Below are 138,320 nucleotides of genomic sequence, written 5' to 3'. Positions count from 1 at the left end.
TATTTAAGGAAAGGGATCGAACAGGATAACTTCATCTCGGTCTTCCTTCCATTTTCTCTCTTCCTTCCCACCTTTTACACACTCTAATTACTTCTCTCTCTCTCTCCTCTCCATCCGTCTATCGCTCTGCCTATCTCTCTTTCTACTCCTCTATATATCTTTCTATACCTCTGTCTATCTCTCTACCCCCACCCTCTCTCTCTCTCTCTCTCTCTGTCTGTCTATCTCCCCATTCTCCCCCACGTGCTTGCACAGGTACCATCTCAACAAAGCTCTGATAATTTCTCCTTCTTCTTGGTCTCACTTTCCACACTTATTTCTGTCTATGCTCAATATTTGAATAGAGTTAGTTTCAAGGATTCGGACATAAGGTCTGATAACACTGTCCTTATAATTTTTTGAGCGCTCACCCAATAACTCAGAAAAAAAATATTTTCAAATTGAGTGCTCAACAATTATAAGAACAGTGTTATCAGAGCTTATGTCCGTAGGGCTCTCAAAGTTTGCTCCACATGGCATTCCCTACATGTAGAACTAAAACACATACTTCAGATACTAGTGAACGATGGTTTTCCTGTGATTTTGACTTCATATGTAATAAGATAATATGTGATCATCTCTCCCCCCAAACATCCTCCAAGCCTCAATGCATTAACATTTACTACATCTTCACAAAGGCATAAAAAGAAAAAAGATGAAAAAATAAGATATCACAAAAAACTGCCACATAACCACTAACGAGAAACAAATCCCCTTAGTGGTCTACTATTCTGACCCTAAAACTATCTCTTTGGTTATGAAAAATAACATGAATTGCAATTCTGAGACTACCGCTAAAACCAACGTGGTATACGAGATTACACGTCTCATCGAGGAATGTGCAATTCGCAACTCAAGTTACATTGGACATAACAGATGCAGACTCAGTGGGAGAGTTTCTATACATTTACAAAGCGGAGCTATCAAACATCACATGGAAAATGTTCATAATCCAACCGCCACCCGTTCTCGAGAGAGTTCAGTTAAAAACACTAGAAGAATAATCACTGGTAGCAGAGACCCACGAAAACTCAAGCTTTTTAAAAGCAATGTATATAAGAGAATTTAATTCCATTATAAATAATTCTCTCTCCAATATGGCGAACCCCTCCATCCCTCTCCCTCCAACCGACCCCTCTCCCTCCACCCCACCCTCCCATACCGACGCGGTCAAAACAGGTCAGCTTTGCCCTCTCCCTCCCTCCTCTCACCCACTCACTCCATCTCCCCCCCTCTCTCTCTCCCTCACGCTACCACCCTCCATTCCCTCCCCCCTCCCCCGATGACCGTTAGAATGCATCTTTACCTACACTATAATTATATGCTAAATGCATACGCTCTCATGCATGTGGGATTTCTTTTACTACTACTACTAGATAGGATAGGTAAGGTGGAGGAGAGGGGGGAGGGAGGGAGGGTATGTGTGTTAAGAAGTAAAGGAGGAAATGGAAGGAAGTTAGAGTTACAATAGCTGTGGGGCACACCCACTTGCTACTTTGAACATATTTCAAATATGAATTTTTGTGCTGTGAAGCTAGTGCCTAGTTATTCGTGTAAGGCTGGTCCATCTTCCGCAGGATCGGGTCGTCTGTTCTTCTTGAGTTGTTATGATTGTTTATGGCTGTTATTTTTTTTTTCTAATTCTTTTAAAAAATGAATACGACTATGCTTGCCTATTTATAGGTTTTGAATTTTTGAGGGTATGTAATATTTTTATTTTTATTTTTATTTTGTGTTGTGATGGTGGGGGGGGGGTCTTAATTCTACACGTCGTATACCTTTTTTTTTTCTTCTTCTTCTTTTGAATGAATATGATTTTTTCCCATTGGGATGACGGCTAGTGATTTTTTTCTTTTATATTTATACATTACAATTATGTTAGGGGAGGGTAGTGACTCCTATGCCACACTCATTGATTTTTAATGATATCACGTGCGATTGGTTTCGCACGTGTTACCATTTTTAAATAACAATAATAATAATAATAATAATAACAATGTTAGTGATAAATAGAAGGTATAGTATTAATTAGGTTAGTATGGTTAGTAGAACAATGAAGGATAAAGTGGTGTATTTATTATGTTTTAAAGTATGTATTTAGGTTCGGGTGGGGGGCCGTTGATGATTTGGGACATTCTAGGTCACCAGTTGTGATCGTGTCCGTCTTCTGTGTCTATGTTTTCGCTGTTTTGTACTAATTCTGGGTTTGTGATTGTAAGTCTGTTCCATGTTCTGTAAGCTAGTCTGTGGAGTCTTGTGTTAAGTGGTTCGAGTTTATGTTGTGTGTGTAGTTCTTCTACTGTGTAAGGTATGGGGGTATGGAGTGTGTGGCGAATCGTATTGTTTTGTTTTGTATTGACTAGTTTTTGGAGTTGGCTTGGTTTTAATGTGATAGTTGTTATTGGTATGTATTCTAATTGAGGTCGTATGAGTACAGTAATTTGTAAGTCTTAATATTAGTTTGGTGTCTATGTTTCTGAATCGTCTTAAGTGTCTGTGATGTTTTTTCTGCCTGTAGTTTCCTGTTGTTTGTGTGTGTTTGTAGACCTCTGTTTCCAAGTGTTAGTCCTAGTATTTCTATGTTTCTTTGTTTTTGTATATGCGTGTCTCCTATCCATATTTCTGCTGGTTTCTGTGTTGATATGTTTAGTAGTTGGAATTTTGTTGTTTGTTTGTATTTTCCATTGTTGTTCATACGTGTTTATTGTTTCTATTATTCTGCTTGTTTGTGTGTTGGTGTGTGGTTGTTGGTTTGTCTGATTGCTGATTTCCTTGCCTCTCTCTTTTATCTTTGGGCACCGCATTGCCACAGCTAGTTGGTCCCCCTGACAGAGGAGGCACTTGGTTAATGCACAGGTGCATCTGTCTTGTCTGTGGTCCGTGGATGCGCAGTTTGAACATATCTTGTATGGGAATGGGTGTGGGGCCGTGGGCATTGTTTGCGTGTGTGTTCAGGTGAATAGCAGTTAGTGCATTGGGGAATGTATGTATATGTTTCCTGTCTGAGTGTGTGTGTGTGGGGAATGATCGAGAGAATATCTTGAGTCCCTTCAGGATGCAGTCTTTAACCATTTGTGTAGTCTTAGTGCGTGAAAGTTTGATGACTTGTGTTACGTGAGTGTTCGTGTTCAGTCTCTATTTCTGCCTTTATTTCTTCCTGTGCATGTTCTGTGACATAGTGGTCGACGTGTGTTATTACAAGTGTTCTATGTGCGTTGAGTTCTGGTGGGTCTAGTATGTCGTAGCCATTGAAGTTGAAAAATGTCTTGGTGTTCTTTTGGCAGAGTGTTTCTGTGGTTGTGTCGTCCGTGATGAGTATGTATGCGTTGTGTAGTGTAATGAGTTTGTGTGTGTAAATGTTCTTTGGTCCGTTGTCTACCTGTGGGACGTAAGTCCTGGATACTCGACCCATTGCGCCAAGCGCAATTGGTTACGTGTCTTTGTGTCCTAGTGTTCGTGGGGATGTCATGAGTGTTGGTAAATGGGGGGGGGGGGGGTTTGATGATGTAGAGCGATTGTTGTGGGGGCGGGTGTTGGGGCATGGGTTTAGTCGGACAGTTAGGGGAAGGAATGAAACGTAAGCATACACTGACACTGCGCGCACGTAAACGGGTTGAATCTCGACTTGGGAGGCGAGTCTCGATTAGGGAGTGTGAGGGGGTCAGGTTCAGTCTCTGGCGATAACTGGTCAAGCACGCGTGTCTATGCCGGTTGTGCTACAAGAGGCACGAGACCGGGAGGGAGGTTTCCCCCCTCTACTGCAGAACAACCAAGTTTTACAGACCGCAGGGGCTATGGTTGTCTACAATAGAGTTAAGGGGGACATAAGTCATCCGACAGAGCGAGATCTCTGAAGAAGCGAGAATAACTCGGGTATGGGGAATTCAGTTCTTTAATTTGTAAGTAGTTCCCCAGTTTTCTCTCTCCGTTAGTTCATTTATCTGTTGTTGTAAATTATTCTATTTACTCTAACCCCTTATGTTTATTTTCTGTAGTTGTAAAATGTTTGCAACTTCAAGTTTTAAATACCAATTTAACCATTCAAGTTTTTCTTATTCCTGTATCATTGTATTTTGTTTGTTCCAGATATTTCCTGATTTTGTCAGGAAATCACATGGACCAGATGGAATCGCAAATTGGATACTGAAAGAGTTTATAGATGAACTGACAGATGAATTATACAAGATAATAGACTTCTCACTCAAAGAAGGAAAGGTACCTCAAGATTGGAAATATGCAAACATAGTACCAATATATAAAGGAGGAAATAGGGAAGATCCTATATACTTCAGACTGGCATCCCTTATAAGCACAGTAGCAAAAATATGTGAAAAAGTCATCAGAAACAAATGGACCAAACACTTGGAAGAAAATAAAATAGTAAACCCTAAACAACTTGGCTTTAGAAGTGGAAGATCGTGTACCACAAACCTAATCTGCTTTTACTCGAGATTAATTGAGATAATGCAAGAAAGGGCTGGGCAGACTGCACTTCTTGGATTTACAGAAGGCATTCGAGAAAGTACCACATTAAAAATTAATAAGAAAATTTGAAATAATAGGAGGAATACAAGGTAAGCTGCTGGAATGGATGAAGGATTTCTTAATTGGGAGAAAAACGAGAGTGGTACTTAGAGACAAAAATTCGAACTGGGAAGATGTGAAAAGTGGCGTCCCACAAGGCTATGTATTGGCTCCTTTAATGTTTGCCATATATATAAATGATATGGATGAGGTAGTAAATTGTTACATGAACTTCTTTGCTGACGATGACAAATTACTCAAGAGAGTAAGAACAGAAGATTGCAGATCGCTACAAGAAGAACTAGACAAAATATGGGAATGGAGTCGGAGATGTGAGATAAATTTCAACATTAAGAAATGTAGCATAATGGAATTTGGAAAAAGCAAAAATAAAGTATTGGGTCAATACAGAATTGGAAACAAAGAAGTAAAAAAAGTCAATTCAGAAAGGGACCTAGGAGTAATCATTTCAAGTGACTTGATACCTGATAAACATGTCAATAAATTATTTGGAGACTTTTAACTTATTAAGTGGCCTTCGACTACATAGATGAGGAGATGGTTTAAAAAATAGTTGTTATACTGATAAGACCTAAACTAGAATATGCTGCAACACTGTGGACACCTAGCACAAAGAAGAACATAAGAAAATTAGAAATAATCCAAAGAGCAGCGACAAAAATGGCACCTACACTGTCAAATCTGACATATGAACAAAGATTGGAGAAATTACTGTTGACCATTTACAGAATTATGAAAGGGATGGAAATTCTCGATAGAGACGATTTATTAAAGTGGGACAGAAGGGAAGCAAGAGGACATGAAAAGAAACTAAAGAACAGTTACAGAAGAGAGTGATTGATGTCTGGAACAAACTAAACAGAGAAACAGTGAGTGCCAAAACTATACACGATTTTAAGAATAAACTGGATGTGGAGAGATATGAAAACGGGTCATTACGAGCATAGCTCTCGTCCCGTAAAATACAACTAGGTAAGTACAACTAGGTGAATACAATCTCCTCTTATCATCCATTCCCAAACGTCTATTTCTCATTACACTTTTTAATCCTCCAAGGCATTTACTCGCTTCTCTCAACCTACATTCTACCTCCACTCCTCCCTGTTCCACCACATTTGCACCCAAGTATCTAAAGCTATCCACTTCCTCCAGTCTCTCCCCCTTAATACTCACTTCCAATTTGCTGCCATCCTTCCCCTTGTACATCTCATCACTTTTACCCACAGAGGTAATAATACAAAAGCTTACAAATAAGCTAGGGATGACTATACAAGAACTCAAAGGGAGGAAGAAATCAATTTTTAAAGTGGCATAGATAAATCCAAAGATGAACTAAAACCGTTTTACAGGATTATAAATAATAAATTTAGAGATGGGAGGAATCATTAAGTTAATAGTGGATGGTGAGGTCTTTGAAGAGGCCTCAGCTAAGATAGAAATAATGAATGAATTTCCAATCAGTCTTTACAAAAGAGACAATTTTTTTGGAGAAAAGTAAGGTGAGAAAAAACAAGGTTTAGCAAATATAAATGTAGAAATGAAGGAAGTGCTCAATTTCTTGGTATCACTGGTTGTGACAAAAGCTTCAGAACCTGATGGGATCTCAAACTGGATACTTAAAGAATGTAGGTTACAACTAGCAGACAAGACCCAGTTTTATTATAAGTTCATTTAATGAAGGCATTGTGCTGCTTGAATGGAAAAGGGCAAATATGGAGCCAATTCACAAAGGAGGAAACAAGGAGACACTACTAATTATAGGCCAGTATCACTAACCACCACAATAGTGAAATTATGTGAAAGGATTGTGAAAGACTGATGGGCCAAATACCTGAAGAGATTAACTTTCTGACAGTCAGTTTGGCTTCAGATCTGGAAGGATGTGTGTGTCGAATCTCTTAAGCTTTTACTTGAAAGTGATTGATGTGCTGCAAGAGGGGTGGGTGGACTGTGTGTACATCAACCTAGAGAAAACATTTGATAAAATACCTCATAGCCGACTTATGTGGAAATTGGAGCACAGTGGATGACTGAATGGCAAACTACCAGAATGGATGAAAGACTTTGAAGGAAAGATACATGAGAACAATAGTAAAGGATAAGAGGTCTGGATGGGGATAAGTAACAAGCAGTCCCACAAAGTTCAGTGCTTGTACCAATAATGTTTCTTGTCTATGTCAATGACATGATGGAAGGAACAAGATATGCAAACCTGTTTGCAGATGATGCAAAAATCATGAAGAGTGAAAAACAAGGAGGATGGCAGTGTAAGAGGCTGATAGATTGAGGTAGACATTTAGGTAGATAGAGGGGTAGGTGGAAAGGAATTAAATTTTATTACCTGAATGTTTTGAAACAATGGTCGAGAAGAAGTTGCAGAGTTGCATATTTTTGCTTACCGTCCAATATTTGTAAACATAAGCTAGGGTATCGATAGAGGTGCTGTGACAAAATGTAAACACTAAGCCATGTTCCACTTGTGACAGAAATGCTTGCGTAAACAGTATTGCTTGAGACAGTGTAACAGCTTTTCTAATTGGAGAAAAGGGTGGAGGAGAGAAATTATTGGTGCACAGAGGTAAAGTCACGGACTTAAAGGGTGGCACTTAAATTTTAATGTTCAAAGTTATTGGATGAATTAAATAGTGATATCGAAGCAGACTTGGCTTGGTGGATGTACAAGGATCCCAGGTGGGAGTCCTCTAGTGTACCTAAGATTGTAAAGAATTAGTGAAGAAGAAAATCAAGAAGATTTAAGTCCAGTTTGATTACCCCATCCAGAAACATTACTAACTTGTTACAGAAGATATGGTGGAAACATACTTAAAAGAAGGAAGTGGCATGGGGCCTACAGATGAATAACTTAAGTGACTGAGGAATTTTCATGAAAGTGGCAGTTGCCGACAAGACTGACGAGTTAAACACCATATGAGGACGGAGCCTATATTTGTACGACGTTTCGCTTATTACAACTTTTTCAAGTACAAGTTGAGATACATATGCTTGAGATTAAATAAGGGGAAAGGAGGGAACGGGGAGAGAAAAGAGGAAGGTGGGAAGGAAGAGGGGGAGGAGAAGGGGATGAACACTGGGAAAGGTTGAGAATGCTGGCCCAAACTTCCATGGGCGAAATGTTCACAAAGGGTGGTTTAAATATTTAAGATTTTGCTGGCCATGGGTATTAGGGGAATTGTGTGGAGCGAGATGTTCAATAGTGTTCGTTCCTTGAATGATCGCTGCTTCTAAACACTTCCTGCGGATTTTGTCTGGTTCTCGTATCAGCAGCTCTACATTCTTCCAGTCCATAAGATGGTTTTCCTTGTTTCTATGTTTCACACCTTTTAAAGGAGGCTGGTGGGAACCCAGGGAGCTTTTCCAAGTTTCTGATTGGCTCCCGGCTGGCTGGCCTAGACGTCTTTACAAACTATGCTTGCCAACTACAGCGAGTATAAAGGCCTAGCCTGAGTTGTGTGATGGCCGGTCAAAGTGACAGCAAAGATTGGAACTCCAGGAAAACTTCAAATTTCGTCGATCTCAACGATGAGGGAGTACTTTTACAAAGGATTACAAAGGCGGAGCATGCCGACAGGAGACCTTTTGATCCATATCTAGGTCGGATGCGAAGAAAAAAATCATATTAATAAAAAGATAATAAATAAAAACTATAATAATGTAAATAACAAATAAAATACATAAATAAATGCATAGGTATAGTTAAATAATAAACAAACAGGTAAATAGTAGATAATGAATTGACATATAACTAATAATATATGAAAATCAGACAGACAAATGATAACAAAACAAAAATAAATAATATAAGATAAATTATAATCATTACAGCATCTTACTTAGGTATTTATCTAAATGATTCTTAAAGCTTCGAACTGAACTACATTGCACTACCTGTGCAGGAAGTTTATTCCATTCATTAACTACACGGTTGGCAAAGTTGTTTCTACCTACTTCCAAATTGAATCTATTTCCGGACAGTTTGAGACCATTGTTTCTTGTCTGATTCTCATTCAATGTGAAAATTTTGTCACTTTTGATGTCAATTCCCTTTAAAATCTTAAAGACCTGTATCAAGTCACCTCTGAGTCTACGCTTTTTTAGGGAAAACAGATTCATATGTTTTAGTCGATTTTCGTATGATTTATTTTTGATATTTGGAATCAGTTTTGTGGCTCGCCGTTGTACTTTTTCCAGTCTGTCAATGTCTTTAATGAGATTCGGTGACCATACGGAAACAGCATATTCCAAATGTGGACGAACTAACGATTTATATAGCTTGTTAATGAGTGATGGACTTTTGAAATCAAAAGATCCCGCAATCAGTCCTAGAATCTTATTTGCTTTCTCAGAGGCTGAAATACACTGCTTGGATGATTTGAGGTCGTTACTGTTAATTACGCCGAGATCTTTTTCACTATCCACTTTTGTTAACGAATTTCCAAATAACTTGTAATCGTACTTACTGTTATTTTTACCTATGTGCATTACCTTGCATTTACTTGTGTTAAATTTCATTAGCCACTTTTCAGACCATTGCTGTAATTTATCTAAATCTTCTTGAATATCTAATTGGTTTGAGTGATCATTTGCCATTCCGCACAGTTTTGTATCATCAGCAAATTTGGAAACAGTAGATTTTAGTCCATGGTCTTTATCATTTATATATACTATGAATAGAAGTGGCCCAAGAACGGAACCCTGAGGAACTCCACTTGTAACATTTTTCCATCTAGAAGTTTGTCCATTTAAAACAACTCTCTGTTTTTGACCATTCAACCAATTACTAGTCCAACCTAATAGGCTACCACTTATTCCGTGTAAAGCTAATTTAGTAAGTAGTCTTTCGTGTGGGACGGTATCAAAAGCTTTTGCAAAGTCTAGATATATTAAATCTATATTGTTTCTTTTGTCATAATTCAAGATAACTGTATTGTAGAATTCGAGTAAGTTAGTCACGCAAGAACGTTTCCGTCTGAAACCATGCTGGCTATCATTTATCAAACGGTTACTTTCTAAATGATGTTCGATAGCATCTCTGATGATAGTTTCCATTATTTTTCCTACAATTGAAGTCAAACTTATAGGCCTATAGTTATTTGGTTTCTTTTTGTCACCTTTTTTGAATATGGGAGTAACGTTAGCTAGCTTCCATTCTCTTGGGACATCTCCGGATATGATGGATTTCTTGAAAATAATTTCTAATGGAACAACAATCTCATTTTTCATTTCCTTTAAGATTCTTGGATGCCAACCGTCAGGCCCTGGTGTTTTATTAACTTTAAGTTTGTCTATACACATTTTCATTTTTTCTTTTGTTATATTTACCGTAGTAAGTTTACCCTAGACTTTTCACAGGTTTCAGTTTGGAGTTCACTTTGAGGTGTTTCGTTTACGAATACCGAGCTAAAATAATTGTTTAAGATATTACACATTCCTTCATTTGAATATTCAAGTTGACCGTCAGCAGATAATAGTGGACCAATGTGATTCCTAACAACCTTTTTATCTCTAATGTAACTATAGAATTCTTTGGGATTCTCTTTGGATTTATCAGCGATGTTCATTTCGTATTGTCGTTTTCTTTTTCTTATTGTCTTTTTTAAATCTCTCTGTATTGATACATAACTTTCATAGTCATTAGATTTACCCGAGCACTTATATTTCTTATAAGCCTGTCTCTTTTTAGCAATACTTTTTTCAGTTTCTTTGTCGAGCCACTTTGGGCGAGCCTGATTTGGGGGACGTCTGTCCTTAAAAGGAATGTAAGTTTGAATAATTTTAGTGAGCGTATTTTGAAATATTTCCCACATCTGATCTACAGGTCTTTCGTTTAATTTTGCCTCCCAATCTGTAAGCTGAAGCTCCTGACGTAGTCCTATGAACTGAGCTTTACTGAAATCGGGTATTTTAGAAACACAAGTATCTATTCTAAAATTGTTTAGGAGTTTGAATCTAAGTTGTGATCGCTATTTGCAACAGATTCACTGACTTCTACATCAGGAGAAAGCTCGTATTGTAGTGGGAAGGTGAAGAAAAAGAAGGGAGAGATTACTGAGGAAAATGGAAGGAGACGAACGGACTGCCCCGGACGTCAGAAGAAATGTCAACAAGAGGGCTGCAGACGATGCAGGTGAAGACAAAAATATCATTCAAGGCATCAAAATTAGAAATATGGATAAGAACAACACAAAAGAAAGTGGAGAAAATTGTTTCCATGGATTTAATGAGGGAAGGGATGACAATTACTTAATTCAGCATGTAAAAGAGCCCACAAGATATGGAAACTTACTCGATCTATTGATCATTAGCCGCGAAAGTTTGCTAACTAATGTAGAAGTCGGTGAAACTGTTGCAAATAGCGATCACAACTTAGTTGGATTCAAACTCCCAAACAAATTTTGAATAGATACTTGTGTTTCTGAAATACCCGATTTCAGTAAAGCTCAGTTCATAGGACTACGTCAGGAGCTTCAGCTTACAGATTCGGAGGCAAAATTAAGCAAAAGACCTGTAGATCAGATGTGGGAAATATTTCAAAATACGCTCAATAAGATGATTTATACTTACATTCCTTTTAAGGACAGACGTCCCCCAAATCAGACTCGCCCAAAGTGGCTCGACAAAGAAACTGAAAAAAAGTATTGCTAAAAAGAGACAGGCTTATAAGAAATATAAGTGCTCGGGTGCATCTAATGACTATGAAAGTTATGTATCAATCCAAAGAGATTTAAAAAAGACAATAAAAAAAGAAAATGACAATACGAAATGAACATCGCTGATAAATCCAAAGAGAATCCAAAAGAATTCTATAGTTCTATTAGAGATAAAAAGGTTGTTAGGAATCACATTAGTCCACCATTATCTGCTGACGGTCAACTTGAATATTCAAATGAAGGAATGTGTAATATTTTAAACAATTATTTTAGCTCAGTATTTGTAAACGAAACACCTCAAAGTGAACTCCAAACTGAAACCTGTGAAAAGTCTAGGGTAAACATACTCACCACGGTAAATATAACAAAAGAAAAAATTAAAAGGTGTATAGAGAAACTCAAAGTTAATAAAACACCAGGGCCTGACGGCTGGCATCCAAGAATCTTAAAGGAAATGAAAAATGAGAGTGTTGTTCCATTAGAAATTATTTTCAAGAAATCTATCATATCCGGAGATGTCCCAAGAGAATGGAAGCTAGGTAACGTTACTCCCATATTTAAAAAAGGTGACAAAAAGAAACCAAATAACTATAGGCCTATAAGTTTGACTTCAATCATAGAAAAAATAATGGAAACTATCATCAGAGATGCTATCGAACATCATTTAGAAAGTAACCGTTTGATAAATGATAGCCAGCATGGTTTCAGAAGGAAACGTTCTTGCGTGACTAACTTACTCAAATTCTACAACACAGTTATCTTGAATTATGACAAAAGAAACAATATAGATTTAATATATCTAGACTTTGCAAAAGCTTTTGATACCGTCCCACACGAAAGACTACTTACTAAATTAGCTTCGCATGGAATAAGTGGTAGCCTATTAAGTTGGACTAATAATTGGTTGAATGATCGAAAACAGAGAGTTGTTTTAAATGGAAAAATTTCTAGATGGAAAAGTGTTACAAGTGGAGTTCCTCAGGGTTCTGTTCTTGGGCAACTTCTATTTATAGTATATATAAATGTTTTAGACCATGGCCTAAAATCTACTGTTTCCAAGTTTGCTGATGATACAAAACTGCAGAATGGCAAATGATCACTTAAATCAACTAGATATTCAAGAAGAATTAGATAAATTACAGCAATGTTCTGAAAAGTGGCTAATGAAATTTAACACAAGTAAATGCAAGGTAATGCACATAAGTAAAAATAACAGTAAATATGATTACAAGTTATTTGGAAATTCATTAACAAAAGTGGATAGTGAAAAAGATCTCGGCGTAATTATCAGTAATTATCTCAAATCATCCTAGCAGTGTATTTCAGCCTCTGAGAAATCAAATAAGATTCTAGGACTGATTGCGGGATCTTTTGATTTCAAAAGTCCATCACTCGTTAACAAGCTATACAAATCGTTAGTTCGTCCACATTGTATACGCCACCATATACATGATGAGTAATATCACTCGCTCACACCGCTCACTCACTCCCTCACTCACTCACTCAATGTCCGGCCCTTCTAGCTGACTAAGAGTCGAGTCAGCACCATTGGCTTTGCAACAACAACTCGACCACCAAACAGACATACGAACGCACATGAACATCCGAGTAACCAAACAACACAAAACACAAATTAAGTATATTGACGATCCCCCCTGGACATATATATACATATTTAGTTATTAAGTAAATCACACCCTGTAATCCCAGGATACTAACCTTAGGAGATGACCGTGATCTTGCTCGCATAAAACTCTAAAGATTATGCGAACATGACACGTCATAAGTGCTAACTCATCGTTTCCGGGCACCAAAACCAGCTCCCGCACCCCTTGGAGCGTCGGTTCTTAGTGACGTGCCTTAGTGATAAGACTGTGTAATAGTGTGTGAAATAACTTTATACTGGATACGACAATAAAGAAACAAAAACTTAGAGGCGTTTGTGCAGTGGACCCCTAATTGTGATGATGTGACGAACCCGTTACATTTTGTGTCTACAAGTGACGTTGGATGGAAACGACGTAACAATACCGTTACACCCGTCCCGTTACATCACTGGTGGCAGCGCCCCCACAACCCAACTACTCCGAAGAGACTACGGTGTACCTACTACGGTGAACTTCAAACCCGTCCATTTTTCGCCAACTACATACAAGTACGAACAAATAACCGCACTGAACAAAACGCTCTCAAGAACAAGAACTTGGTTCACACTATTCATCACGGGCAATCGTCACAGGCCGATCTCCCACTACTAAAATCAATATTATAAAGGTAACATAAATCCTTACAATTAATACCAATATATTCCGTAATAATAACCATACATTACCCATTCAAACCATCCCTGATACTCGCATTTTTTTCTATGCGAACATCATTTACCGAGCCCTCTGGACTTCCATCGCTTGTGCACAGACCTCATCCGCTCACCCTCACCACCAACCTCCTCCTCCGAGTGTCGCGTTCCACCGAGAATCGCAACGTCAGCAATTATCCCAGCTGCACGTCATAATACCAATCGCTTCAACGCACGGTATTAAGGTAACCTTCATGCCTTTAGATACCCACGTGCTCAACGCACGTACACCTTAGCCATATAACAACTATGTAATCTCGCACTTGTATTAGCATATTGTCATTTAGAATTTTTCTCTCCAAAAATTATCATTAAGTAATACTCTTTAATCTGCCAATTACCAATATACATATATATTCAAGTTAATATTATTACATTATTACAATTTCCCTGTATGTATATAGCATATATACACCTTTTTCTTTTGGTTATTATACCTTTCTCATAAAATAACCAGTAGCTCTCATAATTATATGTTTCAACACTAATTATAATTTGCCTAATTTTTTTAAAAACAACATATATTTATATATGCAATAACTTTTACTAGATTTGACTATTACATAATATCACATTCATATGCATTCTTCCAGTTAAGTAATTCTTGTTTAAACAAATAGCTCTTACATGTTTAAAATTCAACATTAAACATATTTTGCCTATCTTTAAATAAATATATATATATGCAATAACCCTTAATTGCTTTCACCCATTTATATTTACATAGAACTTATACATTTTTATCAATGTAACCTATTTTACTGCTGTAAATTTTTTTATGAACCATAATTAATTCTATTATAAGTATAATATCACAATAATTAACTACTTACTATATAATATTATTTCCACATTTTATTATTATTATATGTATATACATATTTTTATGATTTTACATATGTAATCCCATTATACTGTATAGCCGTTGACATACTATATCCCCCCTCCCATATCTAAGCATAACATATTACCCTTAGTTACTATATACCTATCATTCACATTTTAACAGTTTTTTTTTTCTTAGATTACAAATCAAACCTAACTGTTAACTAATACATGACTTAACAACATGGCCTTTGCCACCAGATCCAAAATTAAACAAAGTTTACATAGCGTCTTCTCAAAGTCTAGAGAAGAAAAACAACAACATGACATATCCAGTGACACAGAGGAAATACACACAGAAAACTTAATTGACAATGACAAACCAGACCATTTTTACCTATATCCACAGGATGACAATACCTCTAAACAGTTAACCAATGACCAGTTAAATAATCCTGACAAAACTAATCCTAATGCAGATAATCCAATAGACCCTCTTTATGAGAACGATGTCTTACCTTTTTTCAACCTCCATACCCAAATTATTGTAAACCTAGATTAAGTTTATTCTTGTGTCTCACCCAATATCTTAAATACCATAAAAATTCTTACAGAAACTATATATACATACTATGAAATAAAACAAGTGCAATGTGACACACCAAACTGACCATAGAACAGTGTTTAGAAAATAACACTCCCTACAGTGAAAGTGTAAAAATACATGAACACCATAACATTTAGAAAGTGATTTAAACAGTGTTATCAAACATATAGTATAACCTTTCATGTGAAATCCAATATAACATGTAATCTGGTGAGACACAACACTACACTTCTGAGACACAACATCGCTACCCCTTAATTACAGTTCATGATCCCCCTTGGGACCTCAGATTCACTTCAACAACACCCCCCCATCTGCACATTTTTAATCCCACAGGATTTTGTGTCTCTGAAATTTTTTTCTCGATGTATTACCCATATAAATACTTTTGTAAACCATGTACCCTAGGTGCCGGGAGCCACCTAACCCCAGGGGGAGAGCGATATGTATACGCCACCATATACATGATGAGTAATATCACTCGCTCACACCGCTCACTCACTCCCTCACTCACTCACTCAATGTCCGGCCCTTCTAGCTGACTAAGAGTCGAGTCAGCACCATTGGCTTTGCAACAACAACTCGACCACCAAACAGACATACGAACGCACATGAACATCCGAGTAACCAAACAACACAAAACACAAATTAAGTATATTGACGATCCCCCCTGGACATATATATACATATTTAGTTATTAAGTAAATCACACCCTGTAATCCCAGGATACTAACCTTAGGAGATGACCGTGATCTTGCTCACATAAAACTCTAAAGATTATGTGAACATGACACGTCATAAGTGCTAACTCATCGTTTCCGGGCACCAAAACCAGCTCCCGCACCCCTTGGAGCGTCGGTTCTTAGTGACGTGCCTTAGTGATAAGACTGTGTAATAGTGTGTGAAATAACTTTATACTGGATACGACAATAAAGAAACAAAAACTTAGAGGCGTTTGTGCAGTGGACCCCTAATTGTGATGATGTGACGAACCCGTTACATTTTGTGTCTACAAGTGACGTTGGATGGAAACGACGTAACAATACCGTTACACCCGTCCCGTTACACACATTTGGAATATGCTGTTTCCGTATGGTCACCGAATCTCATTAAAGACATTGACAGACTGGAAAAAGTACAACAGCGAGCCACAAAACTGATTCCAAATATCAAAAATAAATCATACGAAAATCGACTGAAACATATGAATCTGTTTCCCCTAAAAAAGCGTAGACTCAGAGGTGATTTGATACAGGTCTTTAAAATTCTAAAGGGAACTGACATCAAAAGTGACAAAATTTTCACATTGAATGAGAATCAGACAAGAAACAATGGTCTCAAACTGTCCGGAAATAGATTCAATTTGAAAGTAGGTAGAAACAACTTCGCCAACTGTGTAGTTAATGAATGGAATAAACTTCTTGCACAGGTACTGCAATATAGTTCAGTTCGAAGCTTTAAAAATCACTTAGATAAACACCTAAGCAAGATGCTGTAATGATTATAACTTATTTCATATTATTTGTTTTTGTTTTGTTATCATTTGTCTATTTTGATTTTCACTTATTATTAGTTATATGTCAATTCATTATTTACTATTTACCTGTTTGTTTATTATCTAGCTATACCTATGCATTTATTTATGTATTTTATTTGTTATTTACATTATCATAGGTTTTATTTATTAATTTATTATTATGATTTTTTTTGCATCCGACCTAGATATGGACCAAAAGGTGTCCTGTCGGCATGCTCCACCTTTGTAATCCTTTGTAAACATCCCCCGATTGGCAAATCTTGAGGAAAACTAGAGAAAATGATCGAAGACTGGGAGGTTAGGTTCAGCCAACTTACACAGATTATGCAAAGAGTTGATAAATTGGAGGAACTAAAGAAGGAGAACCAAAACCTAAATAAATAGAAGAATTAAAAAGACAGTTAAAAGAAGATTACAAAGAGGTTGACCGTTACTCTGGTCTATACTTTGGTCTCCACTGAACACCCAACAGGAAGCCCCCACCATCCTTCCCAGCCTCAAACCATTCAGATTCCGCCAAAGCAGACAACCCAGCTACGAGACAAATCAGCCCTCTCATGAGCAGTCACTCTGGCATCGACGGACACCCAGGCCACAGTGACGGTCATCTAAGTATCCTTTTCCAGTGGTCACAGTTCCCCTTCCCACGTTCCCTTCCCCGATATTCAATGTGTCCTTTCCCAGTTATAGACCAGAGTAACGATAATAGGGATATTGGTCTATAACTTTTGGGGGATGATGGATCTCTCCTGGCTTGAGAAGGGCTACTACTCTGGTTTTTATCTAGATCTTAGGAATTTGGAAAAACTTGGCACAGTTAATGAATAAAGTCAGTAGCCATGTTTTGGCATTTTCCCTAAAATGTTGTACTGACTCTGAAGTGATGCTATCCTCTCCAGAGGCCTTAACTCATTTCAGATGTTTCATTGCAGAATCTAAATCAGCTAGTTTGAAAGGTTCAAAGCCTTGTTCACAATCTTGCATGATGCAACCCATCTTATGCTTCATTTTATTTGGAAAGCCCCTCTCCTCATTGGCTGGCATGCCATTAAGGAACAGTTGATAGGCCACTTGGTTTATGGTGACAGCAGTTACTCTGGATTGGGGGGGGCCTTGTCGTAATTCAGGTTTTTAATTGTTACCCAGGCTTTCTTGTTATGGTATCCTACTCTTTTTTGCCCCTTCAACACTGTAGTAATTGATCTCTTGCTATTGCTCCATACCATTCATGGCTCAGTGTACGTTCTTGTATGTATTGATCACTTTAGCTGATTTGTGATATTGGCTCTCTTGCATAATAAATCTACTCCAGTTGTTGCTCATGCTCTAATTTCCCATGTTTTCAGTCCTTACACTACTCCTTCAGTGTTGACTAGCGACAATGGGACTGAGTTTAAGAATGAGGTCATTGCCAACATTTGCAAACAATACAACATCACCCAGACTTTTGTAACTGCTTATCATCCCTCCTCTAATGGTCTGGTGGAGCGAACAAATAGGAAAATACTTGACATCCTAAGGCACTTTGCTAGTGATCTGCAGGAAACTTGGGAAGACTGGCTACCCTCTGTCAGTGCCTGCATTAATAGCACTATCAATGTAGCAATGGGAAAGACATCTCATTATGTCATTTATGGTTCTGAGAAGAGGCTTCCGTATGATCATTTGGATAGTTGCATTTGTCCTCTCTACAATTATGAAGATTACAGTCAACTTCAGTGTCATACACTGCATATCATTTATGATTCTGTCAAAAGGAAACTTCAGGATTATAGATCAAGCATGATAAATAAACAACATATTTTATTCAATTCAATTATAAACAACTTCACTCTTAGATTAACAGACATTTTTTTCATGAAACATTCTAAGACATTTTTTCAACAATTAAACTTCCACTAATTTTGACATGAATCAAACAATTATCAAAGGTCCACCCTTAATATGTAGTAGCCATTCTTTCACAGAGGACTTCATTTCTGCGTATTTCTTGAGCAAGGAGATGAACCGTGTCAGCATACCTGCGCCCAACTTGCTGAAGTCCAGCCAACATCTCACTATATTTTGATTTCAAGTGACACTCCTCAGTACATAATTTTTCTACCTGTAAAAGAAAAAGCATATAACAATATAGTCAACATCACAAAACTTGCATACATTTATCAAATGCCCCTTGGTATACATAATTTCTAGCTGTAAAAGAAAAAAGGCATATATTGTAATAACAATAAAGTGTACATCACAAAATTGGTAAAAAAAAAAAAAAAATTAATTAATAGCTAAGGCTGCACAAAAATATTCATCAACTGATCAATCCATCAGCTCCCAAATAAATATCAACAGCAACTACATCAATCAATTCAGTTCCCATGTCTTTTGTCGGAAACCCATGTGACCCAAGTACAGTACTCACCAACTTCAACTGAATTGGTCCATAATTCACACAAAAAAGTGTTTTGTGGGTATATATGTACATACATACATGTATATATATATATATATATATATATATATACATATATATATATATGTATATATATATATATATATATATATATATATATATATATATATATATATATGTAATATATGCATATAGAAAATACATACATAATTTATATAAATATAATATATATATATTTATATATATATATATATATATTTTTAATATATATATATATATATATATATATATGTATATATAAAAGCAAGCAATCACATCACCGTGATACTAAAATGCAAGATAACTATAGTGGAAGAGAAACTTGTAGACAGTTAAGTACTATCCTATATTACATCTTCAGACAAAATGAAAGAGATACAGAGTTGTGTTTATATGATACTTACATTTAAACACAACTCTATCTTTTTCATTAAGTCTGAAGATGTAATATACGAAAGTACTTACTGTCTACAAGTTTCCCTTCTCTTGTGGTTATTTTGTATATACATATACATATATATATATATATATATATATATATATATATATGTGTGTGTGTGTGTGTATATATGTATATAATGTATATATATATACATGTATATAATGCATATATATACATGTATGTATATAATGTATATATATGCATGTATATAAGGTATATATATACATATATGTTTATAATGTATATATATACATACAGTGGTACCTCTACACATGCCCTTATGTACGCAAAATTCTATTTATGCAGTCAAATTATGGGGAAAATCTTGTTGCTATTTACGTGGAAAATTTCTATTAACACGGGCACATTGTTGTCCATTACTGTGCGAAAAACCAAATCCTGCGCCACCATCTTGGCAAAACACTGTGAGGCCAATAGATGGATTTGTTGACAACTGGGACCGCTTTTACAGTAAGAATCATCTATATACAAGGGAGGTTAGGTTCAGTCAACTTGCACTGATTACACAGAGTTGATCAATTGGAAGAACTAAAGAAGGAGAACCAAAACTTAAATAAAGAAACAGAAGAATTAAAAAGACAGTTAAAAGAAGTAAAGGATGAGAATGAGGAATTAAAGAGAAAAAATAAAGAGAATAAAGAGTCCATAGCAAAAGAGGTAAGTGGTTGGAAAAAGGTTTAGGAGAACAGCAAAATTGAATTTAGAGATATAGTGAAACAACAGATAAAAAGAAAAGTATAACTATATTAGGAATGGAAGAGAAACATAATCCAAATAGGACTACAAGATTTAGTGATGAGAAAGAAAGAGTGAACAGGGTACTAAAAATATTTCAAGAAGGTGAACAAGAAATAGGGAAAGAAATTGAAGCAATATATAGACTGGGGAAATACAGTACAGACAAGACCAGACCAATTAAGGTTAAATTTAGGTCACAAATGACAGCAGAGAATGTCTTATCATTCATGAATCCTGGTGCAATGCTATAGTGATTTTACTTCATAAAAAAGGAGATCAGAAGGACCTTAGTAACTACCAACCAATTAGTTTGCTATCAAATGTATATAAAGTATTCTCGAAGATCCTTACAAATAGAATAAGACAAGTTTTTGATGGAAACTAACCGAGAGAGCAGCCAGGCTTTAGAAGTGGATATTCAAATCTAGACTATTTGCAGGTGATGAACCAACTAACCAAGAAAATGACTGAATACAAAATACATACATACATACATATACCAAGGCTTTTTCCCCCTTCCAAGGGAGGTAGCCAAAAAGGGAAAGGCATAAAAACACTCCCACCCATTTCATCCCTAAATACACTCCACACCCCTCCCACCCTTCCTCTCATCTGAGCACCTCCTGGATGACGGGTCATCCCTGCACCCTGCCCACCGCCCTGGGTCAGAAGCAGTGTCGCAAGACACAGTACATCCACAGCAAGGCCGCTTCATTCAATCGGCGACCCCCCCTCTCCGTCCCCCTTAGCATATAAGGCGAGGACGGGGAGAAATCCCTTCGGGCTGCGTCAAAATTTACTCACACATACTACCCCACCCCCCACCCCCCCGCCCATTCCTCCTCATGCAGTCACAACATCATCCATATACAACCATTCTCCACTCACCTCTGTCTTCCGTCCTCTCCCTTCCTTCCTCAACAGACATTCCCCTCTTCCCCAAAGCCCCCTTCACCCCATCCATCCACCTCATCCTAGGAAGTCCCCTCATGTTCACTCCCTCCACATCTGCCTTCCATACCTCTTTTACTAGTCTTTCTTCACTCATTCTTTCCATGTGTCCAAACCATCCTAATATTCTTTCATCAACCCTATCTCCCAAATCCTTTTTCACCCCTGTTCTCCTCCTCACCTCCTCATTTCTCACCCTATCTAGCCTAGTAACCCCCACCATACTTCTCAGACACCTCATCTCAAACACATTCAAACTCCTTCTCTCTTCTTCTCTTATGTTCCACGTTTCTGCCCCATACAGTGCTGTTGGCACAATCACTCCTTCATACAGTCTCCTCTTCGCATCCATTCCCAAATGTCTATTTCTCATTACACTCTTTAAACCACCAAGGCATTTACTCGCTTCTCTCAATCTACATTCTACCTCCATCTTCACTCCACCTTTTCCTGCTACACTTGCACCCAAGTATCTAAAACTATCCACTTCCTTCAGTCGCTCTCCCTTAATGTTCACTTCCAGTCTACTGCCACTTTCACCCCTTGTACATCTCATCACCTTACTTTTACCCACATTTATCTTCAGCTTTCTTCTATCACATACTCTCCCAAACTCTGCCACCAGCTTCCTCAATCCCTCCTCTGACCCTGCCACAAGCGCAGTGTCGTCCGCAAACAACAGCTGGCTCACCTCCCACTTTTCTCTTCATTTAGCTTTTGTAGATTATGAGATGGCTTTTGACTTAGAACAAATAGCAATACCAAACTAACTATGCAAGCAGGGTGCAAAAAAACAGATAAGGGTTCTAGAAAAGATTTATGTGAAAGGTACTGCTGTAATTCAACTTCATAAAGATACAAAAGATCAAGATTGAGAAACAAGTACAGCAAGGCAATACAATTTCACCCAAATTATTTACAACTTGCTTGAAAGAGATTTTCAGGAGGTTGAGTTGGGAAGAGAAATGTTTGAAGATGAATGGTGAATATTTTAACCACCTAAGATTTACTGATGACATTATTCTTATTTCAGAAAGAGCTGAAGACTTGCAAAATAGCTGAGTGATCTGAACAAGGAAAGTCTCAAATTAGGTTTAAAATTAAATAAGAATAAAACCAAAGTAATGTTCAACAAAAAAGTTCAAAGTAAAGAGATTATAATCGATGGTGACAGTCTTGAAGAAGTTGAAGAGTATAATTATTTAGGCCAGGTAGTGACAGTGACCAAAGATCACGATGAAATAAAAAGGCGTATTACAATTGATTGGAAAGTGTTTGGTAAGTATAATAAAACCCTGAGAGGCTCTCTAACTTCATGTTTGAAATGTAAAGTTCACAATCAATGCATTCTGCCAGGAATAATCTAAGGGTGTGAGACTTAGAAACTGACAAAGGTGATGAAGACAAAACTAAGGACAGAGGAGAATGGAGAGGTCAATGATGGGAATAACACTGAGAGACCAAAAGAGAGCATGTTGGGTGAGAGAGCAGACTAAAGTGAAAGATATTGTAGAGGCAGTAAAAGAGAAGTGGAATTGGACAAGTAAGTTAGTGTGAATGTCTGATGAATGATGGAGCAAGTGTATTACTGAGTGGACACTGCAAGATGGGAAGCGTGGAAGAGGGGGAGCAGACAAAAGGTGGAGAGATGAGATAGAGAAGTCTGCAGGAGTCATGTGGCAGACGTTGACATGGTCATGTGAATCATGGAATGCTAGGAAAGAGGCCTTTGTTCAGTAGTGGACTCAGGATAGCTGATTTTATATATATATATATATATATATATATATATATATATATATATATATATATATATATATATATATATCGCTTGTTTGCGAAAACGTCGTCATAACTCAAAAAACTGAATTTTTGAGTTATCTATACAGACATATTCATCTTCAGTGTCATATCTGTAGCTCAAAAATTGACAGCTAGGGAATGCTAAATGTCCCAACGACATAACCTTACATGTTCCAACTTGTTCCAACAAATATTTTAGACTTAGTAAAGATTATGATTGTTTCAACTTCTATAAACTTTAGAGGCGTATTTGATGCTCCAAAAAATGTTCCACCTATGGTGTTTGAGGGCTTTTTATAATATTGAGAGCATTTTGAAACTTTGAAATGCCTCTCCTGAAAAATTCGATATTTTGAGTTATGACGACGTTTTCGCAAACAAGCGATAAATATATATATACATATATATATATATATATATATTATATATATTATATATATACATATATATTTTTTTTTTTTTTTTTTTTTTTTACTGGTAACCAGCAAAATTTGTGGATCACGTGTTGTTTTTAGTGATCTTTCTGCATATATATATATATATATATATTATATATATATATATATATATATATATATACACACATACATATACCAAAGGCTTTTTTCTCCCTTACATGGGGGGGGGGGATTAGCCAAAAAGAAAAAGGCATAGAAACCACTCCCACCCACTCCACTACCCTTCACCCTCTTCCCTCACTCTCATCTTGTCACCTCCTGGATGATGGGTCATCCCTGCATCCTGTCCACTGCCCTGGGTCAGAGGCAGTGTTGCAAGATACAGCACATCCACAGCAAGGCCACTTCATTAATTCGGGGATCCCCCCCTCTCCGTCCCCTCATGCAGAAAAGGAGAAGATGGGGAGAAATCCCTTCGGGCTGCATCAATTTATTTCTCATACATACTCCCTCACTCCCCATCCCCCACCCCCTCATGCATCACAGCATCATCCATACACAACCCTTCTCCATTCACTCCCATCTTCTGTCCTCTCCCATCCTTCCTCAACAGACATTCCTCTCATTCGTAATGCCCCTTTTACCCCATTCATCCATCTCATCCTAGGACACCCCCTCATATTCAGTCCTTCCACCTCTGCCTTCCACACCTCTTTTACTAATCTTTCTTCACTCATTCTTTCCATGTGTCCAAACCATCCTGATACTCTTTCATCATCCCTGTCTCCCAACTACCTTTCCAGCCCTGCTCTCCTCCTCACCTCCTCATTTCTCACTCTTATCTACCCTAGTAACCCCTACCATATTTCTCAGACATTTCATCTTAAACACATTCAAACTCCTTCTCTCTTCCTCTCTTATGTTTCATGTTTCTACCCCATACAGTGCTGTCAGCATAATCACTTCTTCATATAACCTCCTCTTAGCATCCATTCCCATATGTCTATTTCTCATTACACTTTTTAATCCACCAAGGTATTTACTTGCTTCCCTCAATCTGCATTCTACCTCCGCCCCACTCCTCCCTTTCCTGCCACATTCGCACCCAAGTATCTAAAACTATCCACTTCCTCTGGTCTCTCTCCCTTAATACTCACTTCCAGCCTACTGCCACTCTCTCCCCTTGTACATCTCATCACTTTACTTTTGCCCACATTTATCTCCAGTTTCCTTCTTTCACACACCTCCTCAAACTCTGTCACTAACTTCCTCAATCCCTCCTCTGATCCTGCTACAAGCGCAGTGTCGTCAGCAAACAATAACTGGCTTACTTCCCGCTTTTCTCCATTTTCTTTAACCATCTCCAACCCCTGACCCACTATACATGGATGGGGTGGTGCGAGAGGTGAATATGTATGTATGTATGTATGTATGTATATATATATATATATATATATATATATATATATATATATATATATAATATATATATATATATGTATATATATATATATATATATATATATATCAGGCAGCAAGTTGCCAAGTGAAATAGAAAGTTTATAGTTGTTGTCTTTCCCTCAAATCCCAAGCCATTCCTAATACCATGCTGTTGTATTATGAATAAATATTCCATAAATAAATAATGTACAGACTATCAGTAAAACAGATTACCATGCATGGGTTATCACTGGATGTGTAAACAATGGAGGTTTTCCTGGGCCACACAAAGGCTAATGAAATTTAACACAAGTAAATGCAAGGTAATGCACATAGGTAAAAATAACAGTAAGTACGATTACAAGTTATTTGGAAATTCGTTAACCAAAGTGGAGTGAAAAGGATCTCGGCATAATTATCAGTAATGATCTCAAATTATCTAAGCAGTGTATTTCAGCCTCTGAGAAAGCAAACAAGATTCTAGGACTGATTGTGCAATATTTTGACTTCAAAAGTTCATCTCTCATTAACAAGCTATATAGTTAGTTTGTCCACATTTGAAATATGCTGTTTCCATATGGTCACCAAATCTCATTAAAGACATTGACAGATTGGAAAAGTACAACAGCGAGCCACAAAACTGGTTACAAATATCAAAAACAAATCATACGAAAATCAACTAAAATATATGAATCTGTTTTCCCTAAAAAAGTGTAGACTCAGAGGTGACTTGATATTGGTTTTTAAGATTCTAAAGGGAACTGACAACATCAAAAGTGACCAAATTTTCACACTGAATGAGAATCTGACAAGAAATAATGGTCTCAAACTGTCAGGAAATAGATTTAATTTGAAAGTGGGTAGAAACAACTTTGCCAACAGTGTAGTTTATGAATGGAATAAACTTCCTGCAGAGGCAGTGCAATGTAGTTCAGTTTGAAGCTTTAAGATTTGTTTAGATAAACACCTAAGATGCTGTAATGACTGCCATTCATTTTATATTATTTGCTTATTTGTTTGTTATTATTTGTTTGTTTATTATTATTTGCTTCATTTTTATTTATTATTAGTTATCTGTCTGGGAATGGATGCGTAGAGGAGGTTATATGAAGGAGTGATTGTACCAACAGCATTGTACGGGGTAGAAACATGGAACATGAGAGAGGAAGAGAGAAGGAGTTTGAATGTGTTTAAGATGAAATGTCTGAGAAGTATGATAGGGGTTACTAGGCTAGATAGAGTAAGAAATGAGGAAATGAGGAGAAGAACAGGGGTGGAAAGGGAACTGGGAGATAGGGTTGATGAAAGGGTATTAGGATGGTTTGGACACATGGAAAGAATGAGTGAAGAAAGATTAGTAAAAGAAGTATTAAAGGCAGAGGTGGAAGGAGTGAATATGAGGGGGCATCCTAGGATGAGATGGATGGATGGGGTGAAAGGGGCATTACAAAAGAGAGGAATGTCTGTGGAGGAAGGATGGGAGAGGACAGAAGATAGGGGTGAATGGAGAGGGGTTGTGTATAGATGATGCTATGATGCATGAGGGGGAGTGGGTGGGGGGTGGTGAGTGGGGAGGTATGTGTGCGAAGAAAATTGATGCAGCCTGAAGGGATTTCTCCCTGTCTTCTCCTTTTCTGCATGAGGGGATGGAGAGGGGGGGTCGCCGAATTTATGAAGCGGCCTTCCTGTGGATGCACTGTGTCTTGCGACACCGCTTCTGACCCAGGGCAGTGGACAGGATGCAGGGTTGACCCGTCATCCAGGAGGTGCCATGATAAGAGGGAGGGAGGAGGGTGGAGGGGAGTGGAATATATAGGAAATGGAATGGGTGGGAGTGATTTCTATGCCTTTTTCTTTGTGGCTACCCCCCATGTAGGGGGAAAAAGCCTTTGGTATATGTATGTATGTATCCGTCAATTTATCATTTACTATTTACCTGACAAGTTAAACACCATATGAGGACGGAGCCTTTATTTGTACGACGTTTCGCTTATTACAGCTTTTTCAAGTACAAGTTGAGATACATATGCTTGAGATTAAACAAGGGGAAAGGAGGGAACGGGGAGAGAAAAGAAGAAGGGGGGAAGTAAGAGGAGGAGGGGGAGGAGGAGAGGAGGAGGAGAAGGGGGGGGATTGAACACTGGGAAAGGTTGAGAATGCTGGCCCAAACGTCCGTGGGCGAAATGTTCACAAAGGGTGGTTTAAATATTTTTATTTTTTTGATTTATTTATTTTTTTTGCTGGCCATGGGTATTAGGGGAATTATGTGGGGCGAGATGTTAAACATGCCCCTGTTTTGTTCAATAGTGTTCGTTCCTTGAATGATCGCTGCTTCTAAACACTTCCTGCGGATTTTGTCTGGTTCTCGTATCAGCAGCTCTGCATTCTTCCAGTCCATAAGATGGTTTTCCTTGTTTCTATGTGTCACACATGCATTGGTGGTGACATCATGCCTGACGTTGTAACAGTGTTCACGTATTTGTGTATTCTATTTACCTGCTTGTTTATTTAGCTACACCTATGCATTTATTTATTTTATCTATTATTATTCAAATGATTATAATTTTTATTTATCTTTTTATTTACCTGCTTGTTTATCTAGCTACAACTATGCATTTATTTATTTTATTTATTATTATTCAAATGATTATAATTTTTATTTATCTTCTTTATCTATTTATCATTATTATATTTTTTTATGAATCTGACCTAGTTATGGACCAAAAGGTCTCCTGTCGGCATGCTCCTCCTCTGTAATTCCTTTGTTAGAGTTGATAGAGTATAGCATGACTACATTCAGGTCATCATCCAGCACTAAAACAATAACAACACAGACTAGATTGATTCATACATACATTTTATACCCATTAAAACCCATTTAATAACCCTCCCATATTAGTATTTTGTGGATGAAGGATCATCCCTATTGCCCCACCACACTCCTCAGGTCAAGGGCAATACAGTATTGTGCAGCATTTCTACAGCTGAAACTATTTTACCTTGCCCATCCTTATCTACTCAAAAAAATTATTTGAAGGATCAGGGCCCTCAAAGCCAAGGGCATGACACCCATGACTAGAAGACTGCCAACCACAGGGCTCCACAAAACATGGAGCTCCATTGGGAACCATTTGTCCAGCTGGGTAAAGCCAAGCTTGCCATCTGGGTATGACTTACCTTTTGTTTGCTTTGCTGAATCCCCTCAGTGATGATTCCCAACTGACCAAGAAATTCTTCCATGCTGGCACTGCTGTCTAAGGCCCTGTAATTGTAAAGGATGTACCTTGATGACCTGTTCTTTCAAGCAAAATGTTCACATTGACTAAAAGGCTTATCAATATTTCTAAAGTTCCAGCAGCATGGATAATAGAATTAGAAATGGAGATAGTGAGTGGTTTGAGGTAAAGGTGGGACTTTGGTAGGGATGTGTGGCTGTTCAATTTATACATGGATGGGGTGGTGCAAATGGTAAATGCAAGGGTAATGGGCCTGGGATTGGAGATGATTAAAGAAAATGGAGAAAAATGGGAGATAAGCCAATTGTTATTTTCTAATGACACTGCACTTGTAGCAGGATCAGAGGAGAGATTAATGAAGTTAGTGATGGAGTTTGGGAAGGTGTGCAAAAGAGGGAAGTTGAAGATAAATGTAGGTAAAAGTACGGTGATGAGGTGTACAAGGCAGAAGTTGGGAACAAATTGGAAGTGAGTATTAACCCCTTCCATACAGTGCCGCACACGTAGGCGTCATGGACTTAGATCTCGGTGGCAGCAGCCAATGCCAGCCGTACGACGTGTCGTAATAATACTCGCATCATAAAATATAGTCACCGCTTATATCGATCGTTCTCTCTTCACCCGTGAATTTTGATAACCATAGAAAATGCGATTACAAAAGAATTAGAAAGAATGTCATTATGGAGGGGCGACTACAATAAATATAATCAAGACGCCGATATGGCAGCCTCGCGAATACACTCGCTCCCCATGACGCCTACGTAAGGGGTTAAGGGAGAGACTGGAAGAAGTGGATAGCTTTAGATACCTGGGTGGGAATGTGGCAGAAAAGGCAGGCATTTCATCTCAAACACATTCAAACTCCTCTCTTTCTCACTTATGTTCCATGTTTCTGCCTCAAACAGAGCTGTCGGCACAATCACTCCTTCATACAGTCTCCTCTCTGCATCCATTCCCAAATGTCTATTTCTCATTACATTTTTGAATCCACCAAGGCATTTACTGCTTCTCTCAATCTACATTCTACCTTCATTAATGCTCACTTCCAATCTGCTGCCACTTTCACCCCTTGTACATCTCATCACCTTACTTTTACCCACATTCATCTTCAACATTCTTCTTTCACACACTCTCCCAAACTCTGTTACCAACTTCCTCAATCCCTCCTCTGATCCTGCTACAAGCACAGTGTCATCTGCAAACAACAACTGGCTCACCTCCCACTTTTCTCCATTTTCTTTAAACATCTCCAATCCGACCCACCACCCTTGCATTTACCTTTCACACCACCCCATCCATGTATAAGTTGAACAGCCAGGGTGACATAACACATCCCTGACGAAGTTCCACCTTTACCTCAAACCACTCACTCTCTCCATTTCTAATCCTAACACATGCTCTACTACTGTCGTAAAAACTCTTGACAGCTCCTAGAAGCTTTCCTCTTATCCCGTATATCTGCAAGACCTCCCACAGTGCCTTCCTGTCCACCCTGTCATAAGCCTTTTCCAGATCTATAAAAGCCCAAAAAAAAACATCCTTACCTTTTCCTATAGTTTTTTCAAATATCTGTCTTACCACAAAGATCTGATCTACACAACCTCTACCTGTCTTAAATCCACACTGCTCCTTGCCAATTGCTCCCTCTGTTCCTCTCCTAATCCTCTCAATCAAGATCCTCCCATAAGCCTTCCCAACTACACTTAACAAGCTAATCCCTCTGAAACTACTACACTCACACTTGTCCCCTTTTCCCTTGTAAAGTGGAACTATACAGGCACTCCTCCAGTCCTCCGGCACTCTACCCTCTCTCCAGCAAACATGAAATAACCTCACCAGCCAGTCCACCATTACTGTACCTCCTTTTCTTAGATATTCTGCATGGCATCCATCAAGACCAGGTGCCTTACCTGCTCTCATCATCTTAACAACTGCCTTCACTTCATCCTTCCTTATTTCTCCTCCATTTTCCTCATCATTCTCATTTTCTTAGCACTTCCCACTGCAACTATCTTTCCCTCTCTATCCTCCTTCACATTTAGCAACTCCCTAAAATACTCTTCCCATCTTCCCCTTACTGCCTTCTCTTCCATTATCATCTCTCCATAGAGATGACTTATTAAAATGGGACAGAAGAGAAACGAGAGGACACGAAAAGAAGCTAAAGAAGAGACCTGAAAAAGAATAGCTTCCCACATAGAGTGATTGATGCCTGGAACAAATTAAACGGAGAGAAAGTGAGTGCCAAAACTATACACGATTTTAAGAATAAACTGGATGTGGAGAGATATCAAAACGGGTCACTATGAGCATAGCTCTCGTCCCGTAAAATACAACTAGGTAAATACGAGCATAGCTCCTCTTCCTGTATAATACATCTAGGTAAATACAGAACACAATTCTATGTCTTACAATCTTTCACTCCAGATAGATCCACAAAACCTTTTTTTATGAGCTGAATGATTAGCTATGCCCAATACCTGGGGACCTTTTCCTGTATTAAAAAATCAGGACAAAGGAGATTAACCATTTTAATTTGCATTCAAATTTGATAAGTGGTTCAATTATGTTTACAATATTCCAGAATATGACATCAATGAGGGTCAAAAGATTAATTGGAGAACTTTAGTAAAAACAAAATCCTACTAACTTACATTGCTAAGTTGTCCTGCACTGAATTAAGAAGTGTAAGTTCCTTTTGCATGTGGGATCTTGTATCTTCTAAGGTATTATACAATGCATAAAACTGACGTGTTTCTCTGTCAGTTGATGCCACTGTTAAGAAAAAGAATAATAATTAAGCATCCTTAGTATCATAATCTTGGGACTTTGAGTAAAAGGAAAATGCCTGTTGAGCAGGGGAAGGAGAGGGCAAGAGATAGGTGCGAGTTAAGAAGAGTTGTAAATTGAATGAAAATTGACACAGCCCAAAGAGATTACTTCTCATCTTCTCTATTTACAAAGGTTTACAAAGGGAGGGCATACCAACCTGAAACTTTTTGGTCTATAATTAAGTTAGATGTTAAGAATAGACAGTTAAATGAAGAAATTGATAAACAAATAGACCAAACAATTGGCAGGCATTACAGTATATTGCTTAGGCATTTATCTAAATGAATCTTAAAACTTTGAACTGGATTACATTGCACCACCTCTGCAGAAAGTTTATTCCTTTCACTGACTACATACATACATACATATACCAAAGGCTTTTTCCCCCTTACACGGGTGGGTAGCCAAAAAGAAAAAGGCATAGAAACCACTCCCACCCATTTCATTTCCCATATATTCCACTCCCCTCCACCCTCCTATCTTGGCACCTCCTGGATGACGGGCCATCCCTGCATCCTGTCCACTGCCCTGAGTCAGAAGCAGTGTCGCAAGACACAGCACATCCACAGCAAGGCCGCTTCATAAATTCGACGATCCCCCCCCTCTCCATCCCCTCATGCAGAAAAGGAGAAGACGGGGAGAAATCCCTTCGGGCTGCGTCAATTTTTTTTTCTCATACATACTTCCTCATCCCCCATCCCCCACCCACTCCCCCTCATGCATCACAATTTCATCTATACACAATCCTTCTCCATTCACCCCTATCTTCTGTCCTCTCCCATCCTTCCTCTCTTTTGTAAGGCCCTTTTCACCCCATCCATCCATCTCATCCTAGGACGCCCCCTCATGTTCACTCCTTCCACCTCCGCCCTCCACACTTCTTTTACTAATCTTTCTTCACTCATTCTTTCCATGTGTCCAAACCATCCTAATACTCTTTCATCAACCCTATCTCCCAGCTCCCTTTCCACCCCTGTTCTCCTCCTCACCTCCTCATTTCTCACTCTATCCAGCCTAGTAACCCCTATCATACTTCTCAGACATTTCATCTCAAACACATTCAGACTCCTTCTCTCTTCCTCTCTCATGTTCCATGTTTCTGCCCTGTACATTGCTGTTGGCACAATCACTCCTTCATATAACCTCCTCTTAGAATCCATTACCAGATTTCTATTTCTCATTACACTTTTTAATCCACCAAGGCATTTACTTCTTTCAATCTACATTCTACCTCCACCCCCACTCCTCCCTTTCCTGTCACATTCGTACCCAAGTATCTGAAACTATCCACTTCCTCCAGTTTCTCACCCTTAATGCTCACTTCCAGCCTACTGTCACTTTCTCCCCTTGTACATCTCATCACCCTACTTTTGCCCACATTTATCTTCAGCTTCCTTCTTTCACACACCTTCTCAAACTCTGTCAGTAACTTCCTCAATCCCTCCTCTGATCCTGCTACAAGCACAGTGTCGTCAGCAAACAACAACTGGCTCACCTCCCACTTTTCTCCATTTTCTTTAATCATCTCCAACCCCTGACCCACTACCCTTGCTTCACCTCTCACACCACCCCATCCATGTAAAGATTGAACAGCCAGGGCGACATATCACATCCCTGACGAAGTCCCACCTTTACCTCAAACCATTCACTCTCTCCATTTCTAATCCTAATGCAAGCTCTACTACTCTCATAAAAACTCTTGACTGCTCTTAACAGCTTTCCTCCTATCCCATATATCTGCAGTATCTCCTACAGTGCCTTCCTGTCTATCCTATCGTAAGCCTTTTCCAGATCCATAAAAGCCCAAAAAACATCCTTACCTACATGGTTTGCAAAATTGTATCTACCCACTTCCAAATTGCATTCTGAGGGGATAAGGAGGTAGGGTTGCCATTAAAATGAAATGGCTGGCCCTGGCATGGATGTGTTGTGTCTTGCTGCACTATGACCCAGGAAAAGGGGAGGGCATAGGGATGACCTTTATCAACAAGGAGCTAAAATAAAAAGGAAATGGGTAATGGATGGGAATGGGATGAATGGGGGTGGGTGCATATCATTCCCACCCATTCCATCCCTAAATACACTCCACTCCCATCTTAGCACCTTCCTGGATGAATACAAGAGGTGCAGCTATATAGCTATATACAGCTATATAGATAGAGATAAATCATAATCTTGGAGTGAAAAGTGAAATGAGAGGAGTGGTTGCATGGGTTTTACAATGGGGATATGTGCTTTAGCTTGGCCATCCCCCTTTATGAGGGGGGAAAGGTCTTTAGTATATGAGAAAATATACACATATATATTACTTTGATTGTACAGTTCAACAAATCTACGTTGGTACTGGGAAAGTTCTGCCCGACTTGGAACATCATCAATGTGCCGTCTCAGTGCTGCAATCTGGCGAATTTTCTTTGCAAGAATGAGCTTCATTTGGCTAAGCTTCTCCTTATCCTTTTGGTATTTTTCTAAAAGGCCTGCATCATCCACTGCTTCATTTGATTTAATCTGTAAAGAACTGGAAAATGGATATGAGAGGTTAATACAAGTGAAATTGGTATGTGAATAAGAATATGAGAGGGCCAGGGTATTGAACATATTCAACAGACTTGAGAATACAAATTCAAACTTTGTTGAGTGAAGGTTTAGCATTAGTCTCAATATAATCCTTGACGGCAATGAAATTCTCTAATGGGTTAATTGAAATATTCCTGTCCCTCCACTATGTGAGAGGGACAGGTGGAAAATTGTCACATATAGGTCAGCTCACATAATACAAATAAGGTAACTCATGTTGAACACACATTCACCAAATGCAGTAACACTTATATGCAGTTCCTCATGGAAGAAGGCTCATTCCTGTCTCCTGCCCAGTGCCAGGGTTGGAAGTGCAACAAGAAACAATACATCCACAGCAGGGCTGCTTCACATACACAGCAACCCTCACTCCTTGTCCCCTCATGCAGAAAATGGAGAAAATAGGGAGAAATCCCTTTGGGCTGCATTAAAATATCATCCATACACAACCATTCTCCACTCACTCCAATCCCCTGCCTTCTCCCTTCCTTGCTTAACAGACATTATCCTCTTGTTCGAAGCCACTTTCACCCCATCCATTTATCTCACCCTCAGTCATCCCCTCAAGTTCAATCCATCCATCTACTTTCCACACCTCTTTTGCTAATCTTTCTTTAGTCAAGTTTTTTCATGTGCCCAAATTATCCCAATAATCTTTCATCTGCCCTATCTGCCAGCTATGTCCAACCCTGCACCTCTCTTCACCTCACACAGGAGGGAGTGGGTGTATGCCTTTGCTGGCTACCTCCCTTATAAAGGGGAGAAGCCCTTGGTATATAGACAGATTTTGGTCAGTCAGTCTGCTACCCCAGGTCTCTCCTGCAGGAAACCCATGGCTCCTGGGTAGCCAGCAACAGCCACCAATCAGGCCCTTAAGTTACTCAGAGAAGAAATATTGTGTTGTCTAGGAATTGTTTGTGTGGTAAATTGTAGAATGAGATGCTTAGTGTTGTCTGTATTGTTATGATGACATCTAGAGCACTTTGAATATGGGGCCAGGTCTATTGTGTTAGTACTATTTTATGATGGAGATGGTTAAAGAAAATGGAGAAAAGTGGGAGGTGAGCCAGCTGTTGTTTGCGGACGACACTGCGCTTGTGGCAGGATTGGAGGAGGTATTGAGGAAATTGGTGACAGAGTTTGGGAGAGTGTGTGATAGGAGAAAGCTGAAGATAAATGTGGGTAAGAGTAAGGTGATGAGATGTACAAGGGGTGAAAGTGGCAGTAGTCTGGAAGTGAGTATTAAGGGAGAGCGACTGGAGGAAGTGGACAATTTTAGATACTTGGGTGCAAATGTGGCAGGTAAAAGTGGAGTGAAGGTGGAGGTAGAATGTAGATTGAGAGAAGCGAGTAAATGCCTTGGTGGATTAAAAAGTGTAATGAGGAATAGATATTTGGGAATGGATGCTAAAAGGAGACTGTATGAAGGAGTGGTTATGCCAACAGCACTGTATGGGGCAGAAACATGGAACATAAGAGAGGAAGAGAAGGAGTTTGAATGTGTTTGAGATGAGGTGTCTGAGAAGTATGATGGGGGTTACTAGGCTAGATAGAATAGGAAATGAGGAGGTGAGGAGGAGAACAGGGGTGGAAAGGGGGTTGGGAAATATGGTTGATGAAAGAGTATTAGGATGATTTGGACACATGGAAAGAATGAGTGAAGAAAGACTAGTAAAAGAGGTATGGAAGGCAGATGTGGAGGGAGTGAATATGAAGGGACGTCCTAGGATGAGGTGGATGGATGGGGTGAAGGGGGCTTTGGGGAAGAGTGGAATGTCTGTTGAGGAAGGACGGGAGAGGACAGAAGACAGGGGTGAATGGAGAATGGTTGTATATGGATGATGTTGTGATGCATGAGGTGGAATGGGCGAGGGGATGGGGGGTGAGGTAGTATATGTGAGCAAATTTTGATGCAGCCCGAAGGGATTTCTCCCCGTCTTCTCCTTTATGCATGGGGGGACAGAGAGGAGGGTCGCCGATTTAATGAAGCGGCCTTGCTGTGGATGTGCTGTGTCTTGCGACATTGCTTCTAACCCAGGGCAGTGGACAAGGTGCAGGGATGACCCGTCATCCAGGAGGTGCTAAGATGAGAGGGAGGGTGGAGAGGTGTGGAGTGTATTCAGGGATGGAATGGCTGGGAATGATTTTATGCCTTTTCCTTTTTGGCTACCTCCCTTGTAAGGGGGAAAGAGCCTTGGTGTATGTATGTATGTATGTACTATTTTATTGCTGGATAGTGTCCTAAACATAGGTATGTCACTGTGGTTCTTATGGTTCTTACTTCTCTTCAGGGGGCTTTTTCTGTGAGGCTGATGTTTGGGGGTTTTAGTGGAATACTATGTTTGGTGGTCTGTCTTGGACAGACAAAATACAAAAAGTTGAAATCCATCTCATGGCAAATACCAATGCTGCCGAGATCAATGATGGGTACCTGCTTATGGTGGTCACGTAAGAGGATTGAAAGAATTGCCTCTTTATTGCTCATCTTTAAATTCCATCAACACTTTCATTTCCAACTAAAGGTGCAGTCCCAAAAGGCTGGCACTCAGTCTCTAGATCAAGCCCAAGATCTCTCTCTATCAACTTTGACTATCTTTCCTCCATATTCTGAACCAAGGTGACAGCTCCCAATATCCTCCTCCCAGCTGGTACATACATACATATATCAAGAGCATTTTCCCCTTTACAAGGAAAGTATCCAAAGTCAAAAAGCATAATTCCACTCCCACCCATTTCATTCCCACATATATGAAGGAGTGATTGTGCCAACAGCACTGTACGGGGCAGAAACATGGAACATAAGAGAGGAAGAGAGAAGGAGTTTGAATGTGTTTAAGATGAAATGTCTGAGAAGTATGATAGGGGATACTAGGCTAGATGGAGTGAGAAATGAGGAGGTGAGGAGGAGAACAGGGGTGGAAAGGGAGATAGGGTTGATGAAAGAGTAATGGGATGGTTTGGACACATGGAAAGAATGAGTGAAGAAAGATTAGTAAAAGAGGTGTGGAAGGCAGAGGTGGAAGGAGTTAATATAAGGGGGCATCCTAGGATGAGATGGATGGATGGGGTTAAAGGGGCATTATGAAAGATAGGAATGTCTGTTGAGGAAGGACAAGAGAGGACAGAAGATATGGGTGAATGGAGAAGGGTTGTGTATGGATGATGCTGTGATGCATGAGGGGGAGTGGGTGGGGGATGGGGGTGAGGGAGTATGTATGAGAAATAAATTGACGCAGCCCAAAGGGATTTCTCCCAGTCTTCTCCTTTTCTGCATGAGGGGACGGAGAGGGGGGGCCACTGAATTAATGAAGCAGCCTTGCTGTGGATGTGCAGTATCTTGCGACACTCCTTCTGACCCAGGGCAGTGGACAGGATGCAGGGATGGCCCATCATCCAGGAGGTGCCAAGATGTGAGGGAGGGAAGAGGGTGGAGGGGAGTGGAGTATGTAGGGAATGGAATGGGCGGGAGTGGTTTCCGTGCCTTTTTCTTTTTTGCTACCTCCTGTGTAAGGGGGAAAAAAGCCTTTGGTATATGTATGTATCCACCACCCCTCCCTCCCTCCATCTTTCTTGGCTCCTCCTGGATGGCTGGCCATCCCTGCATCTCGCCCACTGCCCTGCCTCAGAAACAATGCAGCAAAACACAGTACATCCACAGCAAGGCTGCTTCATTTAATCAATGACCCTCCTCCTCTCCATCCCCTCATGCGGAAACAGAGAAGATGGGGAGAAATTCCTTCGGGCTACGTCAAAATATAATTCACACACAAGCTCTCCCTAACCCCCATCCCCCACCCACTCCCTTCCATGCATCACATCATCATCCATACACAACCATTCTCCACTCACCCCTATCTTCTGTCTTCTTCCTTCCTTCCTCAACAGATATCCCCCTCTCTCTCAATACCCCTTTTACCCTATCCATCATTCCCATCCTCAGTTGCCCTCTAATGTTCACTCTATCATCCTTTGCCTTCCACACTTTTAATAATCTTTCTTCATTCCTTCTTTCCATGTGTCCAAACCATTCCAATACTCTTTTATCAACCTTATCTCCCAACTCCTTTTCCACCTCCACTTTCCTCCTCACCTATTTGTTACTCACTATCCAACCTAATAACCCCTATCATGCTTCTCAGACATTTAATCTCAAAAACATTTAAACTCTTCCACTCTTATGTTCCATGTTTCTGCCCCATACAGTGCTGTTGGTGCAATAACATTTTCATATAATTTCCTCTTAGCATCCATTCCCAAACATCTATTTCTCATTACACTTTTTAATCCCCCCAAGACATTTACTTGCTTCTCTCAATTTACATTCTACCTTCACCTCCAATCCTCCCTTTCCTGCCACATGCGCCCCCAAGTATCTAAAGCTATCCACTTCCTCCAGTCTCTCTCCCTTAATGCTCACTTCCAATTTGCTGCCATTCTCTCCCCTTGTACATCTCATCACCTTACTTTCAGCCACATTTACTTTCAACTTCCTCCTTTTGCACACTTTCCCAAACTCCATCACCAACTCCCTTAATCCCTCCTCTAATCCTGCTACAAGTGCAGTGTCGTCAGCAAACAGCAACTGGTTTCTCCCATTTTTCTCCATTTTCTTTAATGATCTCCAATCCCCAACTTATTACCCTTGCATTTACCTCCCAGATCACCCTATCCATGTACACATTGAACAGCCATGATGACATGTCCCATCACTGACAAAGTCCCAACTTTACTTCAAACCATTTGCTCTCTCCATTTCTAATTCTAGCATAGGCTCTACTACTCTTGTAAAAACTCTTGACTAGTCTTAATAGCTTTCCTCCTACCCCATATATCTGCAAAACCTCCCACTGTGCCTTCCTGTCTACACTGTCATAAGCCTTCTCCAAATCCATAAAGGCCCCCAAAAAAATCCTTAATCTTTGCTAAAGCTTTCTTATATCTGTCTTACAACAAAAAACTAATTCACACAACCCCTACCTTTCCTAAGCCCACACTGCTCCTCACCAATTACTCCCTCTATTCCTCTCCTAATTCTCTCAATCAAAACCCTCCCATAAGCCTTCTCAACTACACTCAACAAACTGATCCCTCTCAAACTACTACACTCACATGCCCCCTTTTCCCTTGTAAAGGAGAACTATACAGGCATTCCTCCAGTCTTCTGGCACTCTACCATCCAAACTGGTAACACAGAAATACACACACACTGGTACAACACAATCAACATTCTAACATTTCTTGCTAGTGATCTACTGGAAGGCTCAAAGACCAGTTTGTTACAATGGGACTATGGGTTCCCAGTCAGTAAAACTCAAAGCAACATTTATCAACTAATAATGCTGTTGTAAGCTGACAATAATTGTTGCCTCAAATTTCACTAACTGGAAACCTCAAATTTCACTAACTGGAAACCAAGAGCACCACACTGGCACTGGTCTTTGGGCCCTCCAACAGATATCTCTGGAAAGGAATATTGGACTATTGTTTGTGCTGTATTAATACTACTATGAGACTATTTCTACATTCCTACAATGACACCAACATCAGCACCCTGAGGCACAAGTGGTTATATGAGGATGTCAGTGTTGGTGTTCTGATTATGTTTATTTGGTAGTTGGAGCTTGAGTGACCCCTGTATTCTGTCAACAGGCTTGATCACATTTTCTGTGGTTATCTACATTTATGGTGAAAGAGAATGAGAGAAAGGAAAATATTACAACTGTAACTTTATATCTTATAATGAGTGTATTGTGATGCATCATCAAATCATTGTACATCAGGCAGCCCCTGCATGCAAATACTAGTGGGAGGGGAGTAGTTGTTCCTTGTATGTTCTTATGTGAAAAGGTGGAGGAAATACAGTTGAAATTGATGGAGAGGAATTGGACCTGGTCTAGATACTGAGTATCGGCTCTTTGAGGTTGTACCTCCAGATGGTGATGAAAATGTGATGGGTTTTGATGAAGGGCAGCAGGGAGGTGAATCTGATGTCTGCCTTGTAGGACCACTATCACCCATCTTTGGTCCCCTACTATAAAATAATTACCTGATCTGAAGTCTCAGCTGTTCAGCTTCATTCCTGCAGGCTGTCTTGAATTCATTCTCCTTCCCCTTTACACCTTCACTCTTCTCTACATACTGGGACAGCTCTTGTAAGAGTCTGTTGAATTATAAGAATTCTTATTACTTTCATTTTACACAGAAGCAGCTAACATAAGTTTTAGCTCTGTTCCTCTCCTAATCCTCTCCATTAAAACCCTCCCATAAGCCTTCTCAACTAAACTCAACAAAATGATCCCTCAGTTATAGATGGATCAGTTTGGCAGATGTAGTTGGGAAGGTTTATGGCAGGGTTTTAATTGAGAGGATTAGGAGAGGAACTGAGGGAGTAGTTGGCAAGGAGCAGTATGGGTCTAAGAAAGGTAGGGGTTACATGGATCATATTTTTGTGGTAAGGCAGATATATGAGAAAGCTTTAGTATAAGGTCAGGATGTTTTTTGAGCCTTTATGGATTTGGAAAAGGCTTATGACAGGATAGACAGGAAGGCACTATGGAAAGTATTGCAAATATTGAGGATTGGGAGAAAGCTGTTAAGGACATCAGTACACTAAAAATTGGATAAAAAAAAATAAAAAAACTTGTGGAAAAATAATTTGAAGTATGCACAAAATACTGGCAAAGTAAGAGTGTCATATGGCATAATTTACTATTTTTAATAAATATTTCAAAAAAGTATCTTGAGCAGGTGATGTCCCTATTTAAAGGGACATGGTGTAAGACTACCTCAAAGATGTTTTTCTTATCTATATAAAATTTTAGAAGTGTACACTGTATGTCTGTCAACATATACTGACACTGAAATGTGAAGGCAAGAACTGTGAAATAACAATTCACTGTGTATTGCCCAAGTGCTGCTGTTGACACTTTTTTCACTTTTTTTCTTTTTAGGATCGATCATTATGTAATTAGGGACTATGTTGAATGTTAGGAAGTGGCTTATACCTGGTGAAACAAAACCACAACATGAATTACTGTTTCTGTAATGTCCCAGGGGTAATGCCCCAATAAAAGCCAATAAAAATTTTGGGATAAAGGAATGTAAATGTGAAAAATATCACATCATTTCATTTATGATATCTAACTTATCAGTATCTATGCATTTTTCATTTATATTGCTAACAGATTTTTTATACCGAGGGAGAAAATTTTTGTTTTATCTTTGCAACTCAATATCTTCAAGATGAGATGTATGGTTGGGGTAAATGGGGTATTGAGAAAGAGGGGGATGTCTGCTTTTTAGGCATTCATGTGATTAACGAATTTCATTCAATTTTTGAGTTTCTGTATTTTTTTGGGCAAAAATTTTCAAAAATTTTGGTTGGTTTTTAATTTGTTCGAGGTAAGAAACGCTTGATTATTGAGGTACCACTATATATATATATATATATATATATATATAATATATATATATATATATATATATATATATATATATATATATATATATATATATATATATATTATATAACACAAGAATAATCATGAAGAATGAATAAATGGTTGCCATTCTATTTTTTAAGGTGAATATTTTCAAAAATCTTGGCTGGTTTTTATTCAAGGTAAGAAACACTAAATTTTTTAGGTACCACTATATACACACATGTATATATATATATATATATATATATATATATATATATATATATATATATATATATATATATATATATATATCGTATTTTTCAGACCATAAGTCGCGGGCAAAATCCTTAAAATCGGCCAAAATCAGGTGGTGCGCCTTATGTGTGGCTTCAGTGCAGAAAAATGCCTCGGACAGTGACGAATTATTTTGACACATTTTGTAGCTAGCCTGCCGACGGCGACAGTGCATAGGCCTAGCAAAAGTTACAACCAAGTTATAACCAAGATGCATGTATCTTGACAAGAAAATTGCGAAAACTTCGACAGTTTTTGAGTCCATGCCACCGCATTCATACACGCTATCATGGCTATGACATGACAGCGTCCACAACACAGACAGCCATTTTGCATTGGTCTAGTCTCGCTCCACTCTGACTGTTATCATTTGGGTATCGTTTTTAGTTTCGACCATGGGCGCAATATAGCAATAGAAAATTAATTATCAATTTCGTAAATTAAAATGTATCAACGTAATATGCAATTTTGTGGGCGGAAATGAAAATAAAAAATACCTTGCTACAAGCAAATATGCTAATGAACGAAGTCGGTAGCATAGGATCGGGACGCCATCTTGTCGTCTGTCAATTGACGGCCTCGGTACTTCCGACAGTACCTCGCCAGGTACATTTTCTTGAAGGAATGTTATGGAGCGGAGATACATGCATTCCTTCAAGCTGCAAGAACTTTGTATACCCCACAAGCTGAGAGAGTGGTTGAAAAACCTGACAATGTCTCTCACGATGACGACAACGAGGACGAGCTGGATGACATTTAATTTGCAGGTAATGATTTATTAGACACAGGTTAGGTTAGGTTAGACGAATTTATCATCCTTTCATTTCTTATATATGTATATAAATATATATATATATATATATAAATATATATAATATTATATATATATATGTATATATATATATATATATATATATATATATATGTATATATATATCTGTATATATATATATATATATATATATATTTATATATATATATATATATATATATACTGTATATATATATCTGTATATATATATATTTATATATATCTGTATATATATATACATATATATATATATATATATACATTTATACATATATCTGTATATATATATATCTGTATATATATATATATCTGTATATATCTATATATCTGTATATATATATATATATATATCTATATATATATATATATATATATCTGTATATATATATATATATATATATATATATATATATATATATATATATATATATATAATCTGTATATATATATATATATATATATCTTTATATATAATCTGTATATATATATATATATATTATATATATATCTGTATATATATATATATATATGTTATATATATATATATATATATATATGTATATATATATATATATATATATATGTATATATATATATATTTATATATATAAATATATATATATATATATATCTGTATATAAATATATATATATATATATATATATATCTGTATATATATCTATATATCTGTATATATATATATATATATATATATATATATATATATATATATATATATATATATATATATATATATACACAACACGAGAAAAATCACAAAGAATGAATAAATGGTTGCCATTACTAACACCACCTTGTGGTGGGGGACAAGAATACTGCCACCAAATCTTCCCACTTGAGTTGTATGAGGCTACAGAAAATAGGACGAGGATAGTACTAGGCATCCTTTTCCCTGTAGCCCTAAAGGGGACATTTAAAAAAAAAAAAAAAATTGAAGGCATAAGAGGGTCTAGGAGTTTTCCAACCAATCCTACGGTTTTGGTCTTTTAATGTGCAATATGGTACAGATGAAAGTAAAAGGGAAGGTGGTAGTCAGTATGTGAGAAGATAGACGGGTGTGTTGGCACTGAGTGAAACTAAGTTGAAAGAGAGGGGCAAATGTGAGTTTGGGAGTGTAGTTGGAAGGTTCTCAGGAGTGAAGAGAGGACAAGGGAGAGAAGGGGTGGCTATACTAGTAAGTGAAGAGATAGGTAAGCGTGTAGTGAAGCGGAAGGTTTCTTCAAGGTTAATGTGGGTGAAGGTGAAACCAGGAAGGGAGATGTGGATTTTTGTAAGTGCATATGGACCTGGTAGTGAGAAGAGTGTAGAGGAAAGGGAGGCTTTTTGGATGGATTTAAATAAGTGCATAGAGGAATAAGGAGAAATGTCAATGTAGTGATATTGGGAGACCTTAATACTAGGGTAGGAAATAAACCAATAGACGGCGTGGTTGAGAAGTGTGGAGTTATGTGAAAAAATCACAGCATAGAGTTGATGGTGGAGATATGTCAAGAAAGAGAGTTGATGATAGCAAATACAGTGTTTACGAAGAAAGTCAAGCATAAGTACACATAAGAGAGGGTGGTGGATGGAAGGGTGGTAGAATTAGCATAAATGGACTATATAGTGGTAACCAGGGGTATAGTGGGATGAGTTAAGGATGTAAATGTTCTAGGGGGAGAGAGTGGGGGAATATCAGATCATTTTTTGGTGGAAGGTAAGTTGAGAGTGGAGGATACATGGAGAAAGAGGAAAAGGACAGAAGGTAGGGAGGTGCTTAAAGTGAACTGCTTAAATGAGAAAGAAAAGGAGAAGGAGTACAAGAAGAAGCTAAGAGAGGAGTGGGAGGGAGTGAAGGATAGAGTAGAACTAGGGGTGGAGGAGGAATGGGGATGGTTCAAGTAAGGAGTCACAAGGTGTGCAAAGATGGTGTGTAGAACAAGGAGGACAGGGGGAAATAGAAGGAAGGGTAGTGAGTGGTGGGATGGGGAAGCAAAGAAGGTTGTAGAAAAGTAAGCTTTCACCGATTGGTTACAAAATAAGACAAGAGAATCATATGAGAGGTACAAAGAAAAGAGAAGTAAAGCATATGATAAAGGAGGCAAAGAGGAGAGCAGATGTGAAATGGGTTAAGAGTATGACAGAAAATTTTGAAAGTAATAAAAAGATGTTCTGTAAGGAAATTAAGGGAGGAAGAGGAGGTGATACAAGTAGAGAAGAAAAGGTAAAAGGTGCAGATAGAGAGACAATAATGGAAGAGAAGGTAGTAAGAGGAAGATGGGCAGAGTATTTTAGGGAGTTGTTAAATGTGGAGGATAGGGAGGGAAAGGTAGTTGTAGTGGGAAGCGCTAAGAAAATGACTGTGATGAGTAAGGAAAATGGGGGAGAAATAAGGAAAGATAAAGTGAAGGCAGTTGTTAAGATGATGAGAGCAGGTAAGACACCTGGGTTGGACAGATGTCATGCAGAATGTATGAAAAAGGGAGATACAGTGATGGACTGGCTTGTGAGGTTATTTAATGTTTGTCTAAGAGAGGGTAGAGTGCTGGAGGACTGGAAGAGTGCCTGTGTAGTTCCACTTTACAAGGGAAAAGGGGACAAGTGTGAGTGTAGTAGTTTCAGAGGAATCAGTTTATTAAGTGTAGTTGGGAAGGCTTATGGGAGGGTCTTGATTGAGAGGATTAGGAGTGGAACAGAGGGAGTAATTGGTGAGGAACAGTGTGGGTTTAGGACAGGTAGGGGTTGTGTGGATCATTTTTTTGTGGTAAGACGATATGTGAGAAAGCTTTAGGAAAAGGTAACAATAACAATGTTTTTTTTTTGTTTTTTTTATTTGGAAAAGGCTTATAACAGGGTAGACAGGAAGGCACTGCGAGAGGTATTGTAGGTATATGGGATAAGAGGAAAGCTTTTAAGAGCAGTCAAGAGTTCTTATGAGAGTAGTAGAGCTTGCATTATGATTAGAAATGGGGAGAGTGAGTGGTTTGAGGTAAAGGTGGGACTTTGTCAGGCATGTGTATGTTGCCTTGGCTGTTCAACTTATACATGAATGGGGTGGTGCGAGAGGTAAATGCAAGGGTAGTGGGTTGGGGACTGAGATGGTTAAAGAAAATGGAGAAAAGTGGGAGGTAAGCCAATTGTTGTTTGCTGATGACACTGCACTTGTAACAGGATCAGAGGAGGGATTGAGGAAGTTAGTGACAGAGTTTGGGAAGGTGTGTGAAAGAAGGAAATTGATGACACAATGTGGGTAAAATAAGGTGATGAGATGTACAAGGGGAGAAAGGGGCAGCAGACTGAAGTAAGTATTAAGGGAGAGAGACTAGAGGAAGTGGATATTTTTAGAAACTTGGGTGCAAATGTAGCAGGAAAGGGAGGAGTGCAGGTGGAGGTAGAATGTAGATTGGGAGAAGCGAGTAAATGTCTTGGGGAATTAAAAAGTGTAATGAGTAATAGACATTTGGGAATGGATGCTACAAGGAGATTGTATGGGGCAGAAACATGGAACATAAGAGAGGTAGAGAGGAGTTTGAATGTGTTTGAGATGAGGTGTCTGAGAAGTATGATAGGGGTTACTAGGCTGGATAGAATGAGAAACGAGGTGAGGAGAACATGGTTGGAAAGGGAGTTGGGAGATACGGTCAATGAAAGAGTATTGGGATGGTTTGGACACATGGAAAGAATGAGTGAAGAAAGATTAGTAAAAGAGGTGTGAAAGGCAGAGGTGGAAGGAGTTAACATTAGGGGGTGACCTAGGATGAGATGGATGGATGGGGTAAAAAGGGCATGTCTGTTGAGGTAGGACAGGAGAGGATAGAAGATAGGGGTGAATGGAGAATGGCTGTATTTGGATGATGCTGTGATGCATGAGGGGGAGGGAGTGGGTGGGGGATGGGGGGTGAGGGAGTATGTGTAAAAAATAAAATGGCGCAGCCTGAAGGGATTTCTTCCCATCTTCTCCTTTTCTGCATGATGGGACAGAGAACGGGAGTCGCCAGTTTAATGAAGCAGCCTTGCTGTGGATGTGCTGTGTTTTGCTACATTGCTTCTGACCCAGGGCAATGGGCGAGATGAAGGGATGACCCATCATCCAAGATGTGTTAAGATAAGAGAGAGGGAAGGGGGTGGACAGGAGTGGAGTATGTTGGTGATGGAATGCGTGGGAGTGATTTTAATGCCTTTGTTTTTTGGCTACCTCCCTTGTAAGTGGGAAAAAGCCTTTTGTATATGTATGTATTAGTTTTGAAACTATTTATTATATCTAATTTTTTTTCTTGTATTACCATATCTTTCTTTACAAAATGCTGACAGTCAATTTTCACCACAGTGAACTGATAGCGGTGAATTTTCCCGAGGTGAATTAATGGTGGTGAACTTATCTGTAATCTAGAGCCATTGCTGAATTTCCCACCCCAAAGAATGAGGACCAACTCCATTCTTTTGTTGGCACAGCAGCATATTATACATTTCATAAGAAATTTTGCTGAAATGGCTGCCCCACTTACCAAATTCACATGTAAGAATGTACCTTTCAAATGGGACTCTGAAGAATATGAATGTTTCCAGAGAATAAAGACTATGCAGGGCCCCTCCTGATTCCAAAGGAATTCTTTCTGTTCATGGATGCATCCTCCCTTGGAATAGGAGCAGTCCTACAACAGATTCAAATGGGAAACATATAGTGATTGCATATGCAAGCCACATATTGAACCCTGCAAAGTGTAATTACTCCACCACCCACTTGGAAGTTCTAGCTGTAGTCTAGGCTCTGAAACATTTCTGAGAACTCCTTGGACACAAGGTCACAGTCATCACAGACCATCAACCACTGACAAAGTTTTTTAAAGGAAAAACTTTTCAAGGTAAGATAGCAAGGTGGCACACAACCATCTTAGAGTTCAACCCAAAGATTGCCTAGATAAAAGATAAAGCCAATGTTGTGGCATGTGCACTTAGCAGAAACCCTCTGATTGCAACAGTACCAACAACCCACTGTATTTCCCCTCAGAAACTTCGAAAGGAACAGAGAGATTACCTGAGTTGGTCACAGGTAATTCTTCACCTAGAAACAGGAACCACACTTCAAGGAAAACTCCTTATTCCCCATCAGGAATTACACCAGAAAGATGGAATTCTTAGGAGAGGCACAACTGCTACATTCCAAACAGTGATCCTGAACTCCCTGATTCCTAGATTCCTATGGTCCATGATAGTTGCATTGGAGGACATCCCAATAGAGACAAATATTTGGCAAACACAAGACATGTGTATTTCTGGCCTAAGATGTGCACCGGCATCACTCATCACATAGAACATTGCACTACATGTAGCCAACTTCATGGAGCTGACCCCAGACCACTTCAGATTTGTGAGGTACCCATCCCCTCAGAACCTTGGGACACTATGGATATCAATCTGTTGAAGTTATCCCAGTGCCATCAAGGTTTCCACTAACTGAAGTACACGATAATGGTACCCCTACCAGATAAATTGGCAGAAACAGTGGTCCATGCCTTAGAATATCTTCTGCAGATACAACATACCTCATCAGATACTCTCAGACAATGACAGAATTTTTTAAATGAGGTCCTTCCTAGACCCTCTTATACCTTTACTTTTTTTTAGGAATGTCCCCTTTGGGGCTACAGGGAGAAGGAAGCCTAGTCCTATCCCCATCCCATTTTTTGTTGCCTCATATGACTCAAGTGGACTTTGTGGCAGCATTCTTTTCCACCACCAACACACATATGAACAAACATACATGCACACCCTAGGCAACCATCACATGCTCAGCGCATGATAATGACTAAGTAGCCAGAAACTTATCTCCAACACACACATATACCACATCCCCAAATAAGTCTGAACACAAATTAAATCACGAGAAACAACCTCAATAGAACCAAACATTTTATAATATAACCTATGTTTAACCTTTCCATTTGTATAACAATAAGACTAATACAGGTAGTTGCTGTCTTACGACGGGGTTAGGTTCTGAGTGACCAGTCCTAAGTCAATTCGGTCATAAGTCGGTCTTTGTTCTAAATCTATGGGTAAAAATGTTAGGATTATCCATCATACCCCAGAGAAGAACCCCTTGTCATAATTCAAGGCATTCATATCCCAGCTGCTGGGATATGTGGAGTACAACTACTTGGCTTATTTCTTTTTAAGGATCTAAATGACCTCATCTCTAGTTCTGACTTCCGTTGGGGCATGTTAGGCAGTTATCCTTTACTCAATGCACTGCAGTTCATGGCAGCTCACTTTCAGCCAATCAACACCCACAACATGAGCTTGGCTGGGACGAGCTAGGCTGCGTACCCGAAAGTAGCAACTATGAGTTACAGGTCAGAGCAACAATGACAGCTGCCAACCAGTGTGCATGATATGAGCTGGCTTGGCTGTCTTGAGCCATCTCGCTGGTAAGGCCTGATGAAACCTGTCAAAAGCACCGATCGCCTTGGAACCCAATGAACATCATCACTTCTAGTAGCCGTGTCTCTCGCCACCCACGAAGCTGCAGTCATTATCTTAGAACCTCTCCCAGCTGCCCAGTCCATGGGCAGTGACCTCAACATTTGTCTCTCTTTTTGTACCCAGAGCCAGAACTCACACCCCACTCGGCACCAAACACCTGGTGAATTGCTACAGTCAAGTCGCAGTCCCGTGGGCTGCGCCTTGATAAAGTGAAACCCTACTCTTCTCTGTAATCAAAACACATGGTCTTCCAGTGTTTACCCTCTGGACAGCCCATACCTGGCATCCACTGATCCTGACAAAGACTGATTTGGTGCGCCACGTGAGTGCGGGTTCATAATAATGGGCGGGAAACATTTGTTTTTATGCCAATCTTCTTCTTTTCCTGTTGACGTTTCCCATTTTCATATGGGGTTGCCGTTCCTCACTAGCTGTTTCCACTTATTTCGGTCCATCACCTGCTCCTCCTCCAGCTGTTTCTCCTTAACCACTTCACTACGGGACTTAAATCTCGCGGGCAGCAGCCAATGCCAGCAGTACGACGTGTCGTAATAATACTCGCATCATAAAATATAGTCACGGCTTATATCGATCCTTCTCTCTTTCACCCGTGAATTTTGAAAACCACAGAGAATGGGATTAAGAGCAGATTAGGGAGAATGTAAAAACACAGGGGCGACTACAATAAATATAATCAAGACGCCGATATGGCAGCGTCGCGAATCCACTTGCTCCTCATGACGCCTATGTGTGCGGCACCGTATGGAAGGGGTTAAGGTCCTTTCTCAGTATGTCCTACCAGTGCAGGTTGGGTCTCCCTCACCTGCATTTCCCCAGTACTTCCATCTCCATCCATCACTCTCCTTCCCATGTAGTCTTCATTTCTTCTCTTCACATGGCCGAACCAATGTAATCTCCTTTCCTGTGCTTTCACTGAAGCCTCCACTACTTTCACAATACTGCTGATCCTATCATTCTTTATCCTATCCAACCTTGACTCCCCACACATCCACCTCAACATCCTCATTTCTGCAATGTCCAGCTTCCTTTCTTGTACCTTTTTCAGTGCCCATGTCTCCACTCCATACAACAACGCTGGTCTTACTACTGTCTTGTACATGGGATGGCTAGAAATAGCTGCCCCATGCCGGCCCCAAGCCCGGATAAATGGGGAGGGTTGGCATCAGGAGGGCCATCTGGCCGTAAAAAAAAAAAAAACTGCCAAAACCAATGGATATGTCATGCCAATGGAACTAGTTCATTTTTTAAAGTGCATGATAACAACTAGGACAAATTGGTCGTAAGTCAATGACTATCTGTACATGTTGAGCTACCATGATGACATTACACAACCCTAGTGCAGCCCCACCTTCATTTCAAACTATCCTCAAACTTCCTTTCCTACCCTAATACAAGATCTATTACCTAAGTTAAACCTTCTGACCACCCTGAACAGCCTCCCCCCTATTCCATACATCTACATACATAAACTGGAGGTGATACAGAGGAAAATTATGCTGATTCCTTGTATGAGAAATTGATCTTTGAAGAAAGACTGAACAAAATGAATCTGACCACACTGGAAGAGAGATGTGCATGTGGGAGATTTGATCATGATGTAAATATGAGTGAGGTGCAGGTGTATGGAGCCTTGGAATGGCTTGAGATAAAACTATGTTCAACAAAACTACATACATACATACATATACCAAGGCTTTTTCCCCCTTACAAGGGAGGTAGCCAAAAAGGGAAAGGCATAAAATCATTTCCACCCATTCCATCCCTGAATACATTCCACACCCCTCCACCCCTCCACCCTCCCTCTACAGTTTGGCAAGCGAGAGTAATGCCTGCCGACCAGACGGTCGTAAAGTCAATCAGTTGTAAGTCGCATAGGTTGTAAGTCGATGACTACCTGTATTGTAAAACTGTCAACTCCCCTCACCAAATGCTGACTTCAGCATTTAGGTAGTACATTAACCACGACCAGGCCAGGGAGCACCAGCTAAGAGGTGAACATGGGTCTTGCTTGGACCTACGTAAGTATATTCTTTCCCAATATAAGCCCATATGATTATGTGTGTTTGGAACTTTCCATAAGATAGGAATTGAATACCCACTAAAACCAATTACAATATGATGTAAAGCATGGATGGGTCCTAGGGTTCTTGTGAACTGTACCTCTCATTCTAATGTCTTTTTCTATGGGAAGAATTTTGGTTTCTGAGTGTAGATGCTCTAATGGTTTGGTCTTAATGTTGCCAATTATTCTTTATAATGCTTTATGATGTTTACAGGATGTCTTTGTTTCTGGGTAAAGGTGGGGAATTTCATCTGCCTTGGTTGGCTGTTTGGTTAGTTCAGTTTCTATCCATCATCTTGGTGTTGCTTCTTGAAAGTGTGGATCTCCAACACCAATTTTCATAATTTATGAACAATGTATAAACATCTCACAGTGTTAACATGATCACAAGTTCTTGTTTAAACCTAGGGAAGTTTAAAACTATCATCATACCAAAAGCTTCTCCATACATAAAAACAACGAAAAACTCACTGCTCATTTTCTTTTGTGTCTAGATCAGCCAATTTCTTCATGTTGTCCTGAAGTTTGATTGCTGCTTGACTAATGCTCTCCAACTGTTGTTGTTTTTCTTTTAACTGCTCAACTTTGGTTTCTTTTTCTGCCGTGGCACTAGTAAGTTGCTGCCTGAGGTGTGTAAGCTGTTCTTCTAAAGTTTCCAAGAGTTTTGTCTGAGATGAGGTATTTTCCCCAAGAACTTCATCCTGTCCCATGCGAAAAATATAATTAGAATGGTTGGGTGGGGATGGTGGGATGGTGCTATGTATTGTGTGGTAGTAGTACTTTGAGTCTTATGCTATTGTGTGCTGGTGTTGTGGATTTTGCTTGGTGGATACTATGTTTTGTTTGCCTTGCACAATAAGACATTTGTGTCAGTGGTATACTTCAGTCTCTGCATGTAGGTGACCTATGTATATTGTCTGTGTATAGCCACTGATTGTTCTCAGTGGTTATGTGTGACCTATGGTTTATGATATTATGTATCTGAGCTGGATGCACCTGGGATGAAGCGGAAATGTTATTGGGGGAGAGAATTAGATATAATTTTCAGGAGGGAGAGGAGGGGGGGGTGAGCAAATTCCCTCTCATGCTAGCCACCTCATTTTCTGGGTACTGGCATAAAAAAAAAAAAAAAAAAAAAAAAAATTATTCAACAACTATAATAAGATATAGGAGTTCACCAAACTAACCTTACCAAGTCAGATTAAGTCACAATGGTGAAGAACAGAGGCTATTTACCTCACTGTGGTATAGAGTGTGCATTTTGATTTGGCTGCCTCCCTTATATGGGGAAAAAACCCTTGGTATATTGATAGTATACAGCAAAGCAGATATACTCATTGGGTCTTGTCTCTTATTCTCCAATTATTTAACTATATACGAAGGGCCTCGCTCACCTTATAGGGGAGGTAGCATGCCATTGCACATACCTACTCCTGCCCATACCACTCCCATCTGTGTCTCTCTTATCTTAGCTCCTCACAGATGAAAGGTCATCCCTGTCTCTTGCCCAGTGCTTAGGTTGGAAGCAATGCAGCCAGACACAGCACATCCACAGCTGGGCCACTTCATTTACACAGTGACCCTCCCAAAATCCTTTCAGGCTGTATCAAAATATCTATAAACAATCATTCTCTACTCACATATATCCTTTGCCTTCTCCCTTCCCTGCTCATCAAACATTCCCCTCTTGCTCAAAGCCCCTTTGATCCCATCCATCCATCTCATTTTTGGTTGTCCCCTCAAATTTAATCCACCTTTGCTCTCCACATGCTTTTTGCTAATGTTTCTTCACTCATTCTTTCCATGTGCCTTAACCATCTCAATAACCTTTCATCAGCCCTATCTGCTGGCTCCCTAGGCCTGCTTTCCTCCTTACCTCCTCATTTCTCACTCTATCAAACCTTGTAACCCCCACCATATTTCATCTCAAGCACACTTAAACTTTTCCTTTCTGCCTCTCTTAAATTCTAAGTCTCCATCCCATACAGTGTTGTAGGCACAATCACACCTTCATATAATTTCCTCTTTGCATCCACTCCCAGATACCTATTTCTCATGACACTTTTCTACCCCCAATCAGGTATAACTTACTTCCCTCACTATACAATTTATTTCCACTCCCACTCTGTCATTTCCTGTTAGATGTTATCATAAATACTGATACTTAACTGTCCACTGCCCCCAGCCTCTCTCATCTATGATTTACTTCCAACTCGCTGCCATCCTATCCCCTTGTACATCCTGTCACTTTTAACCCACATTTCTCTTCAATTTCCTACTATCACATACCTTCCCAACTTCCATTACTGCCTTAGGCCCTTCTCTGACCCTGCCACAAGCACAGTGTCATTCATAAACAACAACTGGATGACCTCTCACTTCCTTCACTATCTCTAACCATATCCAAGCCCCTGCCCATCACCCTAGCATTTACCTCCTGTTCCACCCCATCCATGTACATATTGCTCAGCCATGGCAATATGACACAGCCCTGATGCAGCCTCACCTTTACCTCAAACCACTTCTCACTATTCCTAATCCTAACACAAGCTCTACTACTCTCATAAAAACACTCGACTGACCTTAACAAATTCCCCCCAATCCCATATATCTGCAATACCTTTTACAGTGCCTTCCTATCTACTCTGTCATAAGCCTTCCCCAAATCCATAAAAGCTCAAAAAACATCCTTACCTTTTGCCAAAGCCTTCTTACAAATCTGCCTTAGCACAAAAATTTGATCCATGTACCATCTACCTTTACTAAACCCACACTGCTATTCACCAATTTCTCCCTCTGTTCCTCTCCTAATTTTCTCAATTAAAATCCTCCAATATACCTTTCCAACTACTCCACAAACTGATACCTATACAACTACTACATCTGCATTTGTCTCCTTTTTAAGAATACAAAAATAGAACAAAATTTAGTCATCTGCTTGAGTTACTGGGAATTATGGATCTCATGTAAAAGAGACCTCCTGGAGCAACAGATTGACTAATAGGGTGACTGCTCCCCTTATCCTGTCTATCTATATATCAAGGCTTTCTTTCCCCTTATAAGAGAGGTAGCTAAGTCAAAGGCATGCACCCACTCCCACTCCCACCCACCACCCTTGTTTCCCTCCCATCTTAGCTCTTTGTGGATGAAGGGTCATCCCCTTTTCCTGCCCACTGCCTGGGTCAGAGGCAATGCAGCAAGACACTCATCCACTCAAAATATGGCAGATGAGAAAATCTTTTTGGGCCATGACATCCTTCCATCTATTCATAATCTCACTTCATTTACTCCAGTCATTTGCACTCTCTTTTCCCTGCTCAGTTGACATTTCCTGTGAATCCAAAGCCTCTCTTACCTATGTTCCCTCTATGCTCTGCAGATGCACAGTTGCACATGAACATTATGGCACTTATTTTGATTTGGAAAAAAATATATATTTATATATATATATATATATATATATATATATATATATATATATATATATATATATATATATATATATATATATATACACACAGAAAGTTTGTGGTGACTTATGTGCCTCCAAAAACAAGCGCTTGGAAAGAAATTGAACATAAAAAAATGCTAGATGACACAAGAAAATCACTCAATGAGATACTAATGGGTAAGGGTAATCTGGTAGTTATGGGGGACTTCAATTGCAAAGAAATTTGTTGGGACAGCATGACAGTGCAAGGAGGAGATGACTCGTGGGGCAATGTACTGCTAGATATGACCATGGAGTACACAATGACCCAATGGGTCCATGAAAACACAAGGTACAGAAATAATGAAGAACCATCGAAACTAGATCTAATATTTACAACAGAGCCTGAAATAGTGCATAAAGTCCAGTATGAGACACCAATTGGAAAGAGTGACCATGTACTCATCGAAACTATACTAAAGGAAGAAATAGACATAGAGAGGAACGAAAAGCATAGGAAAGGAAGACTGAGGTACAACAAAACAGACTTACAAAACTAAAGACATTCTTCCGGAATGCAAACTGGGAAATATTTTACAGGGAAGAAACAGCAGTGGAAGAGAAATGGAATATATTGAATGGAAAACTACAATGAAGGGGTAAACAGGCATGTACCAAGACAAAAGCGAGAGAGAGAGTACATTAAATGTTGGTTCAACAAAAGATGCAGTGAGGCAAAAGACAGAAGGGACAAAGCTTGGAAAAAGTGGAGGAAAAGACAAAAAACAAAGCAAATGGCAAATTTATGTTAACTATAGAAATGAGTATGTTAATGTGAGAAGAGAGGAGAAAAGGAACCATGAGAAGGATATTATAGACAAATGCAAAGAGCAACCCAAACTATTCTATCGGTATGTGAATGGTAAACTTAAAAACAAACAGGAATTGGTGAAACTATGCCAAGGAAATATAGAATACACAGAAGAATTTAGAGATGGCCGAAGTCATGAACAATCACTTTAAATCTGTTTTCACCAGAGAGAAAATACCGAATTGTGACATAGACAAAAACAAGAAATCTCCCCTAATGAATGGAGTTTACAGCATCACAAAAGCAAATATCAGAACATATATCAACCATGGAAGTAAGAAAATCACATGGCACGGACGTTATTGCAAATAGTATACTAAAGCAGTTCAAAGAAGAACTAACAGACAAAATACACATCTTAAAAAACAGCTCACTCAAAGAAGGAAACATACCCGAGTACTGGAAAATAGCTAACCATTGTACCAATACACAAAGGAGGAAACAAAGAAGAACCCACCAACTATAGGCCAGTATCACTAACAAGCACCATTGCCAAAATTTGTGAGAAAATAATCAAGAATAGATGGGTAAAACATCTGGAAGACAATGACATATTAAACCCAAGACAATTCGGATTCAGACAAGGAAGATCATGCTCCACAAACTTAATATGCTTTTACTCAAGACTATTAGACATAGTGCAAGCAGGAAATGGATGGGCTGATTTGTGCATTCCTAGACTTGCAAAAAGCCTTTGACAAAGTACACACAGAAAAACTACTAAACAAACTGGAACACATAGGAGGAATACAGGGAAACCTACTAAAATGGATAGGAGGACTTTCTGACTGTAGAAAGATGAGAGTAGTGCTCAGAGAAAAATATTCAGACTGGAAAGAGGTGATCAGTGGAGTACCGCAAAGGATCTGTGCTGGCACAAATAATGATTGCTATCAATATGAATGACATGGATGAGGACGTGAACAGCTACATGAGCTTATATGCCGATGACGCCAAACTGCTAAGGAAAATAGAAACTTATGATGACTGTGAAGCACTGAAAGAAGACCTCAAAAGGGTATTGAACTGGAGTCAGAAATGGGAAGTGGACTTTAAAACTAAGAAGTGTAGCATAATGGAGTTTGGAAAAAGCAAAAACAGAATATCAGGAAAATATACAATTGGAACCAAAGAAGTAAAGAAAGTAGGATCCGAAAAAGATTTGGGAGTAATTATCACGAACGACTTGTCCTATGATATACAGATTAACAAAATTGTCGGGGAGACTTACAATTTGCTAAGATCAATAAAAGTGGTTTTTACTTTCTTGGACGAAGACATGATGAAAAAAATATTGGTTACATTGATAAGGCCTAGATTAGAGTATGCAGCGACATTGTGGTCCCCCAGTACCAAAAAGAATATAAAGAAAATAGAAAGAATCCAAAGAGCAGCTACAAAAATGGCACCTGCACTTGCAAACCTATCATACAAAGAGAGATTGGCTAAAACTGGAGTTACCGACACTGGAAGCAAAGAAGAGAGAGAGGTGACCTATTGACCATCTACAGAATCATGAAAGGCACAGAGGTACTCGATAGTGAGAACTTACTTAACTGGGACAAAAAAAACACAAGAGGACATGGAAAGAAAATAAAAAAACATAGCTATAGAAGAGAACTGAAGAAAAACAGTTTTCCTCATAGAGTTTTGGACACTTGGAACAAACTGGACAATGAAATAGTATGTGCAAAAACCATTCATGAGTTTAAAAACAAACTAGACACTGCAAGATACAAAGGCGGGACATCACGAGCATAGCTCCCCTTCCCGCAAAATACAACTAGGTAAATACAACTAGGTAAAATACATATATATACATATATACATATATATACATATATATATATCTTTTCACCACCATACATTTTAATTAAATATTCAACATTAAAGTACTTTTTATTGAAAACATGTGCTAAATAAGATGCATTAAAGTTTGAATGTTATGAAATAGTTCTGAATCTACAATATTTTTGTTCAAAACATTAAAAGTTGTGCTCAGTGGTTGAGAAAATTAGAGGGAATGTTACCCTTCGCTCCATCTATCCACCTCATTCTTAAGCTCGCTCCATTTATTTCTGCTTTCCACACTTTTTGTTAGTTTTTCTATGTTCCCAAGTCACCTCAGTACTTTTTTATCTACCCATCTGATAGCTCTCTTTCTGTCCATATTCTCTGCCTTGCCTCCAAATTTCCTACTATCCATTCTTGTAGCACCTATAAAAAATTCTACTGTTTTATTTACCAAAATTTGTTGTTGGAGCTCTGCATACTGCTGTGATGTTGTTGCAATTTCCTGGGCATGGGTGCTCACAATATTGCCAACGCACTGTGAACTTAACTTGCCCTGTCAATTTAACAAGAAATCATTAAACAACACTGCCCTGTAAAACAAAAATTTATAGGAAATTCATTCAAATGACGAATATGGGGTCTGATATTCATGGGGAAGCCAATGATGAATACCTCCATGTGGTGGTCCTGCAAGAGTGCCAGTGAGGTTGCCTATTTTCAAAACCAGTCAACCCCCTCACCTCCATCAGTAGGTGCTCAGTCTCGAGACTGAGCCCAAAATTTCTCTTTTAACTTTAACTGTATTACACTTTTTCAAACATGGAGAGCTGACAACTGGCAAATGTTCTCTTCTCCCTACAAGTTTTAATCAGTTTCATAGAGACAGCACAGACTCACAATGGCAGTGGCAATGCAACACTCCTAGATTTGCCTTTAACAGGTACAGCCAGATGGAAATACTTACCAATTGAGTGGAAAGAGGGGAACCAAAACTATTTCTGGGTGACAGTAGAGGTAAAACATTGCTGGTTCAAACTTTGAGAGTCAGGAAGGGAAAATAATTATTTTCATCAAGATATGACAGCTACATTCTTAGATTTGCCTGTAATTGGCAAAACCAGATGAAAATACTTGCCAACTGAATGGACAGGGGGAAGCAAAACTATTCAGGATCACAGTAGAGGCAAAACATTGCTGATTCAAACTTTTGGAAAGTTGCTCATGAAAGGGAAAAAAAAAAGTTCAAAATTAATTTTAGTTTGCAATATTTACACTAATAATGGCAGATTTTAAAGGTTTCACACCCAAAAAGGTAAACCCATTGAAAAACTTGATCAATAAAGTGCTGGGGATGAATTAAAAAAAGTTGGATACTCTTCCATGGAGGTAAGTGAAAGTCTAACAGAGTTGAAAATATTTAGAGATTTAATTTCTTCCCATGAGGATTGCACAATATCTCTTTTTATTCATACATCTTTGTAGTGTTCAGTATTTACTAACTTTCCTCTTCTTGCTAGTATCTCTTCTGCTGCCCTTTGTGACCTTAATTTGATCTTTAGGGATTGATTTCCTTCTACATATTTTCCCATTCTATGCACTTCCTCTATTTCCTTTTCTAATTCTTGCTCTTCATCTTGCACTACTCTCAAAACTTTTCTTGCTAATTCTTTCTCTTCTTCGTCTCTCACAAACTTAACTTTCTTTTTTTTTTTGTATAGACCAAATACTACTATACACTTTTTTTTGTCTACTCCATCTCTACTGAGTTGCTGTATCTTTTTCTTACCTACACTTACTCCAATTTTCTTATTCATTTCCTTCATTTGTTCCCTCCATACGTCAACCTGGTGCCCTTAACCACAACTCGCCGACAGCACCCATCTCACGACGGAGATCGCAACTCTCCATCACCCTTCCCTCCATATGTCAACCTGGTTAAGTAGATTTTTCTTCCGTTTAGTTAGCCACCTAGTAGCAACAAAGTCTCTTTAGTTTTTTTTTAATGAATAGGGCCGACCACCACTCTGACACAACAAACAGACCCATCACATGAAGCCACTCTGCGCAAATGTCTGAGACACAGGACATGACCACTCAGCACTCTAACAACTTGTCACAAGAGGCAAACACATCGTAAAGCAACATGACTACCCAAAATCTAATTACAGTTTTAAAGGACGAGACAACCTTGCCCTTTTTCAATGGTAGGAACATCCCTGTACACAATTTCCTCATGGAGGTTGAAGCAGAGATAACACGTAGAGGTGCCACTGATGACAAAACTAAAATATCCATTTTAACATCTAGGATAGACAAACACGACACCTTAGCTGGGGATATCATTCAGTCTGACGTCTTCTTGGAAACGGATAACTATGCGGATTTTGTCACAGAATTAAAAAAAGCCTTTGCCACTTTTGAGCCACTTGGAGCACTTTCTCCCGTATACTCTCTTGTCAAGACTTTAAACCACGGGCTATACACCACTAAGGACAGATCAGCTAAAATAGCGTCCACATTCAAAAGTGAATTAAGAGAAAGCCTTAAGCAGTCAAATTGTGTTGTAGATGAAAAGATTGCACTGAAACATGTAGTATCTATAATGGCGTATCTCCAATTCCTCTCTCAGTTGCACCCAGAAACATTACAAAGGGGCACTCTTGTTTTCACACCAGATGACAAGGTAGCCAGATTTGCTAGGAAGCTGCAGGACTCTCACAAGGCGATCACTCAAATACAGAGCCAGTCCATACCCATCACACCCAAATACACAGTAGCTCAGGTCACACAGGCATCTCCACATAACACGAGATCGAGAAATACATCTTGTACCCACTACCATTCACGCCATAGATCCCCCTCGAGAACACGTAAGTTTTGCAACTACAGGTAAACGTCGACTTACGATGGCCGCAACTTACGATTGTTCGACTTTACGATGACGACGACGACGACGACGATATGATAATTTAACCCCTTCCATACGGTGCCGCACACGTAGGCGTCATGAGGAGCAAGTGGATTCGCGACGCTGCCATATCGGCGTCTTGATTATATTTATTGTAGTCGCCCCTGTGTTTTTACATTCTCTCAAATGTGACCTGAATCCCATTCTCTGTGGTTTTCAAAATTCGCGGGTGAAAGAGAGAACGATCGATATAAGCGGTGACTATATTTTATGATGCGAGTATTATTACGTCACGTCGTACGGCTGGCATTGGCTGCTGCCCGCGAGATTTAAGTTCCGTACTAAAAATACATATTATAGTGTTTGAATATGGTAAAAAGGATAAAAATAATTAAATAAACTACTGTACATGTTTAATAGGCTATATTCAGTATCTCTGGTGGTTAATATACAGGTAGGCTAGGTACAGTGACCACGGAACAGAGTGATACACAAATTGGGGATCGACTTACGATGAAATCGTCTTACGATGGCTCTATCGAAACCTAATGCCATCGTAAGTCGACGTTTACCTGTATTGCCAAAAACCAGGCCACATGGAAAGCATGTGCTACCACAAATACCCAACACAGCCAAATCAACACTGCAATTTTCACGGGACCTGTTTTCATTCTTCTGACAAATGTCGTATATTGCACTCACAGACACAGCACAAACAAGGATCAACATTCCCTGCAAGGTATTCATGTAACCCATCTCCTACATATTCACATTACACATCTCCTGTGAGATATGCACATAACACATCCCCTGCAGGTCAGTCACGTGACCCCTCACCCGAATGACTCCATACTAAGAAGCCTCAGTGCCATTTAAGGACAGTGAACCCTTACACTGACATACCATTACAATGTCAACGTTATCAGTATACATACTGGACATCCCAGACATATCTCCCCATACATTAACCTTCAACGCCACTTCTAGAAACACCAAACTGACAGCTTTTCTCGACACCGGTTCACCAGTAAACATCATGTCAGTGAACAGTTTTCATAAATTCCACATTCAAACAAAGCGAATAGCCATTCTGGAACCCCCAGATGTAAATTTGTGCAATGTGGATGGAGTCTCTTTCCCTATCACTGGAAAATTCTCTCTTGACATTAGCTTCAAAGATGAGTGCCCATCCATTTCAGTTTCCACTTACGTAACTGATGTTCACTTCCCTGCTGATATCCTAATAGGCTTAACATTGATGAAGCAACATACATGCAGCCAATACCCCAGATGAGGTATAAAACCCAGAATACAAGGATATCCATAAGTGGTGGGCCTAACAAGCTCCAAGCTTATAAGAGAATTTGTTACCCCTTGTGAGCCCAAGTTCATTGAACCTGAATTAAGAATGAATATAAATAAATAAATCAATAAATGAAATGATGATTGATCAGCTAGGTAAAGAAAACCAAACACTGAAAGATTAAATCATAGTAATAAAAATATTGGGAAAAATTATACTAAGACCAAGTCAAATGTAATAAAGATTGAAGAAATGAGGGCGACACAATGAGGATGGCTTGCAAAACAGGAGCGAGAAACAACTTAACAGAGGTCATGAAACAACAGGATGTCTGGCATGAAGTAATGGGCACTTACATTATATCATATCCAATGTTGATGCAGAACCAGCTATCAACCAAACCAATTAGTTCTTATAGGTCACCATTAGCAGCAACATAGACAAGGACACCTTCATATCTGGCCTGCTAGAGGTGTAGAAGTCTCCTAGAGCTGATGCATCCTTGACTGCACAGATTTTGTTCTTGCACCAAGGTCAATTGTGCCACACTGCTGTTCTTTCACATCCAATTGGTAGCATGAGGTTGATCAGGTTGATAAGTGCAACTACAAAGCCACAGGGTTGGTGTGCCACTGCATCAATTTCTACATGTCAGTCATGACACTGCAGCTGAACACACTTGGCTTATTGGTTGCTGTCCAGAATCAAGCATTACAATACTGTACTGGGATCACAGATTATTATTCCATGATACATTTCCACCTACTTCCCATTCTTCTCAATTCACCTCTCCATACTTGAAGTCACCCATTAAGACCTTATTGTCATTTCTCTTGCCTCTGCTCTCCAAATGAGATTCAATGTATATCAACATCTTTGTACAGTAATCTTAATCTATAACCTTGTCTTACATGGGGCATATGCCACTACAATATCTCTTTGACCTTCCTCTTCCACTGCCACTTTCAAATTTATCATTGCAGCCTGTCCTTCTCCTAGTACCACCCATTTTCCTTTTTTATTTCCTTTAAAAGGTATGCATATATAAGGATGTTCTTCCCTCACTGCTTTTCTCCCTCAAATTTTCATACAACCATTCCCACTACTTGTCTTCTAGGTTATGGTCTTTTATTGGTCAGGAAAGAAAAAAAAACACCTACCTGGTTTGTATCAGCTGCAGCTAAATCTTTCATCAGCACCTCCACTTGGCTTGACTGAAAGATAAAGTATATATAAAACAACACTAAAGGATCAAAGGAGCAGATATCAAACAGCAGTGATGGATAATTGCATATTAAATGGAGAGTCCACACTTCTCTGCCTATACCTCTGTACCCAAGTAAGTTTTTGCACTTTTGAAATAATTACTCCCAGGTCTTTTTCAGATCCCACTTTCTTTACTTCCTTTGTTCCAATTTGATACTGTCCTGATATTTTTTACTTTTTCCAAACTCTATTATGCTACATTTCTTGATGTTGAAGTCTACTTCCCACTTTTGGCTCCATTTCCAAACCTTGTTTAGGTCCCTCTGTAGTAATTCACAATCCGTTTCAGTATTCACTTTCATCAGCAATTTAGCATCATCTACAAAGAGGCTCATGTAACAATCCACACCTTCATCCATGTCATTCACGTAAATAGTGAACACTATTGGAGCCAATACTCCCTGTGGAACTCCACTAATTGCCTCTTCCCAAGCTGAACTCTCTTCTTTGAGCACTGCTCTCATTTTTCTGCCATGCAAGAAATCTTCCATCCAGCTTAGTAATTTACCTTGTATCCCACCTATATTTTTCAGTTTTTTAAATCATTTTTTGTGTGGTACTTTATTGAAGGCTTTTTGCAAGTCTAGGAAAGCACAATCAGCCCATCCATCCCTTTCTCGTATTATATCTATTAGTCTTGAGTAGAAACTGATAAAGTTTGTGGCACATGATCTTCCTTGTCTGAATCCAAATTGTCTTTGGTTTATTATATTGTTTTTTTTTCCAGGTGTTTTATCCATCTATTCTTGATCATTTTTTCACAAATTTTGGCTACAGTGGTTGTAAGGGAGACCGGTCTGTAATTTGTTGGTTCTTTGTTTCCTCCTTTATATAGGAGGTACAGTAATGGTGGACTGGCTGGTGAGGTATTTGTTTAACCTCTTCACTCTGGGGCTCATCGCACGTCTGGCAGCATTAGCTGCCCGACGTGCGATGTTGCGTCATAATAATCGCATTATAAAAAATAAAGTCAGTGCTCAATCGTTCGTTCTCTTTCACCCGTGTATTTTGATGGCGACATCGGCATCATCGAGTACCCACTTGCTCTTCATGCCGCCGACGTAGGTGTTACCATATGGAAGTGGTTAAGAGAGGGTAGAGTGCTGGAGGACTGGAGAAGTGCTTGTATAGTTCCACTTTACAAAGGAAAAGGAAAAGGGGACAAGTGTGAGTATAGCAGTTTCAGAGGGATGAGTGTAGCAGTTTCAAAGCGATCAACTTGTTAAGTGTAGTTGGGAAGGCTTTTGGGAGGGTTTTAACTGAGAAGATTAGGAGAGGAACAGAGGGAGTAATTGGTGAGGAACAGTGTGGGTTTAAGACAGGTAGGGGTTGTGTGAATTAGATTTTTATGATAAGACAGATATGTGAGAAACCTTTAGGAAAAGGTAAGGATGTATTTTGGGCTTTTATGGATTTGGAAAAGGCAGGGTAGATAGGAAGGCAATGTGGGAGGTATTGCAGATATATATATAGGATAGGAGGAAAGCTGTTAAGAGCAGTCAAGAGTTTTTACAAGAGTAGTAGAGCTTGTGTTAGAATCAGAAATTGAGAGAGTGGTTTGAGGTAAAGGTGGGACTCCACCAGGGATGTGTTAGGTTGCCTTGGCTGTTCAACTTATACCTATATGGATGGGGTGGTGTGAGAGGTAAATGCAAGGGTAATGGGTTGGGGATTGGAGATGGTTAAAGGGTTGGTAAGTTTAGTTTATCCAATCTTTGTTCATATGTCAAATTGCAAAGTGTTGGTGCCATCTTTGTCGTTGCTCTTTGAATTCTTTCTAGTTGATGTTTTTTTGGTACTAGGTGTCCATAGTGACACTGCATATTCCAATTTTGGTCTTATCAGTGTAACTAGTATTTACTTTATCATTTTTTCATCCACGTAGTCAAAGGCTACTTTCATTGATCTTATTAAGTTAAAAGTTTCTCAGACTAATTTGTTGACATGTTTGTCTGGTGTCATGTCATTTGAGATAGTTACTCCTGGGTCCCTTTCTGAGTTTACTTTTTTACTTTCTTTGTACCAATCTTATATTGACCCGAGATTCTATTTTTGCTTTTTCCAACTTCCATTATACTACATTTCTTAACATTGAAGTTCACTTCAATCTCTGACTCCATTTCCAGACTTTGTTCAGGTCTTCTTGAAAAGATTTTCAGTCTTCCTCTGTCCTTATTCTCTTTCGTAGTTTTCCATTATCTGCAAAGAAGTTCATATAACATTCCACGCCTTCATCCATATCATTTATATATATAGCAAACATTATTGGAGCCAATACAGAGCCTTGGGGGACTCTGCTTATCATATCTTCCCAATTTCAGTTCTAGTCTCTAAGTACCACCTTCATTTTTCTTCCGTTCAAGAAATTTTTCATCTATTCCAATAATTTTCCTTGTATTCCACCTATTGATTCAATTTTTCTGAGTAGCTTTTTGTGTGGTACTTTGTCAAAAGCCTTTTGTAAGTCCAAGAAAGCACAATCTGCCCATTAGTTGCAATGGGCATTCCTGGTTACCTTCTGCTCCTCTTTGACATTGGGGTGAGAGACAGAAGCTCTAGGATCTCTTTTAACCACCATACTCTGTCTCAGTTCCTTCCCTCGCCTACCTCAACAACAGTATGCAATCTGGTTTTAGAATGAATTACTCAACAGACACCAGCTTAATATACCTTTATGATATGATAAAACAGGAATGCGAGAGAGGTAATTACACAGGTTTAGTCTTGTTGGATCTACAAAAGGCATTTGATACAGTGGACCATGATATTTTATTTAAAAAAATTCAGGCATTAGGAGTGGCGAATATTGGCTGGTTCAAGTCCTACCTTACTGGTCGCAAACAACTAGTACAGGTAAACGAAGCCTGCTCAGATGACAGAGAGATAACTTGTGGTGTACCACAAGGTTCAATTCTAGGACCGCTACTGTTCCTGGTCTATATTAACGACATGCCAGGTGCGGTGAACTGTAAGTTACTGCTATTTGCAGACGACTCCGCTCTAATTGTCTCAGGTAGGGACCCAGTTGAAGTAGAGGAGAAACTGAGTGTCGAACTGTCATCGGTCCAGGACTGGCTCATAGAAAATAGGCTGTCTTTACACCTCGGTAAAATGGAAAGTATTGTCTTCGCATCAAAACCCAACCTCAGGAAACACAGTGATGTACAGGTCAGATGTGGGGTTAATGTCTTGGAGTCAAAACAAGAGGTAACCTATCTTGGAATACCCTTAGATCAGTCCCTCTCAGGGAATGCCATAACGGATAAGATTGTATCCAAGTGTTCACATAAAGTCAAATTTTTGTACAGAAAAGCCAGAAATTTTGATCTGGAAACAAAGAAGCTTCTGGTCTCAGCCTTGTTACAACATCACTTTGATTACACTTGTAGCTCTTGGTACAGTAGTCTGAGCAGAAAAAACCAGTCTCGGCTACAGGTTACACAAAATAAGATAATTAGATTCATACTAAATTTACCTCTACATAGTCATATTGGTATTGAAGAATTTAGCAAGGTAGGAATGTTACCTGTAAAATATCGTGTCCAGCAGTTGAAACTAAACCAGGTTTACAATGTCGTTCATAATTCTGCTCCCTCATATGTGAGCTGTAATTTTACGTTATCAGCTGAGAACCGAACCCGGAACAGTCAAGAGTCTCTTATTGTACCTCATGCAGGTCCCTTCACCAAAAACAGTTTTCACTTCACAGGTGCTCAACTATGGAACTCACTACCTGTGTCCATTAAGAAGTCCAAGAGCAAGGTTACCTTCAAGAAAAAAGTCAAGGGTTACTATATGTCTCAGCTATGGACAGAGAACAGCCTTGATTTTGTGTACTACTAGCTTAGTGAGGGATACCTGATTCCATGAGTAATACCATCCAAATCTGTGTTCACTCATAACTGTTCTGACCTCCCCCCACCCTTTTTTTTGTTCTTCAGAAGTTTAGTTTAGTATAACAATGATTGATGTTTACAAATTGGTTTCCACCTTTGTTTTGCCAGTCATAATATGGTATATGTCTCAGGTAGGGTCCGAGAACAGTTATGATCTGACCTTTTTCCTCATTCTCCTTGTTGTTTTACTCATTTGAGTACTGGTCCCCTGTACCCTACCCCTGATGCTTCAGGTTATAATGTACTACTCCCTAGTGCTCATACTAATTGCCCACTCCGTCCTGAGATTCAGGTTAAATGGTAGATTTAATTAATAGGTGACCCTAGCTGCAGTGATTCACTATAACTACATGTTGTTACAGATGTAGAATATTGTAGTATATCATTAATGGTACTACTCTGATATAGTACTCACTCATACATGTTGATACAGCTGTAGAATAATGCAGTATATCATTAATGGTACTACTCTGATATAGTACTCACTCATACTGTTTTGTTACAGTTTAATATTATTTTGTTGTTCCTTTGCTTATTGCAATGTTCCTTTTTGTGATGGTGCTCAAATTTTTTGTCTCAATATTCCTATGTGTACAAACATTTTAGTAATATTAGCTAAACTATAACAATGTTTATGTGTCATATGTGTTCTGACTGGTATTACTATGATTGTCTCTGGTCCCCTTAACCCCCTACGTATGTTGTCAGTGTGACTTAGTGTAGAATAACAATCTGATGAGGACCACAATGGAAATAAGCATACATGCTTTTTGTGTTATCCTCAGCAATTTGCCTTTATTATTCCAAACTATGTGTTCTTGTCATTATTTGCACTTCATGTACATTGATTCATTGCCAAATAAAGTCTATCTATCTATCTATAATGACCTTCCACTTCTAAAACCAAATTGTTTAGGGTTTAGTATATTCTCTTTAGTAGTTTCACATTATCTGCAAAGAAGTTCATATAACATTCCATGCCTTCATCCATATCATTTATATATATAGCAAACATTATTGGAGCCAATACAGCCTTGGGGGACTCTGCTTATCATATCTTCCCAATTTGAATTCTAGTCTCTAAGTACTACCCTCATTTTCCTTCCACTCAAGAAATCTTTCATCCATTCCAATAATTTTCCTTGTATTCCACCTATTGTTTCATTTTTTCTGAGTAGCTTTTTGTGTGGCACTTTGTCAAAAGCCTTTTGTAAGTCTAAGAAAGCACAATCTGCCCATCAATTTCTTTCTTGTATTATTTCTATTAATCTTGAGTAAAAGCATATTAAGTTTGTAATACATGACCTTCCACTTCTAAAACCAAATTGTTTAGGGTTTAGTATATTGTTTTCTTCCAAATGTTTAATCCATTTATTTTTAATAACTTTTTTGCATATTTTTGCTATTGTGCTTGTAAGGGATACCGGTCTATAGTTTGTTGGATTTTCTTGGTCTCCTTTGTATATTAGTACAATATTTGCATTTTTCCAATCTTGTGGTACTTTTCCTTCTTTGAGTGAGAAGTCAATTATCTTGTGTATTTTGTAAATTCATCTATACATTCTTTCAATATCCAGTTCGCAATTCCATCAGGCCCAGATGACTTTCTGACATCAGTTCTTTATTTGGTCTCTTTTTGTCTGTGTCACCATTATTTCTTTCATTTCAGGGGATCTTTCTTGTATTTACCTAGTTGTATTTTACGGGACGGGAGCTATGCTTGTAGTGACCTGTTTTCGTATCTCTCCACGTCCAGTTTATTCTTGAAATCGTGTATAGTTCTGGCATTCACTGTTTCTCTGTTCAGTTTGTTCCAGACATTGATCACTCTGTGTAGGAAGCTATTTTTTTCAGGTCTCTTCTGTAACTGTCTTTCTTTAGTTTCTTTTTGTGTTCTCTTGTTTCTCTTTTGTCCCATTTTAATAGGTCATCTCTATCGAGAACTTCCATCCCTTTCATAATTCTGAAAATGGTCAAATTGCCTCTTTCCCTTCTCTACTCTAGTGTTGACAGCTGTAATTTCTCCAATCTTTGTTCATATGTCAGATTTGATAGTGTGGGTGCCATTTTTGCCACTGCTCTTTGGATTCTTTCTAATTTTTTTATGTTTTTTGTTGTTGTTTTTTTGTTTGTGTTTGAGATGAGGTGCCTGAGAAGTATGATAGGGGTTATTAGGCTAGATAGAGTGAGAAACGAGGTGAGGAGAACAGGGGTGGAAAGGGAATTGGGAGATAGAGTTGATGAAAGAGTATTGGGAAGGTTTGGACACATGGAAAGAATGAGTGAAGAATGTTTATTAAAAGAGGTGTGGAAGGCAGAGGTAGAAGAAGTGAACATAAGGTGGCAACCTAGGATGAGATAGATGGATAGGATAAAAGGGGTACTGGGAAAGAGGGGAATGTCTGTTGAGGATGGATGAGAGAAGACAGAAGATAGGGGTGAATGGCGGGTGGTTGTGTATAGATGATGCTGTGATGCATGAAAGGGAGTGGGTGGGGGATGGGGGGTGAGAGAGTATGTGTGAAAAAATATGATTTCTCCCTGTTTCCTCTTTTTCTGCATAAGGGGATAGAAAAGGGGGGGGTTGCTGATTTAATGAAGCAGCGCTGCTGAGGATGTGCTATGTCTTGCGACACTGCTTCTGACCTAGGGCAATGGGCAAGATGCAGAGATGGCCTGTCATCCAAGAGGAACCAAGGAGGTGGGGGGGGGGGTGAATGGAAGTGGAGTATGTGGGGATAGAATGGGTAGGAGTGGATTTTATTCCTTTTTTTTTTTTTTTTTTTTTTTTACTACCTCCCTTCTATGGGAGAAAATCCTTTTGGTATATGTGTGTATTATATTAGTTCATTTCTAGTATTGTGGTATGACCTCTTCCTTCAATAAATACACAATTAGTTTACAAATCTTGTCCACCAACTGTTCTCTGCATTTCTTTTGTATCTAATTTGAAATACCATCAGGCCTTGGAGCTTTTTTTTTTTTTTTATCTCTACTTTTTCCAATAGTTTGTGCCCTTCCTTTACTTCCAGATTTATTTCAAACAACTAAACACTGCTGTCTACAGGTACTGTGCAATTATACTCATAAACACTTTGTTTCTTAATTCTTCTTCATATATGAAAAATATTCAAACTTCTAATTTATATGATCATCCAATTTGTCACAATTGAACAAGCAAATCCTACCTGTAGGTTTAAGGCTTTTATCCTAACTAATGCCAGGTAATTTCATTCAACTTATAGGAACCTCTGGGCTGTAAAATTGTGAAAAGCTATTTTGAATTGCTTATTTTTATAAACTCAATACTACCCCTAGAGATGAAGTGAAATAATTTGTTACTAATTTAATGTGAAGATAATTCTATTCAATTCTAATAAACACTTCAGCAGTGCCGGGTTAAGGATTAGCCTGGGATTGTGCAAGTCAAATCCTCTCACCTCTTTGGAGTCTGCCTCATCCTCAAAAGTTTCTTCATTCTGGTGAATGAAATCAAACAGAAACAAAATGAGAAGTGTAACATTCAGCAAAAATATGATAACAAAATTCACTTTACTAGCTGTATCATAAACATTCCTTTCCTCTTTTCTTAAATCTAAGTAATGAGAAAAAAATGTATATATATATAAAATAAATCAATAAAAACAATAATTTACTACAAAACAATAATGCTCACCACTGGGGCATCCTTGTTCAGAAGAAATTGTTGCCCATATTCCAACAGCGTTGTCTGCACTGCTACAGACTCGTTTTCATTGGACCTCATCCCTTGGCGACGCCACAAACGTACTGGCCCATAAATGCTCTTCATAATAAGAGCACCCAAAGGTAATACACATTAGGCATGAATGTAGTAACAGAAGAAAAAAAGGGTGGAGAATAAAGGTCAATCTATATACTGTAGGCTTCTTCCCCCTTACAAGGGAGGTATCCAGCTAAGACATGCACCCACCCTCACCCATCCCACTGCTATCCTTCATCCAAATCTACAGCATGGTGTTTTTAAAATAGTGTAGTGTGTGTAGTTTTAATCTTGGACCTTACCCTGTCACAGATATTTTTATTGTGGGTTGTACTGTATGTGTGTTGTAACTAACTTTGAATGATCTGGATCCACAAAGAGTTTCAATTTGTATGTATCATTACAAATTGACTAAATGAAGTATTTATTATCATTATTATTATTATTATTATTATTGTTGTTATTGTTGTTGTTGTTGTTGTTGTTGTTGTTGTTGTTGTTGTTGTTGTTGTTGTTGTTGTTGTTGTTGTTGTTGTTGTTGTTGTTGTTGTTGTTGTTGTTGTTGTTGTTGTTGTTGTTGTTGTTGTTGTTGTTTCCCCTTCACCTTAGCTCTTTATGGATGAAGGGTCATCACTGTCTCCTGCATGGAGAAATCCCTTTGGGCTATGTCAATTTGCTGTCCATTCACAACCATTCAACTTAAATCTATTTCTTGCCGCCTCCCTTCCCTGCTCAACACATTCCCCTTTAACTCGAGCCACTTTTCACCCCATCCATCCATCTCAAGCTCAGTCTTCCCCTCAAATTTACTCCATCCAGATCTGTTTTCTACATTTTTGTTAGCCTTTTCATTCATTCTTTTCATGTGTCCAAACCATCTCAGAAAAAAGGTCCAGTATTATAAGCATCTTGAGTCATAGTACAGTATCACAAAACACAATCTTACTGCTATTTCATATACACTCATTTCTATGATATGATACACAAATCATAAGCATATACTTTACACCAAGAAATGTAGTATAAGGGAGTTTGGAAAAAGTAAAATTAGAATATCATGGCAATATAAAATTGGTACAAAGGAAGTTAAGAAAGCTAGCTCAGAAAGGAACTTAGGAGTAATTATCAGCAAAGACATGTCACCAGACAAGCATATCAACAAAATAGTCAGAGAAACCTTCAATTTACTAAGATCAATGAAAGTGGCCTTTGACTACTTAGATGAAGAAATGGTAAAAAAAATATTAGTTACACCGATAAGACCAAGATTGGAGTATGCTGTGACACTATGGAGACCCAGTACTAAAAAGAATTTAAAAAATTAGAAAGAATTCAAAGACCAATGACAAAGATGGCACCAACACTCTCTAAAATGACATATGGACAAAGATTGCCCAAACTGGAACTACCAACCCTGCAACAAAGAGAAAGAGGAGATCTACTGACCATCTACAGAATTATGAAAGGGATGGAAGTCTTCAACTGAGATAATTTATTAAAGTGGGACAAGAGAAAAACAAGAGGACGTGAAAAGAAACTCAAAAAGGATAGTTATAGACTGTTTCTCACACAGAGTAGTGGATATCTGGAACAAATTGGATGAGGCAAGTGTGTCCAATAAACTATACAAGAATTTAAGAACAAACTTGATGCAGAAAGATACAAAGAAGGGTCACTACGTGCATAGCTCTCTTCCCATATAATACATACATACATACATACATACATATACCAAAGGCTTTTTTCCCCTACATGGGGGGTAGCCAAAAAGAAAAAGGCATAGAAATCACTCCCACCCATTTCATTTCCTATACATTCCACTCCCCTCCACCCTCCTCCCTCCCTCTTATCTTGGCACCTCCTGGATGACGGGTCATCCCTGCATCCTGTCCATTGCCCTGGGTCAGAAGCAGTGTCACAAGACACAGCACAACCACAGCAAGGCCGCTTCATAAATTCGGCGACCTCCCCTCATGCAGAAAAGGAGAAAACGGGGAGAAATCCCTTTGGGTTGCGTCAATTTTTTTCTCATACATACTTCCTCACCATGTAATACGACTGAGTAAATACTGGAAATCTTACATTGTGGGACCAATGACAGGTACCTGTTAGCAGTTGTCCTGCCCATTTTCAAAACCTGTCAAGCCCCCTCACTTCCGTCTGGAGGTGCAGAACTGAGGGGCTGACACTCAGTCTCCAGACAGTTCCCAAGAGCTTTCTCCGTCATTTTAAATTGTATTTCCTCTCCTTTCTCATATAAAGAGAGCTAACGACCTGCCTGTTCAATTTCACCATACGGTGTTTTCTGATTCATAGTTGTGGATTAAGCAGTGTTACTGACAATTTCAGGGTTGAGGCTTCCATTCTATTTATTTCAGAGCCATTGCTCTAGTTTATTTAAGCAGGCTTGGGTGCTCTTACTTGTTAATTTGTAGTTTCTATGCTGGGCTATTATTGTCAGGTCATCTGCATTCATGTTTTGCTATTAAATTCCGGATCAGGAGCTTATGAAACGACTGAATATCATAAGTGAAAATGATGTTCCTTGAGGGATACCACTGTAATTTGTTTGTGTTGGGTTACTATGCACTGTCTCCCTACTAAGAAGTTAGCCACTTTTTGTCATTGTTGTATTTACCTAGTTCTATTTTACAGGAGAAAAGTGGGAGGTGAGCCAGCTGTTGTTTGCTGATGACACTGCACTTGTAGCAGTATCAGAGGAGGGATTGAGAAAGTTAGTGACAGAGTTTGAGAAGGTGTGTGAAAGAAGGAAGCTGAAGATAAATGTGGGGAAAAGTAAGGTGATGAGATGTACAAGGGGAGAGAGTGACAGTAGGCTGGAAGTGAGCATTAGGAGTGAGAAACTGGAGGAAGTGGATAGTTTCAGATACTTGGGTGCGAATGTGACAGGAAAGGGAGGAGTGGGGGTGGAGGTAGAATGTAGATTGAGAGGAGCAAGTAAATGCCTTGGTGGATTAAAAAGTGTAATGAGAAATAGACATTTGGGAATGGATGCTAAGAGGAGGTTATATGAAGGAGAGATTGTGCCAACAGCAATGTATGGGGCAGAAACATGGAACATGAGAGAGGAAAAGAGAAGGAGTTTGAATGTATTTTAGATGAAATGTCTGAGAAGTATGATAGGGGTTACTAGGCTAGACAGTGAGAAATGAGGAGGTGAGGAGGAGAACAGGGGTGAAAAGGGAGCTGGGAGATAGAGTTGATGAAAGAGTATTAGGATGGTTTGGACACATGGAAAAAATGAGTGAAGAAAGATTAGTAAAAGAAGTGTGGAAGGCGGAGGTGGAAGGAGTGAATATGAGGGGGCATCCTACGATGAGATGGATGGATGGGGTGAAAGGGGCTTTACAAAAGAGAGGAAGTCTGTAGAGGTAGGATGGGAGAGGACAGAAGATAGGGGTGAATGGAGAAGGGTTGTGTATAGATGAGGCTGTGATGCATGAGGGGGAATGGGTGGGGGATGGGGGGTGAGGAAGTATGTATGAGAAAAAATTTGACGCAGTCCAAAGGGATTTCTTCCCGTCTTCTCCTTTCCTGCATGAGGGGACGGAGAGGGTGGGGGGGTCGCCGAATTTATGAAGCGGCCTTGCTGTGGATGTGCTGTGTCTTGTGACACTGCTTCTGACCCAGGGCAGTGGACAGGATGCAGGGATGACCTGTCATCCAGGAGGTGCCAAGATAGGAGGGAGGGAGGAGGGTGGAGGGGAGTGGAATATATGGGAAACGAAATGGTTGGGAGTAATTTCTATGCCTTTTTCTTTTTGGCAACCCCCCCGTGTAAGGGGGAAAAAGCCTTTGGTATATGTATGTATGTATGTATTTTACAGGAAGGGGAGCTCTGCTCGTAGTGTTCCGCCTTTGTATCTCATAGTGTCTAGTTTGCTCTTAAATTCATGAATGGTTTTTGCACACACTATTTTTTCATCCAGTTTGTTCCAAGTGTCCACCACTCTATGTGGAAAACTATTCTTCTTCAGATCTCTTCTATAACTATGTTTTTTTGAGTTTCTTTCTATGTCCTCTTGTGTTTCTCTTGTCCCAATTTAACAAGTCCTCTCTATTGAGTATTTTTGTGCCCTTCATGATTCTATAGATGGTCAGTAGGTTGCCTCTCTCTTCTTTGCTCTAGAATTGGTAACTCCAATTTAGCCAGTCTCTCCTCATATGACAAGTTTGAAAGTGCAGGAGCCATTTTTGTGGCTGCTCTCTGGATTCTTTCTATTTTCTTTATATTCTTTTTGGTACTGGGTGACCACAATGTCATCGCATATTCTAGTCTAGGCCTTATCAGTGTGACTAATATTTTTTTAATCATTTCTTCATCCAAATACAGTAAGACCTCTCATTAACAGACATTAATTAGCTGTGTTTGCGGTGTTTTCACTGTGTTTTCAGTGTTTTTGATGCTGTTGTTTAGTGCTGTGCAATCACTATTATGCCACCCAAAAACCACTCCAAATCAACGGATTATTCACATCAACGGACACCGTTACCCCCCTTTTAGTCCATTAATGAGAGGTAGTACTGTATGTAAATGCTATTTTTATTGATCTTAGCAAGTTATAGGATTCTCCAACAATGTTGTTTATTTGTTTATCATAGGACAAGTAATTTGAGATAATTACTCCCAAATCTTTTTCAGATCCCACTTTCTTTACCTCCTTAGTTCAAATTTTATATTGTCCTGATATTTCATTTATACTTTTTCCAAACTCCATTATGCTACGTTTCTTAATATTGAAGTTCACTTCCCATTTTTGACTCCATTTCCAAACCTTATTCAGGTCTGAAGTAATATATATATATATATATATATATATATATATATATAGAGAGAGAGAGAGAGAGATATATAGAGAGAGAGAGAGAGAGAGAGAGAGAGAGAGAGAGAGAGAGAGAGAGAGAGAGAGAGAGAGATGATCTCTTTTGATAGTATGTATCCAAGAACTGTAAAACTTGATGTTTGTGTCAATAACTATCATAAGCATTCTTTCTTATCGAGCTTTCATTTTGAAACTTTCAGCAATGGTTGGGAGATGTTTGTAAGGAATGTGCTGGTGGAGTGGCCTTTGAATCCATGGTGATACGGAGAAGTGGGTAGTTTTGTTGTAATTTTCTTAATACAAATTTTTCCATCTGAAGTACTAGTATTCCTTGCATAAAAATTATCATAAATAAAAGTCTTCCTACCTGAGTGTTGATTAAGTTACTGACTGCATTTTTCTTCCATGGCTGAAATGTAGCACTCTCTGGGTCCTGGTACTGACGCTTGAACTCTGTGAGAGCATATGCCCTTGTCTCATCACCAAACTCTTCTCGTGTTTCAAGAGCTTTCTTCACTAGCCACTGCACAATAGAATTCATAGACATTTAAACTTTCTATATAATAAAGGCCTAAATATATGACCACATATAAGGTCCCTGTTTACTTTATTTTCCTATGTCCATTCCTGAACTTAAGTTCAATTAGAATATGCTATGTCATTAAATGGAGTGACTATCAAGAATAAACTCTCCCTTACTTGTATAACTGGATAGATATGTATGGCATCAAGACCTTGGATTTGATGGGGTTCCAAGTGATGTGGACACTGCATGATGGGAAGTAGGCAGACAATGCTCTCAGTCAAGGCTCTGTGAGTGAAAACGAAATACAAATGCAAAGCTACATACATACATATATACATATACCAAGGACTTTTACACCCAAAATCAAAGACATAAATTCACTCCCACCCATTTCATCTCACATACTCCACTCTCATTCACCACCCCTCCCTCCCTCTTTTCTTGTCTCCTCCTGGATGACAAGTCATCCCTGCATCTTGCCCACTGCCTTAGGTCAGAAGCAATGCAGCACGACACAGCACATCCACAGCAAGGCTGCTTTATTTAATTGGTGGTCCCCCCCACCTCCATCCCCTCATGCAGAAAAATCTGTTAATTCCAGTCCATGTAACAATAAGTGTAATCACTCCAGCTTATAGCCAAGGAGTGATAGGTTTGAAATGGGAGAAATTCATAACAAGCTGAAAATTGTAGGATATGTTAAAAAAAAAAAAAAAAAAAAAAAAAAATACCCTTCAAGCTTCACCAGATATTCAAGATGATGTCCAAAATGGCCACTGATTCTTAAATTTCCCATATCTCAGATTTCAATAAAGATAGAAATAAAAACAGGGTGTCAAACACAGGCTTTGAGGCATGTAAATTTTTATTAAGCCTTTATTTAAGATGAAAGATGAAAATCTGACACAATAATACATCTAAAACTAATATAGTTCAGTGATTTTTTTAATCACTTCACACCACCCCCCCAGATCCATGAAACTGTATCAACTCTATATATATTTTATTTCAGAGATGGCATCATGTGTAATATGTCGAGACTGTTTAGGAAGTTATGTCTGCATAGTTTTTTTTGTGAGGGACTTTATCAAAATCTTTTAGTAGATCTAGGAACACACAATCAGCCCATCTGTCCCTTTCTTATATTATGTCTAGTAGTCTTGAGTAAAAAGAGATCAAATTTGTGGCACATGATCTTTCCTGCCTGATTCCAAATTGTCTTGGATTTAGGATACTGTGTGTGAGGGAGCATGTGTGAATATTTTGATGCAATCTGAAGGGATTTCTTCCCATCTTCTCTTTTTCTGCTTCAGTTGACAGAGCGAGGGGGTCACCAATTAAATAAAGCGACCTTGCTGTGGATGTGCTGTGTTTTGCTGCATTACTTCTAACCCAGGCAGTGGGCAAGATGCAGGGATAACCCATCATCCAGGAGGAGCCAAGAAAAGCAAGGGGTGGTGAATGGAAGTGGAATGTGTAGGGGCAGGATGGGTGGGGATGGATTTAAGCCTTTGATTTTGGCTACCTCCCTTGTAAAGGTTACAATAATTAAAATTTGTTAGAGAATCATCAAAGATAGATGGACAAAATATCTGGAGGAGAATAATATACTGAACCTGAGGCAATTTGGATTCAGACAAGGAAGATCATGTACCACTTATTTAATTTGTTTCTATTCAAGATTGATAGATATATTGCAAGAAAGGGATAACTGGGCAGACTGTGCCTTTCTGGACTTACAAAAGGCATTTGATAAGGTACCACACAGAAAATTACTATACAAACTGGAAACATAGGAGGCATACATGGAAAACTATAGAATTGGATGGAGGACTTCCTACACAGAAGAAAAATTAGAGTGGTACTCGGAGACAAATTTTCAAAATGGGAAGAAATGAGTAGTGGCGTCCCACAGGGGTCAGTACTAGCTCCAATAATGTTTGCTATACAATATATGTAAATGACATGGACGAAGGCATTGAAAGTTACATGAACTGCTTTGCGAATGATGCAAAATTATTCAAGAGAATAAACTACGAAACAGACTGTGAATCATTGCAGAGTGATCTGAACAAAGTCTCAGAGTAGAGCAAGAGATGGGAGGTAGAATTCAACATCAAGAAATGCAGTATAATTGAATTTGGAAAAAGCAAGAAGAGAATATCAGGACAGTATAAAATTGATGGAAAAGAAGTAAAGAAAGTAAATTCTGAAAGGGACCTAGGAGTAATCATCACCAAAGACATGTCACCATATAAACATGTAAATAAAATAGTTGGGGAAACATACAATTTGTTGAGATCAATAAAGGTGGCCTTTAAATACCTGGATAAGGAAATGATCAAGAAAATATTACAAACACTGATAAGGCCAAAACTGGAATATGCAGCACTGATATGGTCACCCAGTACAAAAAAGAATATAAGAAAATTAGAAAGAATACAAAGAGCAATGACAAAGATAGTCCCAACACTTTCAAACCTGACATATGAACAAAGACTGGCTGAACTGGAATTGCTAACCCTGGAACAAAGAAGAGAACGAGGGGACCTACTAACCATCTACAGAATTATGAAAGGAAAAGAATGCCTTGATAGAGAGGATTTATTAAAGTGGAACAGAGGAAAAACAAGAGGACATGCAATGAAACTCAAAAAGGATAGTTATAGAACATACATACATACATATACCAAGGCTTTTTCCCCCTTCCAAGGGAGGTAGCCAAAAAGGGAAAGGCATAAAAACACTCCCACCCATTTCATCCCTAAATACACTCCACACCCCTCCCACCCTTCCTCTCATCTGAGCACCTCCTGGATGACGGGTCATCCCTGCACCCTGCCCACCGCCCTGGGTCAGAAGCAGTGTCGCAAGACACAGTACATCCACAGCAAGGCCGCTTCATTTAATCGGCGACCCCCCCTCTCCGTCCCCCTTTGCATATAAGGCGAGGACGGGGAGAAATCCCTTCGGGCTGCGTCAAAATTTACTCACACATACTACCCCACCCCCCACCCCCCGTCCATTCCTCCTCATGCAGTCACAACATCATCCATATACAACCATTCTCCACTCACCTCTGTCTTCCGTCCTCTCCCTTCCTTCCTCAACAGACATTCCCCTCTTCCCCAAAGCCCCCTTCACCCCATCCATTCACCTCATCCTAGGACGTCCCCTCATGTTCACTCCCTCCACATCTGCCTTCCATACCTCTTTTACTAGTCTTTCTTCACTCATTCTTTCCATGTGTCCAAACCATCCTAATATTCTTTCATCAACCCTATCTCCCAAATCCTTTTTCACCCCTGTTCTCCTCCTCACCTCCTCATTTCTCACTCTATCCAGCCTAGTAACCCCCACCATGCTTCTCAGACACCTCATCTCAAACACATTCAAACTCCTTCTCTCTTCTTCTCTTATGTTCCACGTTTCTGCCCCATACAGTGCTGTTGGCACAATCACTCCTTCATACAGTCTCCTCTTCGCATCCATTCCCAAATGTCTATTCCTCATTACACTCTTTAAACCACCAAGGCATTTACTCGCTTCTCTCAATCTACATTCTACCTCCACCTTCACTCCACCTTTTCCTGCTACACTTGCACCCAAGTATCTAAAACTATCCACTTCCTCCAGTCGCTCTCCCTTAATGTTCACTTCCAGTCTACTGCCACTTTCACCCCTTGTACATCTCATCACCTTACTTTTACCCACATTTATCTTTAGCTTTCTTCTATCACATACTCTCCCAAACTCTGCCACCAGCTTCCTCAATCCCTCCTCTGACCCTGCCACAAGCGCAGTGTCGTCCGCAAACAACAGCTGGCTCACCTCCCACTTTTCTCCATTTTCTTTAACCATCTCCAATCCCTGACTCACTACCCTAGCATTCACCTCTCGCACCACCCCATCCATGTATAAGTTGAACAGCCAGGGCGACATAACGCATCCTTGACGAAGTCCCACCTTTACTTCAAACCACTCACTCTCTCCATTTCCAATCCTAACACATGCTCTACTACTCTCATAGAAACTCTTAACAGCTCCCAAAAGCTTTCCTCCTATCCCATAAATCTGCATAACCTCCCACAGTGCCTTTCTGTCTACCCTATCATAAGCCTTTTCCAGATCCATAAAAGCCCAAAAAACATCCTTCCCCTTTCCTATAGCTTTCTCACATATCTGTCTTACCACAAAGATCTGATCTACACAACCTCTACCCGTCCTAAATCCACACTGTTCCTCACCAATTACTCCTTCTGTTCCTCTCCTAATCCTCTCAATTAAGATCCTCCCATAAGCCTTCCCTACTACACTCAACAGGCTAATCCCTCTGAAATTACTACATTCACACTTGTCCCCTTTTCCCTTGTAAAGAGGAACTATACAGGCACTACTCCAGTCCTCCGGTACTCTACCCTCTCTCCAGCAAACATTAAATAACCTCACCAACCAGTCCACCATCACTGAACCTCCCTTTTTCAGACATTCTGCATGACATCCATCCAGACCAGGTGCCTTACCTGCTTTCATCATCTTTACAACTGCCTTCACCTCATCCTTCCTTATTTCTCCTCCATTCTCCTCACTCATCACTCTCATTTTCTTCGCATTTCCCACTGCAGCTATCTTTCCTTCCCTATCCTCCTTCACATTCAGCAACTCCCTAAAATATTCTGCCCATCTTCCCCTCACTGCCATCTCTTCCATTATCAACTCTCCATCTGTACCTTTTACCTTTTCTTCCCTACTTGATTCGCCTCCTCTTCCTCTCTTAATTTCTTTCCAAAACATCTTTTTATTACTTTCAAAATTTTCTGTCATACTCCTACCCCATTTCACGTCTGCTCTCCTCTTTGCCTCCTTTACCTTTTGCTTTACTTCTCTTTTCTTTTCTTTGTACGTCTCATATGACTCCCCTGTCCTCTTTTGTAACCAATCTGTGAATGCTCGCTTCTTCTCTTCTATAACCTTCTTTGTTTCCTCATCCCACCATTCACTACCCTTTCTTCTATTTCCCCCTGTCCTTCTTGTTCCACACACCATCCTTGCACACTTTAAGACTCCCTCCTTGAACCATCCCCATTCCTCCTCCACACCCATCTCTGCTCTATCCTTTACTCCCTCCCACTCCTCCTTCAGCTTCTTTTCGTACTCCTTCTCCTTTTCCTTTTCATTCAAGGAGTTCACTCTAAGAATCTCCCTACCTTTTGTCCCTTTCCTCCTTCTCCATCTATCCTCCACTCTCAGCTTACCTTCCACCAAAAAATGATCTGATATTCCCCCACCCTCTCCCCTTAGCACATGTACATCCTTAACTCTTCCTATCATAATCCTATTTACCACTACATAATCCATTAGCGCTCTATCTACCACCCTTCCCTCCACCACCCTCTCCCATGTGTACTTATGCTTGACTTTCTTCCGAAACACTGTATTTGCTATCATCAACTCTCTTTCTAGACACATTTCCACCATCAACTCTCCACTACGATTCTTTCCTGGAACTCCACACTTCCCAACCACTCCATCGATTGGACCATTTCCCACCCTAGCATTAAGGTCTCCCAGTACTATTACATTGACATTTCTTCCTAAACCCTCTATGCACTCATTTAAATCTATCCAAAAGGCCTCCCTTTCTTCCATGCTCTTCTCACTGCCCGGCCCATATGCACTTACAAAGACCCACATCTCCTTTCCCAGTTTCACCTTTATCCACATTATCCTTGAGGAAACCTCCTTCCACTCCACTACCCCTTTACCTAACTCCTCACTTACTAGAATAGCCACCCCTTCCCTCCCTCGCCCTCTCTTCACTCCTGATAACCTCCCACTTACACTCCCAAACTTACACTCACCCTTCCCTTTCAACTTAGTTTCACTCAAAGCCAACACATCCAACTTTCTTCTCACAAACATACTACCTATCTCTTCCCTTTTACTCTCATCTGTACCACATCCACGCACATTAAAAGACCCAAACCTTAGGGTGCTGGCCCGAGGCCCTCCAGCACCCCTTATGCCTTTCCTTTGCTTTTTAGGAATCTGCCCCTTGGGGCTACAGGGAGAAGGATGCCTAGTCCCTCTCCCCGTCCCTTTCTTCTCGCCTCTTACGATCCAAGTGGGAAACTTGGTGGCAGTATTCTTTTCCCCCACCACAGGGAAAAAGAAGAGACCTGAAAAAGAACAGCTTCTCACACAGATAGATATATGGAGCAAATTGGATGAAGAAATAGTGTGTGCAAACACAATACAAGAATTTAATAATAAACTTGATCTTGCGAGATACAAAAACGGGTCAACACGAGCATAGCTCCCCTTCCCATATAATACAACTAGGTAAACTCTCATCCAACGATGACTGTACAAAATGCATATAAATCTATTCTATAATTACATTTTCTGTCCAATGGTTAGATTTTCATGGAAGAGTAAATCTACATCAACATCAAAGTTGCAGGTTTCTATACACCATGTCATTCCACCAATAATCTGGAAAAAAATTATAAATACATAAGATAAACAGGTTTCAACACTACACAATCATGGTCAAGCTCCTAAACTACATTTTATTATATAAACATTTGCTGCTTAGTATTTGACATATTTCAAACAAGAATATCTAAAGTAATTAAAGAGAAACATCACAAATCTTAATCAACAACTTTCAACTGCACTTAATATAATCTCCATCTAAATCCATGGCATTCATATTTGTCCCTTTTCCCTTAATATAGTGCAACTATATATGCCAGTCCACTAGCACATTTCCTTCCCTTAGGTACATATCAAATAATCTCACTATCCAATGCACTGTAAGTGCTCCTCCCTTCATCAGATATTCCACATAAACCCAGATGTCATATCAACTTTCATTGCTTTCAATGCTCTTAGCATCCCCTCTTCTCCTATAGCCCTATCAATTTCCTGCCCCATCAATGTCACTATAAAAATAATAATAAGAAGAAGAAGAAAAATAAAATAAAATCATTTATCAAAATAAGTCTGACCTTTCAAATATAGGAAGGGAGGTTTACTCTGGCTGAATACTATCATGTAGCTGCAGCAGAATAAGAACATGTTTAACCCTGTGACTTGCAAATGTGAGTAATCTTATTAGAATATGATATGAAAATTACACACCCCAATGCACTATTGTTCAACTTAGTGCAAAATCTTGGCCAGAATATTTATCTTTAATCTCTGCCCAACAATGACCTTAACTAAAAATAAAAATTTCCTTACTTTGGTACAAATTCTTTCCTATCAAAACATATAAATGCCTTGCACATAAAAAGCTAGAGGCACCTTTTGAAAGCGAAGAGCAACAATATGGTAAAAACCAATTAATCAATTAAATATTCTGAATCCAAAGAGGAAGGTCAGAATAATTCCATTATATTCTGACCATGAACTCAAACTTAAATGTTTCATCTAAAATATTCATGACTGTGAGTCACAAAATATTTAGATGATAATCTACAATTCACATCAAAGGACTGTCCAGAGCATACCTTAGAATGAACAAAGGAGATGAATAGCGATATGTACCTTGTCAAAGGGTGACAAGCCCTTAATACGAGCACGAAAATATCCAGCAGCCACCAACAATTCAATGATCTCAGTCAATTTTATACTCTGCTCCTCATCTTCCCTGATGTCCACCTGTAATGGAATAAGATTAATTTTGGATCCATTATAAAAACAAATACTAATATCTAACTCACCTGAGAAAGAAGGGATAACTTATTTCACTGTCCTATTCCAAAGGTTCATGAATATATACAGAAAATGTTTTTTGAGATCTTTTAACCACATGGTCTTTATCAATTTGTTCACAAGACTTTACAACACCCTTCCATCTTAACCTAAACAATCTGTTAGTCTTATGCATTTCCTTTAGCAGCAGCAGCTTGTGATGATGAAATAGGAGGTACAGCAAACATGTGATATAGTACATGGACTAATTTATGCAGAGTAAGAAACAGTACTTCACAAACATGGCTCCTTTCCTGTATAGTACAATTAGGTAAATACATGTAGAAAGCATATGCACATGCACTCATTATCTCCCTACTTTAGAAGAGAGAGAACTACATCATTGTTGTTGTTGTTGTTGTTGTTGTTGTCGTTCCCTAGACTGTCTAGCCAAGCAACCCTGTCTCTCTGAGGAACACTATGGCTGGAACAAGATTTTCCCATAAATCCCTTATAGAGTATAAGTTGTGTTGCTGGTATGTGTGATTGTGTACAATGCTGTCTTCCATAATATGTTGTATATTATGGGGTGAAGTGTTATATCCTGGACAGTTATTTATCATGTGGTCATCCATCAGACTCTGGTAACTTACGAGGGTTGGATGGTGGCCACACCACAACCTGGCCAGGTAGACTGTCCTCTTGGGAGAAAAGATTTCAGAGGGATGGATATCAGGGGGTCGGACATGTTGTAGTGTGTTGTCTTTCAGTCTGTTGATAGAGCAGTGAGCTAAAATTATGGATATGTTTCTGGAGGTGGGTGTCTGGTGATTGTTGAGGAAGAGAAGAGAGTATTTTTGTGTGATATAGGTATTTGGGTGTTGTTTTGATACTTCTTGTCATGTGTGGGTGTTCTGCCATGTAGTATTCACCTAGTTGTATCTATTCTAATTGTAGTATAACATAGTCACTTTTTCCTGTGGACCAAAGGTAGTACAATGAGCTCATATGTCTGGATTTTTGGTTAGTAACAGATCTGATCTTGTGGGTATGTCATCTCTTACCTGGGTCACTTCTTTTACCCACTGGGTCATTGTGTTCTACATTGTACTACTTAATAGGGTATTTCCCCAGGAATCTGCTTTGTGGTTTGATTCCCATTCCTCTTAGTTGACCTCACTGGTATTAAAATCCCCAATAAGGACCAAATTGTTACTTTGTTCAATACTTTTCATTTGGAAAAGTGCTGTGTTCAATAACATTTCTTGATATTCAGCTTCATTCCAAGCTCTTGTCTTGGGAGGGCACATATGCCACCATGAAGTCTCTTCTATTCTGCCCTTTAGCCCCTTCCATACAAGGAAGCAAGCATTGGCATCCTGACTCTATTAAATTTGTAGTTGTAGCTGAGTGACACAATTAGTCTGTGAACAAGCTTGACTGAGGTTTGTGGTTATCCTTATCCAGGGTGAAAGAGAATGAAAGCTGTAACTTTACATCTTACAACACACATATTGTGATGCATCATCATACATCAAGCACCTTGCATGCGAATATCTGACTTGTACTGAAAAGGTTAGTATTAATTTCTAGGTGGCGCATTCCAGCCTTGCCTTCACTCAGATTTCCTTTTTCCACTTTTATGTCACTTCTCACTACTTCTCACCCTGCCTTTGAGGATTTTCATTTCATGGTGTAGTCTGTAGATGTTGTATTTATGCAGCCTGTAATTATCTTTAAGGCTTTGTTCCATATAGTCTGTAATGTATTGTGGCTTGCATAATTCATAACTGAGCATATATATTGTCTGTATACTGTAGTAGTTTCTTTGCTTTGTCCAATTGTACCTTCAAGTGATTTAAGTGTGTTGAGTTTAGGAGTGCATTTTGTATTTATGTATATAATTTGGCAAGGAGTGAAAAGTACAATAAGATATGGATAAAAAGAGAAATGAGTATTGAGGAATTAGAAAAAGAGAAGACACTAAGAGATGAAGCAAAGGAAAAAAGCGCGAAGAGAATGGAGACCAAAAGCAAGGAATTCAATTGGAGAGTAATCGACATGAGACTGAGGAAATGGTACATCAGAATGGGCGAACCAAAGACAGATTAAAAAAAAATGGAGCAAGAAAATTGAAAGTGGCCTATACCAACATCTTATCTTGGCACCTCCTGGATGACAGGTCATCCTTACATCCTGTCCACTGCCCTGGGTCAGAAGCAGTGTTGCAAGACACAGTACATCCACAGCAAGACCGCTTTATAAATTCGGTGATCCCCCCTCTCTGTCCCCTAATGCAGAAAAGGAGAAGACGGAGAAATCCCTTCAGGCTGCATAAATTTTTTTCTCATATGTACTTCCTCACCCCCATCCCCCACCCACTCCCCCTCATGCATCACAGCATAATCCATACACAACCCTTCTCCATTCACCCCTATCTTCTGTCCTCTCCCATCCTTCCTCAACAGACATTCCTCTCTTTTGTAATGCCCCTTTCACCCCATCCATCCATCTCATCCTTGGACGCCCCCTCATATTCACTCCTTCCACCTCTGCCTTCCACACCTCTTTTTACTAATCTTTCTTCACTCATTCTTTCCATGTGTCCAAACCATCCTAATACTCTTTCATCAACCCTATCTCCCAGCTCCCTTTCCACCCCTATTCTCCTCCTCACCTCCTTATTTCTCACTTAATCTAGCCTAGTAACCCCTATCATACTTCTCAGACATTTCATCACAAACACATTCAAACTCCTCTCTTATGTTCCATATTTCTGCTCCGTACAGTGTTGTTGGCACAATCACTCCTTCATATAATCTCCTCTTAGCATCCATTCCCAAATGTCTATTTCTCATTACATTTTTTAATCTACCAAGGCATTTGCTTGCTTCTCTCAATCTACATTCTACCTCCACCCCCACTCCACCCTTTCCTACCACATTCGCACCCAAGTATCTAAAACTATCCACTTCCTCTAGTCTCTCACCCTTAATGCTCACTTCCAGCCTGCTGTCATTCTCTCCCCTTGCACATCTCATCACCTTACTTTTGCCCACATTTATCTTCAGCTTCCTTCTTTCATACACCTTCTCAAACTCTGTCACTAACTTCCTCAATCCCTCCTCTGATCCTGCTACAAGTGCAGTGTCATCAGCAAACAACAGCTGGCTCACCTTCCACTTTTCTCCATTTTCTTTAACCATCTCCAACCCCTGACCCACTACCCTTGCATTCACCTCTCTTGCACCACCCAATCCATGTATAGATTGAACAGCCAGGGTGACATAACATCCCTGATGAAGTCCCACCTTTACCTCAAACCATTCACTCTCTCCATTTCTAATCCTAACACATGCTCTACTACTCTCGTAAAAACTCTGACTGCTTTTAACAGCTTTCCTCCTATCCCATATATCTGCAGTACCTCCCACAGTGCCTTCCTGTCTACCCTGTCATAAGCCTTTTCCAGATCCATAAAAGCCCAAAAAACATCCTTACCTTTTCCTATAGCTTTCTCACATATCTGTCTTACCACAAAAATCTGATCAACACAACCCCTACTGTCCTAAAACCACACTGTTCCTCACCAATTACTCCCTCTGCTCCTCTCCTGATCCTCTCAATCAAGACCCTCCCATAAGCCTTCCCAACTACACTCAACAAGCTGATCCCTCTGAAACTACTACACTTACACTTGTCCCCCTTTCCTTTGTAAAGTGGAACAATACAGGCACTCCTCCAGTCCTCCGGCACTCTACCCTCTCTTAAACAAACATTAAATAGCCTCACCAGCCAGTCCACCATCACTGTACCTCCTTTCTTCAGACATTCTGCATGGCATCCATCCAGACCAGGTGCCTTACCTGCTCTCATCATTTTAACAGCTGCTTACACTTCATCTTTCCCTATTTCTCCTCCATTTTCCTCACTCATCACTCTCATTTTCTTAGCGCTTCCCACTGCAACTACCTTTCCCTCCCTATCCTCCTTCACATTTACCAATTCCCAAAAATACTCTGCCCACCTTCCTCTCACTGCCTTCTCTTCCATTATCATCTCTCCATCTGCACCTTTTACCTTTTCTTCTCTACTTGATTCGCCTCCTCTTCCTCTTTTAATTTCTTTCCAAAACATCTTTTTATTACTTTCAAAAATTTCTGTCATGCTCTTACCCCATTTCACATCTGCTCTCCTCTTTGCTTCCTTTATCTTATAAGGAAATTAAAGTTAAGAAAGTTAAGGAAAGTAAAAACTGAAAAGGATTGCGAATCACTGCAGGAAGACCTAAATAAGGTATGGATCTGGAGTCAAAAATGGGAAGTGGACTTCAATATTAACAAGTGTAGCATAATGGAGTTTGGAAAAAGCCAAATTAGAATATCAGGACAATATAAAATTGGAACCAAGGCGGTTAAGAAGAAGAGATCCGAAAAAGATTTGGGTGTAATTATCTCAAACAACTTGTCCTATGATAAACAGATAAACAAAATTGTCGGGGAATCCTACAATTTGCTAAGATCAATAAAAGTGGCATTTACATATTTGGACGAAGAAATTATTAAAAAAACATTGGTCACCCAGTACCAAAAAGAATATAAAGAAAATAGAAAGAATCCAGAGAGCAGCCACAAAAATGGCACCCGCACTTGCAAACTTGTCATATGAGGAGAGATTGGCTAAACTGGAATTACCGACTCTGGAGCAAAGAAGAGAGAGAGGTGACCTACTGACCATCTACAGAATCATGAAGGGCACAGAAATACTCAATAGAGAGGACTTGTTACACTGGGACAAGAGAAGCACAAGAGGACATGGAAAGAAAATAAAAAAACATAGCTACAGAAGAGATATAAAGAAAAACACTTTTCCACATAGGGTGGTGGATACTTGGAGCAAACTGGACAATGGAACAGTGTGCGCAAAAACCATTCATGAGTTTAAGAGAAACTAGACACTGCGAGATACAAAGGCGGGACACCACGAGCGTAGCTCCCCTTCCTGCAAAATACAACTAGGTAAATAAAAAAAAATAATAAAAAAAATCACAGAAAGTATGTGGACACTTACAATTTTGATAAATTTTTAGAAGTGCAATAGAAAATTAAATATTCATTTTGTAAATTATAATACATCAATATGATATACATTTCTTGGTATTATTTTAGTTGTGCAAACCTACACAATATAACATTAGAAAATTAAATATTAATTTTGTAAATTATAATACATGAACATATTATGTCATTTTCTTGGCAGAAATAAAAAACAAAAAAATTGCTACAAGCACATTTACTAATGAACAAAGCTGCTAGGATATGCTCTGGATGCCATACCAGTCCAGTCATTATCAGAAGCTTTCACACTGTCGACCGGGTATTCTCCAACTCCAGGTGACGTTAGTCAGCACTGTTACAAATACAATGGGGCTTCCTTGCACTTTATGAGAGAACACAGGGTTCTGCTGTCATCTGTTAATTGCCCAAGGTACAATAATAATCAGGCCATCAACATCCATGATGACCACAACGCCCAGGATCTTTAGAATTTGTGGTACTGAATTACTATAGGTTAGATTACATAGGTTAGTAAGGTTAGGTAAGTTAGGTTAGGTTACAATACACTAATTTATCATCCTTTCATTTCTTCAACCTCGGCATCCATCAAAACAAACATGGCATATCATTCAGCTGCCATGATTTTGTTTGTTAATGAATACGTTTTAGTAACTTGTTTTGTTATTGATTCTTGCCACGAAAATTGCATATTATGTTGATCTATTATAATTTACAAAATTAATAATTAATTTTCTATTGCTATATTGCGTAGGCATGCACAACTAAAAATTCACCCATTTTTCTTGGCAGAAACCAATAACAGAAAAAGTTGCTAAAAGCAATACACTAACAAACAGAGTCACGACAACTGCTTTAGATACTATCTTTGTTTTGATAGATGTGGATGTCGAAAAAATTAAACTATGATAAATTCGTCTAACCTGTATTTAGTAACGTGGTACCTATAATTCTAAAGTTCATCAGGGTCTTCGTCATCATTAGGGATGCTGACAGCCTGTTTTAGCATTCAATCAGACTGCAGGGCATAGAAGAATTTCAAGGCTTGAAGAAAAACATGATGCTCAGCTCTATAGCACTGTCTTAAGAATATGGAGTGTGGTGACGTCACTTGGTGTAGAAGAACACCTGGTAGGTACACATCAATGCTATTGTCAAACTGACATTGACAAGACTGGACAGACAACATGAGCATCTTGAACCTATCATCACAGTTCCATTTGGTAGTGCATTAATTTTAGCATGGTTTATTTGCCATTGATTTCTCCCAAGAAAAATGTATATTATATTAATATAATTTTAAAAATATTTTATTTCCCTGTGCAATACTGTGCAGGTGTGCATTTCTTAAAAAAAGAAATAATAAAAAATAATAAAAATTGGTCATGTAAATGTGCTTTCATTAGGGTATGGGGAGGATGCATGAACTTAGAAGCTATCCATGAGGGTCTCACTAATTGCCGAACAAACCGAACAAACCGAGAAAAGCCGAACAAAACAACAAAACCCAAACAAGGACGGGTTTTTTCTCAAATGCACACTTCTATATATGTATGGTTGCATTATTTGAACTATTTTCTTTAAGATGTGTGATTTCCATGTAATATGATCAAAGAGAACTTAAGTTTTTGTCCTCTGCAATTTTACCGACCCCGGGTACGACTCGTCCAGCCCGCCGTCTATGATTACTGGTGGTATGGATCAAACTACACTCTTTTAAGTTTCTTACTGTTGTGTTATTAGTGTAATAGACTGCATATAGTTGAACACATTTTAAAGAAAAGAGTTTAAATAATTCAACTATATACAGTCTATTACACTAATAACACAACAGTAAGAAACTTAAAAGAGTGTAGTTTGATCCATACCACCAGTAATCATAGATGGCGGGCTGGACGAGTCGTAGCTGGGGTCGGCAAAATTGCAGAGGATAAAAACTTAAGTTCTCTTTTATCATATTACATGGAAATCACACATTTTAAAGAAAATAGTTCAAATAATGCAACCATATATATATATATAGAAGCGTGCATTTGAGCAAAACCCGTCCTTGTTTGGGTTTTGTTCGGCTTTTCTCGGTTTGTTCGGCAATTAGTGAGACCGATCCATGATCATATGATGATGATGCCAAGCATGAAAAAGGCTAGCTTTGGCCTTTGCCACTGGTGATAGATCTCTAGATACTGTACTACATTATCTAGAGTATCTAGTAGTACAGTATCTACAGAACTCCATTATCTAGAGATACTGTACTACATTATCTAGACTAGAGATACTGTACTACATTAGCTAGACTAGAGATACTGGACTACAGTATCTAGAGAAAAAAATAACATCATCTACACTAGTCTGTAGTGCAGATGTTATTTTTTTAAGCTGGGGTCTGTCAGTGACAATACTTTCGTCTTTGATTTACCATTAAGTATATTCTAGTGACTAGTATGACAACTTGACATGTTCATCTAATCGTCTTGATATAACTTTATAAGCATACCAAACTTACCTGTCCTTCCCTTGCACTGTTGGATCTTGGTTTAAAATCGTCAGTAATCATCGTTATTGGCCAATTTCTTAATGTTCACTGTTTTTACTCAAAAATACTATGTGTAACACTAGTCAAACATATGCACACCCTGTAATCTGTCATGACCCGCCCCCTACCAACTAACAATCGCTACGATAAGTTTGTTTACTTGTCCCAATGAGAGTGGGTGGGGGATGGGGGGTGAGGAAGTATGTATGAGAAAAAAAAAATTGACGCAGCCCGAAGGGATTTCTCCCCGTCTTCTCCTTTTTTGCATGAGGGGATGGAGAGGGGGGGTCGCCGAATTTATGAAGTGGCCTTGCTGTGGATGTGTTGTGTCTTGCGACACTGCTTCTGACCCAGGGCAGTGGACAAGATGCAGGGATGACCCGTCATCCAGGAGGTGCCAAGATAAGAGGGAGGGAGGAGGGTGGAGGGGAGTGGAATATATAGGAAATGGAATGGGTGGGAGTGGTTTATATGCCTTTTTCTTTTTGGCTACCCCCCCATGTAGGGGGAAAAAGCATTTGGTATATCTATGTATGTATGTACTTGTCCCAATGACTGGAAGGAAAAAATATAATGTAGTGAAACAATTTATTGTGAGCACAGACACCTTAGATTGCCGTAACTGTTTGCAATAGATTGTGATAGTTGTGTGAATCCTTGGATTACACATTAGTACTATTGAAATTATCGAAGAAGGAAAAAGTAGGGTAGTAGGATTTTTACTGTTATCATGTTTGCAATAATCAAATAGGAGGAAAAAGAGAGAAAAAGTAGAGGTAGAAGAAAAAAGAATAGAAAAGGAGGATAATTAACAAGAAGAGAATGAAAACGAAGACTAATAATTCACAGATGGTGATGAAGAGGACGAAGTAAAATATGAAGAGGAGAAAAAGAAAATCAAGAAATTGAAGGTAAATAAGAGGGAATGGAAGAAAAATATATAAAGATGTGTGGTGACGTGCCGCTGGTCGTCACACAACTTGACTTGGTAATTTGGGAATATGATTCCACGGGCTTTTATGGTGAGCCCGTTTGGTAGGGTGATTCAGTGTATGATTGAGTATGGGTTTGGCCACACCCACTCATACATTCACTAGATGTGTAGGCCTATACATATGTGGGATATGTATGCACATCCCGGTGAAATCACCCTTTGCTAACATCAACAGTGAATTAAATCAACATATGAGAAAAATTAAAGGGGGGGTTGACATTCCACCAGCCGACCCAATTCATATTCGCTGAGGTGGCTGCATAGGCGGCGCACAAGACCCTCAGATGTTGTTGGGGGCCCTCTCCTCAGAAAAGCAGTTGCCGGGCAATGCTGGAGGTACTGCTCGAGGGTGGCTTCTGGGTGGCTATAGTGATGGCATCTTCTTTCTTCGGGTCTTGGATTTCTCTTTATTTGCCAGAAACAACTGTACTCCAGCCGCAGACGGAAGAGCAGAGTTTCCACTTTTCTAGGTGTGGAGCGAGGGCTCGTAGTCGGTGACTGCCCTATACCACCTCGCCCTCTCTGATAACTCTGCCTCCAGTCTGTGCTGGAGGAACCGCTGTGCCTGATTAAGACCCCTTGTGCGTATGCACAACTGATTTCTGCTGAGAGGGACGACAACATCGACTTCGGGTCTTTGGCGCGCCGCTTCTGCTGCCGCATCGGCTAGCTCATTGCCTGGGACGCCCATATTGGCAGTGTTGGCACCCAGTTGAGCGTAATACTCCTGCCTTGCTGGTGTAGCTTCAACAGGAGTGCTAGGATGGAGGTCAGTAGGGGTACATTTTCGCTGGGCTGTGTCGTATCTAAGCTGCCTAGCAGAGACTGAGTCCGTGTGGACCACCACAGGACCAGTTCGAGATATTAGAACATGCCCTAACGATCCTTGGACCGCTATGGTCTCAGCTTGGAAAATGAACGCATGATCAGATACTCTCCTGCCAAAGGTCAAACCATCCGTTACGAAGGCAGCTCCCGCACTATGAGGCCTGTTGGCTTCTCTCACCTCAGGGACCAACTGTTCTTATGTTCCCCGGTGGACTGTCCAGACTTTGGGTTGGCTCTGCTGGCAGCCACTTGAAGGGCTGCAGAAAAGTCAGCTTCTAACGTTTCCACGTCCTGTGGTGGAACGTATGAAGCTGCCCATTCTTCAACAGATCTCCCAAAGGTCGGCCAGTTTGCCAGAGCAGTCTTCCATCTGGGAACAGGCAACGCAGCCGGTATGGGTGGTGCATCCCGTATGTGCACAGAGACACCGAAGTGATCACTGGTGACACTAGGATGCACATCCCAGGTTACCCGAGGGAGTAGAGTTGCCGTCGCCAATGTCAGATCAAGTCGTCCACCTTGCACGTGCGTCGGATTACCACCATTCAACAACGCAATGTCAGGGCATTCATCTAGTACGTAACTTAAGTGGCGCCCAGCGACATTGGGCCCATGGGGCGACATCAAAATATCATGATGGGCGTTGAAGTCCCCTTCTATGATGAGGAGCCTGTCCGCAGCAAGAGCACACACTTCTCCAAGGTCCAGCACCGCACTATGGCCCCTGTATATATTGTAGATGGTGTACGTTTCGTGGGCCCGATGGAGTCGAGCCGCAAGAACTTCTACACCATCCCCACATGATACAGGGTCCAAGATTTCGCTACAGGGGATGGATAATTTGACGAGGATCATGCACCCCCTAGTAGTGGGTATGTGAGGGAGGAAGAAGACGCGATATCCCGGAAATCGCACAAGCGCAAGGAGATACGAGTTTTTACTGCGTAACCCATTTATGTTCCACTGTAGCAACCTTAAATGACTATTGAACAGGGTGACTTTCTTCCCTGTCGAGTTCCATTACGTCCTCATCTTGTCCTCCCCGGTCAGAAGACAAGATGGGTTGCGACTCTTGAACAATGGAGACATTTTTCTCCTCATCAGAGGAGGAATCTTCAAGCCGTCGGGCACATTGACGGTGTTGGGGCTTGGCAGAAGGCATTTTCTTTGTCTTCGATAGTGTGGGTGTCGTTTTACCAATAGTGAAAGTGGGTGTGGGGGGCTTGGGGGAAGTGGAAGGGGAGGAAGAGGAGACAGAGGCAGGGGAGGAGGAGAAGGAGGAAGGAGCCCTCTCCTTTCGCCTGGACTTCGTGGTGGCGTTTCTCTTTTTCAGGAGATTGAACACATTCGTGACAGCCTTATCCACCATGTCTAATGTCTTCTCTGGATCACTTTTCCTTACAGTACTGGTGATTCAAACGACGACACCAGACACAATCAGTTTGATGTCATCTTCCCGCAGGGGGATGACATCAGACGGATATTGAGGGGTGGGGGGGGGCTGTCGTTCCTCTGCTCGTGGGGTCGGTGCTGGGGGCGTGGGCGGGGGCTTGGGGACTTTTTGGGGAGCTGGCTGTGTAGGAGTAGGGGTTTGTTTAGGAACTGTGTTTTGAAGTGTAGGAAAGTGCTCCTGATTGTTCAAATCATGAGCCCTAAGTGCAGGTGGCTTTGTTTCAGTAGGAGAGTGCTTCCTGCTGCCCCATACATATGTACCTGGGAGGGGGGGGGGGGCAGGTATGAAGTCCTGTTGCTTCTCTGTCCCCTTCCGACAGACAATGGCCTGAGCATTACGAAGAGAGCAGATGGCATTCCAGGCGTGGTGCTTCTTGCCACAATTGGGGTATTTGGCAACAGTCTCAGTGCCAGCCTTGAAATTGTTCAAGCAAGTCTCGGTGGGATGAGACATGCTAAAAATGCCACATTTGTGTTGTTTGGCTGTGCACCGCGCCTGGTGATGACCATAGCGTTGACACTTAAAACAACGGAGAGGATCAGGGATGTATGTTCGTATATCATACTTGCCATATATCCCCAGGTCAATCTTATCAAAAGGTTCACCTTTGATGGTGACCAAGACTTGGCGCGTGGGCGTCTTATCCCAGCGGCGCATTCTCGTGGCCCCAACTACCTGACACTGGTCTTCTATAGCTTCAGTCATGTATCTTGTCCTCGGGATTCAGGCGCTGTAGGGTCAGAGGCTTGCCATCCAACAATGTTATCGCCTCCTGCTCCTTGACGAGTTGGTAGCTGCTGGGCATCAGGAGCAAGTTGCCATCGCTGGGGGGTCGGAGGGACACAAGCTTGCCGCGGAGGGGGCCTTTCTCCAAAGCTCTCATAACCTCAAACGCTGTGTCGTAGCCCCCAGAGGGTACGACATTGAATGTTGGGAGCTTGCCACCCTTACTACCCAGACTGATGACGTCACCAATGCGAGCTAAGGCGTATGCACTCGCCAAGGCACACAGCTCGCTCACGCACCCCACAGCCAAAGGGAAGGATAGACAATGCGATGGGACCATTCTGTGAGCCCGCCGCGGGGTTTAATAAGACGGCCTCTTGGTCAGGACCCAACCAAGATAATCTTATCCATCTTCTCCTCCCGCGAGGAACAGATTAGTTGATTATACCGCAAAAGAGACGACGATTCACTCCGGATGAGGAGGGAACCCTCCCTGAAATGGAATCCAGTCCACTAACACAACAAAGTGAACTGGACATCACCACCACCACCAATGAGAACAGCTGCCCTCGTCCGACCTCTCAGCCAGCCACCACGCTGCCTTCGCCTCCCTCTCAGAGGACACGGGGGCGAAAGAGGGAGGTAACCACGAGCGTATGACATACACAGCCGTCACCAAGGAGGCCAAAGGAGGTGAATGGCAGATGGTCACTAACTGCCGTCATCGAGCCAAGCAACCGCCTACAATACCGGCACCTTCTAAATTTCCGGTCATCATCCGCCCTGAGGACGGGCCCACAGATTTCATCATGATAGGCTCCTGGAGACAGGCCCAACTAATCAAAAACACAGTAGGGCCTGTTGAACGGATACGACAGACCACTAACGGGGAGTAATTGAGTTGCTGCACCTCGGAGAAACAGCAGGGAAACCTACTGCGCTCTTCAACGTTGACGATGGACTCCAAGCAGAAGATCAAGATATCGACCCGCATCCCCAAGACAACAGTAGTTGGGGTAATCAAGGGAGTCCCCATGGACAGCGATGCAGAGTACCTTCTTGAAGCTGACCTGGAAGAGCAGGATCTCCCCCATCGATTCTCTTCAACGTCTAAAAACCGGAGACGGGATCTGTGCGAGTCGCCTTCCTAGCGGCTGATCTTCCCACCATCTCTAAAGCTAGGGTAAACCCAGCAGTAGGTGATGCCCTACGTTGCCCCTATAAAGCGGTGTACAAGCTGCCAGTTGCTCGACCACCCAAAAAAGGGGTGCCGACGCAAGTCTCCCAGGTGTGCCCGCTGCGGAAAAGGATGTCACACAAGATCGCCAGGACAAACAACTCATCTGCATAACTGCTGTGGCAATCACTCTGCAGCCAACCCTGATTGTCCAGAAATATCCATCAGGAAAATAGCGCATGAGGTTAAAAACCAGCGCTACTCTACCTGTGGAATACCAAATGATCACTTAGATCAATTAGATATTCGAGAAGATTTTAGAGCTTTAGAGATGGTGGGAAGTTCAGCCGCTAGAAAAGCGACTCGCACAGATACCGTCTCTACACCGTCTCTGGTTTTTAGACGTTGAAGAGAATCGATGATACCATCATGTGGCACAAGTGCAATAGAAGATAAAATGCTGGGACATGGAAATTATTTTCTTCCCTTAGCTTGTCTGTACTTTGATGTGTCAATCATGCCAAAGTAGCTATTATCGTGATGGTTTTTGGCTCTCGCCAGACGATCTCAGCACAGGAAATTGCCTTAAGTTTTCTTCCGCATCTCAGCAATGCATCTAACTTTGATCGACAACTTCTATACATAACATGAGGGGCCCATGTTTTTTCTTGGTCACCCATATTCATTCCAGAGTACAGTCAATAAGCAATCCAGCACTTCGCACCTTTATCAATTTTATGTGATACATGCTTAGGTCCAACATAGAAACCACACACATAACAAAATGAATATGGTTAATTCCTGCATCCTCTTGTAGCCATGGTCAAGAACGTCAACATGTATAGTACAATTCTGAAAAAAAAAAAATTGTAAGCGACAATTGTGTTTTCCATATCCTATACATTAACATTTCTTCATATTAGTATAATTTTCTATATCACTAAAACGGTCGATGACAAAAGAAAATCAAGTATTTATTTTGAACCAGCGCAAAATTTTGCACCAGAATCACAAAAAAAAATTAAGAAACAAATCTTTTGTAAAAAATTATTACTCAGTGTAATCAACTACCCTACGTCCTAATCAATATATTCAATATATTGATTAGGAATATATTGATTGTGAGAGTGCAATTTTCAATTACCGGTACAATATAATATTGTACCGGTAATTGAAAATTGCACTCTCACAAAATTTGTAAACTAGTTACTATGGACACAAAACTTGTATAGACAATCGCAGAATTTTTTTTTAATATAAAAGTTGTATATATAATAGATAGATCCGACAGATATACCTTACACCTATCATTAAACCACACCTACTGTGAACGTTTTCCTAAAAAAGTAAATATTACTAACCATGTATAACAGTATTGCCATCTGTTGGCGTGCGTTAGAGTAAACAGGTGTACTAATTTCCATCATACTTGGTTAATGCATGTTACGCTTCCTAATTCAACTTTCTTTATGACGGTGTGTTTCGAAGGAACGTAAGTAGTTTACAGTGAATTCGATAGTATGAATAACATGCAATGTAGTGTGTTTATATGGAAATTAGGATAGTCGAAATTGATGCTTAAATTGTTAGCATAGTTGGTATAAAGTGTACACAACCAGACATACTCCACAATAACAATATGTTAAGCTTTTTGTATGCCCTTCGACAGTCGACACCGAGTTCTGCATTATCATTCAACATATGGAGGGGGCGTGAGAATGAAATATACATTGTTGCGGGAACAACTTAGGGAAAGATAAGTAGGTAGGAAGTTCAGCCCTCTGAAAACGTATGATTACGAAGAGATCAGGGAAATGATACTGTTTGTGTTGCCATGATTTTACAACATTGATATTAAGTACACACCTACGCGATTCATCTGTACAAAATTGAATGTTAATTTGGTGAATTAAAGTACATCAACGTAATATCTGTTATTCTTGGCGGAAACCAGTAACTTATAAAACCTTGCAAAAAGTGATATACTACCGAACTGAGCTGCGATGCGAGCTTGGAAACTCCATGTCTGCATCGTCTGCCCAGTCCTGTACAATCCTCTTTCCCTGCCTATGACAACCCTTATTACCTCTAGGGATGCTAAACGCCACCCTATAGAAGGTTAGGTTAGACAATACTAATTTATTAGACTTCCGTTTGTTCGTCTTTCACACTAAAACAAACATGACGTCTCGAAGCTCGCCGACGTCCGATTTGTCGCTATTATAGCAACTTTTTTGTTATCGGTTTCCGCCAATAAAAACGTACATTACATTGATGTATTATAATATACAAAATGAATATTTAATTTTTTTATTTCTAATCGTTTAGATGTGCACTTCGTTACACTTACCCATTGTTTTAACAAACAAACGAGACCTCTAGGAATATCAGTAGTGATAATTATGTCAAAAAGTGAATCCACAAAACTATAACCTTGTGTAGATCTCTTGAAACGTAGTATATGTGTATTAACATCGAAAATTAGGTCATCAGTTGACTGAAAAGTGTCATCTAGAAATTATTTCAGGCATTGCTCATCAACTTACGAAATGTCATTGTGTTGTTGAGTATGTACTTTAATGACATAAATTTTGTTTGTTATGGTGGGGCATCGGTTTTGATCGAAGAGAAATGTTGTTGTTTCTTCACGGGAATTTTTGTACCGGTACGTGATCAGGAAGCATAGCTTGCCAGTGTACGCAAGTGGGCGGAAAGTAAAATTCGAGGTAAAAAAAGTAAAAGCAGACATTGATATGCTATTTTAGGTGTGAAGGGAGCCTGTTAAGTTTTAATTTTATTTTATAGCCAATTTCTAAGGAAAATATTATACCGTACAGGTTGTTGACTTTTTAGTCGTTCTAGTGTTTTCTGTCAATTTTTTCCCCACGGTATTCGGTAAACTTGTTAGTATTATTTATGTTCCTGCAGAGTTCTCTTTGTATTTCCTTGGGGCCTGTAATACTTTCAATTTAATGGTGTATGTAAAGGTGCTATGAAGATAAATGATATTAATTAGTGTAGCTGACAGTTTTCGTAAGATCTGGGCTTTCCGTTTTGTCTTTAAGCACTTTTTATTTATTAACATTGCAGATCAGTTGTTTTTAAGGTATTTCATTAATAGGTAAAAGTTAGGAGCACATCATGGCCAAATATACACAAGTGAAAACATGCTTAGTCACAGTGAGGATTGGATCATTGGTAGGTTAGCAAATGGTTCTAGATTGCATTTGGTATAACATGATAAGAACAAACCCCAAATTCTCCAGCCCCCCACCCACATTTCCCCATATTTAACAAGCTAGGTTCGGTTACCTGGTTATGTGAGTACATTAGGCTAGTAACTTACCTAACTTCATCCAACAAGGTATATTTGATACAAAGTGTGGATTGTTTACTTGGGTTGTTTTTTAATATTCAGTCCTGGTGTTTATTTTTCCATCCTCCCACAAGTATTTAAGTATTCTTCTATGGTCTTGTTCAGAATTGTACTGTGCTTAGGTTCTATTGTCGAAAGGGAAACCTTGTGATGTCTAATTTAGATTTGTGATGTGTATTGTGGGGGTGGGTCATTCATATTTATGAATGGCTCGCAGTCCACAAGAGGGAAATAAAATGAACATTACAGTGATTAATTTTAAGAAACACAATTATGAGATATGCAAGAAAGTTAAGGTTAATGAAATTGTGGGCAATGGCTGAGATATTCAAATTATATTGTGCTTTCCGCTTGATTGGAAACCTTGTGATGTCTAATTTAGATTTGTGATGTGGGAGTGGGTCATTCATGTTGATGAATGGCCCGCAGTCCACTGGAGGGAAATAAAATGAACATTACAGTGATTAATTTTAAGAAACACAATTATGAGAGATGCAAAAAAGTTAAAGTTAATGAAATTGTGGGCAATGGCTGAGATACTCAAATTATATTGTGCTTTCCTCGAGTCTTAATTGGTAATATTTATTTAGGTAAAATTTTACTTTCGACCTTTGTTGGAATATAGCAATACAAAATTAAATAGTAATTTTGTAAATTAAAATGTATGAACGTAATATGCAATTTTCTGTGCGGAAATGAAAATAAAAATAGTTGCTAAAACAGATTTCTTAAGTAACGAAGTCGTGTACGACGAATGGTATGCCATGTTTGTTATGGTAAATGCCGACGTCGGAGAAATGAAAGGACGATAAATTTGTCAAAACTAAACTAAACTAACCTAACCTAACCTAACCTGTGTTTAATAAATCATTACCTGCAAATTAGATATCATCCGGCTGGTCCTCGTCGTCGTCGTCGTCGTGAGAGACGTTGGCGGGCTTTTCAACCACTCTCTCAGCTTTTGTATGGCTATATTCCTCCAATGGTCGAAAGTAAAATTTTACCAGTTAGGTTAGGTTAGTTTAGACAAATTTATCGTCCTTTCATTTCTCCGACGTCGGAATCTACCATAACAAACATGGCGTACCATTCGTAGTACACGACTTCGTATTATGAAATTGTTTTAGCAACTATTTTTATTTTCATTTCCGCACACAAAATTGCATATTACGTTCATACATTTTAATTTACAAAATTACTATTTAATTTTGTATTGCTATATTCCAACAAAGGTCGAAAGTAAAATTTTACCTTTATTTATTTATTTTTTCCTAATATTGGTAAAAGAAATTATTCTTCCTTACATTGTGATGAATTCCATAAAACTATTCAGTAGTATCAGTAACATTATTGTTTCTTGGATAGTTGTACTGATTGCTATGTGGTTAATTTAGAACTGACCTTGATCCTTCTGATAAGCAAATAGAGAAGGATTAAGGTCAGTTCTAAAGAATGTGTAAATAGGAAGAATTGAAAGTAGCCTACCACATATAATGTTAGTCTCGCATTGTATTTCATTTCTAGAGAAAATGGTGTTTTTAATTGGTGTCTATCCTAGCTGTATTGGGTGTCTTTATACATTGTTATGCTGGGATAAGCTTATATCATCATAATTATCATTTTATCATTGTTATTAGGCTACTATTATTATTATTAATCATTATTCTGATTATCATCACCATTGCCCATTCTGGGGACATTGACTGCATAGTAACATGTAGCCAATACTGTATACAGTACTTTGGGAACTATTATGGGGCACCACTATGGGCCATAGCCAAATATCGTTGTTTTATCTATGTTAGATTCTAAAAATTTCAACTTCCAAAAGAATGACAACTTTTGTTCTACAGCTGTCTTTTCTTGAACTTGTCATAGTTTGTTTGTGAGAAGAACATAAGAATGAAGGAGATTGCAAGAGACCATAAGGCCTACACTAGGCAGTTCTATGTCCATCACCACCTGTCATCCCCGTCCATAAAGTTGTCTAACCATTTCTTAAAACAAATTATATGTTTCAGTGCTCACTACATGGTTAGTAAGTCTATTTCGTTCATTGACCACCCTATTAGTGAACCAATTCTTTCCTATTTCCTTCTTAAATCTAAATTTGTCCAATTTAAATCCATTACTGTGAGTCCTGCCCTGTTGTTTTAATATGATGACCTTGTTTGTGTCACCCTTTGATCAACTTGAACACCTCTGTTAGATCACCCAGCACTCTGAGTCTTTCCAGAGAGTGTAAGTTAAGGTGTCTAAACCTCTCTTCATAATGTAGATTTCTAAGCCCATACATCATCTTGGTAATTTTCCTCTACTGATTCTAGTGAATTGATGTCCCTTCTCTAAGACAGAGACCAAAACTGTACTACATAGTCAAGGATGGGTGTAACTAATGCTAGATAGAGTTTGATAATTACCTCTGCACTTCTATTCATAACTGTCCTAGCAATGAAACCTAATGCTCTGTTAGCTTTATTCCTGGCACTAATGCACTGTTTCCTGGTCAAGACTCACCAGAACTCCCAAATCTCTCTTGCACTCAGTTTTCTCTAAAAACATGTTATCTAAGCTATATCTGTTTTCAGAGCTTGTGTGGCCCTACATTGAACATGTTGCACTTTGAGGTATTGAAGTCCATTTGCCATTTCATTGACCATGTGAACAATTTGTTAAGATCATCCTACAGAATCTCAGCGTCGTCTCCTGACCTAATAGGGTGTCCTATTTTAGTGTTGTCTGCAAACTTACTAACATCACTATTAATCCCATTGTCCAAGTTATGAATATAATGAACAATAAGGGACTCAAAACTGAGCGTGGGGGAACTCCACTAGTAACACATCCCCAGCTGGACTTTACACCATTTATGGAGATCTGCAGTTTTCAGTAACTGATCCAAGCTTTAATCTATTCTAACACTTTACCTCCTATGCCACGAGCTTTGATTTTATTTAGTAGTCTGGTGAGGCACCTTTTTGAACGCTTTGCATCAAGTTAAATAACATTGTAACTATCACTTATCTGACACCATATATATGTTAATGTAAAAAAGATAGAAGATTAGTCACACGTGACTTACCCTTGGAGAAACCATGCTGTGAGTCGTGAATCAAACTATGTCTCGATGTGATCTCTTGAGTCTATTAACTTGATGATTCAAGCATTTTACCTATAACTGATGTCAATCTGATTGGCCTGTAGTTCCATATAGATGATTTATCTCCCTTTTTGAAAACAGGAGCATTGTTTGCCTGCCCCCAAGCAATAGGCATAAAACCAGAGTATATGGACTTAATACTTCTGATAACTGGTCGCAGATTTCAAATTTACACTCTTTAAGCACTCTCAGAAAATTATTGTCTGGACCCAGGGATTTTGTAGCTTTGTCTTTCAATCAAAAATTATCCACTTCTTTGAGAGAGACTGGAGGAAATGGATAGTTTTAGATACTTGGGTGTGAATGTGGCAGGAAAGGTAGGAATGGGGGTGGAGGTAGAATGTAGATTGAGAGAAGTGAGTAAATGCCTTGGGGGATTAAAAGTGTAATGAGAAATAGACATTTGGGAATGGATGCTAAGAGGAGATTGTATGAAGGAGTGATTGTGCCAACAGCACTGTACGGGGCAGAAACATGGAGCATAAAGAGAGGAAGAGAGAAGGAGTTTGAATGTGTTAGAGATGAAATGCCTTAGAAGTATGATAGGGGTTACTAGGCTAGATAGAGTGAGAAATGAGGAGTTGAGGAGGAGAACGGGTGGAAAGGGAGCTGGGAGATAGGGTTGATGAAAGAGTATTGGGATGGTTTGGTCACATGGGAAGAATGAGTACATACATATACCAAGGCTTTTTCCCCCTTACAAGGGGGGTAGCCAAAAAGAAAAAGGCATAAAATCATTCCCACCCATTCCATCCCTGAATACACTCCACACCCCTCCACCCTCCCTCTTATCTTAGCACCTCCTGAATGACGGGTCATCCCTGCACCTTGTCCACTGCCCTGGGTCAGAAGCAGTGTCGCAAGACACAGCATATCCACAGCAAGGCCGCTTCATTAAATCGGCGACCCCCCCCTTTCCGAAAGAAAAGAAAAGAATGAGTGAAGAAAGATTAGTAAAACAGGTGTGGAAGGAGTGAACATGAGGGGGTGTCCTAGGATGAGATGGCTGGATGGGGTAAAAGGGGCATTGGGAAATAGGGAAATGTCTGTTGAGGAAGGACAGGAAAGGACATAAGATAGGGGTGAATGGAGAATGGTTGTACAGTGGCCGCGAAAAGTTTGGGCGCGTAATTAACGAGACACAAATGTAAACACTTGTGACATTTAAATAATCATTTAAAGACCTATAAATGGCTTATTACATACCTTATTTACCAAGCGATTTTCCTTTAAGCTTTATGACCTTCTCCAAACGTGCCGGGATGCATCTTGCCAGGTTTTGTACGTGTTGAGGAATAATATTATCCCAAATATCCTGTATTCCTGTTTTTAGCTTAGCTATGGTGGAGACGTCACGATCTTCAAGCTGTTTTTTAATTATATGCCATACATGCTCAATGGGATTTAGGTCTGGAGAATTTCCAGGCCATTTTTTGAAGTAATCAACACCACAGTCTTCTAACCATTGGGTAACAGACCGAGCTGTGTGAGCAGGAGCTCCGTCCTGCATAAACCAACTAGCATTGCACTTTTCAAAACTTTCAGGCAGGTTATCACACAATAACTCGAAATAAGTGTGCTGATTTACACACTCATTTTGTGCAAGAAACACTAAATTGCCAACTCCACCAAATGCAAAGCATCCCCACACCATAACACTTGCAGCATGTTTCACCACTTTAGCTGTATAGTGAGGGTCATTAGGGTCAGACCCCCTGGGGCGCCTCACACGCTTCGACCTGCAGCCCGACGACACCACAAACGTTGACTCATCACTCCACAATACTCGTTCCCAGTCCTTATATTTCTTGTAAAATGCTATGCAATCACGTATGTTTTTTGCACTTAGGAGGGGAAGAACTTTAGCACAGCAACTACGGTATTGTAAATCTTTGGCGAAATGATCAGAAATGCATCTTACAGACACATCATCCAGCAGTGCAGGGTTATTTTCTTTCAGTTTTTGAGCTGTGAGCGTTGGATCTTTATCTAACTGCCTCCTAATAACTGTAGAAGTACGATTTGATATCTTCCTTGGCCAACCAGAGCGATGCTTTGGAGTAGGAATGATGTCACTTCCTCCGTCTCGAAATTTCTTGGTCCACTTTTGCACTTGACGCACTCCAATTCCCACACGAGTAGCAATATCTTTACACTTATGATTGTAACAACTGTGTCTCTTTCCAGCTCTTTACCACTTCCCATTACGGAGATATCAAGGCACAAAAACAGAGACCACCGCAAAAAAAAGACTACTCCCCGTGAGAGATGTTTAGAAACTGACTCCACGTGACATCGAGTGCGCCTAAACAGAGTTGCCAAGTAGTGCGTATTGTCTCGGCTAAATATGGGTACAAACGCTAGCATTGAAAAATAGCGAAAAGTTTGGGCGGAAAGTTGTATTTTTCGCATGTTTTGAGTTTAACGGAAAGTTTGGGCGCCTATAATTTTGCGCCCAAACTTTTTGCGGCCACTGTATATGGATGATGCTGTGATGCATGAGGGGGATGGGGGGTGAGGGAGTATGTATGAGAAATGAAGTGATTCAGCCCAAAGGGATTTCTCCCTGTCCTCTCCTTTTCTGCATGAGGGGATGGAGAAGGGGGTTGCCAAATTAATGAAGCAGCCTTGTTGTGGATGTGCTGTGTTTTGCGACACTGCTTCTGACCCTGGGCAGTGGACAAGATGCAGGGATGACCTGTCATCCAGGAGGTGCCAAGATAAGAGGGTAGAGGGGAGTGGAGTATGTAGGGGATAGAATGGGTGGAAATGATTTCTGTGCCTTTTCATTTGGCTACCTCCTTGTAAGGGGAAAAAGCCTTTGGTATATGTATGTATGTATGTTTTTCAATCTGTTTGACTACTTATACCTTACTAATGCTGATATTTGATAATTTACTTTCTTCATCCCCACTGAAAATCAGATCACAGTCAGGTACTTACCTTATCTAACCTCTCCCTAATAAACACTGAGAGAAACTATTTGTTAAACACTTCACTCATTTTTTCTTTTGATTCTATCATGACATTTTTGTCCTTTCCTACTTTTTTGTTCTGTAGAAATGAAAGAAGACCTTTGGGTTGGGTCTAGTTTGTATAGCAACCTTAATTTCATTGTTATGTTTTGCTGTGCACTTGTTCATTTTAGCCAATCTAGCCACATCTTTATATTTGGATTCCCCCCCCTTTTATTTTTTATTTTTATTTTTTATGTAAAGTCTTCTTTTCTTTCCAATCTCATATTTCAGCCTGTCTATAATCCATTTGGGAGTATTACTATTCTGTATTGACTTGGTGGGAGTAAATTTATTTTGTGCATTTAGAAGCAAGTATCTTAGCACCTCCTGAATGACGGGTCATCCCTGCACCCTGTCCACTGCCCTGGGTCAGAAGCAGTGTCGCAAGATAAGAGGGAGGGTGGAGGGGTGTGGAGTGTATTCAGGGATGGAATGGGTGGAAATGATTTTATGCCTTTTTCTTTTTGGCTACCCCCCTTGTAAGGGGGAAAAAGCCTTGGTATATGTATGATGTATGTTGAAGCAAGTAAATGCCTTGGATTAAAAAATGTAATGAGAAATAGACATTTGGGAGTGGATGCTAAGAATAGATTGTATGAAGGAATGATTGTGCCAACAGCACTGTACGGGGCAGAAACAGATGAGGCGCCTGAGAAGTATGATAGGGGTTTCTCAGCTAGACAGAGTGAGAAATGAGGAGGACAGTGGGGGTGGGAAAGGAGTTGGGAGATAGGGTTGATGAAAGAGTACTGGGATGGTTTGGACACATGGAAAGAATGAGTGAAGAAATATTAGTAAAAGAGGTGTGGAAGGCAGAGGTGGAAGGAGTGAACATGAGAGGGCGACCAAGGATGAGATGGATGGATGGGGTAAAAGGGGCATTGGGAAAGAGGGAGATGTCTGTTGAGGAAGGACAGGAGAGGACAGAAGATAGGGGTGAATGGAGAATGGTTGTATATGGATGATGCTGTGATGCATGAAGGGGAGATGGGGGGGGTGAGAGAGTATGTGTGAAAAATAAAGTGACACAGCCTGAAGGGATTTCTCTCAGCCTTCATTTCTGCATGAGGTGACAGAGAAGGGGGGTCACTGATTTAATGAAGCAGCCTTGTTGTGGATGTGCTATGTCATCCAGGAAGAGCCAAGATAAGAGGGAGGGAAGGTGGTGGATGGGAGTAGAGTTTGTGGGGATGGAATGGGTGGGAGTGGTTTTTGTATTTACTTAGTTGTATTTTGCGGGAAGGGGAGCTATGCTCGTGGTGTCCCGCGGAAACAGAATATTCCAAATGTGGACGAACTAACTATTTATATAGCTTGTTAATGAGTGATGGACTTTTGAAATCAAAAGATCGTGCAATCAGTCCTAGAATCTTATTTGCTTTCTCAGAGGCTGAAATACATTGCTTGGATGATTTGAGGTCGTTACTGATAATTACGCCGAGATCTTTTTCACTATCCACTTTTGTTAACGAATTTCCAAATAACTTGTAATCATACTGTTATTTTTACCCATGTGCATTTACTTGTGTTAAATTTCATTAGCCACTTTTCAGACCATTGCTGTAATTGATCTAAATCTTCTTGAATATCTAATTGGTTTGAGTGATCATTTGCCACTCCGCACAGTTTTGTATCATCAGCAAATTTGGAAACAGTAGATTTTAGTCCATGGTCTATATCATTTATATATACTATGAATAGAAGTGGCCCAAGAACGGAACCCTGAGGAACTCCACTTGCAACACTTTTCCATCCAGAAGTTTTTCCATTTAAAACAACTCTCTGTTTTCGACCATTCAACCAATTACTAGTCCAACCTAATAGGCTACCACTTATTCCATGCAAAGCTAGTTTAGTAAGTAGTCTTTTGTGTGGGACGGTATCAAAAGCTTTTGCAAAGTCTAGATATATTAAATCTATATTGTTTCTTTTGTCATAATTCGAGATAACTGTGTTGTAGAATTTGAGTAAGTCACGCAAGAACGTTTCCATCTGAAACCATGCTGGCTATCATTTATCAAACGGTTACTTTCTAAATGATGTTCGATAGCATCTCTGATGATAGTTTCCATTATTTTTCCTACGATTGAAGTCAAACTTATAGGCCTATAGTTATTTGGTTTCTTTTTGTCACCTTTTTTGAATATGGGAGTAACGTTAGCTAGCTTCCATTCTCTTGGGACATCTCCGGATATGATGGATTTCTTGAAAATAATTTCTAATGGAACAACAATCTAATTTTTCATTTCCTTTAAGATTCTTGGATGCCAACCGTCAGGCCCTGGTGTTTTATTAACTTTGAGTTTGTCTATACACCTTTTAATTTTTTCTTTTGTTATATTTACCGTAGTGAGTAAGTTTACCCCAGACTTTTCACAGGTTTCAGTTTGAAATTCACTTTGAGGTGTTTGGTTTACGAATATCGAGCTAAAATAATTGTTTAAGATATTACACGTTCCTTCATTTGAATATTCAAGTTGACCGTCAGCAGATAATAGTGGACCAATGTGATTCCTAACAACCTTTTTATCTCTAATGTAACTATAGAATTCTTTGGGATTCTCTTTGGATTTATCAGCGATGTTCATTTCGTATTGTCGTTTTCTTTTTCTTATTGTCTTTTTTAAATCTCTCTGTATTGATACATAAGTTTCATAGTCATTAGATGCACCCGAGCACTTATATTTCTTATAAGCCTGTCTCTTTTTAGCAATACTTTTTTCAGTTTCTTTGTCGAGCCACTTTGGGCGAGCCTTATTTGGGGGACGTCTGTCCTTAAAAGGAATGTAAGGTTGAATCATCTTAGTGAGCGTATTTTGAAATATTTCCCACATCTGATCTACAGGCCTTTCGTTTAATTTTGCCTCCCAATCTGTAAGCTGAAGCTCCTGGCGTAGTCCTATGAACTGAGCTTTACTGAAATCGGGTATTTTAGAAGCACAAGTGTCTATTTTACGCAGGCTCGTAGTTTAAATTATTTAAAGATAAAAATCATCTCTGTCACTTGACAGTTGACAAATTATTCAGGAATTTGAATTAATAATTATATTTATTGAATATTTATTAAAGATAGAAATACATTCCACTGGCTATAACTCCCATATTATAGAATAAATGAAACATTAATACAAACTACATTCTGGAAACTTCTATAAATGGTATATATCCTGTAACTAGCTATAAAACTATTCTATACTGGATGGTTATTAGATTTTCTTAACACAAAACATATCAAATTTTTTAGATTTTAAAATTTGGAATAATGAGACCTAATGCTTTCTATTTGCACTTAAGGAGTCGGAGTTGCATAAAAAAATTCTGACTCCGACTCCTAGTACTCTTAGAAATCCAACTCCGACTTCCAGCTAAAACCTTCGACTCTGACTCCGACTCCGTAACCCTTAGAGTAAGAGATGGGTTATAGATAGAACAGTAGGGAGGTTTTGGTTGGTAGGTAAGAATTATAATGGAGATGTTATATTTGAGATTTGTGTAGAGAGTTTATGAAAGCAAGCACGGTATATGTAGAAGAGGGTGGTTAAGGAGAATGGGTCCTGCAGAGTGCTATGACCAGGGTTGCAGAGTCGGATGGTATAAGGTCTGACTCCGATTCCTTTGATTCCTCCGACTCCGACTCCTTTGATTACTCCGACTCCCGACTCCTTAACTCCTTGACCCCTATGTGGAAATCTATTCTGCAGATCTATATACTAGCCTCCCACACCTATTCAGCAAGCATTTTATAAATATTTTTCATGTATATTATTTTTTACGTGGAACATTCACTTGTATGATAAATATACTCACATATACACTCAACCAGCTTTATATATTATGCACACAAGCACGTATATTTGTATAAAGATATATATATTAAATATATAATGGTATTATTTATGCTCATGATCATCTACCAGCTTATGAGCACTTTCAAATCTGTTATGGCAGAGTTGCCACTTCAAGCTATATATTTTCTTTTTCCTTTGTGCCCATCCCCTCCCCCCCCAAAAAAATCATCTGTTATTTCATAAACCTTCTATCACAATATTAGGAAAAAATGTGACAAATCATGTTGAGGAAAGGTTAATGGAGGATGCCCTACCTAGTACTTATTGCAGAATTAATTTCACCATGTTATCATAAAAGCCAGGAATCAGTTCAGGAAAGAGAGAGACAACCTTCCCCTGTGCACACTGTTCATAGCTGCTGTTGTTCCTCCCCTTTTCAGTCATCACCAAATGCTGTGACATATGCTCTAATGTCATTCCTATCTGGCCTCTGAGACTGGTCAAAGTTTATCTCAGGGCATTATCCCAGCATGACATAGCTCCTACAAAACAGTAAACCACACAAAAACACTTCCATTGACTTTTACATACATGAAGACGTACATGCATAGTGCATACGTAGTGGATATATACTATTGTCTACACTGTCATGTACGTGTGTACATGATGGAGTTCTAGATGTTAACATAATTTGAATTAATTAGACTGTCAACATAGGTAAAGAAGCTAGTTTAGATTATTCAAAGATAAAAATCATCTCTGTCACTTGACAGCTGACAAATTATTCAGGAATTTGAATTAATAATTATATTTATTGAATATTTATTAAAAATAGAAATACATTCCACTGGCTATAACTCCCATAAAATAGAATGAATGAAACATTAATACAAACTACATTCTGGAAACTTCTATAAATGGTGTATCCTGTAACTAGCTATAAAACTATTCTATACTGGATGGTTATTAAATTTTCTCAACATATCAATTTTTTTAGATTTTTTAAACTTGGAATAATGAGACCTGCTTTCTATTTGCACAATAGCAACAAATTATTTCACAGTGCACATCTATAGACAGTCTTTTACAGCTATTGTTGGCTTGCCAATTACTGTAATGGTAAAAATGCAGACAAAGCTTTCAAGGATATAACAAAATATATGTACTGTACCTTAAATACACCCGTATTATTATGTTAATAACTAGGTTGAAAATTCAATCTATAATTTTTTTTTATAATAAAATATTTTGTATGTTTCTTGAATCTACCAGTATTATTACGTTAATAACGAGGTTAAAGCTCAAATCTATACAAATTTCTTATCTGTAAACATTAAAAAAATAGGCTTTATTCATAATTATAGAACTTATAGACTACTCAATTGAAATTTGCACATAAAAAAATAGTAGTTTGTACTTTATATAAGTAGGGTAAACTGATATCTTAATGTGATGATATGGTTGGTTAGACTAGCCTATGAGAAATATAGGTTAGAGTCCTAGACTACCCTATGAATAGAGGCAGCCTATAGTCTAGGAAAAACAAATTCGACCCTACAATTTATGGTAAAAAGAAAGGTAAATGTGGATTATAAGGTTATTTTGGGTTTACTTTTTTTTATAAAAAAAAAATGAAAAAAAAACAAACAAAAGTAATTAAAAAACAAAATAAAAACAAATAATTTTTTATTACATTAGTTTGATTTTTTCTTCTTTATTTTATATATATATATATATATATATATATATAATTTTTCAAGAACCCAATAATCAACATGTACCAAAAGAAATAGGTTTTATCTGTATATATATATATATATATATATATATATATATATATATATATATATATATACAATGTATATCCTGTATATACACTCTTCATCAAAGTTTTAAAAATAATACAAACTGCTAATGATTGGCTAGGTTAGCCTATGGAGATTGCCTAGGCCAACAAACTGAGAGGCTAGTTTAGCCTATCTCATAATCAGCATTTATCATACAACAGGTAGGACCTTACAAGTAGCCTAGGCTACATCACTGGGAAAAGTAGGAAACTTTGGCAAAATAATCTAAATTGTTCTTGCATCCAATGCTTATTGTTTACCAATTCCTACAAAAAAAAACATAGCCAAATCATGCAAACTGTATATCTTGTAGGTAATATTTAAGGTCTGGTAGTCACTCAATAGGCTATTATCAATAGTAGGGTTTTCCAGACTATTCCGTATACCAGTATATCAATATTTGTCTTTACCAAGGTCATTACACAATGTACAAGATTTGTTCTAAATATTTTCTTTTTACTATTATTAAAAGATTAAAAGAGGAAGGGAAGTTGATTCAAGTAGGGAAGAAAAGGTAAAAGGCAAAGATGATAATGGAAGAGGGAGCGATAAGGGGAAGATGGGCAGAATATTTTAGGGAACTGTTGAATGTAGAGGAGGATAGGGAGGGAATGGTGATAACAGTGGGAGGCGCAAAGAAAATGACTGTGTTGGGTGAGGAAAAAATAAGAAAAGATTAGGTGAAAGTAGCGATTAAAATGATGAGAGCAGGTAAGGCACCTGGGTTAGATGGGTGTCATGCGGAGTGTCTGAAGAAGGGAGGTAAAGTAATAGTAGACTGGTTAGTGAGGTTTAATGTGTGTCTAAGGGAGGGTAGAGTACCAGAGGACTGGAGGAGTGCATGTATATTTCCGCTTTTCAAAGGAAAAGGGAACAAGTGTAAATGTAGTAGTTTCAGAGGGATCAGTTTGTTGAGTGTAGTTGGGAAGGCGTATGGGAGGGTTATAATTGAGAGAATTAGGAGAGGAACAGAGGAAATAGTTGGTGAGGAGCAGTGTGGGTTTAGGAGAGGTGTGGATCAGATTTTTGTGATAAGGAAAGGGTAAGGATGTCTTTTGGGCCTTTATGGATTTGGAAAAGGCTTATGACAGGGTAGCCAAGAAGGCACTGTGGGAGGTTTTGCAGATATATGGTATTGGGGGAAAGCTGTTAAGAGCAGTCATGAGTTTTTATGAGAGTAGTAGAGCCTGTGTTAGAATCAGAAATGGAGAGAGTGAATGGTTTGAGGTAAAGGTGGGACTATGTCAGGGATGTGTCATGTCACCATGGCTGTTCAATGTGTATATGGATGGGGTGGTACGGGAGGTAAATGCAAGAGTAATGGGCAGGGGACTGGAGTTGGTTGTGGAAAATGGAGAAAAGTTTGAGGTAAGTCAGTTGTTGTATGCTGATGAGACTGCACTTGTGGCAGGGTCAGAGGAGGCATTGGGAAAGTTAGTGACTGAGTTTGGGAGGGTGTGTGATAGGAGAAAGTTGAAGGTAAATGTGGGTAAAAGTAAGGTGATGAGATGTACAAAAGGAGAGGATGGTGGAGAGTTGGAAGTAAGTCTTAAAGGGGAGAGGGTGGAGGAAGTGGATAGTTTTAGGTACTTGGGGTCATATGTGGCTGCAAAGGGAGGAGTAGAGGTAAGCTGTAGATTGAGAGAAGCAAATAAATGCCTTGGGGGATTTAAAAAAGTAATGAGAAATAGACTTTTGGGAATTAATGCAAAGAGGAGATTGTATGAAGAGGTGATTGTGCCGACAGCGCTGTGTGGGGAAGAGACATGGAATTTGAGAGTGGTAGAGACGAAGAGTTTAAATATGTTTGAGATGAAATGTCTGAGAAGTATGGTGAGGGTTACAAGGCTGGATAGAGTGAGAAACGAGGAAGTGATGGGGGTGAAAAAGGAGTTGGCTGAGAGGGCTGATGAAAGACTATTAGGATGGTTTGGACACATGGAAAGAATGGATGAAGGAAGACAGTGAAAGGGGTATGGAGGGAGTGAATTTGAGAGGACGACCGAGGATGAGATGGATGGATGGGATGACAGGGGCGTTGAGCAAGAGGGGAATGTCTGTGGAGCAGGGAAAGGAGGTGGTAGAAGATAAGGATGAGTTAAGAAGGGCTGTGTATAGATGATACTGTGATGAAAAGAAAGGGATGGGAGGATGGGGGGGTTTGGGGAGTGGGAAAGTGTGAATGATACTTTGACGCAGCCCGAAGGGACTTCTCCCCGTCCTCCATTTTCTATGTGAGGGGACGGAGAGGGGGGGTCGCCAATTAAGTGAAGCGGCCTTGCTGTGTCCTGCTGCATTGCTTCTGACCCAGGGTGGTGGGCGGGATGCAGGGATGACCCGTCATCCACGAGGAGCTAAGATGTGAGGGTGGAAGGGATGATGGGTGGGAGTGGGTTTATGCCTTTTGACTTGGCTACCTCCCTGATAAGGGGAAAAAAGCCTTTTGTATATAGATAGAATTATCACTATGGTTATGGGTTAAAGCGTAAATATCTGGTACACTTAGGCCTAATTTGCAATTGTCTTTATAACATAATCAGTTTTAAATTAGATTAAAATGGTTCGTGATTTTCTTTACTCTGATTTCTATATTTCATTGCTTTGCTTTGTAGGCCAATCGTATTCACTAGTAACAATGATCAGTAGCCTGTTTCTATTTCGTATATTTCAAACCACTAAATTTCTTTGATAAATGTATGATTTTCATATTCTGAAGTAGCTTTATCATAATCTAGCATATTTCTATTTAAGGAAAATGTGATAAAACTACCGAAAATGAAGGAAAAGAAAATTCACTGGGAGACACTGCTTCAGGCAGAATTTGCAGCTGTTGTTTGTTTACATTAGTACTAGTAGCACACAATGCCGTCACATAGTGGCAGCATGAATTGATGTTTATTTATGTTGAAGTAGAAGCAGTGCAGTATAGTACAAAATATGATATATATATATATACAGTATATATATAGTTTCACTCTCCTTACAGGAAACAACTACAAATACATGACCACAAACACTTTTACCCAGACTGACAACGATAGCTTGTCAGTATTGTGTATATATATTTTTTTTTATTGATGGATTGTTTTTTGTTTCCATCTGGAGAGACCACTTAGTGTACATATACACTGCACACACTCACTAATGCCTCCAAAAATAAAAGCAAAACCATACAAAAACTGCTGAATTGTGCAACTGGTAAAACCAAGCAGGGAAACCATGTTAAAGAAATAATTTTATTGGACTTAAGGAGTCGGAGTCGGATAAAAAAAAATTCCGATTGCGACTCTAGCTAAAACCTCTGACTCCGACTCCACAACCCTGGCTATGACAGTAGTGGAGTGGGGCCTTAGGAATGAACACTTCAAATAAATGAGTCATTAATAGACTATTTAGTGATATCCAAAGGAAGGATTGGAGGGAATTTGGATGTTCATGTATTCGGTATTTGGGGGAAAGAAGACAGGATATTGTCAGAGGGAGAGAATTGCTGAGAATAAATTAAATGGAGAGGTGAGAGAAGTATGAGATGTGTTAAAGGATAAAGGAAAAACAGGAGTAGAAGAATGGGCATGTTTCAAAGATGAAGTGATAAAGTGTGAAAAGATGGTATGTGGGATGAGGAGGATGGGAGGAAACCAGAGAAGCAGCAACTGGTGGGATGAAGAAGTGAAGGCAGTGGTGGAAGAGAAGTGAGCAATGAGGACTGTTTGCAAGGAAACATATGAAAGGTATGAGAAAAAAGGAAAAGCAAAATGCAAGGTGTGGAAGTTAAAGAGGAGTGTAACTGTAAAGTGGGATAGGTATTTGACAGAACTTTTAAAAGAAAGGGGGAAAAAGTTTAGGAAGTGAGAAGGATGAGTCAGGTAGAGAGGAAAAGATAAAGGATGCAGATAGCTTTTGGAAGTAAAGATGGGTAGAATATTTCAGTGATTGATGAATGTTGAAGAGGCTATGGATTGATTAATTGTGACTAGAAGGAGCTAGGAAAATTGACTGATGGGAGAAGAAAATGACAAGGATATAGGAAAAGGTGAGATAGAGAGTATTGAAAATAATGAAACCTGATAAGGCACCTGGTTATGTGAATGTCATGTGGCATGTTTGACAAATGGTTACAGTGGATTGGCTAATGAGGTTGTTCAGTGTGTGCCAGAAAATTTGTAGGGTGCTTGTATAGTTCTACTTTACAAAGAAAAATGGGGATGAATGTAGATGTATTAGCTTTAGAGGAATGAGTTTGTTAAGCATAGTTAGAAAGGTATATGGGGTGTTAACTGAGAGGATTTGGAGAGGAACAGTGTGGGTTAAAGTAAGGTTGAGGGTGCATGGATCAAATGTTTGTGGTAAGGCAGATTTGCAAGAAGTTTTTGTCAAAAGGTAAGGATGCATTTTGGGCCTCTGTGGACTTCGTGAAGGCTTATGACAGGCTCGATGAAGGCATTGCAAGTGGGTATTGCATATATATGGGACAGGGAGGAAGCTGTTAAAGATAGTTAAAAGCTTTTATATGAGTAGTAGAGCTTGTGTTAGGGTTGGGAATGGTTAGAGTATATACCCAATTGTAGTATAAAGGAAAGGAGCAATGGTCATTGAGTCGCCTCCAATTCTTTAAGTTTCTAACATAACTAGACTCAAATTTATGTACAATTCCAACTTAATCTATATCCTTGATTTCCAGTTATCATATTTAGATTTGAACTCGTGAGTAGCAAAGATGAGAGGGGGGGGAGGATGGTGGATGGGAGGGGAATGGGTGGGAGTAGGTTCGTGCTTTTGACTTTGGTACCTCTCTTATAAGGGGGGAAATAGCTCTTGGTATGTATAGAATAGATTTGAATTCATGTATTGTTTGAGCTCGGACTATCACTTTCTAAGCTATTCTACATATGCATCTTTGGAAAATGGTATTTCTTCACATCCTTTAGACATGTGGTCTTAATTTACTCCCACGATCTCTTAGAGCTCTCCTATCTTTAATCAGATCTCTTCTGTCAGTTCAGTCTATCCCCATTAGTGACCTGAACACAGTAATCATATCACCTCTTTTTCTTCAATCTTTCAAAGTTGGCAGACCCAGTGCTTTTAGTCTCAGGGTTTCGATGAGTTCTTTTTCATCATACCTTTGTTCATATAGTGGAACGTCACTTTAATCTTCTCCAGTAGTCCATATGTCTCTAACACAATCCTGCTGATATGTGTCGGGTGACAGGTTGTCTTTTATCAAGACTCCCAAGTATCTTTTCTTATGCTTTTGTGATGGGTTTACTTCCCAATTAATAGTTTAAGGATGGCCATTTGCCATTATTGCCCATTTCCAGTACTTTGCATTTTTTGGTATTGAACTTTATTTCCCCTTCTTGGCTCCATGCACAAATAATGTTTAGATCTTTTTGCAGTATTCTGCCATCCTTATTTTTCACTCTTCTCATGATTTTTGCATCATCTGCAAACATGTTGTCATAGCTTGTTTTTCCTTCCATCATGTTATTGATGTAGACAAGAAACATTAATTGTGCAAGCACTGAATCTTGTGGAACTCCACTCATTACTGCTCTCCAGCTTAATGGCTTATCCTTTATTACTGTCCTTATGTATCTTTCAAAAAGACTTTCATCCGTTCTAGTAGTTTGCCACTCAGTCCTCCAACATGACCCAATTTCCATACAAGTTGACTGTGAAGTACTTTATCAAGTGCTTTCTCTAGGTCAAGATACATGCAGTCCACCCACCCCTCTCTGTCTTGCAGAGCATCAATTATTCTTGAGTAAAAACTTAAAAAGTTGGACACCCTCGACCTTCCGGATCTGAAGCCAAACTGACTGTCTGTCAGACTGTTCATCTCCAAGATATTTGTTCCATTGATCTTTCACAATCCTCTCGCATAATATCACAATTGTGCTGGTTAATGATTTTGGCCTATAATTAGTATTGTCTAAAGTGAAGGTAGGGTTGTATCAAGGTTGTGTTGTGTGACCATGGCTATTCAATGTGTATATAGATAAGTTGGTATAGGAGGTATGTGTGAGGGTGATGGGGAAAGGATTGGATTGTATATATGATGTATGGGTAGGAGGTTAGCTCTGAAGAAAGTATTGTTGAAAGTAATGACAGTGTCATAATTAGATATCTCTCTCTTTCTCCCACTTCCACTCTATATTTGTCATACAGTTTTAGTTATTAAGGGTTTGTGAATTTTTTTTATTTAATTTTCTTTCCACATGCTGATATCTTCTTTTCTTTTGCCAGGAACTAAGCGATGACATCACCTCATGAACTACCCCTCGATACACCCATCCTCTACTTGAAGAGTGAGGAAGCCTTTGCAGGTCTGACCCCTCAAGAGCGCCGATATGCCCATCACCTTTCTCGTGCCTCATGGTTTGGTGGCCTTATAGTTCTATGCCAGACCTCCCCGGAGGCACCTGCAGTATTTAGTCTCCTGATGCGTCTCCTCCGTTCACAGCCCCTCGACACTCTCCAGCAAGTGGCCACCACGAAGGCTGGTTTCACAGAAGATGAATTCAAATCTCTCCTTATTTATACTTCAAGTTTGTCCTATAACTTGGGAAATTATTTGGGTTTTGGAGATCGCAAGTTCATCCCAGTAGTGAGCCGTGAGAAGCTAGAAGCCCTGATCAAGGCATCCAAAGCATATCTTGAGGCTCCTGACATCATGCAGGGATTCATGAATCGTGCCCTTGGCCCCATGTACTCACTAGATGAGTGGGAGCGCTTCCTCGGTCTACCACCAAATGGGGTCACCATGTACTTCACGCCCAATTGCACCAAGGAAGACGCAGAAATAGTAAAAGAGTATATGGCTGCCAGAAGTATAGAAGCTTGGAACTCACGCCTTCTTAAGTATGAGGAGGGAGGTAAGATTATATATGACATCCGATTAGCTTCTATCAAGCATGGTTCGGCTGAAGGCATCACAGTCGCGAATGATGAGTTTCAGGGTCACACATTCCGGGTCTCACGTGGAGATTTCTCCAACATCCTCTCTATGATGGTCAAGGAGCTTCTCAGTGCCAAACAGTTTACGGCAAATGAGCAAGAAGTTAAGATGTTGGATAAGTACATAGAATCTTTCACAACTGGTTCGGTCAAAGCTCACAAGGTAGGTTCCACACACTGGGTCAAAAACCAGTCCCCTTCAGTTGAAACCTACATGGGTTTCATTGAAGTGTACAGAGACCCTACCAACCAGCGTGCAGAGTTTGAGTCCTTTGTGGCTGTCGTTAACAGAGAACAGTCAAGGAAGTTTGACACTTTGGTAGCTCGAGCAGAGAAAGAGTTCCTACCCCTGCTTCCATGGGGGCCAGAGTTTGAAGAGGATATCTTTATGCGACCTGATTTTTCATCACTGGATATCTTAACATTTGCATCCTCTGGTTTACCCATTGGCATTAACATTCCAAATTACAAAGATGTGAAAGAAGAGGAAGGTTTCAAGAATGTGAGTTTGACCAATGTGATGGCTGCAAGGACAGGTGTGAAGGGTGGGCCTTTTCTCTCAGAGGTTGACCATACAATCCGAGAGAAACATGGAAGCACAGCTTTAGAGATTCAAGTGGGTCTACATGAACTGCTAGGTCATGGTTGTGGCAAGTTCCTGAGGAGGAAGGATAACGGGAAACTCAATTTTGACCCGTCCAAGGTCAAAAACCCATTTACAGGAGGAGAAGTTAGCTTCTATGAGAAAGGTGAGAATTATAACATCAAATTTGGCAGTGTTGCCAGTGCTTATGAGGAGTGTCGTGCTGAGACAGTTGCCCTGTGCCTTGGCTTGATTGATGAAGTTTTAGATATATTTGGTGTAGCATCAGAAGACCGTGATGATATTAAGTTTGTGTCATGGCTTGACATGATGTATGCAGGTCTGCGTGGGCTGGAGATGTACCAGCCATCACAAGGCAAGTGGGGGCAGGCACATTCTCAAGCACGCTATGTCATCCTTCGTGTTGCTCTTGAGGCTGGTGAAGGGTTGGTTAATGTGCAGGAGAAAACTGGAGAGGATGGCCTGCCAGACCTCTTGCTCACACTGGACCGTTCTAAAATAAACACTGTTGGCCGTGATGCCATGAATGAGTTCTTGAAGAAGCTGCAGGTGTACCGTTCTATGGGAGATGTCACTGAAGGACGTGCTATGTTTGACAAGTATTCTGAGGTGCCTATGGAAGGCAGCCATCCTTTTGGCAGGTGGCATGACATTGTGGTGCGAAAACGGAGGCCTCGTATGATTCTCACCATGCCCAACACCCGACTGACTGGAGAGGATGTTGAACTTGTAGCTTACCAAGAAGGAGCAGAAGGGAAAGTATGCTCTTGGATTGAGCGTTTCACACCAGCACAATTTGAGGAAATTGAGACCGCTCTTATGGCATACATGGACAATTGGATGAAATGATTGGTTTGAGGAAATTGAGACGGCTCTTGTGGTTTACATGGATGGTTGGATGAAATGATTGGCAAGACCACCACAGGATCTCACAAATGACCACAGATGCACCAGAACTCACACATGTTTTGATTCTTGTGATTGGCTGACATTACATGACATTGGCTTGTGCTGTATGGGATGAAAATGGCACATTGCAAGAAGATACAATAATAACATGTAACATCAACAGTGTCATGTTACAGGGGCATTTACAATGGTATTCACATACACAACTACATTATGGGAAGTGTTTCAAAGACCTTTCTATGCAGTAAGTGCTGACAGTGTAATAATGTCTTTTGCAGCAGCTCTGCTCCACACATAAGATGAAAATGTCTTCTTGCTCACACTTGGTTATGTGTGGCCTGTTTAGCACTTTTGTAAGAAAAAATAAATAAAATGAAATAAAATTATTTTTATGCAGATTATGTAAGAGAATTTTTGTGATTACTTGTCTTCCTTAGCATGATACTACTGCAAAACTAGTAGAACAAGTTATGGTTATGTGACATTGTAAAATATCATACACATAATTATGGGACAGCTAGCTAGGGGTAAACTTTGGTTCATAAAGATGTCAGACTCAAGTAAAACGGCAAAAGAAATGATGGGATATTCAACATTACATTAGTATTGAGCAAAATTTTGAAATATTAATTTTTTTTCTTATATACTTGCCTATGTAGAAAATGTGTTCCATTCATTGAATGTACAGTTGACATTGAATGGAGTTTCTACCCACTTCACTTGAAAAAGAATACAGGAGCACACTACAAGGCCCAGGGCCATGAATGCTTCCTCATAGCCTCAGGCCATATGGTATAATCCTGTCATATTTAGTCTTTCAGCACTTATTTTTTTAGCTGGTTGTCATGAAAATGTAGAAATGACATGGCTTTCAATGATTTTGTCTAAAAAATGCTTTCTAAAGTAATCTAATGTGAAACTGTGTAATGCTGTTTATACACGTATGCATAGTACATATACCAAAGGCTATTTCCCCCTTACAAGGGAGGTAGCCAAAAAACAAAGGCATAAAAACCATTCCCACCCATTCCATCCCCAATACACTCCACTCCCCTCCACCCTCTACCCTCCCTCTTATCTTGGCACCTCCTGGATGACAGGTCATCCCTGTATCTTGTCCACTGCCCTAGGTCAGAAGCAGTATCACAAGACACAGCACATCCACAGCAAGGCCGCTTCATTAAATCGGCGACCCCTCCTCTCTGTCCCCTCATGCAGAAAAGGAGAAGACGGGGAGAAATCCCTTTGGTCTGCGTCACATTTTTCTCACTACCTCATCCCCCCCACCCATTCCCCTCATGCATCACATCATCCATATACAACCATTTTCCATTCATTCCTGTCTTCTGTCCTCTCCCGTCTTTCCTCAACAGACATTCCCCTCTTCCCCAAAGCCCCTTTCACCCCATCCATCCATCTCATCCTAGGTCGCCCCCTCATGTTCACCCCTTCCACATCTGCCTTCCATACCTCATTTACTAGTCTTTCTTCACTCATTCTTTCCATGTGTCCAAACCATCCCAATATTCTTTCATCCACCCTATCTCCCAGCTCCCTTACCACCCCCATTCTCCTCCTCACCTCCTCATTTCTCACTCTATCCAGCCTAGTAACCCACATACTTCTCGGACATCTCATCTCAAACACATTCAAACTCCTTCTCTCTTCCTTTCTTATGTTCCATGTTTCTGCCCCATACAGTGCTGTTGGCACATCACTCCTTCATACAATCTCCTCCCAGCATCCATTCCCAAATATATATTTCTCATTACAGTTTTTAATCCTCCAAGGCATTTACTTGCTTCTCTCAATCTACATTCTATCTCAACCTTCACTCCTCCCTTTCCTGCCACATTCGCACCCAAGTATCTAAAACTATCCACTTCCTCCAGTCACTCTCCCTTAATGCTCACTTCCAGTCTGCTGCCACTTTCACCCCTTGTACATCTCATTACCTTACTTTTACCCACATATATCTTCAACTTTCTTTTTTCTCACACTCTCCCAAACTCTGTCACCAACTTCCTCAATCCCTCCGATCCTGCTACAAGCACAGTGTTGTCCGCAAACAATAGCTGTCTCACCTTCCACTTTTCTACATTTCCTTTAACCATCTCCAATCCCTGACCCACCACCCTTGCATATACCTCTTGCACCACCCCATCCATGTATAAGTTGAACAGCCAGGGTGACATAACGTATCCCTGAAGTCCCACCTTTACCTCAGACCACTCACTCTCTCCATTTCTAATCCAGACACATGCTCTACTACTCTCGTAAAAACTCCTGACAGCTCCTAAAAGCTTTCCTCCTATCCCGCATATCTGCAAATCTTCCCACAGTGCCTTCCTGTCTACTCTGTCATAAGCCTTTTCCAGATCCATAAAAGCCCAAAAAACATCCTTACCTTTTCCTATAGCTTTCTCACATATCTGTATTACCACAAAAATATGATCTACACAACCTCAACCTGTCCTAAATCTATAGTTCCTCACCAATTACTCCCTCTGTTCCTCTCCTAATTCTCTCAATCAAGATCCTCCCATAAGCCTCACCAACTACACTTAACAAGCTAATCCCTCTGAAACTACTACACTCACACTTGTCCCCTTTTCCCTTGTAAAGTGGAACTATACAGGCACTCCTCCAGTCCTCCAGCACTCTACCCTCTCTCCAACAAACATTAAATAACCTCACCAGCCAGTCCACCATCACTGTACCTCCTTTTTATAGACATTCTGCATGGCAACCATCTAGACCAGGTGCCTTACCTGCTCTATGTATGCATATTAACTTTTAGATTTGTGTACCAGCCAAAGTCCTATGCCCCCATATAAGGCAGGGTGGCTGGGTTGAGCCACACACCCATGTCCCATGTGAAAAGTTAACTGCCCCTCTTATCTCAGCATCCCAGGGATGAAGGGTCACCCTGTTTCCCCATCACACTGCTTGGGTCAATGGCAGTGCAACAAAGCACAGCTCATACACATCAGGGGTGGAGTAAAACCTACTGCTATTTAACCACCTTCTTGTGGTGCCCATGAGTTGACTCCCATCCAGGAATTGATGTTGAGAGCAAGGCAGTGACCGAGACTAATAGTTTAATCAGTCATTATCAAACTTTTCTTCCACTAAAAATAACTTAATTCTTTTTACCAATAACCAAAAGTCTTCTGGAGATGTAACAAGTATGTGATCTTTGGAATGCCATTGTCACAACCCACAGGGACCATGGTATAGTCCCAGTGGTTACCCTGTAATGGGGTTGGAGAGCAGCACAGCTTGGTAGGAGCTTACATGACTGAATAGCCCTATTCTTGATCTGTTCTGCTCACCCTACATAGGTAGGAGACTAGAAAAGGTGCCTTAAACATAGCCTCTCTAAACTCAACCTGGCTGGGGATCCACCCTTAGAAAGTTCGCCCATATGTGGCATGAATGATAATAACTAAACAGCAACAATAAAGAGGGAGCAACAGCTCTGTCCAATCCAAAGTCCTCTGTTACCCACCCTGCCCCACAACACCCCTGTGATTAGAGTAAAGAACCCTCCCACCCCACTCCCTCTTAAACTCGAGAACAATCTACAATGATAACAATTGGAGCAGTTGTCTGCCCTTCCCACAAAAGGTAGTAGTCACCATCATTGTTGCCAAAAAATCCAACTACCTCAGTCAGTGATATCAACCCTGATCCCACTAATAACAGTGCATTCCCAAGCCTATCTAGTCATACTCGATTTGACTCTTATTGATATGAAGTGGACCCTTCATTGACCCAAGAGTCTTGACCCAAAAATCCACAAACACTGAGTCAGTAATAAATGCCCCATGAAAGTGTATGATGAGTTTAAAGACAAATGTTGACCCACCATCCGCATCCCATGATGTGTAAACCCAAGGAAAAATCTTATGATAGACCTAGACTCTAGAATTCAGTGTGACAAAATTAGAAACAACTCTGGTAGACACCCCAATTCAAACAACACTGCCAAATTTTTCACCAAATGTGGAAGTAGTGAACATTCCACCACTGCAATACCACAGAAGAAATAAGGTAAAGAATGGTATGTACATATATCAAAAGGCACTTTCCCCTGATGAAGCGGCTGGCCAAATCAAAGCTTATATCTACTTTTCACCCATCTCACACTTGTGTATAGAAGGTCATCCATGTCCCCCACCCACTGCTGAGGTCAGAACTAGTTCACTCCCACCACCTCGGGTAAGAGGACTAAAAGTAGTAAGAGTATATCAGTTTAAGAAAACCATGAACACCACAAAGATCCTTTAATCAGCCTCAACTTTAAACCAATATACAGTACTACATCTCATTAACAGACTTAAAAGGGGGGTAACGGTGTCCGTTGATGTGAATAATCATTTGATTTGGAGTGGTTTTTGGGTGGCATAGTGATTGCACGCACCAAAAACAGCGAAAACACCACAAACACAGCTAATTAATGTCTGTTAATGAGAGGTCTCACTGTACTGTAGTATACATAAATTGTGTAAAGAAATAATATTACTACCCATGTCACTGCTTCAGCTGCCAACACTGGCATTCTAGAACCTGTGCAATATTTTGGTCTATGCCCAATCCTAGGTGACTTTCACAACACTCCACTAAAAAAAAATGTATACAGAAAATAAACTGCCATCTTTTTTCCCTGGACATCCACCATTAAAATATCTTGACCACATGAAGAGTTCCCCTACCAGCCCATCAACAATTTGACAAATACCATCATAATGCCCATCCAAATGGCATGAGAATAGCATACTATCCACACTGAAAAATAATTGACAAAGTCTTTTCCATAGCAATACCCACCAAAGCTTCATGGCTACTTCCTCCAATGCAGCCATGCCTCACTTTAACTACATTAACAAAACTCTCGATGCCAACTGAAGTCACCTGATAAGAATCTCCCTCCTATTTCTACTCATTCAACAGCTGTTGATATATACAATGACAGCTCCCACATTGACCATGGAATAGGTTACAAAACCGGGTTCCCGCAACTGAAACTAACAGAACAGAGCGTTACCACAGGACAGGTAGTGCGTTACCAAAATATCTGGGGTGCATTTCCATCGGCATGTTACCAATTTTAATTTCCTTAGAGCAGGCCTCGTTACTGTATGTGTGTGTATATATGTATACAAGGTGGAGGGATGACCCGTCATCCGGGAAGTGCTAAGATAAGAGGGAGGGTGGAGGGGTGTGGAGTGTATTCAGGGATGGAATGGGTGGGAATGATTTTATGCCTTTTTCTTTTTGGCTACCACCCTTGTAAGGGGGAAAAAGCCTTGGTATATGTATGTGTATGTATATATATATATATATATTCACACACACTGAATGGTCCCTAGTGCAGATCTTAATCTTTTTTCAACCACATTAACTTTTTACTTTGAATTCCATGTCATCACAAACGAGACTGACAATGCACTCGTCGGAGACATATACGGAAGCTGATATGAAGCAAAGCCAAGGGCTCGAACCTTAGCTCAGACGTATCAAAGTAACATATGATGGTGCAGTGGTTAGTCACTGTTACTTTGATACGTCTGAGCTGAGGTTCGAGCCCTTGGCTTCGCTTTGTATCAGTTTCTGTATATGTCTCTGACGAGCGCATTGTCAGTCTCGTTCGTGATGACATGGAATTAAAAGTAAAAAATTAATGTGGTTGAAAAAAGAGATATATATATATATACACACACACATGTACACATACGCAGCAATGTGGATCATTATAAGGAAATTAAAATTGGTAACACATTGATGGAAATGTACCCTAGATTTTTTGTAACACACTACTGTACCTGTCCAGCAGTAATGCACCCAGTTCTGGAAACTAGATATGGATCCCTTCTTCCTGTCTCCCCAGTCTTTACTGCTGATCTCTGCCATCCTTGCCACTCTATATTTTCATATACCCCCCCCACACACCTTGGAGTGATGATCAGCAAAGATAAGACACCAGATAAGCATATTAATAAAATAGTCAGAGAAACCTGTAATTTATCGAGGTCAATAAAAGTGGCATTTGCCCATTTGGACGAGGAAATGATAAAAAAATAATTTAACTACATTAATAAGATCAAAACTCGAGTACGCAGCAACACTATGGACACCCAGTACCAAAAAAGAATATAAAGACGTTGGAAAGAATACAAAGAGCAACAACAAAACTGGCACTAGCTCTCCAAAATGACATATGAACAAAGACTCCAAATTAGAATTACCAACTCTGGAACAAAAAAGGGAAAGAGGAGACTTACTATCTATAGAATTATGAAGGGAATGGAAATTTTAGATAATGACTTATAGAAATGGGACAATGGAAAAACAAAACACGAAAAGAAACGAAAAAAATATAATTACAGAAGATATCTGAAAAAAAAAAAATAGCTTCCCACACAGAGTGATAGATACTTGGAACAAATTAGACAAAGAAACAGTGTGTGCAAACACTATTCAAGATTTTAAGAAAAAACTTGATGCTGAGAGATACAAAGATGGGTCACCATGAGCATAGCTCCCTTCCTGAATGATCCAACTAGGTAAATACTGTACACACATCTTATATAAGAATAAAAAAAATACCCAACAAGCAATTTTCATTAACAAGTCCTGCTATCCACTGGTAAAAAAGAATCCACTTGTGGACCATCTAAATCTCCACACACTTCAGATCTGTATCCTTCAGCAGGGTACCATCTCATGTTGGCATCCTAGGCAACAAAAAAATTTATATGGCAGCATCCATCCATTCTGATACCAGTGCTAGTGACAGACTAAAAATAGTCAAGCCCCACATCCATGGATCTTCTCAAATCAACATAATATGATTTGAAATAGCACTTGTATGCCAAACAACAGGATATTCCTGCCTTGCATATAGCCACTATGACAGGAAATGACCCACTTGCCAATACAAAGCTCCCCTCCCAATACCACATGCTACAGTACTAGAATGTTCAATTTATGTAATACTCAGCAGCACCCACTTACTACCATCTACCCCCTGAAACCTTTATCATCTCTACACAACTTCCTACAAAAAAAAATGAACTAACCAAATTATGAGCACCCTTGACTAAAGATACTTAGACCAACACATGTCATGAAAGATAATATATGAGTATAGTGCAAGATTGTCCACAAGGATAGAAGTGCCAGTAAACCATTCCATAACAAAGAAACTGCCCACTCAACCCCCCTGGCTACTTTTTCCAATATGCCCTTGCCTCACCTTAGAAAAAAAAAAAATTATGTCATCCAACACAATCTTCCAATTATCTTCTCTTTCAACAGTTGTTGGACATAACAATGATGGCTCTTACTCTAACCACAGTGTAAGTTATGCAGCAGTGTCTCCAACAGAAACAAGATTTAGGTCCTCTCCCCCTGTCTGTTGCCTTATTCTGTACTGCTGAACTCTGCTATATGTACTACTCCCTATATAATAACAGATTCACAAAGGGCCCTGCAAGCAATTTGCACCCTCAAGTCCTGACACCCATTGGTCCACAGTATCCATTTGTGGATCATCCAAATCTTCACCTGCTTCAGGTTTATCCTTTTGGGTATCATCTCAGGTCAGCATCCTCAACAAAAATTACCTGACAAAGTGGCTTGAAAGGTGGCACTGACCATCTTTCAACACCATTCCACCAGCAACAGACTATTACCTAGTCCTCCAACTTCATGTGACAAAGACACTGGGAATACCTAACAAACCACAAAAAAATAATCAAGTCCCACATATGTCTATGGCTGTTCTAATATCAGCATAACAGATGTTTTGAAACTGTATAGGTGCACCAAAGTGGAGGATATAATTGCCTCATACATGTCTACCTCCCACCTGCTAATGTGAAGCACTGTTCACAACACCACAGATGTTACTAGGTTATCCAATTTACACAACAGCCTGCTGCAAGTGCAAATTCCATCATCTGCCCCCTCAAACAACAGTGACACCACACTAACTCTTGGGTGACAAAACACCTTTTTTATCATTCCTCAATTTCCTACAAGTTACAGGCCATCTAACTATAAACACAATTAAAAGGTGCTTGAAATATAAAGTAACAAGGACAGTGGTGTGATATTGTCCACAAGGACAGAATTGGTAACAAACCACAGTCCATAACAACCAACTCTTTTGATCCCAAGTAATTGCTTGTTGTGGGAGAAGTTTGTTTGACATTTCAATTAGTTTTGGATGTCTGTTTTAGTGATCGATTTTGATAGTATATATGGGAATTTTGTTGAATGCCTCATATTGCAAGATTATGAGGAAGAAATAGAAAAGAACTTAAAGATCTTCACTATAACCTAATTTACATCCATAGACAAGGCAGCAAAAAATAATGCAAGATTATGAGGAAGAAATGGAAAAAAACTTAAGACCTTCACTATAACTCAATTTGTGTCCATAGACAAGGCAGCAAAAACATACAGAAAGCCACCAAGAACACTCCAAGAGACTACAGGAAAAAATAGAACTACTTGATAAAAAAAAATTAAACTGAAACCCAGGGAACAAGAGACAGAATTCTTTAAGAATAATTTTTGGATATGTCTGTGTTATATTAGTGTGGGATTGTTCATGTTATCAGTTTGAAGTGGTAGGTGGATGGAGTAATCATTGGTTATCTGCTCTCCTAGTGTATTTACCCAATTGTTGTTTATAGGAAAGGAGCAACACTTGTTGGGTCCCATCTCTTATTCTCCAATTTATTATACCCAGCCTCAAATTCATGTACAGTTTCAACTTAATCTATATCCTCGATTTCCAATTATCATATCTAGATTTGGGCGTTTGGCCTTCAAGCCAAAAATTTCATAAATCAATCATATCTAGATTTGAATTCTTGTATTGTTTCAGCTTGGGCTATATCACCTTCTAAGATAATCCAAGAATGTATCTATATGGAAAACTGTATTTCTTCACATTCTATAGATATTGATGGATTTTGAAGATGGGTGGCAGTGAGATAATTATGATATTCGCCTCACAGGACCACCTCATGCAGGTACCTATCATTGGTCCCTCCTCATTTGTTCTTTCCCTATGGTAACAGCTCTCTGTTCTATTGTATCCAACAGCTTCCTTCCTACCTGAGTTTTTTGCCCATTTCTGTCCACTCGTGTAACACTTATCATACAAGGATGTGAAATTTGTTTTTCCATGAAAATCCAGGCTGTAATATATATATATATATATATTATATATATATGTATATATATATAATATATACATATATATATATAACTGAAGGTGGAAGAAGCAGACGAGGATTAATGGGAGAATTTCACGCTTTAATGTTTCGACCCTGTGGGTCGAAACGTTAAAGCGTGAAATTGTCCCATTAATCCTCGTCTGCTTCTTCCACCTTCAGTCTTATTTGTCATAATATAGTCAATATATATATATATATATATGTATATATATATATATTTATAAGATGTATGGATTGATAATCACTGCAGTATGCACCAGATTGCATTATTTGAATCTAGAAAATACAAAAGTTCACTACTGTGGGAGGGGGAGGACACACCTATCTCGCACCCATCTCCCGCTTGATTACTTCACTCCCTTGCCACTTTCCTCTCTTTCTCTCCTCTCCCCAGACCCCACTCACATGCTTGATCTTATTTTTCAAACACTTCATCTCAATAACATTGCATCTCTTTCTGCCTCCCAAATATTTCATATCTTTGCCCCATACATCAGCACGAATACAATCGCTCCTTTGTATTTAACCAGTTGTATTATAAGGGAAGGGGAGCTATGCATGTGGTGACCTGTTTTTGTATCTCGCAAGATCAAGTTTGTTCTTAAATTCTTGTATTGTGTTTGCACACGCTATTTCTTCATCCAATTTGTTCCATATACTGTATCTATCACTCTGTTTGGGAAGCTGTTCTTTTTCAGGTCTCTTCTGTAGTTATCCTTTTTGAGTTTCATTGCATGTCCTCTTGTTTTTCTTGTCCCTTTGCATTCATATTCAAATACCTATTTCTCATGGACTGGAGATGGTTAAAGAAAATGGAAAGAAGTTGGAGGTCAGTCACGTGTTTGCTGATGACCCTGCACTTGTGGCAGGGTCAGATGGAGGACTAAGGCAGTGATGGAGTTTGGGAAGGTGTGTGAAAGGAGAAAATTGAAGATAAATATGGATAAAAGCAAGTTGATGAGATGTACAAGGGGAGAGGATGGCATTGAGTTGGGAGTAACTCTTAAAGTAGAGAGGCTGAAGGAAATGGATAGTTCTAGGTATTTGGGGTTGCATGTGGCAGGAAAGGGAGAAGTGGAGGTGGAGGTAAATTGTAGACTGGGGGATTAAAAAGTGTCTTAAAAATAGGCATCAGGTAATGGATGTAAAGAGATTATATGAAGGGATGATTATGTTGATGGCACTGTACCCATATGGTGACTTGGAATTTAAGAGAGATAGGAAAATTTTAAATTGTTTGAGATGAAATGTCTGAGAAGGATGGTAGGGCTTGCAAGGTTGGATGGAATGAAAAACGAGGTGAGGAGGAGAACAGCGGTGGAAAAAGAGATGGCAAATAGGGTTGATGAATGAGTATTGGGATGGCTTGAACACATAGAAAGAATGAGTGAAGAAAGACTAGTAATAGAGGTGTGGAAGGCAGAGGTGGATGGAGTGAACTTGAAGGGATGGCCGAGGATGAAATGGATGGATGGGGTGAAAGGGGCATTGAGTAAGAGGGGAAATGTCTATTGAGGGAGACAGGAGAAAGTGGTGAGTGAAGAATGGCTGTATTTATCTAATTGTAGTAAACAGGAAAGGAGCAATGCCCATTGGGTCCTGATTCCAATTTAATTTTCTAACATGCCTAGACTCAAATTCATGTGTGGTTCCAACTTAATCTATATCTTTGATTTCCAATTACCACATTTGGATTTGAACTCGTGTATTGTTTGAGCTTGGGCTGTATCACCATGTGCCACAAACTTAATCTGTTTCTATTCACTGGAGTTTTGTAGGCTGCCGAATAAGATGAAATATTTCAAAAGTGCAAGGAAAGCAAGAGGCCTGGGTTGTATTAGTGGGAGGGGGAGCACTTCTGGTTACCCAAAATTATCTCTGTGCAGTGTTAAATGTATCTGTTGAGAGAAAATGCAAGGGAACTAAGGCGGATCAAGAGAAAATGGCGACGAGTTTGAGTTGAATGTCGAAGGGAAAACAGAGCCCTCTGGAGGCCCTATACTGGAACAAAATGTAAATAGAGTTTTTGAAACTCCAAGGGCGCTCCCTAAGTTGAACAATGATGACTCTTTTTCTGGATTTGGTAAGTACAAAAGAAGAAATTTGTGTCGAATCATAGACATAGAGAGGGAAATGAGTTTTAATAGAAAGTCGTAGGAGAAATTTTTAAATAAATCAAGGGAAGATCGTTAATTTAAAGAAAGATTATTTCGAAGTAAACAGAGAGGTATGTGATACAAAGAAAAATAATGGTAAAATAGATAACGAGTTAAGTGAAAAAATAATTGAGGTTAAATGAGAAAATGAAAGGAAAAACAATTATACCACCGATAGTGAGAATAGAAAAAAAAGAGGTAAATCACAAAATAAAGGCAATGAAAGAATTTAAGAAAATTTAGGTGAGGAAAATTTGCAGATTAAATGGAATGAAAGCAAAGAAAACGAAGAGATAGCTTTTAAAGAAATAGCGCAACAACAAATGCAGGAGAATGCAAAGGGCACAATTATTCAAGTAATCAAAGAGAAAGCAAATTGGGTAAGAGATACAGTGGATAGAAAAAACTTAATTGTAGTATATGGATTAAAGGGAAAATATGGTCTGGTGAGGTATTTGAAAGAAAAAGCAGAACAAGAAATAGCAAAAACAATTCTAAAAGAAGTACAAGACAATGACCAAGTAGAAAAAGAAACAGAAGCATATAGAATGGGACTATTCTAAAGAAAGAAATCGACATCTAAAGATGAAACTATGATCACAAATGGTAGCAGAAGACACACTAGCAAAATCAGGTAAGTTAGCAAAGAGTGAATATTACAACGTTATATGGATAAAAAAGAGAAATGAACGTTGAGGAAAGAGAGAGAAAACACTAGGAGGTAAAGCTAAAGAAAGGGAAAACATGTGAAGAGAACGGAGACCGAAAGTAATTATGGAGTTCTATTGGAAAATCTTAGACATGAGGCTGAGAAAATGGTACACGAAGGTAAGGGAAATGAAAGGAACAGGAAACAATATGGAGAAGGAAATAATTAAAAGTGGCCTATACTAACATAGACGGATTGAGCGAACTAAGTGATTACCTGTAAAAAAAAAAAAAAAAAAAAACATAATGGGACTTGTGGAGACAAAATTAAGGGATCCACTACCACCAAATAGTGTTGAACATAAGATATATAATTACTGGTCTAAAAAACAGAAATGAGAAACAGGGCAGGGAGGTATGTATTTGGCAAATAAATAAATAAATGAAAAATTAAATAAGAATAAATAAATAATTAAAATAATAAGAAATGTGACGAAGGTTACAGAAGGTAAAAACAGTGGAAATGATCATGGTAAAGGTTGAAGACAGCAACATGAAAAGTAGAAAGTTTGTGGTGATATATGTGCCCCTAGAAACGGGCTCTTGGGAAGAGAGCAAGTATGCAAAAATGCTAGAAGATATAAGGCATTCATTAATTGAGATGCTGGAGAATGGAGGTAACCTGGTACTTATGGGAGATTTTAACTGCAAGGAAATGTGTTGGGAAGAGATGATAGTGAAAGGTGGAGAGGATCTATGGGGAAATGTACGTATTACTTGGCATGACCATAGAACATACAATGACACAATGGGTAAAAGAAAATACCATATATATGAAGAACCGTCGAGACTAGATTTAATATTTACGACAAAACCTGAAATTGTGGATAAAATTGAATACAACACACCATTTGGGAAGAGTGACCACATACTAACAGAGGTTGAACTAAAGGAGGTACTATATATGGAGAGAAAGGAGAAACAGAGAAAAGAAAGACTGATGTACAACAAAACGGACTTTGGGAAACCTAAGAAATTAAAATGTAAATTTGGGAAAAATCTACAGTAAAGAGACGCAAGTGGAAGAGAAATGGCTGATTTTGATGGAAATTTATAATGAAGGCGTGAACAAACACAAACCGAGACAGAAACAGGAAAAGGTGTATACTAAGTGCTGGTTCAACAGAAGATGCAGTGAGGCAAAAGACAGAAGAGATAAAGCTTGGGGAAAAAATAGAAAAAGAGAGAAAACAACGGAAAGTGGCAAATATATATCAACCATAGAAATGAATATGTAAAAGTGCGCAGAGAGGAAAAAAGAAAATATAAAAACACATCATAGAAAAATATAAAGATCAACCCAAACTGTTCTATAGATATGCGAATGATAAACTTAAAAATAAACAGGAAATGGTGAAACTATGCCATGGAAATATAGAATATACAGAATATCTAGAAATTGCTGAAGTCATGAACAATTACTTCAAGTACAGCATTAGGACATAGGAAGTAAATTGCGATTCCCTTCCATGAGAAAAATAACAATAACGCAAAAATGCAGGAATGACCCATTATCCAGGAGGAGCCAAGAAAGGAGGGAGGAATGGTGAATGGGAGTGGAGTATGTGGGGATGAAATGGGTAGGAGGGTATTTATGCCTTTGACTTTGGCTACCTCCCTTGTAAGGGGAAAAAGCCCTCGGTATATGTATGTATTTGGGGTTGCATGGGGCAGAAAATGGAGGAACGGTGGGGAGGTAAACTGTAGATTGAGAGAAGCAAGTAAATGTTTTGGAGGATTGAAAAGTGGCATGAGAAATAGGCATCTGGGAATGGATGCAAAGAGAAGATTATGAACAGGTGATTGTGCTTATGACACTGTATGGGGCAGATACTTGGGATTTAAGAGAGGCAGAAAGAAGTTTATATGTGTTTGAGATGAAGTGTCTGAGAAGTATGGTAGGGGTTATAAGGTTGGATAGAGTGAGAAAGGAGTAAGGAGAGTAAAGGTGTACAGGGTGTTAGCAAATAGGTCTGATGAAAGATTATTGGTATAGTGTGAACACACGGAAAGAATGAATGAAAAAGTATTAGCAAAAGAGATGTGGAAAGCAGAGGTGGATGGAGTGAGCTTGAGGGGAAGATCAAGGATGAGATAGAAAGATAGGGTGAAAGGGGCTTTGAGTTAGAGGGGAATGCCTGTTGAGAAAAAAAGGGAGAAGTCAGGGGATAGGGGTAAGTGGATGTGCTGTGTTTTGCTGCAGTGCTTCTGACGTTGGTAGTGGACAGGAGACAAATTTATTAATAAGAGTATTTGCTTGTCTGTTTAAGGGTAGGGTGACTGTTGTTGGGGTGTTTGCTGTGTGAGAGTGTGGTGTGTTATTGTTGAATAATGTAATGTACAAATTTTTGTAAGGGGGGAGAAGCCCTTGGTATATAGATAGAGGTAAATTACCTATTTGTAGTATATAGGAAAGGAACAGTGTTTGAATTGAATTGAATTGAATTTTATTCGGATACAATCATACATACAATAAGTACAATACATACAAGACTCAATATTATACACAGTATATATAATTGTACATCCGAGGATGGCACAGAAAGTCAAAAGACTTATTTCCACTGTGGTCCTCATATTACAATTAGGAAAGGATTATCATAGAAAAGCTAGGTTATACGAAGTGTAAATTAGGATTATAAGAAGTGTAAATTAAACATATAAACTATTTTCTTCAGAGAGAACAGTGTCTAAAAGATAACATTTAACTGATTTTTTAAAACTACTTTTAGATGCAATTGATTGAATGTTGGTCGGTAAAGAGTTCCAAGCAATAGCACCAGTGTATTTGAAAGTACTTTTCCCTAACGAACTATTAAACTTAGGTACAATGACAGATGACCTACTAGAACGAGTTCTCAGGGAACTAGCATTTCTGACAAGTGTAAACGTATCTGACAAATAACTGGGACAAGAGTCGTTCACAATTTGGTGAACATGATTAAGCTTTAACTGAGCAACACGTTTCTCAACAGGTAACCAATTTAACAGTTTAAAATGCGTATAATCTAGATGAGTACGTGGATGAATTTTCAAAACGGTCCTGATTAGTTTGTTTTGACATATTTGAAGATTACTCTTAGATTTTTTAGATAGGTTGCTATATCAGGAAGAACAAGCATAGTCAATATGACACTGAACCAGGGCCGAAGCTAGTAACTTCATTGTCTCTACATCTAGGTATTTTTGTATTCTTGCCAAAAATTTTGTTCTGGAGCTGACCCTTTTAATTATTTTTTGTGCCATAACTTCTCCCGACACATTTTGATCAATTTCTGTTCCAAGATATTTGACAACAGACCTAGGTTGAATACTAGTATCATTACATTGGATATTGAAGTTGGGGGCATTTTTGAGTTTTTGATTGGAGCCAAAGAGAATGGATTCTGTTTTACCTAGATGTAGAGACAATTTGTTATCCAACAACCACTTGCTGACATTCAATAACTCTTCACTGAGTAACGTCTCAATCCTATTTACATCTTTGCCAGAAACTAGTAAGGCTGAATCATCGGCATACAACAGCAGTTTACAGTTCACAGCAGCTTTCATGTCATTCACATACAAAAGAAACAACAGCGGACCTAAAATGCTACCCTGTGGGACACCACATGTTATTTTTGCTGCTTTTGATGTTGAACCATTTACATTCACAATCCTGGGTCCTGATTTGTACTCTCAAATTCATGTAGATTCCAACTTGGTCCATATTCTTAATTTACAATTATTATATTCAAATTTGAATTCATGTATTGTTCTAACTTGGTCTGTATCACCTACTCTAATCCAAGTATTTGTGCATCTATGAGAAAAACTGTATTTCTTTACATCCTCTAGACATGTAGTCTTCCTTAATTGGTTTTCATGAACTTTAAAAGCCCCTTTATCCTTAATCAAGGGATCTCTTCTGTTGAAATTCTCTATCCCATTAAGCATCTTGAATACTGTCATCATATCACATGTTTCTCTTAGGTCTTTCAAAGTTGGCAGATTCAGTACTTTTAGTCTTCCCTTATATGCTTTATCTTCTAGGCTGGGAACAATTTTGTTTGCTGTCCATTGTATTATATTTTTTTATTTGCCTTGTAAGTGTGACTAGTCTCTTTTCTCTCCATAGATTCAAATACCATACAGTCACTTTTTCATGTTGGGCATATATATCTCAAAGAGGTTCTTGTATTCTCTGGCAAGGAGCAAGTACAATCTCACTAGAATATCACATCTTGTCCTTGTCACACTCTTTGACTCACTGGGTCATTGTGTTATCTATTGTAATATTTAACAGAGTATTACCTCCGGGAATCTTCACTACCAAGACCTTGCTACTCCCAATTCACCTTACAATGAAAATGTCCCCTAAGGATTATATTGTCACTTTGTTCATTTGTTTTCCTTTGAAGAGATGTGTCGGACAACAATTCTTGATTTTCAACTATGTTCAGCTCCTCGTCTTACTTAATATTGCTAAAAGGACGCTACGAAAGAAAATTAATAATTAGATAAATAACCTGGTGGTAACCAGAATTAAAGGGAAATTGTTGTCTGGAATATCAAGGGTTATATATAGCCATAACATTTCTGTTACTGAGTGGATGCCATCCCCTCCACTCCGAAGAGTTACAATGGCACCATTTTATGCTTCCTTCTAGTTGCTTCAGTATCATAGCCGTATGAACATGTGTTGTTCAGAAGCATTTGGAAGTTGAATACAAATTGTTACGCAACTGAACACATTTGCAGCAAAGGGCGCACATTGATCATACGTAGTTGACATAAGGTATGAAGTGTTATCCTCTACCGAAAGGTGTAGAGTTACCTTGAAGTGACAGCACAAGGCAGTCAAGATCTGTACCTACGCCACATCAGCACAACCCTGCTCTTTACCAAGTGATGTAGAGGCTGGTTTCCTACTTCGTCAATAGTGAGCTGGCTGTTCGTAGTGGCAGCAATGATTCTGCATCTTCCGGTACGGGGAAACACTCCTAGTCCCACATATGTGCGTCCTTTGCCGCAAATTTGTTCAGTTGTGCAACAAATTATATTCAATTTGTATTCAGCATAAGACGCTTGTGAACCTTACGATACAGGAACAGTTGGAAGGAGTTCCAGCGGGGCGTCAAAATACCTTCTGGGGCAGCCGTGACCCTAACGCTCTCCTACCGTAAATCCACCAGTGCTGTCTTGTAGTAGTAGTAGTAGTAGGAAGAGGTGCTGGTTGCCATCTCTTTTTATACGGAAAGACAGAAGAAATATGATCCAAATTGATAGGGATCTTGGTTCCGTTTCAGAGGTCAGCCCCAGCTCTATATGGAGGTAAGGGGTGTTGACGTGTTTGTTTTGAAGGCAAGCAGCAGGGGTGTCAAAATACCTCTTGGAGTAGTCGTGGCCACAACTGTATTCTACCCTAAATCAACTAGTGATGTCTTGTAGTAATAGTAGGAAGAGGTGTCGGTTGACATCTCTTCTTATGCGGATAGCCGAAGGAAATATGATCCAAATTGATAGGGTTCTTGGTCCTGGTTCAGAGGTCAGCCCTATCTCTATATATGGAGATAAGGGGTGTTGACGTGCTTGTTTTGAAGGCGAGCAACAAGGAGATGACTGATGTCCATCACACAAGACCAGTGGTGGGCGCGATAACGAAAAAATGTATCACAATAACCGACAAATCGATAACGATAACCTTATCGGCGATAACCAATAACTGGCGATAAATTTATCGCCCGATGAGGTAATAACCGATAAATCGATAAATTCAAAATTCCGATACTAGCGATAACGATATTTATATTCTAAATAAAAAAAATCTACAAATCCTAATTTTTATCTTTATCTTAGAAAACTTAGGAAAATCTTAGAAAAATTAGAAAAATCTTAGAAAAAAAATCAATGTTTATCCTGTCTCATCACTAATGAAAAGTACTATTTTAAGTAAAATAACTAAATTTGCACAGCCACAGTCTAGACCAGGCTCTGCAGCATGTTCCCCTTCGTAAACATGAGCATGTTGAAGTTTTCATCAGACAGGGAGCTCCTCTTAGCCCTGATGATGTCCTTGCCACGGGAGAACAAGCGCTCCACCGCGACGCTGCTGGGCATCGCCGTGTTGTACCCCAAGAAGAGGTCAATGAGGACCTTCTCACCAGGGGCGCCCACAGACTTTCTTGTGGTGGACGCACAAGGTATAAAGGGCTATAGGGGAGACAACCAAGCGAAGCTTATCCACCTGAGGGGTTCGGAAATGTTTTGAGTTTTTGCCACTTTTTGGACTTACTTAGGTCCATTAATTCTAGAAGTGAATTGCAGCCTTTTATTGAGGGGAAAACTAATGTAATTGTGTATCTTTCATTAAACATAAGTACCGGTGTATAGTAGTCTATTGCCCTGACTTGAATATGCAATGAATGGTTCAATGAGTTATAAAACAGTTTATTTTATATATTTATCAACTACATACAGTAATTGTTTATGACAATATTATGCATATATAGTAGTTGTAATAATAATGCCAATAGAATGTAGATATCATATGGATAGTACAAAAATTATATTCTACTATTTCATGTATTATGTATCCGATATTCATTTTTCGTTTGCGTTTTCTTCTGTTTATAATTTATATACTACATAGATCCACATGTATTCTAGTGCATACATAATTTTAACACTGATGCTTTACCACGTTTCTAATGTATGTAAAACATCTACATTTTTCATTGAAAGTTGAGGGTTTTAGAAGGGAAAAATGTTTGAATAGGGGACCTTGTATGCTTGTAATGTCCAAACTGGACGCACGTGCGTCCGGTGCGTCCGCCTGCGGGCGCCCCTGCTTCTCACTGTTGAAGGCTGGGTCTGCCAGACTGTCTGTCCCTTTGGCCTGCAGCCACACATTCACGATATGAGCAACCTTAGACT

General features: G+C 39.3%; 2 protein-coding genes across 10 annotated transcripts; one reads left to right on the top strand and one right to left on the bottom strand.

Annotated features, from left to right (window-relative positions):
• Positions 1–18,365: 18,365 nt before the first annotated feature.
• On the bottom strand, positions 18,366–90,621 carry fidipidine (coiled-coil domain-containing protein 93). The gene is made up of 15 exons (XM_076212792.1): positions 90,416–90,621; positions 82,691–82,804; positions 81,537–81,631; positions 75,310–75,421; positions 74,978–75,133; positions 69,701–69,829; positions 69,465–69,503; positions 62,023–62,076; positions 57,103–57,204; positions 51,028–51,257; positions 39,508–39,621; positions 33,194–33,402; positions 30,707–30,827; positions 27,994–28,078; positions 18,366–18,684 (listed from the first exon to the last, which is right to left on the bottom strand). The coding sequence occupies exons 1-15, from the start codon at positions 90,464–90,466 to the stop codon at positions 18,520–18,522; spliced, it is 1,776 nt and encodes a 591-aa protein (XP_076068907.1). The 5' UTR covers positions 90,467–90,621; the 3' UTR covers positions 18,366–18,519.
• Positions 90,622–96,985: 6,364 nt separating this feature from the next.
• On the top strand, positions 96,986–119,685 carry DppIII (dipeptidyl peptidase 3). Of its 9 annotated transcripts, none has more exons than XM_076212784.1 (2): positions 96,986–97,115; positions 117,061–119,685. In XM_076212784.1, exon 2 carries the CDS (start codon positions 117,071–117,073, stop codon positions 119,222–119,224), a length of 2,154 nt encoding a protein of 717 aa, XP_076068899.1. In that variant the 5' UTR covers positions 96,986–97,115; positions 117,061–117,070; the 3' UTR covers positions 119,225–119,685. The 9 variants fall into 9 exon arrangements, with proteins under 9 accessions (XP_076068899.1, XP_076068901.1, XP_076068900.1 ...); XM_076212786.1 differs by lacking the exon at positions 96,986–97,115 and adding an exon at positions 98,049–98,190; XM_076212785.1 differs by lacking the exon at positions 96,986–97,115 and adding an exon at positions 98,146–98,288.
• The last annotated feature ends 18,635 nt before the right edge of the window (positions 119,686–138,320 follow it).

Source organism: Oratosquilla oratoria, chromosome 30, assembly GCF_046742065.1.
Source record: "Oratosquilla oratoria isolate Oo_2021 chromosome 30, ASM4674206v1, whole genome shotgun sequence".
Classification (NCBI taxonomy): domain Eukaryota; kingdom Metazoa; phylum Arthropoda; class Malacostraca; order Stomatopoda; family Squillidae; genus Oratosquilla; species Oratosquilla oratoria.
The sequence above is the reverse complement of the archived record's forward strand: the minus strand, read 5'-3'. Positions and strand labels throughout refer to the sequence as shown.

Excerpts from the sequence above, each read along its gene's own strand:
- fidipidine (XM_076212792.1), bottom strand. The coding sequence starts at position 90,466 with ATGATTACTGACGATTTTAAACCAAGATCCAACAGTGCAAGGGAAGGA. Across the intron at positions 69,830-74,977 it reads GTAACTTAATCAACACTCAG|AGCATTTATGGGCCAGTACG; the intron begins GTAGGAAGACTT and ends CTTATTATGAAG. Across the intron at positions 28,079-30,706 it reads GTGCAGGACAACTTAGCAAT|GGCCTTAGACAGCAGTGCCA; the intron begins GTAAGTTAGTAG and ends TTACAATTACAG.
- DppIII (XM_076212784.1), top strand. The coding sequence starts at position 117,071 with ATGACATCACCTCATGAACTACCCCTCGATACACCCATCCTCTACTTG.